General features: G+C 46.0%; 1 protein-coding gene and 1 long non-coding RNA gene across 2 annotated transcripts; both read left to right on the top strand.

Annotated features, from left to right (window-relative positions):
* The first annotated feature begins 30,357 nt into the window (after positions 1 to 30,357).
* Positions 30,358 to 33,549, top strand: LOC135395061 (uncharacterized). Its single transcript, XM_064626297.1, has 3 exons — positions 30,358 to 30,369; positions 32,736 to 32,890; positions 33,219 to 33,549. Exons 1-3 carry the CDS (start codon positions 30,358 to 30,360, stop codon positions 33,547 to 33,549), a joined length of 498 nt encoding a protein of 165 aa, XP_064482367.1.
* Positions 33,550 to 56,717: 23,168 nt separating this feature from the next.
* On the top strand, positions 56,718 to 78,866 carry LOC135399147 (uncharacterized). The gene is made up of 3 exons (XR_010424200.1): positions 56,718 to 56,876; positions 75,069 to 75,534; positions 78,790 to 78,866. It is a non-coding gene; the product is annotated as an uncharacterized LOC135399147 (long non-coding RNA).
* Positions 78,867 to 101,299: the final 22,433 nt, after the last annotated feature.

Below are 101,299 nucleotides of genomic sequence, written 5' to 3'. Positions count from 1 at the left end.
TCAGACACTCTACGTTCAGATTTCCGCTTGCTCACTAATGCTCATTTGCTCACACACTCCACGCTCAGATTTCCGCTTGCTCACTCATGCTCACTCACTCCGTGCTCAGCTCTCTTCTTGCTCGCACATGCTCACGCACTTCGTGCTCAGCTCTCCGCTTGCTCACTCATGCTCACTGATTCCATGCTCAGCTCTCCGCTTACCCACTCATGTTCAATCATTCCCTGCTCAGCTGTCCGCATGCTCACTCATGCTCACTTGCTCAGCTCATTCGCTATATTGAGCATAACTGCAGGAGTCAGGATGAATGAACATGCTCATGAGAGAGTTTTGCTGAGGTATGTACCCAAGGTCGCATGACTTCGCAGCGCGCTTCTTCCGTGTTTCACCGCACCGTGATGTCTGAGACACACGGCGCACGCACGCTATCCGAAGCTTAACTCCGCATATACTGCTGCCGCCGTAAAATAATATCAAAGATGTCCTAAGCTGATTTTGTAACTTGTATATGTTAAATTAGGATCACAGAGTTTGAGCCCCGTACCACTTTCCTTTGTTGCACCCTGAGAGGTCGCGTTTGAGAAATTTGCCTCCGAGACGCGCACTCTGATGGGCCAAATGGACAATTTTTGTGAAGTTGTATAGTTTAATATAAAAGGATATGAAATTTAAAACGGTATCATTTTTACATTAAGCACTCAATGTGGTAGTGTTGTCTATTCTATAAGCCTTTTGGAGATTCAGAAAGAATGGCTCTTCGCCCTTTCGAACTCCTTCAGACCGGGCATAGAGTGCGAGAGTGCAGAGACATGCGTATTACGATAATACTGGGACTGAGTCCGTGGAGCGCCTAGGAGAGGAGTCGTTTCTGGGACGCATATTTGAAGGCCCTGGTTGCATCAGGGTTAACACTCACAAATCGTGCTGCGGGTGGTACGAGGCATGGGGGACGTACTGACTCAAAATACGCGATGACATTTCAAAAATTTTACTTTTGTTTGTCGAAAAATCATAGTCTAAACATGGACCCTGTGCAAAAATCGACGAAATCCCCATAGCCGCAATGCATTAAAGTTCATTTTTGCATGGGTGCACCAGATTTATATGCTGTTAGCGCCTTTCATGTTTCCAGGGGTTCTTTACATTGTGTTCTTCCGTGTTAAAGGATGACATCTTAAAATTTTTATTCTGTTTCGCTGTTATTGGCATAAACGCAATTTCCCATTGATATCACTGCCTGCAAGGCCGCTTTCCCCCATAGCAGCTCAGTATAGCAGTGGAGCGCGCCAGCGGGGGATGACCGCGAATTCTGCAAATGCGCCACATGAAGGTTGGGAACATCCATGTTTCTCCGGTAACATCTCATTACGGCCGAAGTCTCATTACGGCCGAAAGTCTCCTTACGGCCGAAAATCCTTTAATCTCCAAGTGTCTCGTTACGGCCAAAGTCTCAATACGGCCGAAGGTAGTCTCATTACGGCCGAAGATGTCTCACAAGTCACAACGGCCAAAAAGAAAAAAGAAGCATCCACCATATTAGCTGTGTATATACTGTGTTTTATGCTTCCCAAAATGTGTCAGAGGTGGTGCCCCCACGGCTTGTGTCACACACAATGGTTCATGCACACAATATTGCGATAGTGTTTCATGCATCCCTCGTGAAAAATGTTTTTATTGTCTATGTGTCACACGATATTTGTATGTGTTACGCCATTTTCTCTCAGTATTCAAGCAACATCCTACTCGTTGGTTCTGTGAGCAAACTGTGTGTGTGTGTGTTCTGACAAGTACTCCACAAGGGAGCCCACTGGGAGCTCCAGGAGCCACATGACCTATGACCATGATCTTCTCCCCCACTAGCTGCCTTCTACAATTTACGTCCACCTGAAATTTAAAAAAAAGTACATAAGGCACTGAACAAAATGACATATGCTCTTGTTTGATGATGACAATAAGACAGGCTGTCAAGCAGACTTTTTTTTCCACATATTCAAGAATTATGGACAACAATGACAATTACGTCATAATGATGCAGCTGCATAGCCAGGAAAATATTTCAGGAGGTGTTTTATGAGGCTTGACATGGGGTGGTGGAATCCCCCTCGTCAGTGCTTTATCCAGACCCCCCTACACCCCCTAACTTTTTTGCCTGTGCACCCCCTACAGGGGGTGCCCTTGCGATTTCAGCTTCAGATACGTCTGTAATGATATGTTAAGCTGTAATGACGTAACTATAATGATGACCTCCCCCCACAATTTTTTCCAACACCCCTCTCGTGCTTGGGATTCTGGATAAACCACTGCCCCTTGTTCATTTTCGTGGGGCACTACATTAGAGCCTATGCCACTGCACTGATGTCACAATGTTATAAGTGTGTGTCACTCTGGGCATTCGGAATTCCTCTAAGCTACAATATGTAAATTCAGAATATCCGAAGGGTAAGCATCAGATGTTACCTGCAGGCTTCATGCTGAAATGCGTGTACGCAAAACACTTCCGCCGTGGTGGGCGACGTCGTTAGTGTAATCATACACGCAAGACAATTGCGGGCACATGGAGTAGTGGCAGCAACCTGAAAACGATACATTTTCTTGTTATATATGAGTAATCAAAAATATACATTCCCACATGTTTCGTTTTGTCGTTTGTAGGAAGCGCTAGTAAGGGAACAGCACTTGGTTGGTCACATGCAAGCCACAATGCGAGAGGTGCCGATACTTCGATTACGCGATCAAAAATGAAAAGTCTAGAACCATGCACACTTCCCCATGCAACTACTTCTCCAGCATCGTGAGACATGACACCCATGACATAACGCCATGTATTCACGTATAGTGTAATGTGAAATGATATGCAGGAATGAAAAAGATGCCAACATACCTGTAATCCAGTGTCTCATAAGTTTGCTTCGTTTCCTGCCGCTACCATGAAGTGCAATGCACGATTTAAAAGTTTCGTTTCGCCACGATGCTCACCGCACATTGCTGCACATTTCGCAAGCGTCACGCAATCCCACGTGACCTCTTTTTGATCAGTGAAAATAACTCGCGTCGTGGACATGAATGTTCATCTCAGCGCTAATCACATTTTGCATGCTATAGAAGGAGGGGCGATCAATACTCTTCTTTTTGTGTGTTGATATCTTATTATATATACTCTCACGCTCTCACTTCGGAAGTTCGGATAGTGTCTAGCAACGTTGGGTATCTCGTTTCTTGTGTTAGCGATCAGTTGTAGTTTAAGACGCAATAATATTATCTATCGATTTGTAGTGCTGTAACGTGCAAACTAGCGGACTTAGGCGGCACTTTATTTTCAGTCGTTGTCTTTCGAGCAGCGCGTATTGTTCCGGGGAGAATTGAGTTGAATGAATCGTCATAGTCCCAACGTATATCGCGCTGCGTTGACCAAGACCGAGAACAAAGAATTCTGGTGAGTTATGCTTTCGTAGACTGTCTGGCTTAGCAGTGTGTTATCCACACATAGTTGCATTCTCATACGAGTAATTTGACTGAATCAAAACAGCCGAAGTGCCTGTAATATATGTAGGTGGGTATGTGTTAGTAGATTTGCACCGTTTGTGGTTCGTTGCGCGTTTAGGAACAACAAATTCATTCGAAGTTAAGACACCGATAATACCGCACCGTACAGAAGCATTTATCATTGTGAGCCATATTTCATTTGTTAAAATTTGTCGTCATATTTGTTCAAAAATAAAAGCACAAGTCGGCATACTTGATCTCCTCGAATTGCTTACCGGGAACATCTGCAAATGTTGCGCAGCCTTTTGCACTGTACTAAGCGCAAAAGCATATCTGATTACAATAAATATTTCAAGTCGTTTAAGTACATTGTCATTTATAGCTATTTTCCATTTCAGTCATGTTATGTGGGTACGCGAAGGATTCCGAAAAAAAAACAAAAAAAACATGGCTAACAGGATGTTGCTGCCCAGGAACTCTTGGCTGAAGAAGTGAGCTTGTATCATACGGTTCTGTTGTGAAGTGAAAAATTGTGTATAGTAGTGCACGAGAGTTAATTCGTGCACTACTTCTATAAGAAGAAACGAGAAAAGGAAAGTCATGCATGCATCATTTTATGAATTGTAATGTATGACTGTTTCATATTCACATGTTTCCATTAAGTGAATGAACTAATGCAACTAAATTCATCTCATGGTTATGCATTGTGTTTACCTGGAAGTCACATTTTTTTTCATTTTTTGTCTAGATGAAGGTTTATGTTAGCCTTGTATGAAATAACAGACTCATATCAACATATATGCAGCTTGTGCACATTAAAACCAGCCATGTAGAGTGAAATGCCTGTTTTTTTTTTTTTTTAAATGTTCTAGCCTATTCACGGTTGCTCTTTGCTTATTGCAGGTCTACTCATTCCAGAAGCAAGAATTGTACCATTGTAAGGCTCTCCATTGTAAGGCGAATGGAAATAAACTGACGTCGACTGAGATAGGTGTTCCTTCTTGGCCAATGACTGTAGGATGTCTCCAAAAAACATCACAACAAAGCCGATGTTCATCTAGCTCTCTACAAGCAGCTAAATCCACCTAGTAGCCTGCTGCTTCACAGTAACATCAACACTACCTTTGGGGTGTACACATTGTGCTGTGGTATGATAACATACTGATTGTCACACAATATGTTTATATATATGATAAGGGCCATAAGGGCACACTGCATGGCTTATACCCTCTGGAATGTATATCCATACCTGGCAGCAACATTGCATGTCAATGCACGGTACAATACACATTTTGACTTTTGGCCGTTATGAGACATATTCGGCCGTAATGAGACACCTTCGGCCGTATTGAGACTTTGGCCGTAATGAGACACTTGGGGATTAAAGGATTATCGGCCGTATTGAGACATCGGCCGTAATGAGACTTCGGTCGTAATGAGATACAATCGTTTCTCCAACCCGTCTTTAACAATGAGCACAGGGCAACAAAGGCTGAGAAGGGCCCAGCATGAGGAATTCTGCAAGAGGGCAACAGACGGCGGTGTGTGTCATCAGTGTCCACATGGTGATATCACCTTCTTTCTCCTGTACGCCTTTGGGGTTAAGGAGTATCAGCGAAACAGAAGCATAGCCTCTATGCGGTTCACGAGTGACACGACCACTAGCGATTGGTTGTTTTGGTCTTGCGCAGTGTTAGTTTGTCTTGTGTTGTCAGAGGTTGTTTTTCTGCCAGGACACACTTAAGGTGGGCATAGTGAAAAGGCATCATCGAGCCGATAGGTGGAGGCTTGTCCCTTCCGTGGGCCAAATTTAGGGCGTATTTCGAGCCACTTGGCTGCGATGGCAGAAATTTTACGGCTAGCTGCGACTTATGTGCCCCGTCATAGAAGACGTACTCGACTACTACTCGACTCGAGTACGTCCTAGACGTACTCAAAAAGCATCTCGAGGTAAGCATCTATTTTAAGTTTGGTAGGCTAACCAGGAAGTGTATAGTCGTCTCTGGTCTGCACTCTGAAGCCCGTTCGTCGCAAAAGCCTTTTAGGAATCAAAGTATCCAACTCAGTCACAACGGAGAATTTATATCGCATTGTAAAAATCTGTACTTACCTCTCGTGTGTAGGCAGCTCACCCAACAAAGATGAAGGAACACGTAGAGAACAAAGCGCAAGGGAAGTAGCTGGCAACTACACTTGAAATCCTGCAGATTAGGGCAGCGTAGAATCGCTAGATGGGTTCCCGACAATCAAGAGGTTGTTCATGCAGTACAACACGGGAATTCTATCATCCGCTTCCGCTGAACGAATGTTCAGTATGGCGAAAGACGTCCTGTCGCGGAAGCGGGCAAGGGTAGCGGATGACAACTTCGAGTACCAACTGCTACTACGCTGCAATACATCTTGTCTAAAGTTTTTGCCTGTCGGCCTCGTTTCTGCAGAGATTTAGTGGCACCGATTTGGGAGGTATTCGGATGGCTATTGCCTATAGCAAAGAAAACAAGGAAGAAAGCTCATGCACGGCACGTTTTTTAGGGGGGGGGGGGTATATGTTTATTGACATAAAAGGAGGTATCAGCCAGGCAAGTGCCGGCTTGCTACTCCTTAAAAAAACAGGTGCGACAGAAGCCGAAATGGTAACGATGTGCTGCGGGCGGTGAGGCTTGCCGCCTGTGCTTCAGAGGGTAGTCATCATTTCGCTGGCCTTGAGGTACTCGAAGAGTGCCTTGGTAACATCCCGTTGCCCAGGGCGCGGGACAGGCCCGAGGAGTGTAGCGAGCGAGAGGGGGTGGTGGCCCAAGCCTAGGAGGCGTCGGGCGAGGGCGGCACGGGGCGCCGAGAACGTCGGGCACGTTAGCAGGAGGTTACGTCAGCGATGGCGCCGCAGGCATCGCAGTTTCGTTGCCGCGTCTGCCCATCTTGTGCAGGAGTGACGGAGTATAGGCGACGTTAAGACGGAGGCGATGAAGGAGGGTGTCCTCGGCCCTGGTAAGGCGTTGGGTGGGGTAAAGTTGCATCGCGGAGTCGATGGCTCGAAGAAAGGTGTTGCATCGAATAGCGTCTGCAATGAAGTGGCGGGTTGCAGAGGCAGACCATCGACGAGTTTGAAGGAGGCAAGCTGATGCCGTGAGCGGTAGGTTTGCGATGGGCTGTCACAGCTATGCGCGCGCCTTGCAGCAGCGTCAGCACGGGTATCCCCAGGGAGGCCTATGTGGCTGGGAACCCACTCGAGCCAGACGGTATGACTGGAGGCGAGAACGGAGTTGTATGACGAGATAGTCATTGCGTGGAGGTCGTTGATCGTCTGGGATCCGTGTGAGCTGATAACCTTTATCGCTACCTTACTATGCGTAAGGATGGACCAGTTTCCCTGTGGCGCGATGGAAATCTGCTAAAGCGCCGCGTACACGGCAAAGAGTTCAGCCTCCGTGGATGACGTCTCGTTTGCAAGTTTAAAGGTGCGCTCGATGTCCTCGTGGGGCACATAAAATGCTGCGCTCGCTCTGTCAGGTACGACCGACCCGCCGGTGTGAACAGCTAGCCGCTGGTCATGTAGCGTGGAGAGGTGCTCCACACTCTAACTCCTGTGACGGACACGTGCCAGTTAAAAAAGTTCCCTCAGAAGGTGCAGCCGGTACACAGCCGTAACCGTCTGGAAACAGCCGTAACGGTTACAAAATAGGAAGCACAGCGATCCTCATCGCCAAATTTCAGCAGGTACAAAGCCGTCACGTTGGTATGAAACGGCTTTGTGCCCGCTGAATAATATGTGTGCCTCCTGAACCTTGTACTCGTGTGCTTGTTGAATAATACGTGTGCCGGCTGGATATGCGTGCCTTCGTTGGAGCGTACTACGTTGCTCCGCGCTCAGCCGGTGAGGAGTGACATTGCACAACGTATTCTCCCGCAGTACGTTCCTTCGCGCTTCCCGCTTTCTTGCCGCTGTCTGCGTTGTAACCTCGCCTTTGAGAAGGATGACACCTTGCTTTTTAAGTATAGGTCTAATGTTTGCTTAAGGTAAGTCAACCTAGCTGTAATGCATCGTACGACGCCTGCGTTGTACTCGTGTTTAACAATCGAAGTACATTCTGTTGCAGACAGTGGACGCATTGCAAATGGCGGCAGGAGAGGATCGGCTGCATCGGTGAAGCCACAATGTACATTACAAGTGAGGTTAATTGTACTATTTTGTTATAGGTGACCGTGGGACTGTATCGATTGCGAGGAGGTGAGTTACAAAATCGAGTACTATTCCAGCATTCACGTTGGAACAATACCAGCGTGATATTCACTTCGGTTTCTTTACTGGGGCCCTCCCCCCCCCCCCCCCCCAGAGGATCTTCCCTGGATCCACCCCTGGTCTCAACGGTCACACATACGCGTGCAAGATTGCAACAGCTTCTGACATCGAATTGGTGTCTGTTGTCACTTGTTTGGACAATTGTTCCTCGACCATTTTGTTTGAGGAATTGTCGTGTTCGTCACTAAGGATCTTCATTGAGCGTTGCAGTGCCAGCCTGTTCGAAGTTTCGAGGATTGTGTGTTCGGCGTTTGGAGGACTGCCTGGTGTATCGGGTCATCGGATGGGTTGTGTGTCCGTGCAACGTGTGCTCCATATGTGTGTGTTGGGATTAGTGAACCGTGTATGCTTTCCATTCGGCAAACGATGATGTACTGGATGCAATTTAAAGGTATGTGCAAGTCAATAAAATTTGGTGTTTCATGTTCGATGTGCTTGGAGCATTTTCTTCTTTCCTTTTTCTTTCTTTGCGAAGCCTGGAGGTAATTTTTCTGTTAGGGAACTCGAGAGGCGCAATGTGTTTCGCGTATTTGTGGGTACAAGTAACGCTTCAATACGTCCGGTACACTGTGGCTCCTGGCGTCAGCTGGGATGTCGTACCAGTTGCTTCAGGGGGCACATGGCACCTGCAGCTTTCGAGGCACCGCGTGCCCCTTGAAGTCATCTGGCACATTTAAAAAAAAATGTACCAGTTGATCAGACGGCACCTATCCGTCACAGGGTTTAGAGTGCAGGGCAAGCTGACGTGCGACAACGGAAGGCGTGTCATTCTTTCGCCCAAGGCCGGATATAGTGGAGCAAACGAAGGGCCGGTCGAGGGCCCACAAAGGAGGGGCAAAGGACACGGTACAAGAAGGCTAGGGCACAACCACCCGCAGGCGGTCGACAGCGCCACCAAAGGTAGAGTCGGGGCAGTCACTTCCTATGAGTCGGAGATAGTGGAAGGAGTGCCGCGTTAGGATCCGCGTGTAAACTTGAAGGGTCTCCCTGTCACGCAGGATGTTTGCAGGTGGTTCACGTGCCTCCGCAAGGACTGAGTATGTTTAGGTCGTCTTAGGCAAGCCCAGACACACTCGAAGGCTGTGGGCCTGGATATTGAGGAGCTCACGCTCGCCAGTCCTACTAGGCCGTGCAACACCATGAGGCTGTAGCGCAGCAGGCCTAACACGAGGGAGTGGTGTACTCGGAGCAGGTCGTCACGAGACGGACCCCACGACAGTCCAAAGACCCGTCGCAGGACGTTCGCAAAGTTGGATGTCTTGGTCGAGAGTGCCTTGATGTGGTGGGACCATGACAGGCGTTTGTCAATGATTACGCCGAGATATTTGCAGTGCATTTGTTGGTGTGCTGGCCAAGGACCTATACAATTTTTCGCAGCGACGAAAGGGCGGGGATCCAGACGAGCAAAGCTCAGCTCTAGAGCCCTACGACTGTCGGCGTATTTCGAACAAACGGGAAGGATGTGTTCCGAGTCTTCTATGACACCGCATTGGACACAGTCGCGGGAAGCACAGTTGCCCAGTTTGTGCAGCAAGCATAGGTGGGCATTTTGGTGAAACCTCACTCGCCCTCACCCTCACGGCCATCACGGGCACATGCCCTCACTCGCCCTCACTCCCACTGCACTCACAAACGCATGCCCTCACCCATGAGGGTCTTACCCTCATAAGGTCTCCCGTGAGTGCACTCATGAGGTTGTGCCCCTCATGAGACCTCCTGTGAGTGCACTCATGAGGTCTGAGGGGCGCCAGATCCGTGTGAGTGAAGTCACTGGTGAGGCCTGAGGGGTATGAGGTCTCAATGAGGGCATTCAGAAATGAGGTCAAATGACACATACCAGACGTGCGCAAATTATGAAGGCATTGATGATATGGTTCCAGCGACACAACTACCGGCTGTGTGCATTTTAAAGGGCTGGTGTGCACGTATTCAGAATTTCGTCTACGTCGCGCTGGGAAAAGCAAAGCCTCCTGAGCTGACTGATTACTTGGTGATATGGTTCCAGCGACCCAACTACCGGCTCTGTGCACTTTAAAGAGCTGGTGTGCACGTGTTTAGCAATTTCGTCTACGTCGCGCTGGGAACACAGCAAAGCGTCCTGAGCTGACTGATTACTTCGTGATATGGTTCCAGCGACCCAATTACCGGCTGTGTGCACTTTAAAGTGCGGGTGTGCACGTTTTTACCAATTTCGTCTATGTCGCGTTGGGAACACAGCAAAGCGTCCTGAGCTGACTGATTACTTGGTGATGTGGTTCCAGCGACCCAACTACCGGCTGTGTGCACTTTAAAGGGTTGATGTGCACGTTTTTACCAATTTCGTCTATGTCGCGTTGGGAACACAGCAAAGCGTCCTGAGCTGACTGATTACTTGGTGATATGGTTGCAGTGAACCAACTACCGGCACGGTGCACTTTAGAGGGCTGGTGTGCCGGTTTTTAGCAATTTCGTCTACGTCGTGCTGGGAACACAACAAAGCCTCCTGAGCTGACTGATTAGTTCGTGATATGGTTCCAGCGACCCAACTACCGGCAGGGTGCACTTTGAAGGGCTGGTGTGCCCGTTTTTAACAATTTCGTCTACGTCGCGCTCGGAACACAGCAATCGTCCTGAGCTGACTCATTACTTGGCGATATTGTTCCAGAGACCCAACTACAGGTAGGGTGCACTTTAAAGGGCTGGTGTGCACGTTTTTACAAATTTAGTCTATGTCGCGCTGGGAACACAGCAAAGCCACCTGAGCTTTGCCCAGAACACTTGGCTGTGTTCCCAGCGCGACGTAGACGAAATTGCTAAAATCGTGCACATCAGACCTTTAAAATGCACCCTGCCAGTAGTTGGGTCGCAGGAACCATATCACCAAGTAATCAGTCAGATCAGGACGCTTTGCTGTGTTCCCAGCGAGACATAGACGAAATTGGTAAAAACGTGCACACCAGCCTTTTAAAGTGCACCCTGCCTGTAGTTGGGTCGCTGGAACCCTATCACCAAGTAATCAGTCAGCTCAGGACGCGAGGCTGTGTTCCCAGAGCGACGTAGATGAAATTGCTAAAAGCGGTCACACCAGCCCTTTAAAGTGCACCCTGGCGGTAGCTGGGTCGCTGGAACCATATCACCAAGTAAACAGTCAGCTCAGGACGCCTTGCTGTGTTTCCAACGCGACTTACACGAAATTGCTAAAAACGGGCACACCAGCCCTTCAAAGTGCACCCTGCCAGTAGGTGGGTCTCTGGAACCATATCATGAAGTAATCAGTCAGCTCAGCAGGCTTTGTTGTGTTCCCAGCGCGATGTAGACGAAATTGCTCAAAACCGGCACACCAACACTTTAAAGTGCACCCTGCCGGTAGTTGGGTCACTGGAACCATATCGCCAAGTAATCAGTCAGCTCAGGACGCTTTGCTGAGACGAAATTGGTAATAACGTGCACACCAGCCCTTCAAAGTGCACACTGCGTGTAGTTGGGTCGATGGAACCATATCACTCACAGGAGACTTCGTGAGGGTAAGACCTCATAAAGGGTTTCGTATATGTCGCGCTGGGAACAGAGCAAAGCGTCTTGGCTGACTGATTACTTGGTGACACGGTTCCAGCCGCCCAACTACCGGCAGGGTGCACTTTAAAAGGCTGGTGTGCCCGTTTTTAGCAATTTCGTCTGCGTCGCGCTGGGAACACAGCCACGTCCACGTCCTGAGCTGACTGATTACTTCACGATATGGTTCCAGCGACCCAGCTACCGGCAGGGTGCACTTTAAAGGGCTGGTGTGCCCGTTTTTAGCAATTTCGTCTACGTCGCTCTGGGATCACAGCCACGTGTCCTGAGCTGACTGATTACTTCATGATATGGTTCCAGCGACCCAACAACAGGCAGGGTGCACTTTAAAGGGCTCGTGTGCACGTTTTTAGCAATTTCGTCTATGTCGTGCTCGGAACACAGCAAAGCGTCCTGATCTGACTGATGACTTCGTGATATGGTTCCAGCGACCCAACTACCGGCAGGGTGCACTTTAAATGGCTGATGTGCATGTTTTTAGCAATTTCGTCTACGTCGCGCTGGGAACACAGCCAAGTGTCCTGGGCTTTGTTGTGTTCCTAGCGCGACATAGACAAAATTGCTAAAAACCGGCACACCTGCCCTTTAAAGTGCACCCTCTCGGTAGTTGGGTCGCTGGAACCATATCACGAAGTAATCAGTCAGCTCAGGAGGCTTTGCTGTGTTCCAAGCGCGACGTAGACGAAATTGCTAAAAACGGGCACACCAGCCCTTTGAAGTGCACCCTGCCTGTATATGGGTCGCTGGAACCATATCACGAAGTAATCAGTCAGCTCAGGATACTTTGTTGTGTTCCCAGCGCGATGTAAACGAAATTGCTAAAAACGGGCACACCAGCGCCTTCAAAGTGCACCCTGGCGGTAGTTCAGTCACTGGAACCATATCACCAAGTAATCAGTCAGCTCACAACGCTTTGCTGTATTCCCAGCGCGACGTAGACGAAATTGCTAAAAATCGGCACACCAGTCCTTTAAAGTGCACCCTCTCGGTAGTTGGGTCACTGCAGCCATATCACCAACTAATCAGTCAGCTCAGGACGCTTTGCTGTGTTCCCAGCGCAACATAGACGAAATTGGTAAAAACGTGCACACCAGCCCTTTAAAGTGCACCCTGCCTGTAGTTGGGTCTCTGGAACCATATCGCCAAGTAATCAGTCAGCTCAGCACGCTTTGCTGTGTTCCCAGCGCGACGTAGATGAAATTGCTAAATACGTGCACACCAGCCCTTTAAAGTGTACACAGCCGGTGGTTGTGTCGCTGGAACCATATCATCAACGCCTTCATAATTTAATTTGCGCACGTCTGGTATGCGTCATTTGACCTCATTTCTGAATGGCCTCATACTGACCTCACACACCTCAGGCCTCACCAGTGACTTCACTCACAGCGACCTGGCGTCCCTCAGTCCTCATGAGTGCACTCACAAGAGGTCTCATGAGGGGCTCAACCTCATGAGTGTACTCATAGGAGACCTTATGAGGGTAAGACCCTCAGGGCTTGCGTTTCTGAGTGCCGTGAGGGTGAGGGCGAGTGAGGGCATGTGCCCCTGAGGGCCGTGAGGGTGAGGGCGAGTGAGGGCATGTGCCCATGAGGGCCGTGAGGGTGAGGGCGATTCAGGGCATGTGTCTGTGAGGGCCGTGAGGGCATGTGATCGTGAGGGCGGTGAGGGTGAGGGCGAGTGAGGGCATGTGCCCGTGAGGGCCGTGAGGGTGAGGGCGAGTGAGGTTTCACCAAAATGCCCACCTATGTGAAGCGTCATTTGACCTCATTTCTGAATGCACTCATACTGACCTCACACCCCTCAGGCCTCACCAGTGACTTCACTCACACAGACCTGGCGCCCCTCAGACATCCATGAGTGCACTCACACGAGGTCTCATGAGGGGCAAAACCTCATGAATTCACTCACGGACGGCCTGATCGCGGGCTTGCCCTCACTCACCCTCATCTCAAAGGCGTGAGGTGAGGGTGAGGGGCACTCATGAGTGAAACGCCCAGCTATGCCAGCAAGCGAGCGCTATCCGGGACGTTCAGTCGAGCCTATGCACAAGTGACGCAGCAGGTCAAGGTAGAGATGGAGGCGCTTGTTATGGAAGCCCATAGTCAACCCAGTATAACAATGCAGACTGTGCAGATGTAGACGTCGAAGAATGGGTTGTCTGAACCTGTGAATAACGCTGCTCGCGTTTTGGTACCTTATTTGAGAGCGATCCAATGGACGCGTTAAGCAGACCCCGAGCGTCCTTTCCCGGGTTGTCAGGGAATGTACCCTTGGCGTCTGCACTTAACAGTGTTTGTGAGACTACCCAGAAACCGAGGCCTCCGCACGCGCTCCACATATTGAGCTCTCTTCAGTAGTCGGCATTGTGTAAACAAGGCGAAGGGCAGGAGAATTGAAACCGCCAGTTGGCTGCTAATCAAGCCCGCCGAACGGCGCGTACACCGGAACATGCGTTACGGGCAGATGTAGTACCGCTTTTTCCTGACCTGAGACAAGGTGCGCACAGGGTGCACCCGGGAACGCGAACCGGAAGTCGTTTTGGAGGCGTTAAGTGATCCCCTAAAAGAGGGAACGTTCCCGGAGCACCAACTTAACAAGCCCAATGAGACCGTTGCAACTTGCACAAGGGGAAATGGAATTGCTGAGGGGCTGCGCGAAAAGCTGACCAACTTGCATAGCCGTAATACTACTACACTTAGCACCCCTTTGGAAGTGTGCAACGTAAAATTCGCAAATTAGAATGTCGCACTGTTCACGCGTGAAAATTAAGAACAGAATGGCAAAAGGGCAAGGGTGCAGGCCAGCTGGTACATGGTGAAAAATTATCATGACTAAGAACAGAAATTAGGAAAAGGAAACGGGAATATCTGTATTTGTTGAAGCTCATTCGACGACCTCGACCAGCGATTTAAATCTCCAGCTCGGGTCAGATCCTGAGTCCATCTAATTTTGCAATTTATGTCAACGAGGCAGGCGGGAGTCAACTGAACGGGAGAGCCGTTTTGAAGTCGTTTATTTGTTAGCTTTGAAGGAACTGCGTAGCAGTAATGGTTTTGCTGCCACTCGCGGAACACAGAGTACACAAAGAGAATTTGGAATATGCTCTTTTTATTGTGCCACTGCCTACCTCGTGACCTTTAGAGAGCATTCCAGCTCAAAGTGTCCTCCTTTCAGAGGTAGATGCGAACAAAGGAGCGTCAGCGCCAATCATCCGATAACCAACCCCTACATTTTACTGCCGTGACCCGGAAGACAACTGGCAAGTCCGAAATAGATACACTGAAGGCACGTGACGCTCTTTGACGAGCAGCTCTTATTTTTTCCCAGCTTGACCAACGAAGAGAATTAGGGGGAACCAAGGAAACGATACCTGAGGAACGCGTGCTCGTGTGCTCCTATTTCAATAGCCCGATACTTTAGGTGGAAGAGGCACGAAACTGGGAAAGTGAATGTGAAGAGTAGGCAGTCAACGAGTTGAGGTCAAAGTGGGTGGTTAGGTCGCCGTGCGAAGACTCGCTCGAGAGGTCTGGGAAGGTGCAGAGGAAGTTTTGTCAAATTTCTTGCATCAGCTTAAGCTGATTAAGATTATAAGGTGCGCTTTGGGGGATCCGGTCCAAAGCATGGTTAGGTGTACGCCTGCATATTTTTCTTAACGAACCAAACAATCAAGGAATGTGTTTTTGTTGTTGCTGCACAAAAGGAAAAAAGAGCGGGAAGAAAATTTATCTTTGACAGTATAACACCCGTTATAAGAATACATCTATGATAGCGCAGACCCAAACAGCCAAAATAGGGTTGTGTTGACATGCCAATCTAGAGCTCAAATTTGTCCAGCAGGATGGTGTAACGCTTTAGCAGTGAGGCTCTTAGAATAACCTAATACTATAACGGTCTCGTTCACCATGGACATGTCGTGGTGGGCCTTAGAGTGCATCCTTCCTTCGAAGTACATCGACTTGTGTATTTTATTTCTTAGCACATCATAGTATATACCATAGGAGTACTACAAAAGAGGGTGGAAAAGAGAATGCTAGCCTTCCAAGAACGCTTCAAGATTTTTCGAAGTGGGACGAACAAACTGTGGGGTACCAGTATACCGGGAATATTGGTATAGCAAAATGAGTCTCGGAAAAATGAGGCCTTGTTATCAGAGTCAGACCTGTATGTAACTTAAATATTTTATTCAAGTTTCACTATCTTGAATAGTATTGGGAGTAATTTGTCATCTTACAAGTACTTTTAAAAGTCAGTAGTTAGCATCTTCACTTAAACGTTTTTTGGCAGAAACTCAAGTTACCCCTAAAATACTCCTTTCATTTATTTTTTTTTTTTTCGGGAGACAGTGAAGTGAAGTGACATCTGCAGCATTTTATCTCAGATATTCCGGGTAACCCCGCCTGCGGTGCTGTTTCCGGGAAGATTTTTTCCTAGAAACCCCGTCGTCTGGAGGCGTAGCCTGCGGAAGAGGGCGGCGCCTCAGGTTTAGTGCAACGTAGGACAGTTTCTTGGCTTAGGGGATGTTGAGGAATGCTCGGGGCTTGTCGAAGCCAAGGAAATGGATCGGCGTTTCAGGTACTCGTAGCGAGCAAGGACGGCTACAAACGTTATTACTTGAAATGAACAGTTGATTCAAAGCATATAGGCGTAGTTAGAGGTGCCTTGCACGCCTACGTTAGTTTTGTGGGGCTCTTCCTCCCCCTTTGAGCGCATCATCAGATATCCGTGCGAGTGACATTATCCTGAGAGATGTCAGCGGAGGAGAGCACGCACCGAGAAGAGAGAAGAGAACGCACTTTTAGGGATCTCGGTGTCCACGTCGCATCACGCGCCCTTACACAAATAAGTTTAATCACTCCATTGACATCCCCTGGACGTCCTATTTCCTGAATACACTTCCTTTGAACTATTGAATATATAGCCTGTCTGTTTCAAGTCTATAGACGTCTTTTGGACTACCGTGTATCCTTTCTTTGGCCTGTCAATGGGAGATTGACACCAAGAGTCTATAGACAACCTGCTATAGAAAGGAAATGGACATCTGCCATTGCCTGCCTATGGTATCTCCTGTACACTGACAACAGACTGGCCACTGTCCCACCATGCCCTTTCTATCATCATCATTTGCACCCTATTCGGATTCATGAATCTGTTGAATCTGAATCTGAAATTCTGTTGAGTTCCCGTGGTGTGAAAGCGTATTGATATTTTTAACCTGTGTTGAGAAGCAATACGTGGCCATCATTGGCACACAGGTTTGACTTTCAATGGACCTAGTGAATGTCTCAAACCGAAAGCGGCAACCGAACACAGGCATTATCTTGGCGGTGAGTAAATACTCCAAAAAATTCCCGACTTCGGTGTTGGATTTATACGTAATCGAATAAAGCAGGGACACCTCACCCTCCATTCTGACTCAGAGGCAAGCAGAGCACTCGAAATTGAGTCAAGCAAAATATGGTATCTGTTTTCTCTTAGGAAGGAGATGCCAGTGCTTAGTGCTCAGAGGGGGCGTCCTGAAAGCACTGGAATTAAGCTATTGCAAATGGCACTGATGATTATCCTCGATGATCCTAGACGTGTGCCAATGATGGCCACGTATCGCTTTTCAACACAGGTTTTATAAAACATCAATACAGTTTCACCCAACAGGAACTCAACAGAATTCCAGATTCAGATTCAACAGATCACAGTTCACGAATCCGAATAGGACGCATATGATAATGGTAGAAAGGCAATGGTGGGCTAGTGGCCAGTCTATTATCAATCTACGGGAGATGCAATAGACAGGCAATGACAGATGCTCATTTCCTTTCTATACCAGGTTGTCTATAGACTGCTCTAAAAGACTTGCTTAAGAACAATGTGAGTCAAAATTAGATATGACCATTGCCAAAAGAAGGAAGTCGCCAAATCGTTTGCATTTTACCACTTTTTGTAGCGCACACCTTTTAAAGCAGTTAACCCAAAATTTCCACCATGATGTAGAGTTCTCTTTCCTTCACAAGAAAGAGAGTAAAAGAAAATAAAAAGTGCAAACCGTAATTATAAGTCACAGCGTCGCAGCTGCCATGCATTTCATGGTTTTTGTAAGGCCCGAACCGCATGGAGCGTATTTGCCAGCCGAATTCAAGCGGAGCGTGTACCGAGCGTACAACCGAAACGCTCATATCTTGCGGGATAGAAATTTCGGCAGTGACGTACCGAAGCGGAATCCGGCCAGCCAGTCAGCAGCGAGAGGAAAGTGCACGTGACCGTCCTCCCTCCAGCGAAAGCCACCCAGATGCAGAAGGCCTGCTCATTGCCTCCTCTCCCCCCTTCTATTAAGAGTCAGAATTCGTCTGCTACTGCGATTCACCGTTCTGCGAACTTAAGAACCCGAAAATGATTGCAGCTCACCTGGAACCTGCAGACCTAAATATTTAGACAAAAAGTGCAAGACGCGTACCAGGAAATCAGTTTTGAGAACGATTGAGACCTTTTTATTTCCAAGTTTTCCCATTTACGTTAAACATAAGTAGAGGAGACAAGCGGGCCGGTGTAGATTTTGCTGGTTTTGAGTCGTCGTTGTCGGTTGTTGTCCCGTGTCCGTCCTGTCTAGATCCCCCCTTCGTTGCTCATCAGACTCAAGGAGATGTTTCCGTTCAATCCCATTTAGTATGCGGGGGCGTTCAATTATAACCCGCAGACGACGGTGGTTCGTCTTCATGGCCACGACCGCTGAAGGCACGTTCGTGATTGGCTACGCCGTTGAAAACACGATCCTCATTGGCTGCCTCTTAATTGTTACGTTATGGCGACGAGTAAGCAGGCTTTCTCCATCTAGGTGGTGTTACTCAAGCACGGCGAGTAGGGCGAGCACAGCACATAAACAGAAAACATGCCTGCCCAGTTCGTGGTGTTCGGTGTTGAACGCTTGAAACGTGAAGATGGTCGAGTGCAAAGACGTGATTAACAAAACTCGCGGACGAACTGTTAAGTGCATTTACGAGTTTAAGCAAATGTATTTATACCTATCACCGAGCGGGGAGGATTTGCGCCGTTTCCGTCGATGGCGTAATTCACAAAGACAATTTTAGCGAGCTTTTAAACAATATATATGTGAGTCAACCTTTTTTTACAGTACGCTTCGTGTGTGTGTGTGTGTGTCGCCTTTCTTCATGGTGTCATGCGCTTACGATGACTTATTACCAGAGTCCCGGTTTCACGTCTCGGGTATTTGTATGTGACTGAAATTGGAATGTGACTACGTTGGCCGTCATATTTTATCGCTGCTGCTTCCAGCACATGATCGCCCCTGTCTCGTATACTTAGTCTGATTATGTTACCGTGACTACTTAATATCGCAAAGCAAAGCAAGCGACTGGCAGCATGACCAGCAACAAGTAACATGACCAGCTGGAAGCAGGCTAAGCCAGAAGCGCCTCGGGGACGCGCGGGTGCACAAAAGAGGACGCACATATTGACTGCTAGAAGTTTTACGAATGTAGAAACAGATGACATTTCGTGCTTTCATCAGCATAGCTACAATGCAACTAGTATGTACGTACATGTAGCTACCGCGTCTACAGCAGGCAGCTGACGCGTCACCATGCCAACCACGCCCTCCGAAAATCCGTCGCACGCGCTTGGAAGAGCTCTGCAGAGACAACGGCGGCCCGTTTCGGTTGTAAAATATGCTGCGGTTGCCCCCCCCCCCCCCCCCCCCCCCCCTAAGGGAGACGCAGTTCGGTGGCGTTGGGTGCTCGAACGCCGCTGATATCCACAGAAATAATTTCCTGCATGTCATCACGTGTGGCAAGAAGCATCCAGACTCTTTTTTTTTCATACAACACGATGATGAAGGACGAACGTACACGCTAGCTGGATCACTCCTTCTGGATTTGCCTATCTGTGATTGCAGCCGTCGCCTTCGACCTCCAGCACGTTTGCGGTTGTCTCCCGCATGACGGCGCTGCGGTCGCTCTGCACACTGCTTATTTCAGCAATAATCCTACACACAAAAATCCACACACAACAGGTGCCGCTGAAATTCGCGTTACACATTCGTAACCGTCCTGGTTTTTCTTTCTTTTAACGATATCTGTTACTGGATACATGTTTACAAAGTCGTTGCCAGAAGAGGCAACGAGTTACGTACAACTCTGTTTCTGCACTACTTCCTTCGCAGAAGTGTCCTGAGATAGAATGGATGCGCCATCCCACCACAGTACTGTTTTATGAGCTCTCGTTTAGATCTCCACCTGCAATGGGCCACTCGGAACGTTGAGAGCGATTGCCACATTGCCACGCAGTAAAAGAGATTTAGTGGGTGGGTGACCTATAGGTCAACGGACATCCGAGGTGCGTTTGTAAGCGTGTGAGGCTGGTGCTATCAAATATTTTGTCAACGACGGAGCTACAAACTGACATCGACCACTATGAAGGAGTTCCCTTGGGCAGACATACACCGGTACATACGGTAGAAGTTGATTTTTGGAAAAAAGCAAGGAGTCGCAGAGATTCAGATTAGGTGAATGTGAGACCGGCAGTTCCACTGGAATATAAACTTGGATAAGGTAACTTTATCAGGTAAAAGCGAAATATGCCCACAACTTGTGGTCAGGCATTACTTAGTTTTCTATGAGATGCAGCCTTGTTTTTCTTTGTGCCAACGATCGCTTCCAGCGACATACAATGTTCTTCATTGATGTTATAGAGTACTCTCCGTCCCGATTAACACATGAAAAAACTAATGCTATTGCAAAAAGTGCGATAACAGCTCAGTTTGAAATATATAGGTTAATCCGACCGCGAGCGTTACGTAAGTACTTCAAACACCTTGCCGGCGTTCTTCCTGAGGGCTGGTATCTAATTGTCCAGCAAGACGGCCGCAGCATGCTCCTGTATATAAACAGAGCGCTGTAAACTGAAGAAAGCGAGGCGTCCCGAGGTCAAGGTGATGAAGCAGCCTGCAGAAAGTGCTTACAAATCACGTTTTATTGAGAACATAACACAGAGTGTCGTTCTCCTTCCCATCAGTATTCCTGACGCGTTCTCTTGGCACACGCTGCGTGCAAAGGGGACGTGCCCCTTCGTCCACGGGGTTGAACGAGGTGAGTTATGTGGGTGATGGCAAGATACCGTTTCTTCTGGTGGAGAAATACCAACGAGTGGTTCGTTATGTTACTCTTCAGCCGCGGTAATCTTTATTGTATGTGCAGCACATATACGCGAAAACGAAGTATTGTTGACAGACTGTTGAGGTCAGTCAAAGCAAAAGCCGCAGGTCGGGAGCACCCATATATTCAACACAGACTGACTGAGCTGTCAGTGTTTGTTCTCGAGTTTGTCGGAGGCTTAAAGGAGCATGGAAGGCACCTCAAACACACAAATACAGGGTGTTCCACCTAAGGTGATAAAAAGTTCGAACTAGGGACGCACTCGCCGGGGATTGTGAGACTTTCGACAATTACCCTCTGGGATATTTTGTCGCCATTGCGGAAGGCTTTGGACAATTTTTAATTGCAGGAAATTTATTTTTTGAATTGAACTTTGAAAATTGCCAAGTCAGCCTCACTTTTTTAAATACAGAAATATGAACTACTAAACGGATAACCGCAGACCAACGAAAACTGTGCACAGTATCTCAACAGAAGTAGTCGAAAAAAAATAGTGACAAATCCGCTTTAGCCCCGGCTGCTTGATGGTCGCAAAGAAGCGCACGGGGAATATGCGTTCGAAACAGAAAGTGTCCCCGCCTTCATTTGTTTTGCCTTCGTTGTGATAAGACGGTTGTTTTGTTTTCTTTGTGATAACACGGTTGACACCAGCATCAAGGTCAAAGGGGGGAAGACAGGTAAAACAAGAGGCGGCAACACTTCTTCCTCTCCCCGCACCGTCTTTGAGCTCTTCTTTGCGACAATGAAGCAGACGGAGCTAAAGCGGAATATTTACTAATTATCTCCGACTATTTCTGTTGCAAGACTGTACAAAGCTTTTGTTGGGTCTGCGATTATCCGTGGAGGACTTTATATTTCTGTAAAAAATGTGAGGCTCGCTTGGCAATTTTCACGGTTCAATTAAAAAAAAAACAAATTTCCCGCAATTAAAAATGGTCCAAAGCCTTTCTCAATGGCGGCAAAAGATTCCAGAACGTAATTTCCGAAAGTCCCACAATCGTCCGGCGAGTACGTCCCCAGTTAGAATCTTTTTTTTAGTTTAGTTTCAGTTAGAAATTTTTTATCACCTTAGGTGAAACACCCTGTATATACGAACATGTGCTACGTTCAAGAAATACAGGGTGTGTGCGAATGACCCACCACATCATTGTCCCATTTGTGTGTGTGTGTGTATACAGAAAAATTAGCACCACCTTTACGCTTGTAACGCGTTCTCTGCTAACTGTACTAACCTCTGGCGGCGCACGGAGACCAAAGTTTGCGCGGTTACATTACGCAGAGCTTGGTTACTACGCTTTACTTGTTGATGTCCATCCCATAAATACGTCGTCGACTCGTCGTGCCCCGCCGGAAGTTCGTACAGTAAGCAGGGAACGCGCTAGAGTATGCGCAGAGTGTGCACAGAGGCGCAGTACTCGTCACTCTAAAGTAGTTGTGCATGCATCAACAGTAAAAGTGTCAACATTCACCTACAATAGCCTGTCGCTGAAATTCGAGTTACACAACCGTAACCATGCTGTCCCCGTGTGTGTGTGTGTGTGTGTGTGTGTGTGTGTGTGTGTGTGTGTGTGTCTGTGTGTGTGTGTGTGTGTGTGTGTGTGCGTGCGTGCGTGCGTGCGTGCGTGCGTGCGTGCGTGCGTGCGTGCGTGCGTGCGTGCGTGCGTGTGTGTGTGCGCGCGTGCGTGCGTGCGTGCGTGCGTGTGTGTGTGTGTGTGTGTGTGTGTGTGTGGTGTGTGTGTGTGTGTGTGTGTGTGGTGTGTGTGTGTGTGTGTGTGTGTGTGTGCGCGTGCGTGCGTGCGTGCGTGCGTGCGTGCGTGCGTGCGTGCGCGCGCGCGCGCGCGCGTCGGAGCATATGCCACTTTATCGGGAGCAATGCCTAATCAACAGGAGGAAAGTGTACAGAACAGAAGCAACACTACACCGTACCCCCTTCCCAACATTTGGAAACTTTTGACCCCGAACACGTTAGGTTGATTTTTGACGACCTGTCGGGTTGAAACTTCACTTCATTCCGCATCATGTGAATGCATGTGGCTCGTTTACAAACAGGAGGAAACGGAACTAAAGTTCTGGAAGAACGTTGCAAGCAGGAATAAAGGAAGTGAAAAAGGGTTTCACACACATACGGGGCAACTTGAGTTCCCCCTTGAACTGTGACAGTTGGGGCGTTCGCCCCGCTTTCAATCCAGGTTGGGTAGGGTTTTCTTATTCTCTCTGATAAAGCAGAACTTTCAAGGATTTGCACGTTCGTTCAAACTTCTAAATAAGAAAAGTACCTAACGCATCAGCGTATTCACTGGCATCGTCACTACGCCCTCTTCCACGCAACACTTTCCAAACATGAATCTGTCTCTATCCGATAATCACATAGAGAAAGGGAGCCCGTTGCCTAATTAACCGAATGCTGTAGCCGAAGCTGTTTCAGCAGATTTCATGTTATTCTCCACTGCATTCTCACTTAGCATGTCGCTTAGAGTGTACGATTTCACTACTTTTGTTCATTTTTTTTTCTACACGAAGTTGTTAATGTACCAATCCTTCGAACTCCACCTTGTCAATCCCCGCCTTCTCTGGCGACGGACTTTAGATGCCCCTGCACACCTAAAACCCCAGAGCCAATGTTGCCGAAAAGAAACACTATTTTCCTGGATATTTCTTTGTAGGAGACGCTTCAAATACTCGAAGAACAACGTTTCGGTAATCACATTCGCATATTTATATATATATATTTCCCCCTCTCTGTCTCAATCGATTCTCAAAGAGTACTTGGTTAGGTTGAAAAAAGAAAAATAGGGAGAACACTCGTTGAAAACCAGTTTCAAAAATATTATGATCACAACGCTGTCGCGGTGGCCGCAAGTGAATACGTTACATCCGTACACCGGACGCATCGTGCACGCGCAGGAAGAAAAACTTGACACATGCACGATTTATATTTCGAAACTTCCTTGTCCGAGACAGCGAAGTCCCATCTCAACGTACCTCCGGCTGCTACCACACAAAGAGCGACACAAGCGCAACCGGCAACGTAAAACTTTCACAAGCGTTACATACACGTTCAACTATGGGACAAAGAACGAAAGCCAACGCGTGACTGATTTGAGTAGGTTTTCTATCCGGAAGAAGATGCGTATTGTTCTCGAGGCGGTCGTTTTTCATCAACGATAACCAAGGAAAACGGCCTGTGGTATAAGAGCGAAGTAACGTGCGTATAATTCGAACCAGCGTCGGCTGCCACTCACGTGGTGCAAGCAGAACGGGTAGAAAGGCGTCACGTATATTCAATGTGTTCGCGAACTGGTGGCACACGGTGTTGCGCAAATAGAGTGACAGTGAAGCAGATTTTACGGGGACTAGAAGGGGCTCTTCGGAACGTCAAAGACGGGGAACAAGCTAAAGAAAAGAATGGTCATAGAAAAAAGACAGATAAAAGCATTTGATGTCCTGTGCGTAGTGGTGACACTCCTTTCCGAAACTAGGTATACCCACCATTGAATGTTTTTGAGCCGTAACTTTTGGTTGAATTGTTGTATACAGAGCGTCGAACCGAAGCGGAACCGAAACCGAAAACCAGCATTAACCGTAATTTTCAGCTGGAACTGAAGCGGAACTGAACCGTAATTACTAGTGCCATCTTGGAGCTGAACCCGAACCAAACCCATATAAATACTTCCGTTACCGTTTCGGCTCGGGTTGGTGTGTGGTGGGGGGTGATGTGGGGATTCCAGCGGTCTGCCTGCCTAGATTGGCGGCATGTTGCTCGAGGAAAGGATGGAAGGGGGTCCCGTCCTGTTGGTCGAAAAACAGAAATAAATGCATAAAAAACGTAACTAAGAGAACTTGTATCATTTTTAGTGTCTGCCTATAATTTTGTAGCATATCAGAACCTCGAACCGGTTCCGAACCGCTTTACAGCCTCTGAACCGGTAAATCGAACTGATATATGTGAACCCCGGAGCCGAACCGGAACCGAACCTTTGTGGCCGAACCCGAAACAAACCGAAAAAACATTTCGGTTCGACGCTCTGGTTGTATAGGTCGTGGCACAATGTAGATTTCTTTTTTCTCTTTTTTTTTCTGTCTTCACAGCTCTCAGTAAAATTTACTTATTAATGATATCACCAGCTGTGCATTTTAGCGTCAGTTATAGAATCTGGCAAGCAACTGCAACAATCGTCAGGTGCTCGTGCAAACCGTGTTCTTCCTGGAGCGCCTTCATACAGGGAAAGTTAACGGAATCGTTTTCGTTTCCGTTACCATCTCCATTACTGGCCCTTATTTGTTTCTATTTCAGTTTCGGTTACCACCATTGTTGCTTACGTTTCCGTTACGTTTCCGTTTCGGTTTTCGGTACCGCCCCCGCCCCCCGCTTTTTGTTCTTCTTTCTTTTCTTTCCTTGTTTTTAAATGGTTTGCGACCGTGACTTATCGTAATCCTCAAAACTTAATCCCTCTACGTTCTGAAGTCTATTTTGAGGACTCCGGGGATACATGCACACAAGAGACAAAGTTTATTCAAAATATACATATACCTGATCTCTATGAACACCTAACATGAACGTGGTTTTCAGGAATGTTACTCACGCTTACAACTTACAAGTCACCATAATTGCATAAGAACTATGCTTCTTCTATTTACTGTATACTACTTACTTATATGCTCCAGTTTGATAGTCCATTTTAGTTTTAGTTCTTCAGTTAATTTTCGTTTGCTTCATTGAGTATATTTCATCAATTTATCTACACGATACGGTAAAGAATTGCAATAATTCGGGTCCTGCAGTACTCGAATTATTACCGTAAATTATTGCCGTCCCCGTTTCTCTTTCAGGTATTCAAGTGTGCGAGATATGTTTCTGTTACCGTTACCTGCTATATTTCCGGTATAATACCCCCGTTTTCGTTTCTGTTACCTTTCCCTGCCTTCATATAACAATAATGCTTGCTCACCTGCAAAGCTTGATTCAAACAGCGCGTGAACTTCGGGATGGATTGATAGATGGGGGTGGGTGGCGGATATATTTATTAGAACAAAGAAAAAAGAGTAAAAGTCAGCTAAACGGCATGACGGCTTGCTATTTCGCAAAAAAGAAAAAAAAAAAGAAAAAGAAACATGGACACGGTGGTTCCACAGCTCTGGATCTGTCTACTCCACGACACTGATTGCTCAAACTTCAAATGTAAATGTAAGATTAAGAAAAGGGTGACAAAGGAGTGAAGTTACTGTCGCACGAGTGTGCGAAAATAAAAATTGAGGAAGTGAAATGCTACCATCGACATATTGCTTCGTTTTCATCATTATTTTCCTTGTCAGATATCAGGTTTGTTCATGAAAGCTGAAATCGCATACTTGATGTAGAAAGACACGACGTGTAGAAAAAAAAAACGTCATTTCATAAACATCTTCCTTCAATTACAGCTTTCATATATATACAACAATATACGTACTATACCTTCGTTGAGCCACATGACCATTTTTCCTGAGGGACATGAGTGACGTTTCGGAACGTGACATAGCATATCAGAAATAGAATGGAAGTTGTGCCCATTAAAGTAGTATCGAGAGGCTTCACATATCAAACCAGGCAGTAGCTAAAGATTCGCACGCTCAACTTTGTACGTGAGCCGATTACGATATAGTGCGCTCGTCAGATCTCCGCTGTCAGTTGCAGTATAAAGCTTGATGGTCTGTGCATCACTGCTCCCTTCAAGACCTGCTGCACCTGAACTTCAGAAACTGCCTTTTACATTTTGCAGTTATAGGCTTCAATTCGCCCTTGGCTGGTGATAAAGGGGCGCTGTGACTGTCGTAAAACGCAAATGGATGGCAAGAATGCGGTTCCTTGACAAGTTCTGTGTTACGTCACATGTTTGAAATACAGACATATCTGGTCAACAACCTCTATATCATATAAGAGCTCTTCAATCTTTGAGGTGGCATCAATAAACGTTATCTTACAGCAGCTTGAAGGTTGCGTTTCATTGCATTCGTTTTCCGTTTGCATTATGGAAGAACCCACTGAGATTTTAAAGGTTTCTGTGCGAGGTCAGTAGCGCGCTGATAGCGTGTTCTTCGATGCTACTACTTTCCTACCTTACTTCGTGTTTGGAGGGCGGTGGCGGGGGATAGCATTAGAACAGCAGAACTTGTCCGGTGACGTCACCAAATTTTGCTTGTTTTTACATTATTTTAGATTAAATTAGAAGCAGTGTTTTTACATTACCATTAATCAACCGGTCAATCACTGCTCAGGTGAGAGTGAAGTTGTGTACTTTTGTTTCGTCATGGTGATGTTTGATGATGCCATGTAAGCAAAAAGTTTTTTAAGTCGTGTTTCTTAAGCAACCACAAGAGGCTACAGCCATTTGACGAAGTTTTTCCAGAAGGCGAATAATCGTATGTCTGGAACCAACGGTCGCGATTCAATTAGCCGAATGCATAATTACTTTTCAATACTTATTCATCTCGCCTTCGACTGTGCGTACCATGATGGGTGTCACCCAGCTCCAGTTTTGCGAAGCAACAGATATTTCAGTCTCTCGTATATGCAGCTCTACCATTCGTGTCTATATTCTAAGGCCTCAGTGATAGTAGCAATGTTTATATAGTAGCAAGCAGTTGATTAGTAGCAATGTTTTGTAATGAAAAAAAAAAGAAAAGAAATCTGCGGTCATTCCCCAACTCACCCTCAAAGACACATCGATTCACGAGTGTTTTCGCCCTGGCGCATGCCTACGAAAATGACACGTAAGGTGAGTCAACCTACATGTGAGGCAACTTGCTGCACGTGCACTGAGGTAGGACTGCAGATAGTTTCGACCAGCTAGGGCCCATTTTCTAATTACGATAACGGTTCAAGATATGAATAAAAATAACCATTGAGAACTGAGAATTGACGCAGTCATTAGACTTGTCATGCGAAGTTTTTTTTTAAATATACAAAAGGTGTTTTTGAATTCATTTACAGTTTTTCTAAAAAAAACTATGAGAGCAGCATAGATGTGGTTTTTGCAGCTGCGTTATAAGGCCAGGAGGACATCCTGTCGAACAAAATATACAAGATGACTAATTACCTATGTCTAATCAACGGAGCATGACACAAGAGAAAGGAAGACGGAAAAATATTATGCGTGCACTGCTGCAATGACGGAAGAATTGCAAAGCGGGAAGTAGCGCCCAAACTTTAGCTTTCTTTCGTGCTTCACTGCCACCTCGTAAATATCGTGTTACAGACCGAACCGAAAATTTGAAGTCTTCCACACTGACATTTGAGGAACAATACTCGCATTACCATTATTCATTAGCTCATTACAGTTTTGTAAAGTAAAGCACTAGTTTCTAGTGCTTAGTAATGTATTATGAATGCCATTACTTCTGCATTACATTCTCCTATAAGTCTCTAATCCACTTCTATACGGTGTTCCAAAGCACGTGCTGCAAAAATATGTTATTACACTTTTACTTCATGTCACATTACCTGTGATAGTAATTAGAGTTTCTGCGAAATCGTTACGTATGATTGATTTCGTCGAGAGATGAAAGCAGCATGCTTAATCTAAAACAACAACCCTCCACTACAAGGTATACTCCAAGTCCAAGTTAGTATCTACACTCTTGAGGGAAATGAAACCTTTGGAGGAATTGGGACAGGATAAGCGGAAACACACCTATTTACGTGCTTGTGCGCCGCATTGGTTGTTACGTTTTCAATCCACCCTATCCCTCCTGGCGTGTATCGTCGTTCAGTCGAATCCGTCACGCGATCCACGGGTGTGAAATCGGAGAACCTTCCGCGTAGCGTTCGGCGCGGAGCACGGAAGGAATCTCGACACTACAGTGTTTGAAAAGCGGATAGAGCTGTCGAATTGTCGGAAAAAATTGTTCCTGACAAGACACGCAGAGTCTGAATCATTCCGCAACACGTATTAGAAGAGATATTTCCCTTATTATGTGCCAACGTTCCAGTGGTGGCGACATGACACCCCACGACATCGCCATTAATCATTTAATTGGTGTTGATTTCTAGTGCCACAGTTGTCGAGCAACCTGGATAGGTCCAGCGCTGAGCGCACCGCATAAAAGAAACACCGAACGTCGTTTGGGATTTCAAAGACGCGTATTGTTGACTCTGCTGTTGAATGAACCTTTGGGAAAAGTGTCAACAATTCGGTGTCAATGCTGACACCCTCTGCACAAGATACACTTTGTCGAAACAGCATCCTCGCGCTTATATTCGTGGTTGTGATGGGGCTGTGAGTTGGAATCAATACCTAAGCGACTCTTTCATGTTTTTCACCGTGCTAGAAAATGTGCTGAATGACCCTTATCTGGGCACGTGCGAATAGTAATTTTCAAGCCGAAGCGAACAGGTGCATAACCGAATCGAACATACGAAGCGAATAGTGATATAACCGGACCGGATACACATGCAGCAGATGTGCGGATATAAACTTGTGCGCAGCACGCACACATGATATATTCACACGCACCACAATACGAAGTAGCGCTCACTTTTCTTTATGCCCTCTCTTTTACCGTTTCGCCGTTACGCGCGTGTAGCTTAAAAACTATTAGACTATTAGAATATGCCTGGTGTGGAAGAAACATCGATTCCATTCGAAATTCGAATAGGGAATTACGTATTCGATTCGGAAACCGAATGAAATATACGGAATTATTCGCATTCGAAAATATCGAATAATCGCACCTGCCTACCCTTAACGCACGTCTTGCGTTCACAGGCGGATTTGAAGAAAGAACACTTACAGTGAAGGAAGGTAACCGTAAACTACTAGGGAAACAGCTAACAGTGCAGGTGACATAAGGGCAGTTGGGAAAACGACAACGAGGCAACGAACGCCGAATACTTCCATGAAGGAGATTCCAAACACGTATTTATTGTTGGATTGGAAATCTTATACACAAAAGGCCAGCCTGTATCACTGAACGCTACACTGAGGTATATATTGCACCAGTCTAACTGCAATGCTCCCACCTGGGCTGCACCGTGAAGGCTTTCAGGTGTTGGTGTAACGTGAAGGGGTACTAAGAGAACACCAAGCTATTCGCGCGAACACATGAGTTAAAATCGTCCAGATATCAAAGCACACTGACGTTGACAATACGGACAGGAGTTACATTACATTTCAACATTGAACAAGCAGAATAAACTTCGACGCGTGTAGAAGGACACAGACGGACACTCCTTTTCCGAACAGACAAAATCAGGACCATATGGTGAACGGCTCCAACATCGATACCACAGGTCATCCCTCCCACGATAATTGCCAACGTTCTACATGAGAACAACCAGAGCACAGCAAGAGAGTGCGTCATGCTGGATGCCATTAACAAAACCATTCTCTCCATGCGATTGTTCCACAAACATTATTCTCCGGCTCCTGAAGGCGCCTGGATACGATGAAACTAAAACCACAACAGCCCTTAGTGTGTGCCAGAAAATGGGGGTTACGCTCCCAACTGACCAAACGCGAGCGGTCAGCGGAACACAGAATTCGGTCAACTCTCCCGGTAGGTCTGTCGATCGAGACACGGCAGCTACCCCCCTCCAATTTTTGAGGGCATCATGGGGGGGAGATGGTAATACACACTTCACAGGGGCTCCATCATCTTGTAGAAAACGGAAAGGAGGTTTATGAATAAATGCACGACTGACTGAGGAACGAAACGGAAAGGGAACAGCGGAATCACCGAGCTTCCTGCGAGTGAAAGTGGACCTGACCTCTTGCGTATAGAGAGCGACCTGATGGGGCAATACTAGTGGGCCTCGGTGGGACCCTCTCTGCCGTTCGGTTATAAAAGCCGTCTGTCATGAGGGCTACATACACATTTCTCAGTGTCGGAAGCATGAGACCCTTGGTGAGTGCGTTTTCTGACTCTCGTCTGACACCTACCAATCAACGGTAGGGGTAGTGCAGTACTGGTGTGGGACGTCAGAAGTGACTACGTACTCCAGGATTGAGGATCGCATGCGATATGTTAGCGAGTTTTTAGCGTAGTAGCGTTGATGCGGTTCAAGCAGGCCTGGTGAACCGTTAGTTGCCCACAGCATAGCGGTGGATAATGTAGCTCGCTGCGTGCTACCACACTGGGTTCTGCTTCGAGTCCACTTTGGTAGAACGACCTTTTAGCTTACCTCCTTGTTTTTCTCGCAGCTACTTAGTCTTACTAGATATGGATCGTTGTCATGCAAGCATTTTAGCAGCAATGTAGCAATGCAGCGCGTATTGCAGTCACGATTTATTTGCTGTTGTTGTTGCATAGCAGCAGTCAGTAGCGAGCATAATAGTCATAACAGCCTAACTAGCACAACTGTAGCTCAACTAGGTCAAATTGACGTTTTGCAGTGCTCATAAATTTTTCTACAACGAAAAAGGTAGCTTAGCTCGACTAGGTGAGGCGTCGGACACGTTTCATGCGAAGAAGCATGTTCTGAAACATTCGCAGCGAAGATGAGTAGGATGAGACCATTCATTTCAGCACTTCGAGTGCCGAATTAGTGGTCTCGTTCCTTTGCTCTCCATTGAGGCAGCTGAGTTGGCACACAGACTTGGGACTTTTCCTGTTCCACAGCGTTTCAACAGAGGGCACTGCTTCACTCTCGGTACACACTGCCATTCGTTATACTGGCATGACTCACATGTAATATGCCCGACACAAGAACGTTAGTTTGTATTCCAGGCCCTTGCCCGAGTTCATACTAACTTCTTCTTCGCTTCTTCTTCTTCCGACCCGTCAGCACCCTACATCACATTGTGTGGCATATCCCGTTTTTCGCAGTTTTTAGTCAGTTACAGTCACTCAACTATAAGCTTTCGATACCGCTTATCAAGTCAGTCGACTCTGAATCGCTAAAATCACTGCAGGGAAAGTCGTTATTTTGGACGGCTCTAGCAATGTTAGCGGCGGTGCAGTCTGCTCAGTCTATTTCAAGGGCAACATACAGTAAGAGCACGCTTCAACAGTGACACAGGAATACTTGCGCAAAAACACACACCCTAGTTTTTAAGATAGTTATCATGCATTTGCTTGGTCGCTGTACCACCTCCACCTTCGGAAGCGTAAATGTTACAACGTGAAATGGAGAGCACACGAACTGGAAACAATAGCTGACCTCCGGTACCTCGGGCGTGAAAGTGTGTAAGAAGGAAGATCAGAAGCACGGTGGCAAACTACATTTTCCCATGGGGTTAGCGTGGTGACTTCCCGGTCTTTGTTATGTATGCCTACCGTATACTCCGCTTCCTGAGGTGGGAACGCGAATAATGTATTAACTACTTTTGCCAGAGTGAGAGGCTCTTCTGCTTCTGCAGTTTTTGAGAGGAAACTCTGAGGCGCTTTCGCAAGGGAGGAAGGTTGAAGAATAGCTAATCCACTGGATCTTGCAGCAGGGTTCGCGCAAAAACTACAAAACCGTAACCCATAAAGTCCTATAATAAAACGACCCATCAATCAATGGTGGCATCTAACGTTTTGTGGCAAACCATGAACGAATCAGAAGCGAATAAAATCCTGGAGAACCGGTAAGGAAATGTTAAAGGAAGTGCGTCAAGACGAGAGCCGCCGATGTTTCGGCGATGTTTTGGACAGAGACTGCTCTGTCCGCACAGAAGAAGACTTACAGTCTCTGTTCGAAATATCGCCGGCTCTCGTCCTGAGGCACTTCCCAATAACTCGTATGAGTAATGACTATGACTACGTATGACTTGTGAATGACCAATGTAGCTCTTAGCTTATGGTCATATTGGCTAAGTATCGCTTACGGGCTTGTCACGATTGCCGAGGGCGATATTCGGCTTTGACACTTTGAAACCTAGAGACAGAGTTAGCTCTTTTTAAGTTAGTAATTAGCGTTAGTCTCGTCATGTCTATGACAACGGACCTAGTTTGAAAGAATTCCATAAGAGAATGGGAAGGACAACATGGCCACCTTCAAGTGATTCACGCTGAGGACTTCCGTGTTATCACCCTGTGTAATGACGGCGAGGAAAACAATGCCCCTCATTTTACACTATTGCAGAAGTGACAGCGGCGCCCCCTATTCAAAGTTGGGGCAGCATTATGTAATATTAGTTGAATATTTTTATATAATCGCGCGAACAAAAGCATCAGTTGAGGTGCCTACCTTCTGAGGAAGCATACGACGTGGGTCTCGACGCCAGCGCTGTAGCTGGTGTGCTTTCCCAGAGAACCAACGTAAATTGTAATTTCACCGCTGCCTGCAGATTATTCTTGCTTTGGTTGGCGTTGCAATCGCCGGTAACCTTGGAGGAGGCGGCGGCGGCGGCGGCTTCGGAGGTGGCTTCGGAGGCGGTTTCGGAGGTGGCCACGGAGGCGGAGGTGGCCATGGAGGTGGCGGCGGCGGTGGAGCTGTGCACAGGTAAGGCATTGTCTGTTTCTTGATGCCGGATACACTGTACTCACTCTAAACGAAAAAAAAAAAAAAAAACGAAAGAGAACTAACTAAAATGTTTTGTTGCAATACCTTCAACTTTTTGTTGTTTAAAAATAATTGCTCTCTGGGACTGGTGTTGTTAACATGTGAGTAATTAGGACGAATTGATCAAACAGCGTTGTTGTTGTTAGCTTTTTGTTTCTCTATAAGAGCTTGTGTGGTTGGTTGTAGATTCTGTGGGACGTAGTTAAGGTGGTGATACTTTTCGTTCTTTGTCTTATTAATCTTAATTTCTCATTTTCTCTCATATCAGATTCCTTGTGACCACTACAACCACACATGGTGGTGGAGGCGGTGGTGGAGGCGGCGGCGGCGGCGGCTTCGGTGGAGGTCACGGTGGAGGATTTGGCGGAGGATTTGGCGGAGGTGCTGGAGGAGGATTCGGCGGTGGTGGCGGAGGACACGGTGGTGTTGGCGTAGGAAGCACCGCCTCGTACAAGGGTAGCACCATCTACGTGCTTAAGCCCCGACCAGTCGGCGGCGGCGGCGGAGGCGGTGGCGGCTACGGCGGTGGAGCCGGATGGCAGCCCAGTGGTGGAGGCGGCGGCGGCGGATGGCAGCCCAGTGGTGGTGGATGGCAGTAAATGTATCCACTGCGTACCTCGAGCAACATTGTTTCGATCAGTTCAAGGTGAGTCCCCTGCAGACCCCTTCTGCTGCATACACTGCCGCACGCCTGCACGAGAATAAAATGTGCAACCTGTTATCGTGAAGAAGAAAACCACAGCAAGTTTTACGAGAATACATTGCAGCGATGAACTGTAACCTCTTCAGCTTGTTTCGTTGGCGAGAACCTCCTCCATGTACTTTCATGCAATGTCCTTGGTCCAACTGATAATAAGTGTTTATTATTCTTTCTTTGCATTCGCTGATAAACGAGCACGTACCTGAGGCAGCTGGTTCAATATTGTAATGTCCAACATAATGTAATGTTCAACATCGAGGGAGATGTGAGTCAAGCACTGTCACGGATCCTTGTTTCCTTTCGTTGTTTCTTTTTTCGAGCGAGAGACTGAGACTTGTACCACATGATATGTCTAATCAGTTTTTCACAATAGTGACCAGCTGTGCCTCTCCTCTTTCCAGACTGATTGCGACTGAAGCTGAATTTCCATCACGCGCTCTATTCCAAGCGTTGCGGAAGAGTCATGTACAATAACTTGTTTCTTGTTGTTTTTCAATAAAAAGAGTAAAACCAGTATTTCATTGGTGCCGACTTTTGCCATATACGGGGGACGTGCAGTAGTTTCTAAGTCAGGGGTCTCAAACACGGCGAAATATAAACGGTAAAATAGAAAAACTGTACCTCACACTCCGATATTTTCCTTTTTCACTTCTTTTCACCGAGTTTAATCTGCCAAAAAAAAATTCGTTTGACCACAAATAAGGGTATCTTAGGTAACGTGTGACGAAATTCTATTTAGAAATCTTCGTGCCCGAAAACTATGCGGCTATAAAACAATCTTCGGCGAACGTTAGCCATGACATACTTTTTTTTAAATTCCGTGTTAGCACCGCGAAGCAACTGTGGCTATGAGCGGCGTACAGACGTGGAGCGATGGAGAGAGGACAGCAGGAAGGAGTGGGGGACAGGGGGGCTAGTATGCGTCCTGGGCCGACTTCAAGGGGAACTGCGGCGACAATTCGGGGATTCGAACCCGCGTCAGCTCCCGGTCTCAGTACGGAAAGCGATCACCCTCACCACTATGCCACGGGAGCTGTGGCATGACATGCGAGAGCTTTGATTCAAGTTTCATTGCAAAATAGATTCCCTACTACCAGGGTAATAGCTGAAATGAAAAAAGAGGGGAAAAATGCAGAAAACGGCGGAAGAAAACGACGACCCACCTCTTCCTGTTTCCTTCGGACTGACATTTCAGATAACTGTGACGTTATAACTAGGGTTCCGGGTTTAAAACGTTTACGCAAAATAGTTGCCGAACAATCGGCAGAGCTATATATGACTCCTGGAAGCAGAGCAGCTTAGTAGGAGGAGATTGAGAAAGCAAATAATTTCCTTTCCTGTGTTGGAGGGTTCCACATGTACTTGAACCCCCTAGACCCTGGAATAAAAGTGTTACACGGGAAGGTTTTTACCTGAACTAAAGGCTACGGGCTCCACAGGGCGGTATACCCCGCACTCCACCTGGAAACGGGGTGAAAAAACGAAAATGTGATGTCCTGGAGGGGAAAAAATTCAATCGGGTACAGGCATTTTCAGCATGTAGCACCATATACAAGGGTGTACTTCGGAGTGTTTCGGGATGTGTCGAATTTAAAAAAAAAATATTCTGCGGGTGTTTTTCGGTATTTTTCGGCAAATGCCGAAAACGCGGAACCGTAATTATAACATTACCGTCGTTAGCAGAAGGATCATCGAAACGCAAGCTGAAAGGGAGGTCCTTGTCCTCCTTATATCGCTTCTTGGCGGAGAACTAAGGGCGGCGGACCATTTGCGCGCCATAAAACGACGGTTTCGTTCTTTTCTTTTTGTTTTATAGCTTTTTCCATTGTAGTAGGGATGCATCTTACAATATAATGCGGTAAATCCGACATCCCCTTTTCGTTTGTGACAAACAAAAAAATACTTCCAATGACCTGGCAAATTTTGGAGTTGGAGAACATTGAAGGGCAGGAGGGCAAGAGCGCAGGCGCTATGTTAGGAAACGTGCGTACATGAGGATCCTAGAGCAACAAAGGAATGCTGATTCCCTTTTAGGGATTGGAGAGACTGTGGGTCAGGGTGTGCAATGGATGTTACCCCCTTTTCAGCGAGGCTGTCATTCTCGATTAGGTGGGTCACCCGGTTGCTCAGCTTTTTAGCTCTATTTATTTATTTATTTCAATATACTACGAATCCCACTTGGGATCCAGGTAAGAGTGGACAATTATATAGACAAGGAAAAACCAACACTGTAACAAACAATACAACACACAACAGACAGCATGGATAATGCTATAATGGAAGGTGCCCGTGAACCCCTTGGATAAACTTCTCGACATTATCAGGAGATAATATAGCGTGAGGGAGCTTATTCCAATCATTGCAATTAACATGCGCATAATGTTGTATGTACATCAATGGATGAAAGCTTCGTGTCGGACGGGCTTCGAGTAATTTAGCGTAAGAACCAAAACTTATCCCATATGTTCCCCTAGATAATTGAACGAAGAAGCTCAGTCTCTCAAGTTTGAATGTGTGTTGAAAGGATTCTAACTTAGATTGCCTTAGAAGGTCAGCCATGGAATGGCCGCTGCCGTAAGCGTTGTATATATACCTTAGTGCTTGATTTTGAATTCTTGCAAGCTTATTATAGTGAGTTTTATGACACGGGTCCCATACCACGGCGGCATACTGCAGAATCGGCCTAACTTGCGTTTTCTATAGTGTTAGTTTAGTATTACTTGTCACATATTTCAAGTTTCTTCGCAAGTACCAAAGCTTCCTGCTTGCTTTATTTACGATATAATTGATGTGGGAATCCCAAGACAAATCTGACTTAATTATAAGCCCCACATATTTGACTTCCCTGACTCTTTTTAATGACACATCATTCAACTGATAACAAAATTCAGAGACTGATTTTCTAAGTGTCACTGTTAAGACCACCGTTTTGTCGGGATTCAGGGACATCTGCCATTCATTACACCATCGCTCAATTCTCTCCAGAGCACGTGCAAGAACGACATGACCATCATACGTTTCAATACGACGATATACAATACAATCGTCGGCGTACAGCCGGACCGTCATTGATAAATCTGAAACTTGCAAACATAGATCATTACATCTGAAACATAGATCATTAATAAATAAAAGAAAAAGCAATGGGCCTAACACTGATCCCTGTGGTACGCCAGAAGAGATTTCGCTCCAATCCGAATTATGACAGCCGTACGGCACAAAATGTTTCCGGTTACAAAGGTAATCAGAAAGCCACCCCCCGATTGTTTCGTTTTTGAAGATACTGTTAACTTTTTGCATTAAGTTTTTTATGGGACACCTTACCGAAAGCTTCTCGGAAATCCAACAAAATCGCATCAGTTTGCACTTTGTCACTAATTGCAGAGCTAAAATCATGAACTACTCCAACAAGTTTAGTTACAGTGGAGAACCCTTTTCTGAAACCATGCTGAGAAGTTGATAGAATATTATGTTCTTCAAGAAAGTGTATCAAATATACAGCAATGATCTTGCAATCTATCTTGCATGACGTTGATAACAGTGAAATTGGCCTGTAATTGTCCACAATATGCAAGTCCCCAGATCTGGGTACTGGACATACTTTGGCAATTTTCCATTCCAGCGGTGCGGCCTTGTTACGTAAGCTAAAATCGGAAATAACCATGAGATATTTCGAGACCCAAACACTGTAACGTTCTAAAAAAGCATTAGGTATTTCGTCAGGCCCAGTGCTTTTTCTTACATCAATTTTGAGCAAAAGATTTAAAGTTCCCTCCTCTTGGATAATAATGTCACGTATCTCACTCACATTGGTCGAACAGAAAAGAGGAGAGAAGCCATTATCGCGCGTATAAACGGAGTCAAAATACGAGCGAAACGCTTGAGCAATGACACGGGGATCTTCGACACTTTCTGCATTGATAGTAAATGTCTTGATGTCACTTCTGTTTTTATTAGTCGTGTACCTCCAAAATTTCTGCGGGTTGTTCCTCGAAAATTGTTCCATTTGAACATTAAAAAATTCAAACTTTGCGCTCCGCAACTTTTTTTTTAAATAACTCGTGAGTAGCCATGAACGCAAATTCGTCATCACGAGACGGGCTTCGACGCGACCTTAAAACTCGCAGGCGCCTTTTCAAGAGTATGATTTCTTTTGTTATCCAGGGGGTTTTGTCGTTCAACTTTTTAACCTTCCTAGGAATATACGTCGCAATAGCTTCCATTATACTAATCTTAAAATATGACCACAAATGATTAACAGTGCTACAAGGATTTGCTGCTAGTCTTTCGAAGTCATCAAATTGATAAGCGAACAGGTCAAGGACGCCCGTGTCATTCGCTTTGTCAAAATCGTAAACAGAAATAACACGGTGTATAGGAATCACCCTTATAGAAAAAATAACCGATAACAGCAGAATGATCCGACAAACCGCCCAAAAACTTCACAAAAACAATCTTCCATTGCAATATCGCTCTGCAAGGACAAACGATCAAGTATCGGGCCTGTATCACCTTATTTACGAGACATTCTGAAGCGATCTGTTTCAGGTTATGTTGAAAACAAATAACAATCATGGTCTCGGAAGTCAAATCGTTGTTCGCCGGGGACAGTTAGGGACAATATTATAAGAGGAAATTGTGTCAGTATTCCCTCGGTTTCCCCCTTGTCACCTATATATCAAGAAACTGTTGGGAACGTGGGGTGTTGCTTTATTAAAGGGTTTGCTTTATTTGAGATGGTGTGTGTTTCGTCGTTAGTTCTCCCTGTCTCCCAGTTTTTATCTATCTCGTCAGAAAATTCAATTTCTCGTGACCGATAATTGGTCAAAGTGCTCGTAACTCACGGCCAATATTTCACAAAAGATAGGTACAGTTGACCGAGTTGTTCTCAGACGTGTAGAGTTTCTTAATTTGAAGCCTCTGTATCTTGGGGGCGATCAAGTCACACGAAAATAATACAAATACACGGAGTCGATGGGATCAATTCCTGCATGACGTTGAAATCGACCTGTGTTACCGAACTGAATTCATATTTAAGGTGCAGAATTTTACGTACCAATTCACGGAACGCAGATTTTTTTTTTATTCTCCATTGTCAAAGGAGAGAAATAAAAATCCCAGCCAAAGATCCACAACTACTATGATGTACTTTCTAGCTAACCGTACAACTTCTTTGCTACCACCGTGCCGGGGGCGGTCATACAGCGACGTCTCTCGCTGGTTGCCCTCACTGCGAGGTCATCCGCATTCCGCGCAGGTTCTCCAGACGGCGCAGCCAACAAACAGCGGAAAGTTTGAACGGAGGGATAAGCCAACAAACACACTCGGGCAGTGGTTTACCCGGAATTTCGTCTTCGGGGGGTGTTGGGTTCCGCAAGGGGGTGTATTTACATGCTTTTGACGAAATATTGTACAATCTCACAAAATTTTAGGGGGGTCTCCTCCAGATTTGTGGAGGATGAGGGGGTGTAGGGAGGTCTGGATAAATCACTGCACTCGGGTTCTCAAAGAAAATTATTTCCGGCATACTCCATCGTTGTGCTCGTTGTATTTGCAGCATTCCAGGAATAATGAAGCCGAGAACCGCACGGCCAAGTTATGTACACCGAAATGACGTACACATGAAATGACCGCAGGCACTCGTTCCTCAAGGGGCTCCTTGTTTGCTCACTCATGCTCACTCTCCTCTATGTTTGCTCACGCTGAGCTCATTCGCCACCGTGAGCATGAGTCAATGTGCTCATCAGTGTGCAAATAAGCAGTTAGGACACCCACGCAGCACAATGTACTGAAAGTCGAGTGCAATAGGGGTGGACGGTATGTGTCTTATCAGTGTTCTTTAGTTTCACGAGTCTGTTCAAGGACCTCCACCTACCCGGCCACCCCTATTGCACTCGACTTTCAGTACATTGTGCTGCTTGGGCATATTAGTCGAGAATACCACGTTCCTCCGTGTTGCAGCTGTATAGGCGCTTTTTGCCATGACACTTCCCTTCACCCATGGCCCTATGCTGTCATTGTAGCTGTTCAGGATACCTGGGAGCTAATGAGCTATTGTGGTGGTTAGGATAATAATGGGAGAGGACCTCCTTTGTGGTTCTCCTCCGAGTGATCTGCATAGCGCGCGTAATAATGCGGAGTCTTTCGTTACCCTCTCTGCAGCTCTTCGTTTGCTCACTCACTCGCTGCTCAGCTCTCAGCATGAGTCAACACGCTCATGAGCGAGTTTTGCGAGGCATCGTCCCATGTTGAGCGGTTCGTCCACTGCTGCCAGCTCAGGCTGTAGAAGGTGACGAGCTTCGGTGTACCGTACGCAGGACATCAAAATGTGCTCGACATCCTCCACAATACAGCACATGGAGCAGTTTGGGGAGTCTGCTTTTCCGATCATATGTAAAAGCGACGACTAGGGGACATTCAGACGGAACCAGTGAATTAGGGTCTCCATGGACCGAGGAAGCGAGGCTGGGACCACGAACGAAAAGACTGGGTCTATACTGATCAGTGGCGGCCTTCTAGAATCACTGCGCCACAGGTCTCTGCTTAGTCTCTTTGTTAATGTTGACAACATTAAGCGGGTGTCAAAGGGGATGAAATACACCTTACGAACCGGACCGGTCTGATGCGCCCGGGAAGCCGCTGCATCCGCCGCGTCATTCCCAGGTATTCAGAAATGGCCAGGGATCCACTTCAGAATGATGTCGTGTCCTATAGGGTGAGCCCCCATCGACAACCTGCCAAAAAGCGTAGGATATTGGTATCAGCATGCAACTTGCTCATGAGTCTTAGGACTTCATGTCTCCGCGAGAGCGAACGATCCACGATGACACCAAGGAACCGGTGATGTGTAACTCTTCTCACAGAATGTTCATTTACCTCCGGCTGTAACCCCAGCAGCCGTCTCCGCGTGAAGGGAAACACTGTCTTCACCAGACAGACGTCCATACCCCTCTCTGTGAGAAATCTCATCACCAGGTTAAGGGAGCTCTGAAGCCGGGACTGCAGTGCCGGCTATTGCTTTCCTGAAGTCCAAAGACAGATATCGTCCGTAAAGAAACTGATTTTCACTCCCCGTGGCAGCAACTGTGGCAGGAACGAGAGTACAACATTCAGGAACAAAGGGCTGAGAACACCGCCTTGAGGCACCCCCGTTTCCTGTGCATGATAGTGGCTGTCACCGCTGCCTGTGCGCATGAACACCTTACGATCCTCCAGATGTACCGCTATCCACCGAAATGAACGTCCAGTTCAACCCAACTTATACGAGACATTCCTAGCGGACCACCATCGAAGGAGCGATGCGGTGGTGCGAGCGGTGCGGGTACGCAAAACGTAATCTCTATTATGATAGTGATAGTAACTGTTGTTGCAGCCAATGCAGGCGCAAAGCGCGACGCACACTCCCTTCATGGCGCCTGTGGAAAGCCTCGGATTGTCACGCATAGAAGGAGCGTAGAACATGCACGTGTATGACACTGACATGGGCACTCTTAATGTCAAGGAAAACGGCGACGGTTAGGCGTCCGTTAGCCTGTTTTTCTTCAATACTTGTAACTAAGTCGAGTATGCAGTCCATTGCGCAGCGGGACTTCCGGAACCCTGTCATGCAGTCAGGGAGGAACCTGCTCGACTACAAGTACCATTCGACTCTGTTGAGAATTAAACTCTCCATTACCTTGCAGAGGCAGCTCGTCAGAATGCCCCTGCGAAAGCAACCCAGCTGTCGTGGAGACTTGCCTGGTTTCAAGACTGGAATGATCTGCGACGTCTTCCAGGATTCGGGGAGGAGATCTTCACGCCAGCTCTTGTTGACCAATTCCAACATCAAGTTCAATGCCAGAAGGCCAAAGCTAGCAATCACTTTGTAGGTAATCCCATCCGGACCTGGTGCAGAGCGTTTCCTATATATACGAACGGCGCTCCTGCTTCCAACTCCCATAGCGTAAAGTCTGTGTCCACTAGATCACCGCTGCATCCAAGGACAGCACCACTTAACTCTTGACGAGCCTTGGACACTGATTCCACGCAGACAGTGCTAGATGATGCGGTAGATGGGCTGAGAACTAACTCACAGAACTGGTCCGCTAGTGATCGTTCTGCAATCCGCAGTGCAGAGAAAGAGAAATGATTAAATTGAGTAACATGGGTGTCCAGACTCTTGTCGATCTACTAAATCCGTCTAGCCGGTGTAGAGAGGGGGGGGGGGCGGGAGTTAATAACGCACAAAAGCTTCTCCACGACCGATGAGGTAGCCGCGCCAGATGACGTCGGATGATCCCACGATGTCGGCAGGCTTCTTTGTAGTGGACTTACTCCCCTGTTCCAGACTTGGGCGACTTCCAGATTTCCGTATAATTTCAGTTAGAGCCCGTGCTCCTCTTTGTTTCATAATCATTATTGTATTCCAATTCACATCTCTTTGTACAGCACTGCTTCAGTTTTTAATTTTGGTTTTTCCGGTATGTGGTGTTGGCCCCCATGTAACGTCAAAACTGGCTCTCTGCACAGTCAGAAACGGCGTCGACCGTCAAAATTCGAGTTGACGCGAAAGACGCGACATTTAAAAGAAGCCCACTTCAGAAGCACGATTTGTCATAACTATACCGAGTCATAAACATTATGCAACATCTGCTGTCGCCCTTTCTGTATTACTTGTTAGCGCCGCGAAGCAACTGTCGCTATGAGCGGCGCACAGGTGGAGAGAGGACAGCACGAAGGAGTGGGGGACAGGGGGTTAATATGCGTCCTGGACCAACTTCACACTCCAAACACAGAATTTCACCGCATAGCACGCTCTGCGCCAACCATTGCCACGAATGGTAGGGTCATTGCTTCTGATTCGAAGGAGAGAGGGAGGCGTACGCCTTTTTGTGTCAATTATCATATATCCAAATTGACACAAAAAGGCGTACACCCCCTCTCTCTCTTCGAACCACAAGCGATAACCCTATCATTCGTGGCGATGTTTGGAGTAGAGTGTACTATGCGGTGAAGTTCAGTTTTTAGAGTGCAGGGGGAACGGTGCCGACATTCGTGTGGAAAGTCGTCGGAGAACCACACCACGCTCCATTCCTGGTACTCCACTCTGGACTTGTAATTATCGGTCTAAAGCGTGGTGCTTATAAGGCTTCTGGACAGTGAAGACCTCGCAAGAAAAGGTTGAATTATTATCTACGCTGCGTAGGGAGAAGTTAGTCTCCGCAGTTGTTCGCAGTTATTGCCACTCCGGAGTTGGAATGATTCCGGAATCAGTCCAGCTTTATCAGTACCTGGAATGGAATGTCAGCAACGTTCTTAGGGATGGAATAGGAATAGAATGAGCCTCCCTTTTAACCGGAATGGTATGGGAATGGACTGACCTGGTTGTCCCTATGGTAGCTTCGGTTTCAACTCGATTTTTTTTTTTTTTGTCTTTGCGTTTGTTGAACCTACGCCAGCGCATCGGACCTGCCCGCGATGACGAGGGGAAATAATTTTGTCGAATGTTTACAGTATACATATGTATTGGCATCATCGTAGTAGACCAGCCATATTGGCTGGCTCCATTTAACGCAACAAACGCACTAGTCTACAACCATCGCAACGCCAACACCCGAAGACGAGCCCACGGCAGGTCTGGGATTGATGTACGTGCTAGATGCCACCTCGCAACAAACCAAAACTCACGGATAGTTGCTCGTGGGACAGCAGCACGAAGGATATTAGAAGCGGATGACATACCTACCATTGCTTTCTTCGAAGAGGGTCGCTGATGTTTGTCACCGCCTACCAAACTGGACGGCCCCAAGAACTGCTCTCTCCCTGTATAACACTCTACTTTACAGTATCGTTGAGCACTAGAAAAATCATGATGCAAAAATATATGGAACGGCGAAAAATGCAGAAACGGGCAAGTGGAGAACAGGCGTGCAGTTTCCCGGGTGAGGAAGAGGCAATCATAGAAAAATAATGAGCACATGGAGAAACCGCCCCTGCCGAAACTGTGCGCGAGAAACTGTCCTTTGGAAGAATTTACAGAACTGATCGGACCAGCAAGAACCCTGCCTCACCCTATTCAAGGATGTAAATTTCATGTTGCCAATCGTGTCACGCAACACGAGATATGCTTCACATGAGCAACTTTGGGGCGTCACACCCTCGTTGCCTATATAGTTCCGAAATATTTTTATATTGTGTTTAGTTCGAAATATTTTTGTCAGTTTATTATAGTTCGAAATCTTTGATTATTTGTTTATTTATTCGTGAGAATTCTTTCAAAAACAACCTTTTTCTTTTCACGGAATTTAAGCAACGGAATGGGGTTGGCAAACCATTCCAGGAGTAGGAATTCACCTTACCTCTCGACTCCTTGGAATTGAAAGGAATAATGGAATTAGCAGACATCTATATTCCTCGGATAGGAATTGGAATGGAATGGGGGCCCCATTCCGCAACCCTGCTCGCCACCAACCAATCCCGCCTGGCATCAACGAGCGAACAGTACAACTTCATGTTTTTCGCGAATTCGGACTTTTGCGGGGGTCCTCCATCCTACCCCTCGCGAAAGTCAAGGTCCTCCTGTAGATCTCCACCTTACAAAACTGCTTGAGTCTAAGGTCAAAACGCAGGCTAACTAGTGACACCTGATGATAATTATTAAACCCCGAGACGAGGAAAACGACATGAATAATTTGTTTGTGATCGTCTTTGTTTTCCTTGCCTCGGAGTTTAACCATATTCATCATGCTTAAGTCCCCCTCACCTGTGTCGAATTATATGGACGTATTGAGTATTTAGCGCGTCGTCTTTATGTGACCCGCTCTCTTCGTTCGTATTGCAAGATACGCAATTTAAAGAAGTACACCAGTCAAGTCTTGCTCGGCCAGCCATTTGACCTTGTAAAGCTCCTGAGTCCTCAGCCATTAGAGAGTTTTAGCAGACCGTTGATAAGATGGCTTGCGTCGAACCGTATCAACCGGAACCAATCAGTGGATAAGATACTGAGTCACGCTCGACTGCGATTGGTTCCGATGGGCACGGCAACCTTATCAACGGTATACTAAAACTCACTATTCAATCATCAAGCGGCTGCATTGAAAGCGCTCCTACGCTTCCTTGAAGAAACACATCTGACAGACATTGTGTGACTTTTCTGGTCCCTGGTTTGTGACAAGTGTTCCCACTGATTTGGGATGTTTGTCTCCCCCCCCCCCCCCAGCTTCTGGGTTTTCTCTTTTTTTTCTCTCTCTCTCACCCAACTGCGGCTACGTGGTCTGGGGTAGCTAGTCTGACTTCGTCGCGACTTACGTCCCCCTTTTTTCCCCCTCTATGACATTACATCATATTGTCACGAAGCGAAATGGGCCGGCTATCGAATAAACAGCAAACGGTTTATTAGACTACTCGGTAGCAAAAGCACAAGAGTGATAGCTCTCTGAACGCAACTGAGTCCAAAGAAAGAATGCTCCAGTCTGGAGCGCACAAGCATTTAAGCGTCGCACCGAAAAGTCTAGAAACAGCACGTGCAGCAGGCGATGTGTCTGGAAGCTTCTTTCTTCTTCTTCAGCATGAGCCGGGATGAGATGTACCGGTTCGTGCCTATAGCCTGGAAGTTTCTCGAAGATGATTCGTGGCAATATCACACCAGCCGCACGGCAGCTCTACCTGTAGCACTTACTCTCTATATTTTCGCTCTTGGAACACCCTGTAGAAGCCCTGTAGTACACGATTAATCGATTGTCGTAACTGACTTGTTCGTCTCCAAAATACTGTCCACACTACCTTACTCTTGCTGAAATAAATAATACTTATATGCTACATAGAAGAACAAGCTCAAGGTTTGTCAATATCGGTCGATTGACGAGTAGATAAATAGGAACCCATCGACCGCTTTGATACCCGAAAGCTATCACGATTGGTGTATCAGCTATCCGAAAGCTATCAACAAACTTGGTGTTGCTCAGGTCGTCATCCTTTGGGTTATTTATTTATTTTTGTCCTAAGAAAGCGCCTCGCAGGGTATCTGCTATGGAGTAGCTAAACGCTAAGTTTATACCGACTCAAGCTTTGCACTCTCTCTCTTTTGTTGAACAGTCATCCGAATTCACACAAGGTCACGCAATGATCATGCCCATTTTTCAGTTGCAGTTCATTACAGTTCAGTGTAGTTGAGTAGAAACCCCCTTTGTCGTCCTCTGCTAACGGTTCCGTACCATTAGTGCCGCCTCACCCACGGACACAATCTGCGTCATGTCTATACCTTGCCAGTGGAAGGTCGTATACCCTTGGCAATGACACAACGTCACGACTCGAGTACGCCATTACGTAACGTGGGGCACGATTCGCGTATGATGGTCGGCGCGTGACGTTAGAGCTGCTGTGTCTTCCCACAGGTCACGAACTCGGACGCTTGGCATTCCGCCGCTCTTGTTGTCTTTTATTATTATTTTTTCTACCTGAGATTCATTTCTTGGTTTCTTTTTCTGCCATTATTTTATTACCGCTCGAGTCGCTAGCATGCAGTGGCTGCGACAGGAACCGTTGAGATATCTTTCAGGAAGAATAAGAAATTTTGAGCTCTAAATAATTTCTCACAACCATGCCCAATGATCAAGAAAGCATTCAGGTGGCGAAAACGGTTCACACGTTCCCTGGTGTTGTTTCTTCTATTTGTTGTACATGGTTGGCTCTAATTTCGGTACGTATAGTTGCGGTATAAGTTGCGATAGAACAGCGACACCCGACATTTTTATGTCCGAAGAGGGACAGCGGGGGCGCCTTGTGACGCCGGTGACTTTCTGTGATATTGATAAGCGGAGCACCAGGCCCAAAGCAGTTCACGTAAGCACACCTGTGCTGCATGCGACCAGAGACATTGGCACCGCCTTAATAATTGGGTGTTTACGTCGCGAGACAACTGAGATCATGAGCGACGCTGGCACCGCCTTGCTAGCGTGTGTGTGGCTGCCTTCCGTAATCCGAAACAGCTCGATGGGAACAGTCGCAGCGCCTTAATTCTGACAAGAGCTGCGAAGAGGCTCAATTAAAGCATCGAGATATGAACGATTACGCACATTTGAAGCAATTGCGCCTTGTTTCGACTGCACCCCTGCGGCAGCCGCAAGGTCGGTTCCAGTTGGGAACCGAAAAAAGGAAAAGAACTCGAGACAAGGAAGGAGGACAAACACGACAGTTTTTCCTTCACCATGTACCAGCTCGCCTACGCCCTTGCTCTTCTATCGCTGGGGTAACTGAAAGATCTTCTTGCAGTGCCTTTACAACAGATACCACCATTTTAGGGCGGCTGTTCATGACCCAAGCAGCACAATGTACTGAAAGTCGAGTGCAATAGGGGTGGTCGGTATGTGTCTTATCAATGTTCTTTAGTTTTACGAGTCTGTTCAAGGCCATCCACCTACCCGTCCACCCCTGTTGCACTCGACTTTCAGTACATTGTGCTGCTTGGGGATTCACATCTCAAGCGACAAAAACAGACAAACGAAAGTCACACAGAGGATCTAGAATATGGTGTCAACAAGAAATAGGGAATTATTACAATAATTTAAGACAATGATTTTTCTTTTTGGTAATTAAAGAATAACCATATACTTTGGTAGACAGTTAACCACAATTAATTTTTCGTAGTGACATTTACGAGCCCGGATTTTGCGTGTGTGCGCGAGGGGGGGGGGATATATGTTTATTATGAAAAATAAAAGAGGTACAGGTTAGTCTGCGCTACGGCGGCGTGCTATTCCCAGAAAGAAAAAAAAAAACGAAAAGTAATTGTGGGATGACTGAATAGCACACTGTAAATAGCGGGTCGAAGCGTACCACAGGGTTTGGGTAAGCAGCGTGAGGCTTGATTCTCGCTTTCATCTTTGTGTCGACTATATTCCCAAAGCAGAAGAATTCGCGCCATACAAAAATATACGATGAAAATGCTGTTCTCCGATACCAATTAAAAACGGAGCAGCAACAGAGCAACGACTCAATCAGTAGAATTCATTATACCAGCAACCCTGTCTCCCCTTATCTAGTCGCACTGTAAAGAACAGCAAGGGGCATTTGGGAGGGCAAGGGCAGCAGCAGGGGAAGGGTACTTGAAAGGGGCTCGCGAGAAAATTCAAAGAAAACCAGCAAAACGCACCAACTAAACATTTTCCATATATTACGTTTGACTCTGAGAGAGCAGCCCAAATAGTGACGCACAAATGACAACGCACGCCATGACTAATGTCTCCATCTGACAGAGCGAACAACAACAGACCCCCTGCTCTTGCGAAAGATCGCGTGTTCCACACACGGGGCGTAAAACTCGCACGAGGCTTTTCCTAGCAAATCCTGAACACACATCGCCCGCACTTTGAGCCAAACTAGACTGCATTCATCTTCCCAAAGTACACAGGCCCAGCAGAGAAGTAGGGATTACGGCCCAATGTCTTCCCACTTCACCAAAACTTTCACCGACTTCAGGTTCATTTTTCTCGGCGTGCCGTATCGCCCGAGCACATCATCATTAAGTATCAGCTTACCAAAAATCCCAGCCAAGAAAGAAGCGAGACAGCAGAAATCGACCGGTGCTGTGTGCAACGAATGGAACTTCCTTTCAGATATAGCTGGGCTTGCGAAGCATTGGAGTGCAGAAAGAGTAGATCGCAGTCAGCGTACGACTGGCGCGAACGTGCACGCACGAAATGGTTCCATGTTACTTACCACTGTTGGACGTGACTGTTTCAGCGGTTCACAATGCCGGGTGTTTAGCCATCCTTTATTTTATTTTATTTTTTCTGAAGGAGTTCCTTCACTGTGCTGCAGATTGCTGGTGATGATGATATTCGGACACGAAAGTTAGGATGGTCGTTTTCCGATAAAAAAAAAAGAAAAATATAGAGAGAATAAACAAAACAACACAGGTGTGTCTGCTCAAGACTATATACTGGATGCCGAACCAGCCAAATTTTAGCATGCATCTCGACTGGGACCTAAAGAAACACGCACAGCGTGCACAACAAGTTAAGAAACCCTAGATGACTGGAACCGCAGGCAGTGTCCATCATCTCGTTCTTTTGCACTATTTAAGCTCATGGATTTGTAGGATGTAGCTGATCGCTCAATTCTCTTCTTCAAATGGATTCGAAGTACTTCACTCGTGCTGCACTGTCTGTTGTGCGAATCTGTGGCACATGTTATTACTTCTCGAGGTGCGCATCGTTCGTGTGGAAAATGGAACAGTTGTATGCACGCAAAATTTAAGAACAGAAGGACGTGATCTGTGTTCTGGACGTATAGGTAACAAGTGAGCACAAGATAACCTAAAGAACCACACCGAGCAGATGCGATGCTCCCGAAAGTACAACACACGACGTGCACGGGGACAGATTCGTACCGTCAGAGCCCACACCCACTAAGGGCCACTCAATTTTTGCACGCTTGGCGTGGCCTAAGTACAGTGCTGGAGAAAAGTTTACAGAAGACGCTCAAGAGCATTTCTCCCTCACAGTAACACACTAGCAGCGTATGGTACCGTGCGGAATTGCAAACAGGTGACTCAGTTACCTACACAGTAAATCATTTTACACCTTTATTCGCTCATAACAGGTGTATTCTTATAAAGACACCATTTTCTATCCCGCAGATTGAAGCAAAAGGCGTAAAAAGGGCATCATTAAAGGTATAACATCGACATACACTACATTTTATCCCATGTCGATCATTAAGAGTGTAAAAAGAGGTGTCAAAAAAGGTGTTTACGTTTTATACACCCTTTTTACACCCCATTTGAACTGGGAATATGGTGTTGAAAATGGTGTTTTAATTCGCGAAAGCAAAAATATATTGGTTTGACAGCTTCGTTCATTAGGTAATCACATTATAAACGATAACTTGAGTTAAAAACACAATATTTGACAGGGAGGGATGTCAGGAAGGGAGCTGATATCTTTGACTCGTTGCAGTCGTACGTGTTAATTGCAAAGACACATTGCCGTCACCGTTACAGACGAGGTCTTACGCACTAAGCTTAAGGAACGTGCCCCAGCAAACTGTATTTCAGTATATGATCAATCTGGTACACCAGTATAGCCTACCGACGCTGGTCTTCCACGGAAGAACATCGTCATCGTTGGCGCGTGTGGACGTATTCTGCGACAGCTCCGGTGTTAGGCTTAAAATCATTCTCAAGAGATTGCTTGTTTTGTATCCTTTTGTTAGTTGTGTGAGTGTGGTTTTCAAGTGTGTGTTTCTAGCGCTGAACGGCTTACAGAGTGTAGCCGGGTCTCGTAGGCTGAGACGCCGGCAGAGCAATGGATGAGGGCCAGGATGACCGCATCCTGGTTTTTAAGGTAAGAGCCCCTCAGGGGTACTTTGGGAAGGATGTTTTGGATGCGTGTAAGAAGGTAGCCCCCGGCAGGGTCCGCGGTGCACAGAATCAGGGTTATGGCTTCTATGAGGTAGTTATGAACGATATGGAGGGTGTCAGGTTACTGAAGGAAGAGGGAGGTGTAGTGATTGGTGGAAAAAGGGTAGAGGCATATTATTTGGGAGCGAAAATGCGAAGGATAACTGTATTTCGATACCCCATTGATTATCCTGATACCGACTTGGAAAAAGAGTTAGGACAGTATGGATTGGTGATCAAGACTCAAAGGGAAAAATATGGTGGAGAGCATGAAGACTGCGAAACTGGAACAAGATTGGTTATCATGGAGCTTAATGGGGACCTGCCAAATTTTTTGACGGTGAGGGGTGTCAGAATTGAGTGCCTATATCATGGGGTCACACGGAGATGTGCGAAGTGTGACGCAACTGATCACCTTGCTCGTGATTGTAAGGCTCATAGATGCCGCTGGTGTGGGTCTTATTACGGGGTGGAATGCGGGAAATGTAAAAGAGACTTGGCAAGAAAAAGGAACGTCCCGGCGGACATAAGGCCATCGGCTTGGGGAGGTGTGGTTGAGCCAAAGAGTACGCCATGGGTGTCAGAGGAGAACTTTCCAAGTTTGGGAAGTACAGAACAGCAGGAAGTGCAGCAGGAGGTTGTGGTGGATGTAGTGGGGGGTGGAGGTGTAGATGTAGTGGATGATGTCAAGTTGGACACCACAGTCGTAGAGAAGGATGGGGAAGTTAAAATTAAAGAGGTTGTCAGTGGGAAGGAACAGAGAGAAATGGGGGCTTGTGATAAGCAGCAAGAGGTAGGAGAAAAAGGTTTAGGGGAAGAAACGAAGGTCAGCAAGGAGGTGGAGGGAAGCATAAATGATGAAAGTAAGGGTGAAGGAACGGAAGAAAAGCGAGGGTCAGAGGTTCGCATTGGCAATGCTGAAGAGGAAGCAAGCCAGGACGATGCTTCCTCAGTAACAAGCACAACCTTAAGTGTGTCTTCAGTGTCACAAATTACATATTCTGACAGTGGAGAAAGCTTCCACACGATGGTATCAGAGGAAAGTGAAGGACAAGAAAGCGAGGAAGTTGACAAGAAGGGCCGTGGTATGGCTTTAAAAAGGAGAAGGGTATCTAGGAAGGCAAAAAAAGGTGGTAGAAAGGCGAAGGATGATATTTAATACAAAGTTGTTAAGTTATTACTGGGTCAGGCAGTTCAGTTTCCTCCACTTCACTCCAGTCCATTATGACGTTCAAATTCCTAACATTTAATGCAAGAGGATTTAGAAGTAAACCGAAACAAAATGAAGTAATCCAACTATCGAAATTTTTGGGAGTTAACTGTATCCTAATTCAAGAGTCGCATTGGCACAAACAACAAGAAGCAATGGAATTCGATAAAATATTTAACACAAAGTCGTACTGGAGTTATGGAACGCACAACTCAAAAGGGGTTGGTATCATTTTCCTACAACCAAGGAGCATAAGAGTACTTAAATTCGAAAAAGACATCGGTGGGAGAGTAATTACAGTTGATATAGCCCACGGAGGAGGAGTACTTAGAATAATTAACGTGTATGGGCCAAACAGAGCAAAAGAATCGGAGGAGTTCTATAAAGATGAACTTCCGTATTATTTTATTGGGGCTCACAATTTTATACTTGGTGGAGACTTTAACTGCGTAACTGATACTATAGATACATCATCAGGAAAACATTCCAACAGTAGTGGTGCTAGACACTTGGAGTGGGCAATACAAAAATTCCAGCTACAAGATTCGTGGCCAATAGCAGGTGGGGGAGGAACGGGCTTTACCCGCCTCAATAAAAAAGGGGGAAGTAGAATCGACAGAATATATATATCAAGTCGAATGGCACAGAAAGTAAAAGACGTTAAAACTATCGAAACAATTGACATTTCCGATCACAGGGGTGTCTTGCTGGAAGTGACAGAAATGGGGTTTCCGGGTTCCCAACGTCCATGGAGAATGAATATAAAGTTGCTCGACCTCCCAGAAGTTGACCAAGAAGTCAAGCACATAATCCAGAGAGGGGTCAAGGATAGTGACCATACTTTTATTTGGTGGGATAAGCTGAAAAATACTGTAAAAAAGTGCCTTAAGGCCTGGGGGAAGAAAAAAGCGCATGAGAAGCGTGCAATGACGCACAAGCTCCAGGAACACTTGCGGCGGTTGCAACAGTTCGGCGTGGGAGTACTCTCCGGTGTGAGCTACACCTCCGCCAAAGATCACCTCGCACTCCTGAGGGAGGAAAGGTGGGAGGCGTTGAGGTATATGGCGGCGAGGGACAGTCTAGAGAAGGAAGCCTGGTGCTCCCGGAGGCTCCTCTCTAAACATCTGGCTTTAGCGCAACCGCCCATGGAGGCCCTCATGACCAAGAGCGGACGAGTCACCAAGCAAAGTGAAATAGCCATTGTGGCAAGAGAGTTCTACGCTAACATGTTTGAGAATGGACTCACGGCAGGTGATTCCTTCTGCGGGGGAAAGGCTGGAAAAGGCATAGAACTTAGCTGCAAGGAGGTGCAGCAGGCTGTTAGAAGCCTGAAGAATGGGAAGTCGCCGGGACCCGACGGGTTCCCGGCGGAGTTCTACAAACGGTATTGGGACATCCTGGGCCCCTCTTTGGTGAAGGTGCTTAATGGTGCACTCCAGAAAGGTACACTTCCAGAAACCTTCCTGGAAGGAACGGTCACTCTGTTGTGCAAGGACCAGCAGCGTAAGGAGGAGTTGGGCGCCTGGAGACCCATAACGTTATTAAATTTAGATTATAAAATATTAGCAAGGGCAGTCGTGGGCCGAATACAAGGAAATATGGAAGAATGGGTGTCACTAGCACAGGGTGCTGCAGTTAAAGGTCGAAGAATTCAAAGGAAAATATGGGAGCTAAGAGATGTTATAGAATGGACAAGCAGAAGGAGAATAAAGAGTATTCTCATGACCTTAGACCAAGAAAAGGCATTTGACCGGCTTAAACACGCGTATTTAAGAGATACATTAGAAGGAATTGGGACGGAAAATACAATAATAAACACAATAGGAGCCATGTATGAAAACGCCAGGAGTAGGTTACTTATCAATGGGCAATTGGGAAAGAGCTTTCAGGTCAAAAGGGGAGTAAGGCAAGGTTGCCCCCTTTCTCCCCTGCTGTATGTGTTAGCCTTTGATAGGTTATTACGAGGGCTGAACAAGTCTGAGGCAGTGAAAGGGGTTGGATTACCTGGGGCAGTACAGTGTAAAACCATTGTGGCCTACGCAGATGATCTCACTATGGTAGTTCAAGGCGAAAAGGAAGTTGAGAAAGCTCTAGAAGTAATGGAAGAATATGGGACAATGAGCGGGGCGAAAATAAATAGAGACAAATCAAAATTGATATATTTAGGTGGGGAGAAGCCGAGGAAAGATCTGGGCTTGAGTATTGTGGAGGAGACCAAAATCCTCGGAGTCAGGTTTAATAAGGACGGGGTTTCACACAACAATTGGATGCAGTTGGAAAAATACGTGGAAAAATTGAAGGAAGAGTATGTTGAACCGGGAACGCCACTTACAGCTCGAGCGCAGATTGTCAAAAGAATTATGATACCGAGATGTGCGTACCTGTTTTCTGTCGCTTACCCTTCTCCTGAAATATGCCGTAGAATTGAGAAACTCTACTTTCAGTTTATATGGGATGGGAAAACGCAATGGGTAGCGCAAGAGAAAATGAAACTGCCTATTGATGTTGGGGGCCTACAGATTGCTGATCTGAAACAACTGTCAGAAGCACATGCTTTACATGGAATATATAGGATGTTGGATGGCAAGGACATCGCACAGCAGGTGACAAAATTTTGGCTGGGAATAAACATAAGACATTTTCGCCAACACGGGATAGATCATAGGAGTCCAATGTCGGAATGGCAGCCAGCAATTTATGAAGCAGGGAAGCACACTTTGCTGCAATTGAAAAGATCAGACAAGAGCAAAGACTACAGCGGAAGCTCAGTCGCTGAATTATACAGAGATCTGAGGGGGAAAGAAATAGAGAAATATCCATCTACAATAACAGCGGAAGCTTGGAAAAGAATTCTTAGTTACTGGTTAGAAGGCAAAAGAAAATCATTCCTGTGGAAAATTGCGCATGAGGTCATACCAGTGAGGGACAAGTTTTATCTGTGGGGTAAAAGCCGCAGAAGAGACTGCGAGCTTTGCGGTCAAATAGAAACGGTGAGGCACGCCGTCTTCGAGTGCAAGGTACCGATGTACCTGTGGTCCTGTTTTAAGAAATATTTTGGATTAAGTACCTTGACATTTGAAGAAGCTATGGGAATACATGTTGGGAAAGTAACCAAAAGACAACAGAAATTTTACATGTTAGTAGCAGTCGAAATCGCATATCAAGCTTGGGTAAACAGGTGTAGAGTGGTGCATGGTGGTGACTGCTGGGGTAAAGAACGAATGAGAAATATAATCAGCTATTACGTACGAACTTGGCTTGGGAGGGAGCGGTTAAGGTTAGGAGCAAAAAACTTCTCGAAACAGTGGCAGTGTAAAGGGTTCAGGGTAGTGGAGGGTATTATTAAATTTAAATTGGCAGATTAGTTAAATGAATTTAGAATATACTACCGCCGCAAGACAAGGAGGAGATCTATCGGAATTTTGGGGTGAGTTAACTGTAAAGCACAGGAGTGTTGACGCTCTTCTGAAGCACACGATACAGCGTTACACTCAAGTGCAAAAGCAATGGGGCAGAGTTTTAGAACTGGCCTCAGTTGTTGACTTGGTTGGGGAAAATAAAGCAAATCAGTAAATTAAGGATATAGGGAGTGGTAGGCTAAAAGATAAGGAAGATGGGCTCACTAATTTTGTGACTCATCTAATCAGTCAACAATACAAGGTCTTCCACGATGATGCCAATACATATACCGACGGTGCCCGGACTCATCGCTGCATGGCATCGTCTGAAGATCGCAGCATCGTAACGCCGCTCATTTCACGAGCACGGACGGCATTACGATGATGCGATCTTCACCTCATCCCTTTTACGCATGTCCCACAGTGTTGCTTCCATATTTTTTTCTCACTCACTCACTCACAGTGTTGCTAGGACAATGAGGGGCGCCTGTGACGCGCGCGCTGCGCTCCGGTTTAGCTTGTGCGTCTCTCACGCCGCGCTGGCTGCAGAAGGGCACGCACAAAGAGACTGACATTACAAATGCAGATGGATGATCCACTCATGAAAAGAGCGATGCTTCGATGAGAAAGCAGACCAAGTCCCAGGCAACAGTGGACAAAAGATAAAAAACCACATGGTTTGGGACTCGAAAAGCTGCCACACATTGGTGTTATGTCTGTTATATGACTCTGTAAGCCTATTTATACGTCGAAGCCTGTCCCAAGCAGCAAAATGTACTGAAAGTCGAGTGCAATAGGGGTGGACGGGTAGGTGGAAGGCCTTGAACAGACTGATGAAACTAAAGAACATTGATAAGACACATACCGTCCACCCCTATTGCATTTGATTTTCAGTACATTGTGCTGCTTGGGTCTTTTTGAGTTTCTGATAGCCAGATGAAAAAGATAGAAAATACCTGTTAGGGGTACCTCTTAACACGCTCTCGTGGAGCGACGCAACAACGACGCTGCACAAACAAACGTCTTTTAAATTTTCCGGTGCGTACTGTACATTCTTCACGTTCAATTTCGGACTCTACTTTTTTTTTCAGTTATAAAATCCATAACAGTATTTTTAAGTTTTGATTAGGAGGGTCAAGTATTTTGAGGTTAATAATCTTGAGCGTAGCAGCCGCCCATACTGTATATGTGCTGAGAGGGTCGCCAAGCTAGAATCGAGCTCTTTGTCCTAGGCTCCACCACTGTTCGCGGAAATAGAGATCAAATTCAAATTCAAGTCAGCAAACCGTCTTGACGAACCTGTCCATAAAATTGACAGTTCGCTGAGTCATACGAACCAGCGGGTTCGACTGCGAACCACAGTGTCACGGAAAGCTCACGACATCTCTGCCAACTGCGAGACAAAGATGCTGCGTGGCGAAGGTCCAGGCGGTGACACTGACTTCGGACGGACGCGAAACACTCAACAACAACGCTGCACCGGTTCAAAACACGCGAATTCATATATTGTGAGAGAGCATATAGTGACAAACCAAACTCAACATACACAAATCTAAGCAACACAACGAACACCGTGTATCAAAATAGTGGCTGCAATCACTGTGCTATTTAATTATCACACGCTGAAACATTATTTTGACGCATCATGATGCTGATATTGGCTCGGCTAGCCAAAACGGGAAACCTTCTAACTTCGAGCGTGTCGGAGAAATATGTCGCGTTTGCGAAAAAAAAAAGGGCGACAAAACAACCCGAAAAAGTAAAACCAATAAAAATCCCAGCTAGCTACTTTTTCTCGTTTTAGAAGGCATATAACGAAACAGTTGTTTCCCTTCTTCTTGAGACAGGCTATTGTCGACCAAAGACGATAAAGTTCCGCCTCAGCCGAGAAAGGCCAAAAAAGGCTTACACATACAAAGACTGCGAATTTCTGTCTCCGCCTTTCACGGCAAACTTGCTGGGCACACAACAGAAACAGGGTGAAAAAGTGATGAACTCCTCGATCGAGGAGCACAAAGCTGGGCTGCTAAAAAGAAGGAAAAAGAAAACATTCTTCGTCGCGGTGCGATAAGGAAGCAATGTCAACATGGCTGGTTAAACACGTCCCCGTCAACTTCAACGAAGTGGTTGAGGAACGTTTCAAAGATATATCAGTCGTACGTCCTCTGAGTGCTTCTGCTGTACACATCACAATGCTTTGAAGCACTCCAAAAAGAGAGGGGGAAAAGAGAAAAAAGAAGGTAAGTAAAACCCTTGACGTTTTGAACTGTACGGTAGATTATACGGTTGTGACTGCGGCGTAAGTTAGTGTCCTTATCCGTAAGGTTTACAAATAGAATATGCATCTTTTGAGTGTCAACTGCGTTGGTGTCAAAAACTGCAAGGAGGTGTTTTAGTAGCACAGAGTATAGTAGCCCGGTCACTATCAAAACTGAAGGATGTTTGAGAGCTTGAGTTCCTTACAAGATCGAAGATGGGAGTATACTAAGAAGGGACGATAATAGGCACCGGCTGTTTCAACAAATTAAGCTCTCTTGTTTCGACTCAAGCGAGTCTCACTCGAGTGCACTGCTGTTCTACAATCTATGCTGCATTAGCGTTAATGATCTGACAGAGAATTGCAGAGAAGTGGTCCAGCTTTTGTGATGAATGCATTACCAATGACATCAAATGTGATAGTGATGTGATAAAAAAAATGGGATGTCAGTGACCACGAAGTCGAACTAGCTACCCCAGGACGCTTACACACAGAAAATACAAACAGATGAACGAGTTAAAGTGATGAAGTCCAACATGTGGCATAGAAGTTTCAACCAAGTGAGTAAACAATTGGAATTTCTGGGAGCACACACGGCACACATTCAGCAAGTCATATAGGATTCCATAAGCCCGGTTGTATGTAGAAAATCTTGAAGTGCCCTCAGCGCCTTGTCGGACGATTGAGGACCTAACAGTTTCGTCTCAGGCTCGCCTCTGAAACCCTTCGAGTATCAACGTATTTCAGGCACCTGAGAAGGATGTGTTCTACGTCCTGTACAACGCCACACTCACTGCAGTTCAGAGAGTCACGCTTGCCCAGTTTGAAGAGAAGACCTGCGCTGTACGGTACATTGAGCTGTAGCCTATGTAGGACAGTCGTCGTTTGTAGCGTGAAGGAAGGTAGTACTCGAAAGCGTAACTCTGGATCGACTGTGTACAGAAGCGAGTCCCGAGCAGATCCTGATAGCCAGGAGGTGTTGCACATTTGTTGCTTGAACCCGTTCAGATTTTGCCCCGCGTCACCCTTGGTGAAATAAATGGGCATCAATTGGAAGCGCCTGGGCTGAAGAGCCGGGCGTGCAGAAGCGTCTGCAGCCTCGTTGCCTGCAATACCACAATGACCAGGGGATCAACTGCAATTGGATGTCATGGCCTTTTTAAACTGCAGCACTGTATGTGTGCAGGACATCTTGTACTGCTGTTGACAGAGATCCCGTAGTGAACACATAGAAGCAAGAGTCTGTATCGCACACTTTGAGTCGCTATAGATGATTCTGTGAGCAACTGAAGATCAGGAATGGATAAAACTTAGTGACAAGAGGACCCCATGGAGTTCAGCGGCCGGAACAGAGGTGACGTGAGATATACACACACATGGGCCTCCCACATTGTACATGCTACAATGTAAAATAAAGTTTCAATTCAATTCAATAAATAGGATGATGATGTGGTGGGTCATTCTCCGCCGTTATGGCGGTACACTGCCCCATTGCGCTTGTGGAAGGGATGAGAAAGTGATGATGGAAAGGTGTCCGGTTAGAGTTTGTCCATTAGTCCTGTGCTGGAGAGGAACTCAGCAACAGCTCGTAGGCCTTGCATCATATGTGAGGGGTCCGACCATGGCCCGAGAATTTTAGCTAAGTCGAACTGGCGTTGATCAACTCGTTGGAGAGCAGTTTCCATGGAGGCGCGCTCGCGATCGTACTCTCCGCAGACCAGGAGGACGTGATGGAGGTCACCACGCACACCACACGTGGAACAGAGGCTGGAAGCGCCGACACCAAGGAAGTTTTTGAAGGCCGGTGTACACGCCACACTAAGTCTCATGCGGTGGAAGAGTGTGGCAAAGGAACGCGGCATTCGGCGGGGGAGAGTAAGGGACAAGCTGGGGTCAACGGAGTAAAGCAGAGAGTGGGTGGTGATGTCACGTTGCCATTGAGCTGCATCATGGGGCCAGTGAGGCTTGAGACGAGGTAACGGCGATCCCCCCGAGACAAGATGATGGGGACACGCCGGGTGTACTGGTGCGCGCCTCCGGCTGTTCGATCTGCGTCCTCGTTTCCGCTGACGCCCACATGACCTGGGATCCACTGGACACTGACGTGAGACAGCTGCACCGCTCTTTCGATATTCTCCTCCGGGATAACAAACGCACACGACGAGACGGATGATGTCGTAGACGCATCCGTAAAAATATGTATTCTACCTGCGGTGCTGTTTAATAACTCAAGACTGAACTGGCGAAGAACATTCGTTGGTATATCCTTCTTACAGAAAACATTCTTTCCCTGAAGTCCAGGCACATTAATTCTTACGTCAGGAAGCTGTAGAGCCCATGTTAGGATATCTGATAATGCATGTGGCTTGTGCTTCGGAATAAGACCACGTTTGGTCTGGATAGCTCGGGTAAAGGAAGAAGGGTGAGGTTTCATAATGGCTCAAAGCTGACAATGGCGATGGTGGCGCCTTGCCAACCGCACGTAGTGGCGGAACGTTTCTTGCATCCCGAAAGCTGATACAGGTGGTTCCCGTGCTTCTGCCATGACTAATGCGTTTGACGTCGCTCGAGGAACGCCAAAACAGGGTTTAACGCCCTTTGCTAGGATGGACACTAAGGCTTTCTCTGTGGTACAAGCGAGGTTGTGAAGCAGGGAAATGTGATGAGCTAACACCTGACTTATAAGAGATCGGTGAATGCAGATAACAGCCTGCGGCATGAAATGACTTTTGCTCATGACTGTGTGTGACACGACATCACATGACTTTTTGTGTGTCTTTTTTTTTCTCGAAGCAGGTAAGAACTAGAATTAGGAGGAAAATCCCATTAGCGCCGATATACCCTCATATGTTTACATCTCAATCAACCAATCAATCACCCTCATTTGACGTCGCTGTACCTACGCTCACCCATGGAATATCTTCTTCAGGATGGCTTTGTTGCTAAATCCCACTGATAATTCCCTCGGTCCGTTCAAAATGTGCTGAATTGTTATTTAACCAAGGTACTTCAAGGCCGACTTCTCTATAGCACCGTATAATCTGCTGAAATGCAATGATTCATGCACGAACATTCATATTGAAGACATTAAGCTTGTAGCTGGCTCCGAAATGTCCTAGGTCCTTTTCCTCATGACACCGAAATGACACAGACAATATGCAGAGTATAGCTTAACCCCGTTAATATGGCCACGACCGTGCCCGCAGATATTGGTCATAGCGCAAATTATTCAATTCAATTCAATACAGTTTCAATTTATTTCACCAAAAATTCGTGCGAGGTGAAGGCAAAAAGTAAATTAACAAATTATATATCATAAGCACCAAAGACAACCCAATGCGTAACACAACGCTGTGCTATTATTTACCGCAAAACAGTGGAAGAAATCCGGTAAAAGTGTATGCTTAGTTAGACTTGAAATCGGTTTTTCTTTTTTTCTTTTTTGTAATATTATAGCATGGCAAACACATTCTGTATCTCTTTCTGCTGCTCAAAGGACCACAGTCGTTCTGAGCACTTCACTGTGCAATTTTGATAACCGAATAGCTTACCAGGGTTCCGTAGGTCTTCACGTTCTGTGCGTGCGTGGTATCGTTCACGGTGGCTCCTCTACCTGTGACATCATTGAACCACGTTAGCACTTAGCAGTGCTTTCTTCAAGGAGACGTACTTTGGTGGCGCGGCACGAATTGTGCCCGATTCGTCAACAGGAACTCCTAGCCACTTATCTGAATGTTTCCAGCTGTTTCCACCACCACCCACTTCAATTTTTAAGCACTGTGGATAGAGTAGAGCTTACTATCTCGAAGGAAAGTTCCCGCGTAGCCCACTCCTCAAGGCCTTGGTGGGGAGAAGGGGGGGGGGGATATGTTTAATAGAAAGAAAGGAAAAGAAAGGAAAGGGGAAATGTCAGCCATGCTGATGCCGGCTTACTATTTTAAAAAAAGAAAGAAAGAAAGGAACTTAAAATAAACACAAAAAGAAAGAAAAATGAAATAGAAAGGAAGAAAATAAAGAAAAACAGTCAGTGCCGCACAGGCACGACATCGCGCGTGAAAGCCCGGTCAGAGGGCGGACGCAAGGCACGAATCTCGCAGGAAGCGGAGCAGAGTTGTGGTGACGGCCCACTGGGTAGGCCGAGGGATGGGACCAAGGAGGGTAGCCATCGAGGGTGGGGAAAAGGGCTCTCTTTAAATCGGACGCATATTCGCCTCATGATTTCTGCGGTCATGACTGTCCGCTTGTGCTTCGATCCAGGGGGGGGGGGCATGTTTCATAGAATGAAACCAAGGAAAAATGGAAATGTCAGCCAGGCTAATGCCGGCTTGCTACTCAAAAAAGAAACTGAAAATAAACACAACAAAGAAAGAAAAGGAAAGAAAAAGGAAAAACAGTTAGTGCAGGACAGGCACGACATGGCACAAGAAAGCCCAGTCAGAGGGTGAGACATAAGGCCTGAGTCTTTCAGGAAACGGAACAGGGCTGTGGTGATGGCCCACTGGGTAGGCCGAGGAACCGGACCAAGGAGAGTGGTCATGGACATTGTGTTACACCCAAGCTGCATTAGACGACGACGGAGGGCTTGCCGTTGGGGAAGGTGTTGCTGGCAGTGCAGAAGATAATGAGGATTGTCGGCCACCTTGCCACGGCTAGAACACAATGGGGAGCTGGATTGGCCCATTTTGTAAAGATGCAATGGGGTGCGGGCAACATTGAGACGGAGGCGGTGCAACAGTGATTCCTCCTGACGACTACAGCAACACGCAATGAAGAAGGGAACCGAGGGGTCGATGGACTGCATGTGACTGCATTAGGCGGCGGCAGATCTAAATGCTTGGGCACGGGCAGCACACCGGCGGCGAATAGTATATGGTATATGGTAAGTCGAAAGTGGCAGGGGCAGACGTGCAGTGGCAGGAGTAGCAGCTGTGGCAGCTCGTCTTGCAGCCGCGTCTGCACGTGTGTTACCGGTCAGGCCCGGGGATGGCCGACGTACCTGTCCAGTACGACTGCAGCGGGTCAATATGTCCAGGTGAGCAAGGGCACCACACTTTTAAGCATATTTCCCCGGTGCCACAAAGAGCATCATCATCCTGAAACCATGCTGTAGCTTCGACACGCGTCATCCGAAACCACAGCGCACTTGTAGGTCAGTAGAATCACTCCTTCAATCGTCGGTGGTCATAATGAATAGAATAAAATGTTCACCCCTATTTGTGCAAAAATTGCAAATTGCAATGCGTACAATTGTCATTGTCGGATAAGCGAATTGTCATATTAATGGGGACTATTTACATGGCGAAGGATTGCTTCCCGAACCAAATGGTCAAAGGCCAATGGCCAAAAAGATAGGACGTCAGATTAACAAGTGTCACATTAACGAGGTTCAACTGTACTTGGCGGCAAGGAGGTGTATACCAAGCTACCTAGTGAATCATACCCAGCGTTGTACCCGCTATCAAAACGAAGTAACGGAATACCACTACTCCACAGAAAACTACCCTCCCCTGTTTCCCACTCCTTCCTGCTGTTCTCTCTCCATCTGTACATGTCTGTACGCCGCTTATAGCCACAGTTGCATCGTAGCGCTAACACGGAATAAAAAACAGAAAAGTAGCGGAAAACTAGACTCCAAATTTGAAAAAGTAACGCGATACCGCCACCGCTACCAAATAAAAATGACGTAAATACTATGCCACTAACCTCCCCCTTTACTACAATACTATGCCGCTACGTTTCCGCTATCGTACCCTTCTCTAGGTTACACCTTATGGAAGGCATCTCGTTGCTGAGCGGTGCAATATTAATGTTCCTTCACACAGCCAACATGCAGCATAAAGTATACAACTACTTACAACATTTCACATCGATATTGACCATGAGAAGACGCCCATTTAGGACTATAATTTCATGCACATAGCGGATGTGTGCATTACTTTACTCGTTGGAATGTTTCGAACACAACACTGTTTTCTGCAATAACGGTATTTTGTTCGAGATATACGCGAATCCCAACCTCTAATTTTCCGTCTGCTTACTGTCGACGGATTGATCCGTTTTCGCTATATGGTCAAGTGGCGCAACTGCCACCATAAGCGACCACTCATCGAGTCACCGAGCACCTACCAGGTGGTAAAAAAGTCAAACGAACGGTATAATGTTTGCCCACGCTGTCGCTTTCTATCTCATCACATCACGCTTTCGCCGGGGTCAACGCCTCCAAGAAGAACACATAGCCTTCTGAGTCTTTTACCCTGGGTAGGCATTAATACTCATATTTTGTCTTATAATACAAATACATAATAGTTCCCAGAAATCAGTCTTGTAAATGGCATGAATCATCCTTGGAAACGATGAACTAGAAGGAATGCAGGACAAATCTAGTAACCTCTGGCCCTGAGGTCACTAGTTTGGGGTAATAGAGTAGTAGGGGGCCTTATTTGTATATATATAAAATAAATCACAGGAAAATTACTGATAAAGTACAGTGGTGACTGGGGACTCAAGACCACTCAGAAAGTATTACACATTCTAGATTATTATAATACATAACACAAATACTCAAAAGTATTACAGTAATAGTATTCTAATACAAAGTATTGCTATTACTGCCCGCCCCTGCGGCATCAAAGCTTAGGTGCCACAGGGATTAGGAGTTACAGTTGTTGCCTACCCCTCCTTCCATTCTACCAGCCACGCGACTGCTTCTCTAACAAATCGTTTCACTATATGAAAAACTAAGTTAAATGCGCTTTTTCCAGACTATGAGTTCCACAAGAAGACTCTGCCCGTGTGAGATTACCTCCGTAATGAAGCATATAAAAAAAATTATCATGTAATTTCTCCCTAAACATGTCAAAGGTGTAAACAGTCAATTGCTTTAAAGTTGATCGCCTGTGTACTGCCATCAAGCAAATGTACAAACAGCATCAATAAGAATGTTGGCATACACCCGAATATTATTATTTCTTCATTTTGCGTGGCTCACATACCTACACTGTAACGTACTCAATGTGAGAAAATAACTAGATCGCGTTTGGCAACCTGTGTAAGTTTAGGTAATTCTACATTGCCAGATAGGCTTCACCTGCGACACAAACACCTCAAAGCAAAGTCGGCGGAGTCGTTTGGAGCGTAATGACTTGGGCGACATCTCGTTCCGTTTCCCATATACGAGGGGTGTTCAAGTGAAACTTTGTGCAAAACAGAAGACACGTGCTGGACAAGATGGCCGACAACGAGGTGAGCGCGCACATCGAACAGCGAATTCACATGAAGTTTCTCGTGAACGAAGGCGTACAGTCATCTGAAATTCACAGAAGACTTCAGGCTCAGTATGGCCACGATACACTTAGCCGCAGCAAAGCGTTTGAGTGGTGCAAACGGTTCCGAGACGGTCGTACATCTGTGCAGGACGAACCCGGCCGGGGCGGCTCAGAGCCCAGTGTCAGAGTTCCTGAGAACATCCAACTTGTGGAGCGCCTGCTCCTCAAGGACCGACGGATAACATGTCTCGAACTGGCTCGAAAGACGGGCCTTTCTGTGAGAACGTTGAAGACTATCATTCATGAACACCTCCAGTTTCGGAAAGCCGCGCCTCCTCATCAAAGGAGTCCTCCTCCTAGAGGACAATGCACGCCCGCATACCGCGCATCTCACGATACGCACCTTACAGGAACTTCGCTGGGAGTTGCTGCCACATCCCCCTTACAGTCTAGACCTCGCCCCCAGAGATTTCCATCTCTTCGGGCCACTTCGGGCCTTGGGGGCAGCCACTTCAGCTGCGACGGCGAAGTCACGAATGCGGTCCGCTCATGGCTGCTACGCGCCGGTAAGGATTTCTACGCTGCTGACATCCAAGCCCTCGTTAAACGCTGGGAGAAGTGCATTAGTGCAGCTGGAGATTACGTTGAAAAATAAAACAAATTTCTCGCCTGTAAGTTCATTTTACTATTGCGAAAAATGAAAAGTCCCGGTTTGACTTGAACGTCCCTCGTATTTTCGTATTCCTGTTCCAAAAAACACACACGACGCTTTGTGTGTCTGCTCCGTACAATAAAGTTGCAAAACACAGTTTTCAATGTGGTATCAACACGCTCACAGTTGGTTTACAACTGATTGTATAACGGTAAACTAGCTTCGTAGCCCAGCTCTGTTCGAAATATCGGTGGCCTTCGTCCTGAGGCAATTCCCTTAACATAATATGCAGTATGCTACATATACCTGTTTGTGTTTCGAAAATGTGGTCTAAAAGAGTTAAAACTGTACAGGATAACGGAAATTATATTCCTAAATATTCAGTGAAATTAAAGAAGATCGTGACATCAGTCTGCCTGATTAACGAGTACCAAAAAGGAATATAAAAAAAAAAACTGCTGCTTCGCTGTTGTCTCGCTTTTCTCTCTGTGGTCCACGTCTTCCATATAATGAAGAGTGGCGGTAGCGTAGAAAGAGGTCGCCACTACCCATGCCAGAACACTTCTTCCGTTACCAATTTAAAATGTAGCGGGATCGCTACTTCGCTACTTAAAAATGCAGCGAATACGGTAGCGGCGCTACTACAGTAGCGCAGCTATGTATAGCACTGAACTTATACTGCATTTAAAGGATGCAAAACATAGGTGCTTGGTAATCGGTTAGTTATTGCGATTGCCTAACAGTTCAATACGTAACTTAAACGGAAAACGGGAAGCTACTAAATAATATGCTGCAGATGACGCAGTTCTAATATTTTGAGTCAGTAGATGACGCTGGAAACATGCAGTGTCAACGTTGTGCGCCTTTGGTGCCTTATTCTATAGCATAACTTTGCAAGCGATATCTCTACAATCTTCTTGGTCGGTCCCACAAATAGACTGCTGAGACAGCTATGTAACGCAAGAGCCTGTTCCTCGGTGCGTTTGCCCCCTTTTGGTTTTCAACGCATTCATCCGGGGAAAGACCTGCACTTCACCATCGCAGTCACTAACTACTAGAGCGTACATTTACACTTCAACAGTAAATGGACTAAGTTCGCTCATGCGGGCCGTCTGAAATGTTAGTTCTCGGTTGGAATTTTGAACATCGTTCACATGTAGCTCAAGGCTTCTACGTGAAATACAAAGCACACATTACAAAATTACAACATATGGAAACGTCCAACTGTCCTCCATATCCCCTACTCTCTGTACTCGATTCAAAACTTCAACATAGTTACTTTAGAGAGCATGCTCTAACATGTTCTGAGTTGAGTTGAGTTGAGTTGGTAAGAAAAGAAAAAAAATGGTGAAATAGGCTTGCTAGAAGACTTAGGATATGAACAGATCTCTGCTTTAGCACATGTTAGAGTCTCTTTCATGTTTGTTATTATCACTCTGCATGAGAGCTCACTTTGCAGTCATGCTTATTAACAAGTACAACTGTAAAATCAACAGGCGAATATATGCTGAAACTCGCAGCTATCCTCCATTTTTCTTACCTCTGGTTGACAAAACTTTTCTGTGTCACGCCAATGTGGCCAAAAATGAAATGCTCGCACAACACAAACGAAACGAGTCATCACAGATGAACGCACCCAAAGTTTCCATTCAGCTAACTTTCACTGTCACGACGCAGAGAGACAAAAGCAAGCACAAAAACATCTTCACCATACAAGCGAAAGATGTGTATCACCTACGTAAGGGCATCTCAAGACATGAAGAGCAGCGTAGAGATGGCGTCATGCCTCGGCAGCAAGCTACAAACACAACACAGAGAAGCACAAAAGAGGCGCTTAAGCTAGAGTCACCCAATCGTTCTTCCATTTGTCTTCTTCACCCTTCCACCAGCATACAAGTAAACGCGGAGTCAGTGAACCACTAAAGGAAACTGAATGCCCTCATTAAGCAATGACAAGAGACATCGACGTCAGGTCGCGAAAAAAGTGAAAATGTTTCTTTCGTGGCCCATCTTCAGTCTCAAACAAGAGCAGTTGTATTTCTCGGCTAAGTGAACAACGGGGTCTTGCGACATACTACTTAAGCATGTGAGCGTTTCTGCGACGTGACATTTACGACCACAGGACCACCGGGACAAGACGTCGGTATTGAGTGCCACTTATTGGATTAAAGCGGACATCGAGAGCTTCCCCTCAAAGGACCCAATGCAACGGCCAGTAAGTGGAATAGGAAAAAGGATCCGAAATCACTGCCCGTGCATGCCGGAGCACGTTGATAAGTAATCGCGTTTCGGCCAAGGGACTTTCGATTGGATTATTCGCTGTTTGAGAGCAGATTTCGTTGTTTTAAAAGAGCATAAGCAAGAATAATCAGCAAAGTATAACTTAAAAAAGTATATATGTGAATTTCAATAACGACATTTTAAGAATCCTTTTTACCTCGAGTGTGTTTATCGGCAGCTACCAGGCCACTAAGTATTTTTGTTGTAAGCTCAACAAGTTACGGATTAATGCTGGGGAGAGCACATCAAATATTACATTTAATGTACTCTCCCTGTTTATATTTGTGTTCACTTCTTTATTTGTTTGCTCGATTCCAGCAGCACTCAGAAGACGAGCATATGCGTTCTCTATTTATTTGATGGGTAACCCTACCGATATTCCGATAGAACAAGCAGAACAGGGAAAAGCTTATAGTTTGTACAGTGCTGGACAAACGTTTGCCGAACATGCTCCGGCGCATTCCTTTCTCAGAGAGACACGTTAGCAGTGAATGGTTCCGTGCGGACTGGCAAACAGGTGACTGGGTTACCTAAACACATGTCTGTTAGTCCGTACGGTCCCATTTGCTGCAAGCGTGTCATTCTGTGGAAGGAATGCGCCAGAACGTGTTCCGTAAACTTTTGTCAAGCACTGTACAACACGTGCAAACATTCTGTTTCTGGTCACCTGCCATTTTCAGCCCGAGGCGCACAACCACATCAAGTAGTTGACATGCCCTTCACCAACTACATTGGGAACACGTTGCCACATTTGAGTTCCCGACAGGACGAACGTAGTTGTACATAGGTCGTGTGTCTCTGCGCAGATGTTATACAGTATGCTTTCTCTGCGGTAGAGCGCGTGCTGGCAAGATCTGTGGTATAGTTCTCAACACCTAAACATCTGGTCAGATCACAAGCACTGGGCAAGGCGTACAGTAACTTCTGTAACATTGTGGCCGTTGAACAGCGTAGTCGTTACTGCTATGCGTCGAATGCTAGGGCCTCCCTTCACCTTCACACAGCATCTTCTCATTAAGAGACTACTTCGTGTCGAACTTGCGTGATGGTTGTTCTCTGCACTGTTAAAACAGACCTTCACCACATACCACCGGCCACAGCCAACTGCCATTCAGAGTGACATCGTTCTCCAACCTAATTAATCGAAAATGGTGATGGTCCCGCGCACGTTGGACACGTTGCACGTTGCATAATGTGTCCAAAATAGGCGGAGGTCCCTCCTATTTTCAGCCGAGAGACAGGACTATGATATTCGTAATGACCGGTGACTAGGAACGTATTTTATGTGGCTTTACCAGTGCAGAGAATTACCCCTGCTCCAGGAGAATTCCGCCCCGGTATGACGTAAACGCGGCGTTTGTCTCCAACGTATGCGTGCGAGAATGCGCTCTAAAAGCCAGAACTTCACCGCATATAGCACGCTGTGGGCCAACCATTGCCATGAATGATAGGGTTATCGCTTCGGATAGGAAGAGAGAGGGGACGTATGCCCTTTTTGGGGAACTTTTCATATACCCAAATTGGCGTAAGCCAAAAAGGCGTAGGCCCCCTCTCTCTTCGAATCAGACGCGATAACCCTATCATTCGTCGCAATGGTGTGCGCACAGCGTGCTATATGCGGTGAAGTTCTAGTTTTAGAGTGCGGTTGAAGCCGTAATCAAGTTCCGCGTTCGTCGAGGTTGGGAGTGCTGGAGCTGCCCTACGTACACTCTAAAAAAATATAAAAAAAGAGGAAAAGAAACCGTAATTTTACTTGCAAGTGATTGCCAACTCTGCTGCCGAGATATATGCCGTAACCTAGTTATTGCAATAAAAAAATTAGTTTCGAATGCACACAGCACAGCTCAGATAAGCGAAGAGAGTGACACATACATTAAAGGGATATTAAACTGCGAAAGCCCAGTCGCCAACTGTGTGGTGTGAACTCCAAACGGATTTTGTGCACCACATAGGTTACGGCACATATGCCGGCAACAGAGTTAGCAGTCACTTGTGCAGTAAAATTACGGACATTTTTCTTACAGTGCATTTCGTGAGGTGATGGGATTAAAGCCGGAGTGAAGCGCACGTCCCCCAGGATGGCTAACATCCCCTAACCCTTAATGAAGAAGAAGAAGAAGAAGAAGTGTGAAAGGCCGCGCGTTGTCGTGCCGCGTGGTGTGGCGAGCTGAAGGAATTGGCATGTTGGACTAAGAATATCAGCATCTATAGTGGTGGCCATCCTACGACAGCGCTCGCACTTTACTTTTATCCTTCAGTGTCCCATCAGCAATGACATGGTATTTGCTCCAAAGATGGCACTCTTCTTCTACATTGTCAACTATACACTCTTAAAAATGAACTTCACCGCATAGCACGCTCCTAGCCAACCATTATCTCGAATGATATCGTTATCTTCTCTGATTTGTTGAAAACGGGAGGCGCACGCCTTTTTTGGGACAATTATGAACAGCATAAGTGTCACAAAAAAGGCGTACGCCCCCGTTTTCAACAAATCAGGGCAGATAACGATATCATTCGAGAAAATGGTTGGCTAGGAGCGTGCTATGCGGTGAAGTTCATTTTTAAGAGTGTACGATAAACGTCCCACGCATAAGACTGAACTTGTGGTTTCAGATGTTCCGACGAACCACGTTACTGTAATAAGGGCTAATTTAACATGCAACATCAGTTACGGGAAACACTGATACGCTGTCACTCCGCTTGTAGACGCCGTGAAGAACTATAGAAAAATCACGATGTAAACTCTACGATCAAGAAGACACCCGTGTACTGCATATAATTGGTGACTGCAATTTCGGAAGCGTAGCCTACACCGTCCCACCCTTATGGAGCCTGTATTTGTATGTGAATTGAAGTGTGAGAGACAAAGGGGGGAGAAATTATAGGTGATCCGACGAATTCTGCTATTCCCAGACTGAATACCCTCCCATAAAATGGAAACTACAAAGCTATCTAACACTGCCGCCCCATTTCCCCGCACTTTAGCAAGTGCAACGAAACACAATGACGAAAAGTAAAATATGGAAAGCAAAACAAGGACCTCGATAACACCTTGAACACACACAGTGCATACAGCCTAATTACGCTATCTCCACAGCACTATTGAGTCAGTAGAGTCTAGTGTTCATAGACTGTAGTATTTACATTGGTTAGGTTGTATTTGTAATTGACCCGGATTTCATTTCAGTTTCATTAAGATGAAAATCGCTAATCTGAGTCGCGATATTACCGCACAATAAGCAGTTGCCCTGTCAGTTGTTCTGACTATTCCTCGGGAAACCGGAAACCTCACCGCATAACTGTGATGTTTTGTAATCTGTGGATGTCGAAGGAATTCATTCCAGTGAAGTGAAGATTTACGGCACTTGCAAGTCTGTATAGAATGTGTGCACCAGGTTTTTCTTGGAAACTGCACCAAGACTGATTGATTGATAAAAGCAAGTAATAGAGATGGGTGGATGATGGAGATGGAACAACAGCAACAACTACATGAATGACGATGGAATGAGGTGATTCACCGCAACAATTGCGGTACCATACCTCAGTGCATGTGGGTTTGTGTATGAGTTGGATGACGATGAAAAAGATGAGGCATACACACTCGCACATACACATAACACACGCAAATGAGATATCACACACGCGGGTGCGTCGTAACTGATGGGGATAGTAGTTCATCCGGTCGGCCACCGGAGATGTAATGCTGTGAAGATGACATCTCCCCATTCATGGCAAAAGCTCTGAGGTCAGAGGAGTCCGAGCAGGCTAGTAGACGTGAAGAACAGATAGAATGAGTGCAGGCACTGATGGAGATGGGGGGGGGGGGCGTATATGTTTAATATGTTTAATGAATATGTTTAATGGAGATGGACTACACCAAGAACTTCGCTTTTCTCTGGTTGCTTCTTGCACACAATGCGTTAAAATTCGGATTTTTGAATTTAACTGTTGGATATTCTACATAGGGATAATCATGGTTCCTCAAAGTGAAGTTCTCAGGGTTTCGAGATGTTTTATTACGCACTTCTCAGTCATCACCTGCTAGACAGCAGAAGGTCTTACGTCACACAGGGAGGCCTGCTCTTGCAACCGTTGATGATGGTATGACGTCAATGAAAGAGCGAACAAGAGAACAGTTTGAAGCAGCTCGCAAAGCTCACGCAGACCTCCGTGCGTGACGTATAGGAGCAGGCCGTCTGCTACCTAAGTGTTGTTGTCTGAGTGTTATACCCCTTTCACACGGGCTAATATAGTGTAATTTTCGTGAAGTTCACTCCAACCAAGCGAACGTCACTTTCACTACGTGCTTCGGCTTCAGTAAGTGTCACTTACGCAACGTTGGCAATTCCTCAGAATGTTTTTCTTTTCTTTTATTTAGAAACACCTCCTGCAGATCTTCTTCCAACATTAACCAAATCGGCCTTCAAACATGTGCCACAACAAAAATGGTCGCCGCCGTATCGCCGAGAACGCGCAGTTCTCACAGGCTGTTAACGATAGTAATGACACGTTTTTTCGGCACAATATCACTTTGTAGTAAAATAAAATAAACACGCTGTTGAAAATGCTTGTTCAAAAATATTATAGTTTGGGGTCCCCTCGCTTTTTCTTAACATTTATACCTGTACCACAAAGCCTGCCGTCGAGGCTACACACTCGGTCAGGCGATGAGAAGTGAAGTGTGTTTGGGGAACTCTCTAAATCGTTAGTGCACTTTCTCCAGAGTGTCACTAAAAGATGCCATGTTACAGCACACGAACGACACTAAGTGCAAATGTCACTCGTTGAAAGTGACACCAAATCAGTCCGTCTGACAGGGATATAAGACGGCAAACAGGACTGTGACGGCAACTCATGTAGTGCAAGTATAGACGTAGCCTTAACAAGTGATGCGAGTCGCATTCATTTGTGCTGACGTAAATTGAGAACTTTTAAATCAATTTTGTCCCTCCCGCAATATTCGTTACATCTCTTTTTTTTCTATCTGCAAGTAACAGTATAGCGAGAATCCATTAAGCCTGGTTATAGCGATTGTATCATGCGTGCAACTCGGGCAGTCGCTAGTGAAATCAGTTTTATTCATGAGCATACGTGTTATTATTCTGTTTTGCGGTTATTAAAGGGGTTCTGAAGCGACTTCCCCTCGCTTTTAGACCAATCGTGTTGCTGATGCGGGAATTCGCCTCCTGAAAATATCAAGCTAGCTGCTATGCCGATGCAATCGATCCCGTGTTCGAAAGTTATTGCGCACCGAAAATCTAGCACGGCGAAAAGGCGCCTTCGCTGTCTCCCTCGGTCCCCACAATGATACTGTAAAGCGCCTATTGTTCGCAAGACCTTAATTTTCGCGAATTTCACTAATTCACAGATTCGCGAATTTTAAGGGCACGCGAAAATGTATCGCATTGGAGACTTCGAAAATTACCCCAGAATCACAAACATTATCTTCGCAGTTGTCTCTACAGGTTACTGACATGCATTACAGCACAAGCATCTGCAATGTCGCATTTATCAAATGTGCTACAAGCAACATAGGGCTTGTCACGAAGTAAACTAATTAAATCACAAACTTTAGCATCCCGAATTCGCGAAATTTAGTAACCGCGAATATGTGCCCCCCTCCCCTATGCCCGATTCGTGATAAAAAAGTTCCGCGCGAGAATTCGCAAGAAAATACAGTAATACGCGCTATCGTAGAAATCGACACTCGCGCCTCTTCATGAAGATGTGCGAAGCGTAACGTTGCCACGGCAGCTGTAGCTGGTAACTGGAACATTTCCCGTTTTTTTCAATTGTAATACAAAAGCCTCATGCTGTATTACGAATATACGGAATACAATATTAGAAATTGTGCGCTCAACACGGGGCTATGAATGGGCTTTAGGTCGTTATCCCTGTCAATCAGGACAGCGATAGGATGTACACAGCAACATTTCGTTGAGCAACATGTCATCAGTTACGACCATCAATTATCAGCTATTACCTTACGTTGGTCATGAACATGTCCGGTGTACGGTCGCTACGTCAATTTCAGAAACATCATTCATGTAAGCCCATAGTTTGCTCTCTTGATATGTGCTTTCCAAGCAGCATGCAGGATAGAGGGCGGTGTGTAGAGGGGACGCGGTGCGTTAAGAGCTGATCGCATAAGGTACTGTGAATGATATCAGATTAGATTAGGTTAGAACTGTGGAATTGTGTCCTGGTCGGTATTGAGGTGGAGGACCACAACTCACGTGGCGAATTTCCCCATTCGTCATCATCGTTTTATTCCTTGTTGTTCTGGAATTTCTTGGATCTGTGTGGACATTTTTCGAAACGGGAAAACATCGCACACTCCAGCCGGTGTCAGCATTCGAAACCGAGTAACGGCGCTGAAAGTGGTCCCATAAACGATTCATCCACGACAGCTGGTACAGTGGCCATTCGTCAGGCCTAAGTGTGCTGCAAGCTAGCGGCAAGATTTCAGTGGAAGCAATACCCGAGAAAGAAGCATCTCTCCTCAACTGGGTATATTTAATGAATGTAATGTTTGGTGTGCTCATGTTGATTAACCCATTGTGCCTTCCATCCGCTACCGTAAAGGTGCTGTGATACTTCGCCTCAGGTAGCCCCGAATACACGTGGAAGACGATTACGTGCACCGATGTGCATTCAACGTTTTACTAGAGAGAAAATTCCCGGAAGCTTTGAACAAATTGGAAAAGGACCAAATTTATACTCTTGCACGACTTAGAATAGTTAGCGAACAAATACCTAGTCACAGAACAAATATTGGTGTAATATGTATTATAAGTGTAGATTTTATTTGTTTATAGCGCCGAACACAAAATATAGGTCAATGTAACCATTAACGCAAGGGCTTGATCAGAACTAGGAGACACATAAATTGGTGATGTGGAGATGCAGAATGCCCGATAATTTTGCCTTACTGAAATGAAAGAACGGCTTTTTAGTATTTTCTTTTGAAGGACAATTGAACAAAAATCTGGAGAAACGAACTTTTCATTCTTCGGTGACTAAGATTCATAACAGTGCGATCGTTTACAATATAAATAAAAAGTGGAATACCTTTCATTTGGTCAAACTAAAAAATGCAAAACATGAAAACATAGGTCAAAGAGACCAAGTCATGTTAAGAGACCAAGTGCAATAGTTGACTAGAACGAAGACACAGGCAATTTCGGGCCTGGTTGACGTTTTATACTTTGCCAGAACTTCATATTTTCTTTATTTTTGAGATTGGAAATTTTTGGGCAATTTTTCCGACGTCAAGGGAGAAAATAAAAAGAAAGAAAAAATCCGTTCTTTTTTAATATTTCAGATCGTTTTCGAAGCCTCGCATCGCTAAGTTTTACAGCCAAGGTGTAAGTAGACGCAGAGAAAATAGCACCGCGAACACGGAAATTTGGCTCTAATATCACGGCAGATATGAGACATCCCCGCCAGTGAGGCGGCCGGAGGCAAGGTCACGTGCCTGCGAGAACCGACACGAATCGCCGGACCTGTCCATCATCATGAGAGGTTCGCGCGAAAGTTCGTTTGAGGCTTCTGTCCGGCCAACTACGATATACCTAGAAACATATTTATCTATTTCTCAACACTCTGCCCTGTCGTACAATGTTTTCATCACAACAACAACGACAATTAGATTATGAACGATGATGCAACCTTTCGAATACAGACCTAACGCAATAGTCGCGAATCTCAGCTGTGTCCAAATTCATGCCCAGCGGTGATGTAGTTAATTATATTTACACGTAACGCGAATCTGCCGATATATGTGTGGCTAACTTGCTTCAGGCGCCGCAGGGTAGGACTGCGGATAATTTCGACAACATAGTGTTCTTTAACGGGCACCGGGAATCTCCAACACACGGTGCTGAAAACATCATATGATTTACTCAAATCATTCAAATCAATCAAATCATTTACTAATGTGCTGACCCCATCAATAATAGTGATATTGTTGCAGTTGCATCTTCTGATCTGTGCGGCACTAGTGGTCGCTACATCCGCCGCACCTTACGAAGAGCCTCACGAACGTGAGTACGATGGCTACGGCCTTCAGCGTGAATCGTCCTACCAGTACAGAGGTGCCATGAGGCCAACAGGGGGCCCGGATGTCCCGTACATGCCGTACGACAGACCGCCTTCTGGAGGGTTCGTGCAACCTCTTCCAAGCGAAGTTACCAGTCGACGTCCAGCGCCGCAACTTTCATCAGGTCCGATCTATATTATTCACGCATTGAACGCCAACGAAGGTGCCAGACAGAGACAGACAGCACCGGAATGGCAGCCGCAGTACCAGCGTGTTGAAGCCATTGGTGACGGTATGAGACCAGCAGGGCAGGGGAGTAGCGTCCACTACATCGTGGTCTTGGACAAAGGAAGTACTCCTTTTGCCCAACCTACCGTTATGCGCAGTCACCAAATCCCAGGTGCGTAAAGCATATAGTTCATTCCCTTTCTTCAATCTAAGCAGTGACGGGGAATGTACTTATTACTCAAAATCAGACTTAAAGTAAAGTAGCACAGTTCAGGAGAAAGTAAGAACTGTTAGGTGCATGTTTATTAATAATGAGATTGATTGATTGATTGATTGATTGATTGATTGATTGATTGATTGATTGATTGATTGATTATAAAAAGATAATACAGTCAAACTCCTTTATAGCGAACACATTTTTAACGAAAATACCACTACAGCAAATTTTTTTGCGGTCCCGCTGGAGCCCTATAGGTCCAATAATGGACATCCTTTTTAACGAAAATACCTTTACTGCGAATTTGTTTTGCTGTCCCCTGGGTTTCGTTGTAAAGGAGTTTGACTGTATAGAAAATTGCCTCCACATACATGGAGATCAACTATACTCCGTGGCTCGTACTCACAGACGCTACGGGTGTACGATACACATGATATAACACAAGAGAAAAATATTGCGAGAAATAATGAAAGAAGAAGGGGGAAACAGTATTTAATAATGGTACTTTTATGCACGATACTGCACTTTTTCAGGTTCAGTGTCACACTGCGAATTTACTTAAACTGGAATACAAGGTACAAGGGGAAAATTACTTTAAAGTAGTCGTCAACTACATTGCATTGATGTGGCGAAAGTTGAGAAAGTAATTATGTTCTGATTGGCATCTAGCAAGCATTTTTGGAAGTGCCAGTAATGTAGGCTGGCTACTTTACTGCATGATGTACATGAACTCTACATGAACTCTAAGACATGGCATAGTTTACGTTTACATGCCCACAGGTAATTAGCTGTGCTAGTGCGCAGTATTTCCATTTCCCGAGTTATCCATCCACGCACGGTGTTCTTGTGTCAATATCTGAGCATACAGTGAACGAAGAACGCACGCTTTAAAAATGATACAAGCAAACAGAGGCTATACACATTTCCGAGCGCTCCTAGCTGCCTTCCGTCTTCCGACATATTACACGTTTTTTTTTTAAATAGACGTTTATCAAATAATATAAAACGCAGGGCGGGACTTGCTTTCCTTTTAAAAATACAACAACTAAAAGTCACTCTCGCACTGCTAAATTGAATTATTATTGCATAAACAATATTTTTTTTATTGCGTGGTAGCGCCGCGAAGCAACTGTGGCTATGAGCGGCGTACAGACGTGGACAGATGGAGAGAGGACAGCAGCAAGGAGTGGGGGACAGGGGGGTTAGTATGCGTCCTGGGCGCATAAACAATCATCAGTGAAAACAGCTGTGTATAGTGGAGCAAAGAAAAATACCAAACCGAGTCATCACCTGCCCACTGCGAGTGTGTGTAGCTTGGTGCTGAATACAATATTTATTTCACTTCTTTACGAAATGTTAACAACATGACCAAACCTGACCGAACACGAACTATATCCATGGGCCCGTGACCGCTTCCGACACCGCTTAAAAATCTGGGACGCGTGTGCCACACGGCCGCCGTCCCTTAGAAACAAAACGATGCCATTTAACTTCTCCAGTCCCAGTATACAAGAAATACGAGAAATACGCTGGTGCTGGCCAGGTTTTACCTGTCGAACAATATGAAAAGACTATTTCTTACGACTTGCAAATATTTCAAGTCTGACAACACAACAATTGTTGTCGAAATATGCAGCTTCCAGACATAAAACGCATTTATTGAAACGTCCTATTTTTTCTTTTCTTTGCGTTTCCAGTTAACTACTTGACGGAAAAGTACTAGAGAAATATAGTCAACGCCAGTACAACGTTATGAAATGTACTTAAAGTAGAATATAATGTTTTCAAATAATCGCGAAGTTAATAATAGCGGCGAATAGTGCAAATAGTCATTGCGAAACCGAAGCGAACACGAAGCCACTAGTTCTACAGCTGATGCAAATACGGAGCGGCTGGTTATACAGCCCAAGCGAATACATAACCGAAGCGAGTATAAAGCGAATGCGTAGTTATTAATCGAATCGAATACATGTACAGGCGCAGCGAAAGCGAATTTTAAAAGAATAGTCGTCGTAAGCTGGTTCAGGCGACACACAAGTGTATAGTTGTGGTATTCGACAGCATCATAAGAGCGCAACAGCATTCAACACACTTACTTCGAAGCGCCTTCGCTTATCGAAATATTTTCCCAGGCCTTGCTAGCGTTCATGCAAGCACGTCCTACAGAAAGGGCAGCGCATGTTTCTTGTATAGCTTCGCTGGGAACGTTCAGCGTGTATTAACTACTGCGAGACGCCAACCCAGTAATCGAAATGCACCGCGAAACACGGAAAACGCAAAGTGAGGAAATATAGTGTGGTGCCACCTGGAGCTAATGGTTGTATAAGCGGACCGGACACACATGCAGCATATGTACCGATATAAACATGTGTAAAGCACGTATAAACAATATATCCACACGGATCAGAATATGAAATAACGCTCAATGTGTTGTATGCCCTTTCTTCTGCCGGTGTCGGCATTACGTGTGCATCTTGCTTGGAACTAAACAACAACTATACAATCCAGTTTGGACGAAACATCTATTCGAAATTCGGATGCAGAATTCTCATCCATACCTTACACCCCTGAGATTGAGGGACAAAAACGACACACACGAACACCGTGTTCATGTGTGTCCTTCTTTTGTATCTCAATCTCAGGGTTTGAAGTATACGAGTGACAGGTATCTCCAGCTGGCCCACTTCCTCGCTGTTCTGACAGAATTCCACATTCGATTCCGAACTGATTCCGAAGTCTAATCGAATACAGAATTATTCGCTTCGGTATTCGAAAATTTCCAATATTCGCACAGGGCTAATGCAAGATACATGCATCATTTAGGAAGCGGCGCTCACTTTGTTGCATACCTTCTATTGTGGCGTTGCAGCATTCTTGGGCTTACGCGTGCAGATTCAGAACTATTCCGATATATTCGGTTTGAAAGAGACATTCGATTCGATTCAAAATTCGCATATAGAATTTAATTTTCAAGTTGGAATTCGAATCAAATACACTCCATTACTCGCGTCGGTACTCGGAAAATTGGAATATTCGACAGAGCGCTAGCTAATAACTGTTCCATTATTTCGTTGATCCACCGGCAACACACCTTCCACTGTTATTTCGATGCAGGAACTGGGAAGTCAGGATGTAATAAGAAAGTCCGACGCTTTGTTAAAACCAGGATGCTGTTGAGGAATAACCGACATGTATGTGCTGCATTTTCAGGTATGGACCTGGGACGATTTCTAAAGGACAAAGCCAAGTGAGAGCACATCCCAAGGACTGTCGAGACCAGGAGAGTTAATATTCACACGCCGGACGTTTGATACTGTTAAATACTCTAGCATCCAATAAAAATGCCACAAACATTAAGTTGTCCACAGTGACGCAACGTAACAGATATGTGTGACGTAGCCGCACGTCATCACGCCATTTCAGAACTGCCTACCAGCTCCAGAAGATTTCTGAAACGCTGGTCTTGTTTTTCTTTTTTGTTTTGTTTTTAATTTTCCTCAAAACACAAATGCTTCGCAATTATTCGCACTATTTCACAAGTTGATAAGAGCTACAATAGAATAGAAATAGAAAAAAAAGGAGAGCTGTATCTGCCTGCTGGCATCACAAGTTAGACTCAATATGAAAAAAGATAAAGTCCATAACCTTTAACACAGGGCTGAGATTTTAAGCTGTCCACCTGTGTAGCATTGTGCGGCGCACGATTTGGGCTTACTGGATTGTTGTTGTTGGTTGATTGGGATTTTTTCTTCATTTCAGCCTTTAATGTTGAGCACACTTCAACAGTGCTCCCCCGATTGGCGTAAAATGAGGATATACTATAGTTATATGGAAACAGTTTCTCATTGCCAACTTGCTATAGGCCATCATCTTAGTCTGCCCTCAGCTCAATGTAGACGTTTTGGAGTTGGTTCATTCTTCTGCTTCGGCCATTTCAGTTTCGGTTTCAGTTTTTCAGTTTTTGCGATCAAACAACACTATGATTTTTGCTACAAAGTCACCCTGCTGCAAGATCGTCATGTCTATGCTGTACCCACGAAAGGATTGACAGCTATGCACCTCTTCTGCACTAGGCGCCAGGACTTCTACAGCAACTTGCGTTTGCATCTCGCACGTAAGAAAGATTGGTTACTTCCCCAGCCTTCTCGAGCATGGTATGCTCGCTTCTCCTCCCAGAAGAACATGCGTGACATATATTGCTACCGCTACCGCAGCAACTGGGTTGTTAAGCAATGGCATCTTAAATGAGCCACACACAAGCTGTTCACCGACTGATTTTTAAAGACCTAGAACAGTCTCGCTCAGGTTACGGAAGTACACGTTGAAGGGTGGTTAAGTTCATGTTCGGCGATGTTGAATCAGACCCAGGCACAAGACCCTGGTCGAGCATTCTCTCAAGTACGTTCTCTTTGCCAGGAGAAAATATTTCAGAAAAATTGCAAAGGATGCAAACACAGTTTAATGGCAACTCAAGTCATATCGAGGCTGTCAGCCACAAGTGAACTGAGCGTTATTGTTCTAAGATGCAACTCAAACAAAAGTGTTCTGGCCATCCACGCAAAGACAGTTCACGCAACAAGATGTTTCATAGGAATATGTGTCCTGATATAAGTATCTGACGCAGAGGGTCCACAGCGCTATTACCAGGGGACCATGGAAGAGTGCACGCTATGCTGGCGCAAAGTGCAGGAAGAAATACTTTGTCGGGTCTCACATCTTCATATTTTTCACGTGAAAACGTCTGTGAGTTTGGTTTGGCAACCAGGTCAAAGTTTACGATGCAACAAAATTATGCCGAATTTCATGACGCGATAGCTCGGTGAGTAATAAACTTATAGCACCCAAGTCGACAAATTCAGATAGCTTAGACGTGTAAGATTCTAGCTAAGAAGGTCATTGTGGCGGATGACGCAATCTGTGGGTGTGGCGGGTGCCTGCGAGAGAGACAGAAATATAGGGGGTACGCGCAGACTTGTACACGTTACCGAACAAAAGGAGCTACATACTGTTACTCGTTACCACGAAAAAAAGGAACTAAATACGTTACTAGTTACCAAAGCAGCAAAAGGAACGCGTTGCCGTTACTTGGCAGTAACGAGTTACTCTTACGCTACCATGTTATTGCAGAGCCACAATTATGTCAACATAAAAATTGAAACGTGCTTTATTTGGTCCGACAATTTACATGAAATTCGCTTTGAAGAATAGTTGGTACTCGAAATGGGCATCGGTTATTTTTGGTGCGTTTCCCCAAGAGAGCCTCTATGGAAAGACTGAAAAATTGCTGTGGAAAGCCTCTTTGAAATTGCTGTGAAAAATGGCTGCATCAAATACAGCCATCTTTGTTTGATGCATGTATTGGAAAAAGGATGCGCCTGATTAGTAATGAGGCTAATTTTCATTTTTTCCTGTAAATTCAAGGTCACACACACACACACACAAATAGAGATACGATGATGAGATGGGGCTGATTCAAGGTCAACAACTGCCTTTATTCCCGTATTTCTGCACTACTGTTAGTAGTTTACAACACGTCTGCGCAATTGTGCGTTCATGTGGACTGATAAACGCTAAACGACGTCTATAAGCCGTTGTATAAGCTGGCTCTTTGCATGACTAAACATTTCTTTCTTTTGTTGTTTAATAAATATGCCCCCCCCCCCCTCCGTTGTCAACCATCAAATGAGCCACAGTACTCGGGCTACCTCCTCGCTACACGGAATTGGCTCCACGAGCTATTCGATTGATACGGTAACTGCTACCGATAACGAAAATATTGAGGACTCTTATCGGAGCACGCTTCTGCAAATTCGAATACGACGTGTGGGGTGTACTGCGTCATTTTGGTTTGGAAAGGCAAAGAAGACACTAAAATCTGCATTCCCGTCACCTTTTGCCGCCTTCACCCTGAACACCAACCCAAGCCACACTGATGTGATTATCATCTGTGCCATCTTATAATCCAACGAGTGATCCTCACTGGAGCCCACAAGTGTGGAGGTGGGACAGAAAATACAGGGACTAAGGCTTCTTCCCGGGATACGTTGCTAGGCTAATGACACGCACGAGCTGCATATCCGCTCCTTGCACCACGCAGGTGGAGCCAGCGTCGTACGTCCCCTACCGGCGCTGTGCAAAACGTTGGGTAGTGAAGGGTGCGTATCTTCGCTGACTTCGACAACACGATTTGACTGCGTTGCGGCTATTTCTGCTCTACTTGGCCTTAGAAATAGCTAAAGTTGCTGATTGTTGTTATGACACGGTTTCTGGCCCACGAACATCCGGGACAAATTTTTGGACAAAGTAGCGCCGTGAAAGGGTCAAGGACCTGTGCATGCACATCATTCGACTAGTGCTTGTCGCAATGCGTGCTCGCTTGGAATCATGCCAAAATCCCTGACTTTTGCGAAATTCTATTTCCGCACGCATGTAATCTCTGTAGTTGTGGGTTTGTCGAATTGTTATGTTACGATTGAACGGTTATGGTATTGCTATGGTTAAGGCTACGGTCTCACGGTAGCCATCTTGAATTTACTTACGGACTTGCTACGGCGGGCCGCCACCGCCACGGTTTCCGTGGATGACCCCGTTAGGGTGAATCGCGCGTGGGACAGCTGTCCCACGCGCGATTCTCCCGACTGGACACTTTGACCTTGAGTCTCATCTGTATGCCATTGTACCCGGTGTTTATACGTGTGTAGAAGGGAGGATTGTCTCGTAAAAGTCTTCTGAAACTGTCGTGCAAGTTGGCGAGTTGGCTTTCGTGGTTTGAGTAGCACGGGGTAGCTGCCGCGCGCGTAGTGTGTGACGAAGACTGTGCAAAATATAATATATTTGAGATATATAAAAATATATATCTCAAATGCAAAATGGTCAAACAACCGTCATAAAAAATGGACGCAAATACTAAATAATTGCAGTCAGCTGTGAAGAGTCGTTCACGTGCCGATCGGTAGCAGTTTTATCTCAATACAGGTTACAGAAACAGGATTTCTTGAAATGAATTATGAAATTACCACTTCTGTTGAAACTAGAAGTTCAACTCACAGTACGCACCAGGGTGTCGGAGCGAACCGAAAACCGGAACCGAAAACAGAAAAAAACCGCTATTTTGGTGCGAACCGGAACGGAATCGAAACCGTATACTTTTTTTTCGGTCAGGAGGGAAACCGAAAAATATATTTAACGGTTTTCGGTCAAAGAAAAAACTTCGCCGGCTTGGACTACGGAGGCGAATGAAACAGACGTCGTGTGCTCTGAAGTCATGTCATGGATACTATACCAGGGTTACGGTTACGGTGAAATGTATGTCGGTATACTATGACCCTCAGGCTCCCTTTGAAATGGTTTATCGTTCGCGCACGCACACAGACTTAGAGGTACATGTGACACTCTAGCAATGTGCCGTAGTGTTCGTTTTAATTTGATCCCCCAAACTCTCCTCAACTAAACAGCGACCCAAGGGGGCTGCATAACGGCTTCTTTATCAGTAATGTCGCGCAACGCGTCCCTTGTTTGAGAGCAGCTAAGTTGAATACATTTACGTATACTCGAGGGCAAGCCCGTGTGAAGTGACAACTCTTTTGTGGACAGGACACGAAGAAAATAAAACGGAGCCGCCGAGCGCGTTTGTGAGAGAGGGTGTTTCTCGATTTGCGTCGTACTCGTGCGGTGGTGCTTGCTGGCTACACAGTAGGAACAGACATTCGGATGGGACGCGATCGCTCCAACCCAGCAAGAAAGTACTTTACGTATGACATCACGACAAACAAGTCCGTTTGTAGTATGCTCTTCAAGAAAGGAGAAAGCCCATTTGAGCAGACAGTAACCTACAGGAACCAGGAGCTACCAATTTCACAGCTGTCTATTAATATTAAATACCATGTATGCGGAATAAACGGGTTTACATTTGCAACGATGATTTTTTATTTGTGGGGATGAATATTCCCAGCAGAAGCGGAACCGGTTAAAAACAGGTATGAACCGTTATTTTTTTGCTCCGGAGCAGAACCGGTACCGGATCGTTTATGATGTAACCGGAACGAAAACCGGAACGAAAAACGTTTCGGTTCGACACCCTGGTACGCACACAAAATTATAAGAATCAAAGGAATGGCATAACCGAAGTAAAATAGGGAAGTCAACAATTATATGCTACGTAACCTGTCCGTATTCCGCATAGTAGCGGCCGTGACTAGTAGGTGAAGATAACTTTTTTTTTTATTTGGCTGCGATTGGTGTTATCGCTTTGTGAGATGACGAGAGGTGTGATCTTTCGCCACGAAATGCGGTCATTTCACTAGTTTATTTCAGTCGTCTCCATCGCATTACGCGGAGCTGATTTCCCACAGTTTGTCGTGAGACGATCGTTGTATTTGCGAGTAAACGGAGGATCCGTCTACAGATTTCGGTTATATCTCATATGGCCCGAGTGTGCATAAGGCCCAAGTGACCAGAACGCCCAAATGTTCATAAGACCCGGAAAGAAATTGGACCTTTTGAGCATTTGCGTCAAATGAGCAGGGCAGGATAAAGTGTCCAGAAGGCCCTAATGCCCAGAAGGCCCAAATATCATATGGCCCAAAAACCAGGAAGGCATCAGATTGACCTGTGAGGTCATGGAACCGCAAACAACAGAAGCGTATTTCGCCATTCAACTAGGCCAGCCGCAACCTTCCCTCACCTGAAAGAAAGGCTTCTGTTGCTTCAGGGTCCCAAAACTTGCACTGATAAAAGTACCGTATTTTTTTGTGTATAAGCGCCGTTATACATTTAAAAAAAATTATCTGAAGAAGTCCCGCGCGTCATATAATGTCATCATATGCGCGTCATCATCCAGCGCAGGACTTCTTCAAATAACATTTTTTAATATATAACTGCGCTTATACACAGAAAAGTACGGTACTTTTATCAGTGCGAGTTATATGCAACAAATATTCTTCTGTAAAATCGCCTTTCAAGTGTGACAGCGCAGGAATTCCACACTTTTCCGAGAAGCCCTACGGCTTGGTATTTTGCTCGGGGCTGAGATTTATTATGTTAATCAAGTTGCGCCCATTTTGGACAATTGCACTCGGTGAATCCTCGGAATATGCTCCTTCTGCAGCGCGCATCTGACGTGAAGACAAAGAATGCGCTTCTTCCGCCGTGTGAAATGTAGTCTCCAAAGAGTTCAGTTACAGAATCAATTCCAAGGTGTTCGCCCATTTGATGGAACCCATTTGGTCGAACGGCCCCGTAAAAATGGCCCCGGAAAATTTGGTGCCGGAACAAACGATCTCGGAAAAAATGGTTCCCGAGGGGTTAGAGCGGAAAAAACGGTCCCATGCGTAGGCATGGTTTGCTACGTTCAAACCCCTCCCGAAATCGTACATTTGGTAGCTCGTTTGGGATAGAGAAACGAGGAGTAAACCCTTCTCCCCTAAGCAAATTTCCTCCCGAACCCCACCAGAAATATTTTTTCTGGCTACGCTACTGCCGTGCACGGCTTGGTTACCTTCGCAGAAAAAGCGGTACTCATTGTGCGGCATAGAAGTATTCCAGAGAAGGTTGAAAACCTTTTAATGTGGCAAACGGATAAGTTATTCAATAAAAATATTAGACACAGAGCCTACCAAATGTACCGAACGAAATATTGAACGCTGTAAGGATCCATATTTATTTGTATTTAGTTTTTGCCACATCTATATCTTATTTGCTTGAAAAATTGTTTCCTCAATTCAGCACATTTCTTAATATTTTTAGTTCAGTTACCTTTTTCTCCTCTGTCGCATTCATTTAATATTGTGCACAGGAGCAAAGAAAATGTCTAGGACACTCCTAATCTTCCCTCCTGGTTTTCGGGCCATATGACTATTTTGGCCTTCTGAGCATTTCGGCCTTCTGGACACCTTACCCTGCCCTGCTCATTTGACCCGAATGTTCAAAAAGCCCAAAATTTTTTCGGGTCTTATGAACATTTGGGCGTTCTGATCACTTGGGCCTTATGCAGACTCGGGCCATATGAGATGATACCCAGTTCCCCCACATGTAGAAAACAAAGAAACTAGTTGGAAAGAAAAAGGAACGAGACAAAGACGCGCGTGCTCTGGGGCAACCGGAAAAAATGTTCCCGGAAAAAATGTCCACGGAAGAAATGTCCCCTGGAAAAATGTCCCCGGGAAAAAATGTGCCCTCGAGAAACATCCACTTTTGGTACACGTGGAATTTTTGCGAAATCCCTGGTTGCGATATTGCAGGTCTTGAAGTCCTCCGGCTCAAAATAAATACTAAAATTCCTAACCACTTACTAAGGGTTTTTAGTTTGAAAGCTCGACCTACCTTCACTTGCGACTTCTCGTAGGGAATACACTGCAATCAATTTCACGTTCGTTGATACAACGTGACACGGGTTCGAATCCTGTCACCAGGCGTGCTCTCTGAGGTTTTCCTTGGGTTTTCCGTCGGACTTTCCTGACGAATGTCGGCTCACTTAGCCATGAAGTCAACCCAGGACGCATACTAGCCCCCTGTCACCCTCCCTCCTGCTGTCCTCTGTCCAAGCCTGTACACAGGGTACAGCGATAGTTGCTGCGCAGCGCTAACACGGAAAAACATTTTCTCTGCTAATTAGCACAAATGTGAAGTGTCACAGAAAGTAGTACGACGTCCAGTTTCAACAAATCAGGAGAGAAGACGTCATTCGGAATGACCTGGAGCATGTCAAGGTGTTTTTTAGAAGTGCGCAGATCGACGTGCACGGTGATGTGTAAAGAGGGAAATAAAATGCGGGGGGAAAGCAACAAACTTGACAGACAAAAATATATTTCAATATGTCTAGCGGTATCACATCTCGGGAGCCCCATGACTGTACACGCCGCATTGTTGCAAGACACAAGGAAGTAAATTCACACACACACACACACACACACACACACAAAAAAAAAAAAAAAAAAAACTGACCCACAGCGACTACCTGGGCAAAGAAATGCTATGTGTGAATAGTCATTTTAAAATGGAATTGAATACAAATAAATTAAGCTACTCGTTGAATAACCGTAATTGGATACATATACAACATATATTGGAATTCAAACATGTACGTTACGTATATGTATGCGTAAATATAGCGCTTACTCTTTTTTTGTTCTCCATGTGCCGGGTCTCTTCAAATATATTCAATTTAGTAGAAGCATCAATTCGATTTGGAATTCGAACATTGAATTCCATATTTGATTAGGAAATGGAATAGGATATACGATTACTCGCTTCGGTGCTCAAAAATCCAAACATTCACACCGTCCTATATAGTAGAAAGTCAACGTCCGAAGTCAACCAGCCCACGCGTACCAAGAGTGAATTTTCCTCAGGGGACATTTCTTCCGGAGACAATTTTTTCCGGTGGCATTTCTTCCGGGGACATTTCTTCCTGGACCCGTGCTCTGGGGAAGGGGATTGGCTTATATTCTTTTCTCTCTGAGCAATAGTATTCACGCCTAGCAGTGACAATTGTTTTGTAACAGCCTGCTTTCCGCCCCTAACAGCCTTCGCTGTCATAGAAGTTGTCAGTGGCACTGGGAGACCGAAGTTGATTCGTCATGCGCAGCGAAGGGCGCAATTGTTATGATTCGAGCCTATTGTGACAATTGCAGTTTCATTGTGATAAGCATTATAATAATAACGAATACAGTTCTATGACATTCGACAGCAGGGCTGCTTGTCCGTCGCGTAGCGAAAAGATTGCAACGAGACAGCTGTTGTACGAAATGCCGCAAGCGTTCATTGTACACGCACGCATTGCTTACTAGGGGCAAAAATAGGATGGGGGGGGGGGAATATGTTTATTAAGAAAAAGAAAGGAAAGGTCAGCCAGACGAAGGTCGGCTTGCTATTCCAAACAAAAAGGCAAGGGAAGGGGAAGGAAAGAAAAGGGGACGAAAAGAAAAATAAGAAAAGAAAAGGGGACGAAAAGATAAGGGGAAGAAAGAAGGAGAAAAGGGGAAGAAAGGAAAAGTAAGAAAAGAAAAGGAGAAGAAGAAAGCAAAGGAAAAGGAAAGGAGAAGAAATGAAAAGAAGAAAGAAAAAGAAGAAACGAAAAGGAAAAGAAGAAACGAAAAGGAAAAGAAGAAAGAAAAAGGAAAAGAAGAAAGAAAAAGAAGAAACGAAAAGGAAAAGAAGAAAGAAAAAGAAGAAAAGAAAAGGAAAGGAAAAACCAAACTAAAACACAAAACTAAAACTGAAAAGTCACACACACAGTCACACAATCACAAGGCGTTGACAAGGTTCGAAGGAGGAGCGCTGTGGTGACTGCCCACTGGGCCGAGAGAGAAACTCAAGGCTCACAGGGAGCCCAGGAGACCCGTGTTACGCAGAAAGCGGAGCACCGCTTTTGTAACTCTCCACTGGTTGGCTCGCTGCACAGGGCCAAGGAGTGTTGCGAGGGAAACGTCTGTCCGTCCGTCCGTGCACCCAAGCTCTGAGAGATGTTGCCAGAGCACGGCCCGATGATGGTGGTGACGCTGACAGTGGAGGAGCTGATGAGAAATATCGTCTTCTACACCGCAGCAGGGGCAAGTGGGAGATGAGACGCGGCCCATTTTGAACAGGAGTGAACGGGTGAGGGCAACGTTCAGCCGGAGACGATGTAGAAGGGTCTCCTCCTCGCGGGTACAGCGGCAGCCGATGACAAACTCCAGTGAGGGGTCGATGGACTGCAGGAACGCATTAGGTCGGATAGCGTCTACAAGAAACTGGCGGGTGCCGTCGCCGCAGAGACGACGTATAAGCAGGCGGCACGCAGACACCGGGAGCGGTAGTAGGGGCACCGGCGTGGCCGCATCAAGCGCGGCGCGTCTCGCAGCCGCGTCAGCACATGTGTTGCCGTGTAGCCCTGTATGCCCGGGTACCCACTGAAGGCAGATACGGTGGCCGACCGAGGAGAGTTGGGCGTACTCCTGAAGTACCATGGTACGCAGATCGCTCACGACAGTCGGGTGGTATGTGGACAGGAGCGCCAAAGACGCCTTGCTGTCTGTGAGGACGACCCACGCATCAGGCACAGATTCAGCGATATACCGCAGAGCGGCCAGCAGTCCGAGCAGCTCCGCATCCGTGGAGGACACTGTGTAGGGAAGTCGGAGGGCGAGGTCACGGTTTTCCTGCGAGACGTAGTAGGCCGCTGCAGATGACGCATTCGCTACCGATCCATCAGTATAGATGGCGCGGCGCAGGGGATAGGCCGAACTGAGATGCTCGAGCGCGAGCTGGCGGGCTACTGTCACAGGCACATCGTTCTTCCTCTGGAGGCCGGGAATAGTGGCACAGGTCTCGGGTCTTGCAAGCGTCCACATCGCAGGGGCGTGCAAGGGCAGGGAGAACTGTGCAGGGACGGACCCTTTGAGGCGACCGAGAGCACGACCGAAGTCAGAGGCTGGGCAGCCTTCGTCGACGTGGCGAAGGTAGTGGAGAGGGTGCCGCGTAAGGTACCGTGCGAGAACACTGAGGGTTGCCCCGTCCCGCAGAACATCGATCGACGGTTCACGTGCCTCGGCTAGGACAGAGTATGTCTCGGTGGTCGAAGGGACTCCCAAGCAGACGCGGAGGCTCCTGGCTTGGCTAAAGAGCAGATCTCGATTTCTGCTTCGGCTGATACCGTGCAGGATGGGAAGGCTATACCGGAGAGAACCCAGCACGAGGGATTGGTGGACACGGCGGAGGTCAGAGAAGGATGGGCCCCATCGCAAACCAGCGAGGCAACGAAGAACCGCCACGTAACTGTTGATCTTGGTTGTAAGAGCCTTAATGTGGCGAGACCAGGAAAGGTCACGGTCGAGTACCACGCCCAGGTACTTGCAGTACGGGACAAATGGCAGTGGTGAACCTTCAATGCCGAGCGGGAACCTCGTGAATGATCGACGAGTGAACACCATGGCCACAGTCTTGCTGGGTGAAACGGAGAGACCGCGGTCGGCGAGAAACGCCGACGATAATATTTAAGCCTCCCTGCAGTCGATGCTGAATGGTGTCGCGGCGAGCGGCAGATGTCCATAAGCAGATGTCGTCGGCATATAGCGTGAGGCGCGTGTGGTGGGGCAGCAGGGCAGGGAGAGAGGCCATGATGACATTGAAGAGCAGGGGGCTGAGCACACTTCCTTGAGGAACGCCTCGGCTAACAGGGTGGGGGTCAGTGTCCCCCTCAGTGGTCCGAACAAACAAAAAGCGGTCGCTCAGGAAGTCCTGGATCCAAAGAAGGGGAGCGCCTCCGATACCACTTTCTTGCAGTGTCGCGATGATGGCGCTATGAAAAACGCTATCGTACGCTTTCTTTACGTCCAGGAAGACGGCACCAGTCATGCGATCTTCAGCTCTTGCCTGCTGCGTCTCAGTCACTAGGTCGATAACATTATCTATCGCCGACCGACCCTGCCGAAAGCCTTGCATTACTTCGGGGAAGAATCGCACGGTCTCGAGGTACCAACTCAGGATACCAATAGGATGGTACGATTTTTAGTTCTGTACACAACAGTTGTTTCGATCCAAAGCCAATATGTTACTCTGTGGAAACCTTGCATGAATGTCAGAAATACAAGCGAAGAGACACTCAAGAGCCAAGCTCTAAACAACAGCTTTGTTGCGTTCCCCTGTGATTCTCTCTTACAATGAGAAATGAGATACAACAACCGAAGTAATGTCAACGCGTGCGCATTCTCGTTGTTTTTCCTCGGTCGTTCGTCCTATGGCCATGTGTCACGTTGACCCGGTTGCAGCAGCACAGTGGATGCCAATCTCCCGTGAGGTGGTCTATTTCCAGGTCTCGCGTAACGGACTGTTACACTGGTTACACACTGGTCATTTCAGATCTATCCGCTGCGCCGTGGAGCACTAGAAGGTAAAGAGCATGTTGGTTGGAACTCATCAAAGGAAGACGTCACCTTTGTCGAGAAACACGCCCCCGGGTAGCGGTAGGGAAGATTTGTGTCAAATAAACCTGGGTTGCTAGTTGAACGCCGTCCGTGTCTGTCGTGTTTGTGTTCGTCCACCACGATGCGTCGCCGAGAAAGCACGAATTCAGCTGAAATCGCCCGCAGAGCGCTGTCCTCACTTCCGCACTTCGTTCGCAGACTATGGCGCAGACGATATCCCCAGGGTTCAACTGATTTCGGTATTATCGCTGCTGATTCGACCTTTCATGCTGCTCTCATTTTTTTCGAGCAACGACCGCTCGTCAAAAACGCTTAGGAAACGTTCCTGGGTGGGTTTCCGCGAATCTGCAGTTGTGAATGTAGAAAGGCGCGTGTAAAAAAGGGAAAAATAGATTTCCCCTATTTCCTGTCTTTTTGCTTTCTTTCGCTAATAGAAAAATCGGGAACTCAGACTCCGTGAAAAGCTTGGCGGCAAATGATGCGCAATGGTTCGTTGTGCTTTGTTTCTATGATGTTGTTTTACCCTTGATACACATAACCAACCAGCCAAGCAAATACAGTCGACACTACAGTACGAGAATACAGTAGCATTTTAGTAGTTATATTATTTTTCTCTTGGGAATACAGCGTACTGAGGAACGTAGACCGGGACAACGTCACACGCGAAATTGATACATTAGGGAAACGGCACAGGGAAATGTAACGGGGTTTTCATTTCGTCATTTCGACTGGGACATTTTACCCAACGCCGTTTCATCGAACGCCGATTTATCATCCCTTGCCTTTCGTCGTCCCTCGTCTCGGGATTTTACTGTTACGCAAAGACAATTCTCCAAAGCATCGGGGTGCACAATCGGTTATGAAAAGCAGAAAAGCGTAAACGCAAATACAAGAAAACGTACATCTGGTAAAAACGTCTGTGATCTTGTCAGCATGATGGCCGGCATGAGCCCCACGCCATCATCATGTCTTCGTGTGCGTGTGTTGTTGTAATCTTGTATTTTGTTTCGTTAGAACGGATGCGGAAATGTTTTCTTCCCTGTCCCGCAATAATTATACTTGAGCCACTACGCGAGGGGTTCCTCGTGGCATTCGCACTTTAGGAATTAGCTAACTCTGAAATTAGCCGCAGGAATACCGCTAGTAGCCTGAATAACGTGGTCAGTCGGGGACATTTTTGGGGCGGGAACGGGACATTTCGGTGTGGAAGTTTCGGTATACGGACTTTTTTTTTTTCGGTGATATTGTTTCCTACAACCATTCTTCGCTGTTTGCGAAGGCAACGACGATAGCTACTGTCATAATAATAATAATTCGAGGCTTTACGTCGCGAGAAACTGTTACTGTCATGAAACAGGTTCTCCGTTCATGGGCTTATCCCCTTTACTATATACTGAGCCTATACTGATATTATGACAATAACGTGAAGGTAATGGCAAATGCTATGAGCACGATATGGAAAAATGCAACGAAATAAAAGCAAGTTTCTCACAGACACATAGCTGATTGACGTACTGTCAGTGTGACTTCCCTGAGACAAACATGCGACGCATATGACACGCTACTGCTATTTTCTTTTCATGTTCACTCCCAAAATCGAAAATTCTCTTTCGACACCCAAGCTCATCGAGTATAGCTTTAGAACAGGTTTGCTAGCCATTTTTAGATAGCTTTTAATTATGACACCCAAGTAGTCATAACGTTGTACTCGCGCGGTTATCCCGAAGAGAACAAGCCAGTTCGTCGCGTGACTCAGAAGAGGCACCCGAACATATGTATGTATATCCAATATCTTGTACATCCTCGAAGGAGGAGCAGCAGTCGCCAAGTAAAGATGCTCCAGAGCAGTCGTGTGTTTTGAGCATCCAGACGAGTGAGAAGTTGTCTACACGTTGAACACGCGACCATTAGGATATCCCGCGAAACATTCGTCCTGAGTGTCAGCTGGATAGACTGCTTGGAGGGGACCTTGCCCCAGCATGATAAAGTTCCGAGGGGCAGTGGGGCAGACACTCAAGCCCCCACGTAGTTGTGTTAGTGTGTATCACACAAACAAATGTCGTTGACTAACAACGCAGTGTGGTATGACATTTCAGACGCGACGGAGCTACGGCAGACGAGGACAATACGGAAAAGGGCGGTGTGGTGCCTTTCCGTCCTTTCCGTACTGTCCTCGTCTGCCGTAGCTCCGTCGTGTCTAAATGCCGTTGATCACACATTTTCCGCGGCACCCTTTTTTTTTTCTTCTTGTCTTGATGGGAAAATTCTGCATCAAGTTGTACAACTTCAGGAAGGTGAATTGCATTGTTGCATTTTTGGTGATACGATATGCCATGTAAAACAGTTGACATGGTTGCAGAAATACCATGTTTTTATTTTTATTTTACTAACTTATTTAACTGACTAACTACTGACTACCACGTTTTTGTGGCTTCATAAGAAGAACTATTAGCTGGAAAGCCACATAAGTAAGGACGCGTACATGTTCACTTGCAAGAGTCAAGGATGTCGGCAGATGGAAGGAACGTTATACGGAAGGTTTTCGAGATCGTGCAATGCGAAACACAAGAATACATAACACAGAAGTAGTCCCACAGCATATGCCTAATCTAATTTTATGAATCCCCCCCCCCCAAAAAAAAGGTAAATTTCATCACCGATTTGCTGTTTCTTGTTCTCTCTCTTTCTTTTGTTTTTCTTTTTGCCATAAAAAAAGGATTTGACCGACAAAATCCCCTTTCCTACATAACGAATGTTTATCATGGTGCAGACGGTACCTGAATTCAGTCATACGCGTTACATTACGGCACACACGTGCGTGATTCGGGGACGGTTTTTTCTTTTGTGTGTTTGCGTGTGTGGCTGGACACGTTTCCTTGTCGACAGACAGTGCTGTGCGTAGCGGCGCTACTAACAGAGCAGCTCTTTTCGCTACGTTTTCAGTAGCGGAGGAGCGCTCGCGCTAAATTTCTAACCAATAGCGGAAAAATAATTCCCGCTACAAATTTTGGTAACGTGTCCGATGCTGCTACCGCTACTTTCCGGCTACTTTAGTGGGCAAGACAAAAGAAGTAACTCGTATTCCACGCCATTTCACTTCGACACGGCAGTATCCGTGTCACAATCCGGCACGACCAAAGTGATATTTTCTAATTTCTGTACGCTCTTATTCTGCCTAGAATAAAGTTCGGAGCTGGTATCGACATTTTTCGTGCTTATTGTTCTTGCATAAAACAATATTTTATTGCCTAAGCGTTGTGTGGGCTCTACTCATCATGGTTACATGTTCGTCATAAAAAAAATAGCTTACAAGGCAGCTTGGCAGTAGCGCCGGTACATATTCCCTTCCGGTAGCGGTACTGCGCTACGTTTCGGAATGAGCAGCGGCGCTTCAGAGGATTAGCGAATAGCGGTACTCCGCTACCTAACTGCCGACCGAAGGGACAGGACGCAGGCAAGCTGGTGCATAACCCGGTTCCTTCCGTTCGACTAGAAACAATGAAGCAAAAAATAAACAATAAATAAAGGAACAACACGAAGAAGCGTGTGTTTGGGAGACGGAAGAGAACTAGCTCGTAGCCTTTTCTGTGTTCACATTCATTGCCTAGCAGTGACAATTCTTTTGTAGGAGCCTGCTTGTTGCCCCTAACAGCTTTATCTAACACGCAGGATGTCAGTGACACTTGCAGTAACCGAATATGATTCAGCATGCGCGGCGAGGTGTGCAACTGTTCAAACGTATTGCGATAATTAGGTTCATTACGATAATTATGTTGATGATACCGATTACAGTTTTATATTCCCTTGAGACCATGGCTGCTTGCGCACCGAAGATAGTGCTGCACGAAATGCTACAGTCGTTCATTGTACCGCTAGATTTGGTCCACAGGCACACTACACACACGTATTGCTCTCAATGCGCAAACATAGGGTTCTACGATTTTTAGTTCGTTCATAACAACGATTATGAGCCAAGGCCAATATGTTAGGCCGAGGACACGTTGCGAGAATGCGAGAAAGACAAACAAGGAAGCACACAAGAGACACGTTTCGAATAACAGCCTTATGCGTTCTCCCACGATTTTCTTTTACAATTAGACAGGTGGTACAACAACCGAAAGAATGTGAACGGGCGCGCTTTCCCATTATTTGTCTCGGTCATCTGTCCTCCTCTGGCCGTGTGCCATGCTAACCAGATTGCAGCAGGTCAGTGGTCGGAAATCTCGTGCAAGTTGGTCTATTTCCTGCTCTTGCATAACGTATTCAAAGTGTTAGAAGACTTTTGTGGGAGAATAACCTATACGATAACTTTTCACGAGACCGCGGGACGTTGGAGAAGGTAAAAAAAGAAGACGAGAACACATGGTGAGACTAAAGGAATGTACGGGTCAAATTTCAGGTATGTTAGTACGGGCATTGTGATATTGCTATGAACATGCCCATGCTGAGTTCATCGTACTGCGGAAGCGGCCATTCGCTTGGCGAGGGTAAAACAACGGGATGAGGCAGTGAGGCAACTGTAGGAAACATAGAAAAAGAGGAGATGGAACACAGCCATTAGGAATTGGTAAATGCATATATTGTTTATGATAACATCAGGGTCGACATGAACCGCATCACATCGTATGCTCTTGGATAGCCGCAAGTGAAAGTCGCCACCACTGTGGTAATCTGAAAAAGTCAAAATGCACAAAAACTTGGCAATGCTCTCATGGGCAGAAATGAAATATCGAAGTGAGATACACAGCAGAAGACAGTTCCAAACCTGGAGAACGCTGTCCATCCTCACCCTTTTACTCCTGTGCTGTACCTCAGACTATCAAAACAAAAATCATCGGGGGAGAGTCGTAATACAGGTGCTTCTCAGTCTTGCCCCAGGAGTCAAGGCAATGACACTAGACTAAGACCACTGATGCCTAAGACCATACAAGGGGGGCAAAGACCACAGCTTGGATTGCCTACGGGGAATAACAAATAAATAAGAGCAAGCGCACTGCACCAGTACAAAGTTACAATCACTTGGTTACAACTTACCGTTTCTCTCTCGCCAGCCGCCGACGCAGCTTGCGGACTGATTTCCGACCGCAACTCCGCGGTTTCCGAGGATTCTTGCACGGCCGTGTCATTGCCGCGCGTTTCCAGTTTGTGCGAAGCGGCAGCAGCAACAATACTATGAACGTGCAGCCTACCGCAGTATCAACAGTTCAGATCAGAACACGACAGTCAGCACCTATCAACGCGGCGTGGATGAATGCGTCCCGCAGCACAGCGGCACAGCCAGAGCAATAGCAGTACGCAACCGACGTGACGTAACGAACACAAGTGACGCAAGCGCCACCTTTCGCAGAATACTGGAGTTGATCACACGGTAGTTATATGCTCCGCCCCGATGTGGCCACCGAAAATCCTGTATAGTTTCGGTTTGGTCGGAATGTTTAGGAATGGCTTGGGAACGTAATAACCTGAGCTGTGCTCTTCCAATCATGCTGAAATTTTCAGCAATTGTTTTGCGCATAATTGCCCATCCACTGCCACTTCTAGGCTGGTGTGGTGACCTTAGAACACCTCGAAACAGGAAGCCAAAGAAAGGCATTTTTTCATGTTTTTCTGAAGGCGCTTCCGGATTATCGGCTTCATATATCAATAAGAGCGAGACGGTCCACCCTCCACGTATCACAGAACAACACAACGCAACAAAGTGTGCGTCGCTATCTGCGCTCCCTTTTGCGCCAGTATCGTACAAAGACTACCCATAATCGGAGATATTGGCATGTTCCAGGCCTTATGGCGCCGCAACCGTATGCCTGGCCGAAAATCGGAAGACGGTCCCCTGAGTCAAGAATCATAGCTTTCGAATGGCACCAGTTTCACCACCAACAGACGAAAATGAGAGCTACAAGGTCTGGTACAAAGTTGCCTCTTTTTAACAGGGGAGTGAGACCATAGCCTTAAGGGGGGGGGGGGATATGTAGAGTTAAAACACGCGGAGAGGAAGGTCACAGTTACGTTGGTCACTGAGTTTGCATAAGGTATTCACAAACGGTACAGGTGATAATAAATTTCGATTACAATTGCCATGGATACTGAGCTGCCGTTTCGTTCGCCTGGTGTCACACTGACATCAACGAAATTATGTCGGTGAGAGCTCATTGCACAACTTTAATAGCACACTCTGCAGAAACGTTCGAAACGAAATCACATTTCGAAAGTACAGAACTACACAGCATTTTTTAGACCTTTCATTGAATAGTAGACATGACGACACTTTTAGCTTAATAAGTATTACGTAAGGTCTTTTTAGCTTGTCGTTTACAAAGCCCTGTAATGAGAGGGGTAGATTTTCGCGTATTTTGCTGCACACTTAATAGTGAGTTTTAGTATAACGTACGCTATCGCCTTGGCGCACGTAATGGGCAGCGTTGGTGATTCTTCGCACGTGCAAAACATAAGCAGGGCTTTGCGCATTGCGCAGAACAAAGACGCTATCCCTTACGTACGAAAAGCCGACAGCGTACGGTATGCTAAAACTCACTATTATTTATTACGGGCCCTTCCTATAAGGATGATCGTGTAGCACTCACCCTCGAATTCCACAAAGGATGTATCAAAAGAGAACACCAACTCATCCGTCAGAAACCAGGAAAACTAAAACCCACCGAAAAAAAAAGAAAGAAAACCGCAAAAAACAGCAACACTAAAAATATCGAACCCACGGGAGAAATTGGGCGTATTCGACTCCTTCATTTCGACGAGGTTTGCCTGGCTAGAGTCATGCCTGGCAAGCTCGTCGCGTCTCATACATGTTTCATTACAAAAAAATTGCGAACGCGCAGTGTAACTTCGTCTAACCTAGAGCCACTAAATAAAGGTGCGCTGTACTGAGCGATTGTAATAAGCTTCGCTTCAGTGGATGACATTTAGCGAGACAAGTCTAACCGTAGGAAAGCAGGAGACGCGCCCAGAAGTTACTACCCAAATGTTAAATGTTAGAGGGGGGATCCGGACATTTCGGTGCAGGACTTTTCGGTGCGGACATTTCAGTGCACGGACATTTCGGTGCGCGGACACTTCGGTGCAGGGACATTTCGGTGCACGGACATTTCGGTGCACGGACGTTTCGGTGCACGGACATTTCGGTGCACGGACGTTTCGGTGAACGGACATTTTGGTGCAAAACGTTGCTGAGGGGTCCCGGAAAAATGGTCCCTGGAATGGCTGTCACAATGTCGACATACCGTAATAAAACAAAGGGAAGAGGGCGGTTGGCATCGAAGGTAGTGATGTCAAGAAATTTGTTTTACATAGAGAAGAATGTGCGTTTTGTATTTTTTTAGCACTATTATAGATTTAAGACCTGATCTGCATGTTTTCGTGGCCTGTCGTGGCTTTTAAACTTTTGGGGCATTTTCTTTTTTAATATTTTGCGCCCCATGTTCTGATCGGTGCTGTACAGAAATTCTTTTTTTTTCTTTTTTTCAAGAGTAGATGAAGGATTGCGTTTTAATTTTGTAGTGAGTATTAGTGAGCAAGGTACGGATATTATGCAATTTGAATTTCATTTGTTGAGGACGTGCCGGTTACATCTTTGGTGGAAGCATTTGATTGAACGTTATTCCCCTTGTATTTCTACATAATTTTTCCTCGGTGATGGCCGCGTATTTTCAAGGCCTAAACAAGCATATAATATTACCGTGGTGCCCCTCCAAAAGCTATTAGACTCGCTAGCCATAAACTGGCCGTCTTTTCAACACTAAAAACAGTGCTTTCATAGGTAATGCACTTATGCTTCATAGGTATGTCGAAGAGGCGGTTGTGGAAAGTATTGCTAAAGTAAGATGCGTAAGTCATAAATTTCATTTTAATAATCAACAATTTTTTGCTCGTTTATTTTTAACATAGTTCATCACAAATCACTCACAGGGTGGCCATAATGCGATAAAACTGCTTATTTCATGCTTGAAGATTTTTGTTCCATTTATGGAAACTTGAAGAGGCCACGGGAAGGTGCAGAGCTTTTATCCAAACGGGAACACAGGAACTGCTATATTCCCTTCTGAACACCGGGACATGGTAACTTGGTAACTTTTTGGATTACAAGGGGAATAACGTCTAATCATATGCTTCCACCAAAGGTGTAACCGGCACGTCCTCAACAAATGGAATTCAAATTGTATAATATCCGTACCTTGAAGATGCCCTCTTCGAGATAATACTCACTATGACAAAGCAATTTTTCATATACCCTTGAAAAATGAAATAAAGAAAATGAACAGCACCGACTAGAGAGTGTGGCGCAAAATAGTAAAGAAGAAAATGCCCCAAAAGTTTAAAATCCATGAGAGACCACGAACACATGTAGATCATGTCCTAAATCTATAATAGTGCACAAAAAATACATAAAGTACGTTCTTCTCTATGTAAACCAAATTTCCTGACAACACTACTTTCGATGCCAAGCCGCCCTGTTCCTTTTGTTTTATTACGATATGTCGACATTGTGACAGCCATTCCCGGGTCTATTTTTCCCGGAACCCACGTTGCAGTGATCCCCCGCCCCTGGAGCGCTTTGCACCGAAATGTCCGTGCACCGAAATGTCCGTGCACCGAAACGTCCGTGCACCGAAACGTCCGTGCACCGAAATGTCCGCACCGAAATAAACACGGGATCTCGTAGTCCAGGTCAGGTGAACACACTTTACAACAACACGACGAATCAGCAGAGAATGACAATGCCATCTCAGAATCCGAGTTTAGGCGAGTTTAGTTACTCCAGTATATCCATTGGGTGCAGCTCGGAGATAACACACTCACACACACACACACACACACACACACACGCGCGCGCGCAAAAGAATCCATGGTCTTCTTCCAAGAATGCTTTCATGGTTACCGCAACGCTTTCCGATCGAGTCATTATAATGACTCGATCGGAAAGCGTTGCGGCATTAGTCATGCCGGTCACCTTAGGACTCAAGAAAAGAATGATTATCGACCAGAGGCTCCCACGAGCTGAACATCGAGGTCAGGTCACCTCGAGTTAGAAGGGTACGGAATTTCGGGAATTTCCACATAGTAATTGACCATGTCGTCCAGGTTCATGCCGAGCGTAAACGAGGGAAAGGAACGAGTAATGTGAATAACGAGTTACCGATTTTTGTAACTGAATACGTTAGCAGTTACAATTTTTAGACAAGTAACTAGGTCGTTACTTGGTTACCAAATAAAGTAACTGGTTACTGGGTAACGAGTTACGTACAACTCTGGTCGTACGCGTATATTGCTGGCAGTCCGTCTCGGGGACGCATGAAGCTAGAGCGCCGATCGAGGTATCATTGGAAAGCGCTTGAGAGGTTCTACCTGGACCTTCAGCGATATCAGCTTCAACAACAATAACCAAAATTTTATAAATTTGCAAAGCTGAAATATCAAAATTTTTCCAGAATGTCGGCAGAGATGAAATTAAAATATGACCAGAATCGAAGGAAACGGCAATCAGAAGAAAGGGCGGCTCGAGACGAACCCAAAAAGCACCCAAAGTCCAGCATCGAGCGATCGACAGAGCTGCGGGAGTGCCGAAGAACATTAGCGGCGGGGGAAAATTCGACTGCCGGCGCGCACAGCGAGCGCTTACCCTCTGCCAGCGGGGCAACTTCGACTTGTGCGAGTGTGAAAGTCACCTACAGAGACAATGGAATGCATCCAAGGGGGGGGGGGGGGGGACTCAGCACCGTGGAGGAGCCTGAGCCGAGCAAAGGAATCGGAGATCATGACGTTTTTATGTAAAACACTACGTCTCGGAAACTTCTGAGCCCGTTCTTGTTTATTTTTCAATCCATCAGTCAATCAATCAATCAATCGCAAGGAGCGTATTCCTTCTTTTTTTTTTTTCAATCAATCAGTCCCAACGCGAAGCCAGACCCGTGTTCACCGGACGACAGCATTATTTATTTATTGCTGCCATTGCAGCTTCCTGCGCTGGGTCTCCCACGTTGTGTTGTACCGCCATTCCAATATGAATAAACGCGTGCAGTCATTATCGCTACTAAACTCGTTTAAAAGTGAAAAAACGTACGTGCACTTGCCAGAACACGGTAATTGCATGTTCAACATCAACCATACCCGATTCTACATCATGAACGAATTGTGGATTACTAGCGAATACGCGATTAAAATAAATAATTTCGGGACGGATCCCGTGCTCAAAATTTTTGAACCGAATTCAGTTGGAAAATATTTGAATAAATATTGATGAAAAGTGAAAAGAGAGTGCCACTGAAGCACCAACGCGTTCGGATCGGCTACGTCATCGTCTACACGCCCGGGTAACAAAAGTACGACATTCATGGACTACTCCGACACAAGGCAAGATAAGTTGATAAGTAAAGAGCTAGACAAGGCTTCTGCTTAATCCACGAGCATGCATGCATACATAGGAGCGATCGGAACAATCGCACTGTAATCAAATCAAATGAAAACGACAGGAAAAAAGTACCAATTTGGGCCTCTAGGTTACGGATGATAAAATCGCTAAAAACAGGACAGGAAAAAAAACTCTGACAACTAAATAAATTTCTGACACCTCATTCCCGCGAAGTCACGGAGGAAAATGTAACTCGCCCAAATTTTTACATGCAGCATTTGTTATTCTACTGAATAGTTTGTATTATGGAAGAACGTGAACGGAACGCAAGGACAGAACGACAAGGACAGACAACTTTGAACGCTCTCTCGGCTGTCTCCGTGTGGTCGGCTGTCCTTGTCGTTTTGTACGCGTTCTTCCATAATGCATATCTATAACCAACACGCTCTGTTTGCCTTGT

The sequence above is a fragment of the Ornithodoros turicata genome, chromosome 1 (genome assembly GCF_037126465.1).
Source record: "Ornithodoros turicata isolate Travis chromosome 1, ASM3712646v1, whole genome shotgun sequence".
NCBI classification, from domain to species: domain Eukaryota; kingdom Metazoa; phylum Arthropoda; class Arachnida; order Ixodida; family Argasidae; genus Ornithodoros; species Ornithodoros turicata.
This window is presented reverse-complemented; position numbering and strand designations above follow the sequence as displayed.

What these genes read in the sequence shown, in the direction of transcription:
- LOC135395061 (XM_064626297.1), top strand. An exon ending in GGCGGTGGAGCTGTGCACAG is followed by an intron (nt 32,891 to 33,218) that starts GTAAGGCATTGT and finishes CTCTCATATCAG; the next exon opens with ATTCCTTGTGACCACTACAA.